The following is a 123,150-nucleotide window of genomic DNA, read 5'->3' on the forward strand; positions in this document are numbered from 1 at the left end:
TTTCTGATTTCTGATGGGTAGGAAATACATCTATTGTTTGTAGATTTAGAACAAAGGGAACAACAGTTGATTTACAAGTAACTGGCAGCACCGCAGCCTTGAAGAAGACATTTTCATTTAGGTGACCACATAGAGTGGATAAGACCCTGACTGCTCTTTCCCTGGCTCTTCCTGTGGCATCATGTGCTGATTTATTTGTAGCCCTGGTGTCCTGTGGAGCCATAGTAACAGGACTGAGCAGCTTGTGCTCTCCGGTGACAGCGAGCGTCACATGGTGGCTCCTCTGATTGGCATTGACGTTGTGCCTACAGAGAAGGCTGCAATGTCATACGGAAGTGGATGTGAAGGTGACTTGTGCCAGTTCTACAGTCACAACCATGTACAAAATATTCAGCATCTTCTAAACTGCTACATAAGTAGCAAGATAAAGTATATGAAGTAAGTGATCGGAGAAGCTGAAATCACCACTGCTCATCGATGAGTAAAGCTGCTCATGGATGGAGCAATATTAGCACAAAGTGTCCTGAGGAAGGACAAAGCAATTTGGTTCATAGAGTACTGGGGAAAGGGCAATGTTACCACTCTGGGAATAAGGCAAACCCAACTATCTGATATCTAATAATGAATATTCATCACCTCGATACTCGATGTCGTCTTATTATAAACTGGTTAAAATATGAACTTGGGTTAACATTGTATTAAAAGGTTTAATCATTTTTATTTATGTCGCAATCATTCCAGGTCAGAATTGCACATTAAGGTTAAGTGAAAACTATCTATTAGGGAAAAGGGGTCTTCCCATTATTTGCACCATTATTCTGATTCCTCAATGCCCCTAGCCTTACTTAGAATACCCAGGATGCTATTAATATAATGGGTACATGCCGTGACAAAAAGCTGTTCACTGTGGAGCACAGATAACATTAAAATGTCCTTTAAATGTCCCTATGTGAATCATGGGGGTCTCCATGAAGCAACATGTCTCCCACGCCCCCCCCCCGGTGCCCTCCGATCTGGACACAACGGCCAATTACAAGCATCCCCCAAGATCCCACCCCTGGGGGAGATCTAGTGTCTTTATAAAGAGGAGCTCGTCTGTCCCCCGTCCTATTTTGGCTGTCGGTGCAGACTGGGAGCCGCCTGGAGAAGGACTGACATTGGAGTGTAAGGAAGCAGGTGCTTCACCTCTACCACTTTCAAGATGAGTGACCAAGCCATCAGCTTCCTCAAGGACTTTTTAGCTGGAGGGATTGCTGCCGCCATTTCTAAGACGGCCGTGGCCCCAATTGAGAGAGTAAAACTTTTGCTGCAGGTAATGAGATTATTATTACTTTTATCATTATTATTAGTAGTAGTGATTGATGTAAGAGTATGCCTAGTTATAATCCACTAGATGGTGGCCGGATTCTAATGCATCGGGTATTCTAGAATATGCATGTCCACGTAGTATATTGCAGATATGTGCAATGTTTAATAGTGGGGTAACAGTGCACTTATGTTCCCTTATGTTTTCTGCGATGACGTAGAATAGCTGCGGTACGGGGTCTCCTGTGTGGTCAGTAAATGTCTGCACCCTCTTATTCCCAGAAGCCGTCTTCCTGTAAGCAGTAGGGAAGGTCATAAGACGAACACCCCATAGTGACAGAATACACGAGAGCCAGAATGGGAGGGCACGACATGGCATATTCCAGACTAAATATGGAAAGTGTCTCCTGTGCTGCCCATTGACTGTTTTTAGAACGGTCACATGGTGGCCCTGGAGCACATGCCAAGTCCGTCTCTCAGGCGTCTAGTGACACTGCTATGTAATAATTGTTTTTCTTATATGATTGCCTGTTATAGCGTGTGTAGAATTAATAGTGCATTTAACGGCAATAGTTACACGATTGTATCAGTATATATAATGGTATATGGAATAGTGTGGAACTATTTACCGTGATAATTGAGTGCAAATATAAGTGCATTTTACATTATATTATCAGGATATCAGATCTCAATAAATATATTAAAACAAATACTTTTCATTAGGTTAATCATTTTATAGCATAATTAACCCCTTTACCCCCAAGGGTGGTTTGCACGTTAATGACCAGGCCAATTTTTACAATTCTGACCACTGTCCCTTTATGAGGTTATAACTCCGAAACGCTTCAACGGATCCTGGTGATTCTGACATTGTTTTCTCGTGACATATTGTACTTCATGATAGTGGTAAAATTTCTTTGATAGTACCTGCGTTTATTTGTGAAAAAAACGGAAATTTGGCGAAAATTTTGAAAATTTTGCAATTTTCAAACTTTGAATTTTTATGCAATTAAATCACAGAGATATGTCACACAAAATACTTAATAAGTAACATTTCCCACATGTCTCCTTTACATCAGCATAATTTTGGAACCAATTTTTTTTTTTGTTAGGGAGTTATAAGGGTTAAAAGTTGACCAGCAATTTCTCATTTTTACAACACCATTTTTTTTTAGGGACCACGTCTCATTTGAAGTCATTTTGAGGGGTCTATATGATAGAAAATGCCCAAGTGTGACACCATTCTAAAAACTGCACCCCTCAAGGTGCTCAAAACCACATTCAAGAAGTTTATTAACCCTTCAGGTGTTTAATAGGAATTTTTGGAATGTTTAAATAAAAATGAACATTTAACTTTTTTACACAAAAAATTTACTTCAGCTCCAATTTGTTTTATTTTACCAAGGGTAACAGGAGAAATTGGACCCAAAAAGTTGTTGTCCAATTTGTCCTGAGTACGCTGATACCCCATATGTGGCAGTAAACCACTGTTTGGGCGCATGGGAGAGCTCGGAAGGGAAGGAGCGCTATTTGACTTTTCAATGCAAACTTGACAGGAATTGAGATGGGACGCCATGTTGCGTTTGGAGAGCCACTGATGTGCCTAAACATTGAAACCCCCCACAAGTGACACCATTTTGGAAAGTAGACCCCCTAAGGAACTTATCTGGATGTGTGGTGAGCACTTTGACCCACCAAGTGCTTCACAGAAGTTTATAATGCAGAACCGTAAAAATAAAAAATCATATTTTTTCACAAAAATTATATTTTTGCCCCCAATTTTTTATTTTTCCAAGGGTAAGAGAAGAAATTGGACCTCAAAAGTTGTTGTCCAATTTGTCCTGAGTACGCTGATACCCCATATGTGGCAGTAAACCACTGTTTGGGCGCATGGGAGAGCTCGGAAGGGAAGGAGCGCAGTTTGACTTTTCAATGCAAAATTGACAGAAATTGAGATGGGACGCCATGTTGCGTTTGGAGAGCCACTGATGTGCCTAAACATTGAAACCCCCCACAAGTGACACCATTTTGGAAAGTAGACCCCCTAAGGAACTTATCTAGAGGTGTGGTGAGCACTTTGACCCACCAAGTGCTTCACAGAAGTTTATAATGCAGAACCGTAAAAATAAAAAATCATATTTTTTCACAAAAATTATATTTTTGCCCCCAATTTTTTATTTTTCCAAGGGTAAGAGAAGAAATTGGACCTCAAAAGTTGTTGTCCAATTTGTCCCGAGTACGCTGATACCCCATATGTGGCAGTAAACCACTGTTTGGGCGCATGGGAGAGCTCGGAAGGGAAGGAGCGCCGTTTGACTTTTCAATGCAAAATTGACAGGAATTGAGATGGGACGCCATGTTGCGTTTGGAGAGCCACTGATGTGCCTAAACATTGAAACCCCCCACAAGTGACACCATTTTGGAAAGTAGACCCCCTAAGGAACTTATCTGGATGTGTGGTGAGCACTTTGACCCACCAAGGGCTTCACAGAAGTTTATAATGCAGAGCCATAAAAATAAAACAAAATTTTTTTCCCACAAAAATTATTTTTTAGCCCCCAGTTTTGTATTTTCCCTAGGGTAAGAGGAGAAATTGGACCACAAAAGTTGTTGTCCAATTTGTCCTGAGTACGCCGATACCCCATATGTGGGGGGGAACCACCGTTTGGGCGCATGGGAGGGCTCGGAAGGGAAGGAGTGCCATTTGGAATGCAGACTTAGATGGAATGGTCTGCAGGCGTCACATTGCGTTTGCAGAGCCCCTAATGTACCTAAACAGTAGAAACCCCCCACAAGTGACACCATTTTGGAAAGTAGACCCCCTAAGGAACTCATCTTGATGTGTTGTGAGAGCTTTGAACCCCCAAGTATTTCACTACAGTTTATAACGCAGAGCCATGCAAATAAAAAATATTTTGTTTTCCACAAAAATTATATTTTAGCCCCCAGTTTTGTATTTTTCCAAGGTTAGCAGGAGAAATTGGACCCTAAATGTTGTTGTCCAATTTGTCCTGAGTACGCTGATACCCGATATGTGGGGGGGAACCACCGTTTGGGCGCATGGGAGGGCTCGGAAGGGAAGGAGCATCATTTGGAATGCAGACTTAGATGGATTGGTCTGCAGGCGTCACATTGCGTTTGCAGAGCCCCTAATGTACCTAAACAGTAGAAACCCCCCACAAGTGACCCCATATTGGAAACTAGACCCCTCAATGAACTTATCTAGATGTGTTGTGAGAACTTTGAACCCCCAAGTGTTTCACTACAGTTTATAACGCAGAGCCGTGAAAATAAAAAATCTTTTTGTTTTCCCACAAAAATTATTTTTTAGCCCCCAGTTTTGTATTTTCCCAAGGGTAACAGGAGAAATTGGTCCACAAAAGTTGTTGTCCAATTTGTCCTGAGTACGCTGATACCCCATATGTTGGGGTAAACCCCTGTTTGGGCACACAGGAGAGCTCGGAAGGGAAGGAGCACTGTTTTACTTTTTCAACGCAGAATTGGCTGGAATTGAGATCGGACGCCATGTCGTGTTTGGAGAGCCCCTGATGTGCCGAAACAGTGGAAACCCCCCAATTATAACTGAAACCCTAATCTAAACACACCCCTAACCCTAATTCCAACGGTAACCCTAACCACACCTCTAACCCTGACACACCCCTAACCCTAATCCCAACCCTATTCCCAACTGTAAATGTAATCTAAACCCTAACCCTAACTTTAGCCCCAACCCTAACTGTAGCCCCAACCCTAACCCTAACCCTAATCCTAGCCCTAACCCTAGCCCTAACCCTAGCCCTAACCCTAGCCCTAACCCTAGCCCTAACCCTAGCCCTAGCCCTAGCCCTAACCCTAGCCCTAACCCTAGCCCTAACCCTAGCCCTAACCCTAGCCCTAACCCTAACCCTAGCCCTAACCCTAGCCCTAACCCTAGCCCTAACCCTAGCCCTAGCCCTAACCCTAGCCCTAACCCTAGCCCTAACCCTAGCCCTAATGGGAAAATGGAAATAAATACATTTTTTTTTATTTTTCCCTAACTAAGGGGGTGATGAAGGGGGGTTTGATTTACTTTTATAGCGAGTTTTTTAGCGGATTTTTATGATTGGCAGCCGTCACACACTGAAAGACCCTTTTTATTGCAAAAAATATTTTTTGCAATACCACATTTTGAGAGCTATAATTTTTCCATATTTTGGTCCACAGAGTCATGTGAGGTCTTGTTTTTTGCGGGACGAGTTGACGTTTTTATTGAAAACATTTTTGGGCACGTGACATTTTTTTATCGCTTTTTATTCCGATTTTTGTGAGGAAGAATGACCAAAAGCCAGCTATTCATGAATTTCTATTGGGGGAGGCGTTTATACCGTTCCGCGTTTGGTAAAATTGATAAATCAGTTTTATTCTTCGGGTCAGTACGATTACAGCGACACCTCATTTATATCATTTTTTTATGGTTTGGTGCTTTTATACGATAAAAACTATTTTACAGAAAAAATAATTATTTTTGCATCGCTTTATTCTCAGGACTATAACTTTTTTATTTTTTTGCTGATGATGCTGTATGGCGGCTCGTTTTTTGCGGGACAATATGACGCTTTCAGCGGTACCATGGTTATTTATATCTGTCCTTTTGATCGCGTGTTATTCCACTTTTTGTTCGGCGGTATGATAATAAAGCGTTGTTTTTTGCCTCGTTTTTTTTTTTTTTTTCTTACGGTGTTTACTGAAGGGGTTAACTAGTGGGCCAGTTTTATAGGTCGGGCCGTTACGGACGCGGCGATACTAAATATGTGTACTTTTATTGGTTTTTTTTTTTATTTAGATGAAGAAATGTATTTATGGGAATAATATTTTTTTTTTTTTTCATTATTTTGGAATATTTTTTTTTATTTTTTTTACACATTTGGAAATTTTTTTTTTTACTTTTTTACTTTGTCCCAGGGGGGGACATCACAGATCAGTGATCTGACAGTTTGCACAGCACTCTGTCAGATCACTGATCTGATAGGAGTGCAGGCTGCTTCACAGTGCCTGCTCTGAGCAGGCTCTGTGAAGCCACCTCCCTCCCTGCAGGACCCGGATCCGCGGCCATCTTGGATCCGGGGCTCGAGCAGGGAGGGAGGTGAGGAGACCCTCGCAGCAACGCGATCACATCGCGTTGCTGCGGGGGGCTCAGGGAAGCCCGCAGGGAGCCCCCTCCCTGCGCGGTGCTTCCCTGCACCGCCGGCACATCGCGATCATCTTTGATCGCGGTGTGCCAGGGGTTAATGTGCCGGGGGCGGTCCGTGACCGCTCCTGGCACATAGTGCCGGATGTCAGCTGCGATAAGCAGCTGACACCCGGCCGCGATCGGCCGCGCTCCCCCCGTGAGCGCGGCCGATCGGCTATGACGTACTATCCCGTCCAGGGTCAGATAAGCCCAGGGCACCTCGACGGGATAGTACGTCTAAGGTCACAGAGGGGTTAAAGGTGTTTTTTCAGGGTCAGAGTATTGACGGCCCATCATTAGGGCAGGTGCAGACGACTGTGTATTCTCTCATCTGAGAGAATCGGGACAATTATGCTAATCACACTCTAATCAGAGCTTCATCAGAGTGTGAACATAGTGTGATCCGATTATCTCCATCCAAAATTTCTCCATCTCCATTCCGTGAATAAGTGGAAATCAGATGTCATCCGAGTGCAGTCTGATGTTTTCCATGGGCTCATTGATTTGCACGGCTGACTGTGATCTAAATATTGGATCAAACTCGGGCTTGTAGCAGTCTCTGTCCGAGGAAAAAATTGGACATGTGCGATGTTTGTCGGATTGCTCTTGGACCAAAAATACGGTCATCTGCCCCTGCCCTTAGGAAAGACCATCTGACTTATGGCATCTGCACCAATCCGATATTTGGAGGTAATTGCTCGTCTCTTATTTAATTGAATGGGACAACATTCTGATTACCTGCACATGTCTGCTTAGTGGAGGAGGTGCAGTCTGACAGGGCAACGTAAACTTAAAATGGGCTGGAGGGCGATGGCTGCCTGGAACTGGTCACAATCTTATATTGAGGACGTATCCTAACGATAGGCCGGCAATATTCTGATCCAGAGGATTCCCTTTAATGCACGTGTTTTTTTTAATCATGCGTTTTACCTCAATGTCGCACACATCAATTACAGCAGTTGTAGATTAAAATAATACGGCTCCTTTTTCATCTGTTTGCAAACTATTTGTATCTTGAAAAAAATAATCAAGAAATTATTTTTTTTTTAATCAGGTATTTCTGTTACATGCTTTTTTTTTAAATATTTTATAGCCTCTCATAGGAACATAGTTAGCAAGGCTGAAAAAAAAATAAAAAAAATGTGTCCATCCAGGTCAGCCTATATTCTGTCAGAATAAAACCCCAGATCTACGTCCTTCTAACGATCCGAATAACTGTAAGATACAATATTTTTTTCAACTCATCTTTATTTAAATAAAAAAAGAAAATGAGTAATCTTGCAATTTCTACACTGGCCACTGGGGGCGTGGTAAGTCTCATACTTCCTGTGCTGTCAGTATAGTAGCAGCTTCCTTAACAGCAGAGGCAGGATTACATGGACACATAACACCGCTACACACAGTTGATGACACAGGATCCAGCAATCACTACAGGCAATGTCACAGTTCCCCCTGCTGTCCCTTCCTTCACAATGACCTTTGCACAGTCTCATTGATGTTCAATACATAAGAAAAGTTTAGACTCTATCCTTCCTGGAGGGATTTCCTGAAACTACAGGAAGTTATAGTGTAAAAAAAAGCCCTAGTGGCCATTGTGAAAATTGCAAGATTTCTATATTTTAGCTTTAATAAAAACTGAGAGATGGGAAGTAAAAACATTGCCAAGAATTAAAAAAAATACATTCAACACACAAACTTGATTTAAACATTAGGTCATTGATGATACAGTCACTTTAAGGATCTCTTTCAGGCTGAGAAGTGTTTTTCAGCAGGCTTTAATGACATAACATCCATAAAAATACATACTAGTGTATAGAAACATTATAAAGGGCCTCCAGGTTCAGTAGTTAATATATATATTTCATATAAATCTATTACCTAATCTATGTATGAACATAATAATCTATCTTCCTATTAAATTTGCTGATCTTCTGGATTTCAACTCTTTTTGAGCAACTTAAAAAGTTAACAACTCGTCGCTCATCACAATGCCGTAAAGTATTTTCCATTTCCTTCAGAATATAAGCCTTAGTGGTGGTCAATGTTTAGGACACACAGGAACACATGTGACTACTGATTGTGACTTACTGGCTCACAACCAGGGCTGATACTAGAAATTTTGGGGCCCCATACTGGCAAAATTTTCGGGGCCCCCTTGAGACTCTGCCCAGGCTCCACCCCAGCCTCGCCTCCACCCCTCGAACTGTCCACAGTCCCACCGCTCTCTCTTGGAAAAACTGCACTTCTCACCTATCACACATTAACATCACCAGATCACACATATAGCCGGCAGCTTTTGTTTTGGCCAAAAGATTTTTTAAGCCACCACCATAACACGGTAGACACTTTTGGCCGGGCCCTACTCTGCTGTAACCTACTAAATATTTGTTAAAATATGCAATACAATTTAGGTATATTTTGTATTTATTTTTCAATTTTTGAAATGACCAATAATATCACATACAAGGAACAAATACAACACCATGACCAGACCACATATTACCACCAGTGACCGAATAATATCACATACAAGGAACAAATACCACCGCACCATGACCAGACCACATATTACCACCACATAGTGACTGAATACAATACTGATCAGTAATAAAAAAACACAATACTAATATCACCATCAGTGCCATTATACACAGGAGATGTGTACTTAGTATGCAGTGTCTGTGTACAGGTTATACAGTGATCACTGGTGATATTATACACAGGACCTCTGTATGTAGTATACAGGGGTGGATTAAGGATAGCCAGGGCCCCGGGCTGTTCACACACTGTGGGCCCCCCCGGTCATGTGACGGGGGTCATGTGACGGGGGTCATGATATACCCGAACCAGATTATTCCAGAAAAATGTCCGGGCCCTACTCTACTGTAACCTATTCAATATTTGTTAAAATCTGCAATACAATTTAGGTATATCTTGACCAATAATATCACATACAAGGAACAAATACCACCGTACCATGACCAGACCACAAATTACAACCACAGTGATCGAATAATATCACATACAAGGAACAAATACCACCGCACCGTGTCAAGACCACATATTACCACTTGGTGACCAAATAGTACATACAAGGGACAAATACCACAACATCATTTCCAGACCACATATTACCACCACATAGTGACATAATACTACAATACTGATCAGTAAAAAAAAACAACAACAAAAAAAAAACACAATACTATCACCATTAGTGCCAGTATTCACAGGAGATCTGTACTTAGTATGCAGTGTCTGTGTAGAGGTAATACAGTGATCACTGGTGACATTGTACACAGGACCTCTGTATATAGTATACAGTGTATAGTGTCAGTGTATAGGTAACACTGACTCACCAGTGACGTCTCTAGGTGAAGTCCTTCATCTTTCATACAGCACAGACCGCCATCATTTCTCCCAGCCAGGACTCGTTTCTGCAGGAAATAACACAGTTATCTCGAGCTCCGCTTGTAGAACACATTACTTAATTTTTCACAACTTCTACATTACACCACATGAAGAGAAAAAGGCGATATAGTGTCACTCTGCACAGTAACAGGACCGCCCCCCCCCATTTAAAACAGTATACTAAAAAAATAAAATAAATACATCACTGCAGTAATAATATCCCTTAATTAGCCCCTATGGTAATACTATTCCCCACCCCATGTATCTCATTCCTCGCTCCAGCCATATGTTTTCCCATCCTGCACTCATGAGTATCCATCCTGCCCCATCTGTCTCCATCGTATCCATCCTGCCCCATGATCCAATCCTGCCCCATGTCTTTCATTCTACCCCGTGTCTCCAATCATGCCCCGTGTCTACATTCTGCCCATGCCTCCAGTCCTGCCCCCAGTGTGTCCAGCAATCTGCCCCAGTGTGTCCAGCATATTACCCCCACTGTCTCCAGCAATTTGCCCCACTGTCTCCAGCATTGCCCCCCAGTGTGTCCTCCAGCAATCTGCCCCACTGTCTCCAGCATTGCCCCCAGTGTGTCCTCCAGCAATCTGCCCCACTGTCTCCAGCATTGCCCCCCAGTGTGTCCTCCAGCAATCTGCCCCACTGTCTCCAGCATTGCCCCACTGTCTCCAGCATTGCCCCACTGTCTCCAGCAATGTGCCCCACTGTCTCAAGCATTGCCCCCAGTGTGTCCTCCAGCAATCTGCCCCAGTGTCTCCAGCATTGCCCCAGTGTGTCCTCCAGCATTGCCCCCAGTGTGTCCTCCAACCTGCCCCAGTGTGTCCAGCATTGCCCCCCAGTGTGTCCTCCAGCATTGCCCCCCAGTGTGTCCTCCAGCAATCTGCTCCAGTGTCTCCAGCATTGCCCCAGTGTGTCCTCCAGCATTGCCCCCAGTGTGTCCTCCAACCTGCCCCACTGTCTCCAGCATTGCCCCCCAGTGTGTCCTCCAGCATTGCCCCCCAGTGTGTCCTCCAGCAATCTGCCCCACTGTCCCCAGCATTGCCCCACTGTCCCCAGCATTGCCCCAATGTCTCCAGCATTGCCCCAATGTCTCCAGCAATCTGTCTCCAGCAATCTGCCCTACTGTCCCCAGCATTGCCCCACTGTCCCCAGCATTGCCCCACTGTCCCCAGCATTCTGCCCCACTGTCCCCAGCATTCTGCCCCACTGTCTCCAGCAATCTGCCCCACTGTCTCCAGCAATCTGCCCCACTGTCTCCAGCATTGCCCACACTGTCCCCAGCATTGCCCCCACTGTCTCCAGCATTGGCCCACTGTCTCCAGCATTTCCCCACTGTCCCCAGCATTGCCCCACTGTCCCCAGCAATCTGCCCCACTGTCTCCAGCAATCTGCCCCACTGTCTCCAGCAATCTGCCCCACTGTCTCCAGCAATCTGCCCCACTGTCTCCAGCAATCTGCCCCACTGTCTCCAGCATTGCCACCCAGTGTGTCCTCCAGCATTGCCCCCCAGTGTGTCCTCCAGCAATCTGCCCCACTGTCCCCAGCATTGCCCCACTGTCCCCAGCATTGCCCCAATGTCTCCAGCATTGCCCCAATGTCTCTAGCAATCTGTCTCCAGCAATCTGCCCCACTGTCCCCAGCATTGCCCCACTGTCCCCAGCATTGCCCCACTGTCCCCAGCATTCTGTCCCACTGTCCCCAGCATTCTGCCCCACTGTCTCCAGCAATCTGCCCCACTGTCTCCAGCAATCTGCCCCACTGTCTCCAGCAATCTGCCCCACTGTCTCCAGCATTGCCCCCACTGTCCCCAGCATTGCCCCACTGTCTCCAGCATTGCCCCACTGTCTCCAGCATTGCCCCACTGTCCCCAGCATTGCCCCACTGTCCTCAGCAATCTGCCCCACTGTCTCCAGCAATCTGCCCCACTGTCTCCAGCAATCTGCCCCACTGTCTCCAGCAATCTGCCCCACTGTCTCCAGCAATCTGCCCCACTGTCTCAAGCATTGCCCCCAGTGTGTCCTCCAGCAATCTGCCCCAGTGTCTCCAGCATTGCCCCAGTGTGTCCTCCAGCATTGCCCCCAGTGTGTCCTCCAACCTGCCCCAGTGTGTCCAGCATTGCCCCCCAGTGTGTCCTCCAGCATTGCCCCCCAGTGTGTCCTCCAGCAATCTGCCCCAGTGTCTCCAGCATTGCCCCAGTGTGTCCTCCAGCATTGCCCCCAGTGTGTCCTCCAACCTGCCCCAGTGTGTCCAGCATTGCCCCCCAGTGTGTCCTCCAGCATTGCCCCCCAGCATTGCCCCCCAGCAATCTGCCCCAGTGTCTCCAGCATTGCCCCAGTGTGTCCTCCAGCATTGCCCCCAGTGTGTCCTCCAACCTGCCCCAGTGTGTCCACCATTGCCCCCCAGCATTGCCCCCCAGCAATCTGCCCCAGTGTCTCCAGCATTGCCCCAGTGTGTCCTCCAGCATTGCCCCCAGTGTGTCCTCCAACCTGCCCCAGTGTGTCCAGCATTGCCCCCAGTGTGTCCTCCAGCATTGCCCCCAGTGTGTCCTCCAACCTGCCCCAGTGTCTCCAGCATTGCCCCCCAGTGTGTCCTCCCTCCAGCATTGCCCCCCAGTGTGTCCACGGTCCACCGTTTAACTGATAAAAAAAAAAAGTCTCCTCCTCACCTGTCCGCGCTCCAGGCGGCGAGCTCCCTGCAGCAGCGCACACTCGCCGGCGACTGACAATGACGTCAGACGCCGGCGACGTGTGTGCTGCGGCCGACTTCAGCTGCCAGCCTCCAATTGGCTGGCGGCTGTTGTTGTTAACTATTGATGTGCGGGCGCGCGCCCGCACATCAATAGGAAACCGCCGCAGCGCCGAAAGGGCCCGGTGAGCAGATGAGAAGGGGCCCGATGCGGGCCCCCTCTCTCTGCCCACCGGGTCCGGGGGCACATAAACGCCGCCCGGCGGGCATTCACAGTCTCACAGATGATTATCAGAGGGTTAATATGTGCGGTAGCCCAGGGCCCCCCCAGACCACTGGGCCCTGGGCTACCGCCCATATTGACCCTCTGATAATCCGCCCCTGATAGTATACAGCGTATAGTGTCATTGTATAGGTAACACTGACTCACCAGTGAAGTCTCTAGGTGAAGTCCTTCATCTTTCATCCAGCACAGACCGCCATCACTTCATCCAGCCAGGACTTGTCTCTGCAGGAAATGACACAGTTATCTCGAGCTCCGCTTGCAGAACACATTACTTAATTTTTTCCAACTTCTACATTACACCACATAAAGAAAAAAAGGCGACATAGTATCACTCTACACAGTAACAGGACCGCCCCCCCCCATTTAAAACAGTGACCTCAAAAAATAAAATAAATACATCACTGCAGTAATAATATCCCTTAATTAGCCCCTATGGTAATAATACTATCCCTCACCCTGGCCCCGTGTCTCATTCCTGGCTTCAGCCATATGTTCACCCATCCTGCCCTCATGAGTATCCATCCTGCTCCATATGATCTCCCCATCCTGCCCCATCTGTCTCCATCGTATAAATCCTGTCCCATGGTCCTTCACACGATCTGTCTCCAACCCTGCTCCATCTGTCTCCAATCGTGCCCCCATGTCTTTCATCCTGCACTGTGTCTCCAATTATACCATGTATCTCCATTCTGCCCCGTGTCTCCAATCATGCCCGTATCTCCATTCTGCCCCCTATGGCTCCAATAATGCTCCCATGTCTCCAATCATGCCCCCTATGTCTCCATTCTGCCCCATCTGTCTCCAGTCATGCCCCCAGTGTCTCTAGTCATGCCCTGTATCTCCATTCTGCCCTGGTGTTCAGCATTCAGTCCCTGCATCCATCATTCTGCCCGTGTCTCATATTCTGCCCCTCATGTCCAGCATTCTGCCCCTCGTGTCCAGCATTCTGCCCCCATGTCTCAGTCTTTCCCCGTGTCCAGCATTCTGCCCCGTGTCCAGCATTCTGCCCCCCCCCCGTGTCCAGCATTCTGCCGCCCGTGTCCAGCATTCTGCCGCCCGTGTCCAGCATTCTGCCGCCCGTGTCCAGCATTCTGCCCCCCCGTGTCCAGCATTCTGCCCCCCGTGTCCAGCATTCTGCCCCCCGTGTCTCAGTCTGCCCCTCGTGTCCAGCATTCTGCCCCTGTGTCCAGCATCTCTGCCCCAGCGTGTCCAGCATTCTGCCCCGAGGCCCCCTGGATCGCCGCTCTCAAAAAAAAAAAAAAAAAACACGAGTTCTTACCTAGCCTTGCTCCTGCGGCGGGCGAAGCTCACTCCCTCCATGCAGGTGAAGCACGCACTCGCCAGCGGCTGACAATGACGTCAGACGCCGGCGAAGTGCGCACTGCGGCTCAAGGCAGCTGCCAGCCTCCGACTGGCTGGCGGCTGTTAACTATTGACGTGCGGGCACAAGCCAATTTGCTGTTCGGGTTCCTTGAAATAAGAAGTGAACATATCAGACACTCAATATTCCTATTATTTGGATTTTTATTGTATTTTTAGGACAAAACTTTGTTTTATTTATTATTATTGTCTATTGTCAATGCTGCTAGACTGCTGCGAAACTCAGCGCATACTTCTGTTTCCAGCAGCATTCCTATATCCTTAGCTCTTAGCCGCGGTGTCCGCGATGGATGATGCTAAGACATATCAGTCATCTAGTGATGCTACATTGCACATAACTTATCAGGCCATATATTCTAAACCTTTGTCTTGAGCAGCGCGCAGCTTTCCAGTCCTCTTCACTTGTTGCTTGGGGGGACAGCACTCCCTCTTGAGTGACAGTTCTGGTTCAGTAGCTTTGTCCTAAATAATATATAAATAATATATAATATAAAAATATAATAAAAGATAAATAATAATTCTGTGACACATGAAGCATTGCCTGCTCTGAAGTTTGTTGTCACTCTATTTGCATATAGAGTTAACAGAGCCTTTGAACAAGCACACGGTTCAGGAAACAGAGCAGCAATAAGGAGAGCTGCTCTTGAAGCTTCTGATTTTGTTGAACCAGGACATTGTGATTTTTTTCCAGGGCTGATAACAGTTTAGGAGCTGACAGGAAGACAGAGGGAGGTGAGCAGCAAACCCTTGTATAGAAATCAATGGATTGCAGAGAGGTGTCTGGAATCTCAGGAGTTAACTCCTATCCTTGAATGTAACTACTGTGCACACTCCTAGGCTCTAATGGTCAGTTTACTTGGCAACAAGATGTACACCAGGGGTCTCAAACACGCGGCCCCTCCGGCTGCTTCATGCGGCCCGCAGGCACATAAACCCCGTAACGATCGTGCTTGCTCCAGCAGCCGCTGTAGTGCAGTGTATTGCCACGCAGAGAACGGCTGTCTGCACAATAATACTAGTGTCAGCCGCCGGCCTATCAGTGGCCTACAGCTGACATCTGTGCATGGCAGTGACGTCATACACTGCTGCGCCGGGACGCAGATGTCAGCTGCTTGTAGGCCTCTCATAGGCCGGCGGCTGACACTAGTTTTGTTGTGCAGAGAGCCGGTCTCTGCGCGGCAATACACCGTCTATAATATATGGGGCGGACCTGGATGGGGGACCTGTCTGCAATATATGGGGGACCTGGATGAGGGACCTGTCTGAAATATGGGGGGGCCTGGATGGGCGACCTGTCTGCAATATATGGGGGGGACCTGGATGGGGCACATGTCTGCAATATGGGTACGTTGATGGGCGACTGTCTGTCTGTAATATATGGGGGGGGGACCTGGATGGGGGACCTGTCTGCAATATATGGGGGGGACCTGGATGGGGGACCTGTCTGCAATATATGGGGGAACCTGGATGGGGCACATGTCAGCAATATGGGTACGTGGATGGGGGACTGTCTGTCTGTAATATATGGGGGGGACCTGTCTTCAATATATGGGGGGGACCTGTCTGCAATATATGGGGGGACCTGGATGAGGGACCTGTCTGCAATATGGGGGGGCCTGGATGGGGGACCTGTCTGCAATATGGGGGGGCCTGGATGGGGGACCGGCCTATAATATATGGGGGGCCTGGATGGGGGACCTGTCTGCAATATGGGGGGGCCTGGATGGGGGACCTGTCTGCAATATGGGGGGCCTGGATGGGGCATATGTCTGCCATATATGGGGGAACCTGGATGGGGCCCATGTCTGCAATATAGGTATGTGGATAGGGGACATAATGACAAGAATGGGACCAGGATGGGGACGTTACTACCAGATGAGGACCAGGATGGGGCCATATCTACAATATGGGGACCTGGACGGGGCACATTAGTACATGATAGGGACCAGCCTGGGGCATTACTACAAGATAGGGACTAACATGGGGCATTACTACAAGATGGGGACCAGCATGGGGCATTACTACAAGATGGGGACCATCATGGGGCATTACTACAAGATGGGGACCAGCATGGGGCATTACTACAAGATAGGGACCAGCATGGGGCATTACTACAAGATAGGGACCAGCATGGGGCATTACTCCAAGATGGGGACAAGCATGGGGCATTACTACAAGATAGGGACCAGCCTGGGGCACATTACTACAAGGTAGGGACCAGCATGGGGCACTTTACTACAAAGTAGGGACCAGCATGGGGCACATTACTACAAGATAGTGACCAGCATGGGGCACATTACTACAAGGTAGTGACCAGCATGGGGCACATTACTACAAGGTAGGGTCCAGCATGGGGCACATTACTACAAGGTAGGGACCAGCATGGGGCACATTACTGCAAGATAGTGACCAGCATGGAGCACATTAAAACAAGGTAGGGACCAGCGTGGGGCACATTACTACAAGATAGGGACCAGCATGGGGCACATTACTACAAGATAGTGACCAGCGTGGGGCACATTACTACAAGATAGTGACCAGCATGGGGCACATTACTACAAGGTAGTGACCAGCATGGGGCACATTACTACAAGATAGTGACCAGCATGGGGCATATTACTACAAGATAGTGACCAGCATGGGGCACATTACTACAAGATAGTGACCAGCATGGGGCACATTACTACAAGGTAGTGACCAGCATGGGGCACATTACTACAAGATAGTGACCAGCATGGGGCACATTACTACAAGATAGTGACCAGCATGGGGCACATTACTACAAGGTAGTGACCAGCATGGGGCACATTACTACAAGGTAGGGTCCAGCATGGGGCACATTACTACAAGGTAGGGACCAGCATGGGGCACATTACTGCAAGATAGTGACCAGCATGGAGCACATTAAAACAAGGTAGGGACCAGCGTGGGGCACATTACTACAAGATAATGACCAGCGTGGGGCACATTACTACAAGATAGTGACCAGCGTGGGGCACATTACGACAAGGTAGTGACCAGCATGGGGCACATTACTACAAGATAGTGACCAGCAAGGGGCACATTACTACAAGGTAGTGACCAGCATGGGGCACATTACTACAAGATAGTGACCAGCATGGGGCACATTACTACAAGATAGTGACCAGCATGGGGCACATTACTACAAGGTAGTGACCAGCATGGGGCACATTACTACAAGGTAGTGACTAGCATGGGGCACATTACTACAAGATAGTGACCAGCATGGGGCACATTACTACAAGGTAGTGACCAGCATGGGGCACATTACTACAAGATAGTGACCAGCATGGGGCACATTACTACAAGATAGTGACCAGCATGGGGCACATTACTACAAGATAGTGACCAGCATGGGGCACATTACTACAAGATAGTGACAGCATGGGGCACATTACTACAAGGTAGTGACCAGCATGGGGCACATTACTACAAGGTAGTGACCAGCATGGGGCACATTACTACAAGGTAGGGACCAGCATGGGGCACATTACTGCAAGATAGTGACCAGCATGGAGCACATTAAAACAAGATAGTGACCAGCATGGGGCACATTACTACAAGGTAGTGACCAGCATGGGGCACATTACTACAAGATAGTGACCAGCATGGGGCACATTACTACAAGGTAGTGACCAGCATGGGGCACATTACTACAAGGTAGGGTCCAGCATGGGGCACATTACTACAAGGTAGTGACCAGCATGGGGCACATTACTACAAGATAGTGACCAGCATGGGGCACATTACTACAAGATAGTGACCAGCATGGGGCACATTACTACAAGATAGTGACCAGCATGGGGCACATTACTACAAGATAGTGACCAGCATGGGGCACATTACTACAAGATAGTGACAGCATGGGGCACATTACTACAAGGTAGTGACCAGCATGGGGCACATTACTGCAAGGTAGGGACCAGTTCAAAAGATGTATAGAGAAAAATATGGTATCACTAAAAATGTTATTTTTTCATGCAAATAATGCGGCCCCCGAAACTAAATGTTTTTCCATGTGCGGCCCATATACTCAGCCAAGTTTGAGACCCCTGATGTACACTATGTAAAATAACAGCAGGAGAATGACAGCAGATAGGGAAAGCAAGCCAATGGCAAACTCTTATTTTCATGCTAACTATATCAATTTCATAACAAAAGAACACCCATTTAATAAAGGTAAGCTCAGAGCAAATAGAAGCCACAGAACCTGTCTATATGGAGACTCTGGCATCACATAATGCTTAACGAGTTGATTAGGAACGTCTAACTGGTCTGTAGGAGGGGATCAAATACTTATTTCTCACTGCAAAATGCAAATAAATGTATATAATTTATACAAAATAATTTTTGGGGATTTTATTTTTGATATTCTATCTCTCAATGTTAAAATTAACCTACCCTTAAAATTATAGACTGTTCATGTCTTTGTCAGTGGGCAAACTTGCAAAATCAGCAAGGGATCAAATACTTATTTCCCCCACTGTATATAGAAGAACCCAACCATAAAGCTATATGGCATGACTGTTGTTATGTAAAAAATATGTAATACAAGTGCAATACTAGTCAAGAGTGACACCATATAGGAGACGAGGCGTCAAATACACTGCAGTAGAATAGAGGGGTACAGACCATATGAGAACCATCAGAGAAAACATAGCATGCAGTGAGCTGAGTAATTGGTGACACAATGGTTGGAAGAAATGTAGAGGATAAATCGTAAAATCTGTCAATTAAACATATTTACCACAGTATGGAGTCAGATTGTGCCTGCTGGACCCAACGCGTGTCGCTAATCCATGTAGCTTTGTCAGGGGATGTCAGTATAGAGCCAGTGAAGTCTGGTATGTATACACAAGTAAGGGCCCTTACTAATGACCCAAATGATCGCCAACACCGCGGGCGGTGCTCAATGAGCATCTGCCGCAACAGTCACGATCAATGCTCAAGCGTAAATAGATACCATGCGTGGCACAGAAGGCAGAAGTGGGCATGTGCGTTCCATCAACCTGAAATAGTAAGTGCAAGCACAAAAATAAATGTTCTGTGCCTCAACAAATGCTAAAAAGGTAAGTCGCGCTTGCGCAAAGGAGACAAGTTAGAGGATGGACATAGGAAAGATTCATTACATCACATCAATTAAGGGGTGCAAGAGCAGCTGCCATTTTTCTGGAGAAAAAATTTGTATCCATCAAGATGGCGCTGGCGGCGCCCGCGCTGTAGTATCTATCGGAACGCAATAGATGCTACAGAGCAGTCATCACCGCCAGCGCCATTTTGCTACAGAAAAATGTTTTTGGCTCCATCAAAATGGAGCCGGTGACAGCACCTGTGCAGTAGCATCTATTGCCGCTGGCGCCAATTTGACCAGTGTCCCGTGTGGCTCAGTCCACAGCAGCTTTTCTTTGTTTTTGTCTGAAACGCCGCCACATTTAAGAGTCAAACAAACCTAGCTGGAATCATACAGCCACTGTCTGATACAGGCTGTCCGTGGATCAAGCACATGTATCAGCTGTCAGGTTTCCTAAAAGTGCAAATAGCGCTCCAAAAGGTGAAAGATATGAAGACACAAATGTGAGATATGATCTAGTAACATGCAGTGCTGATTATGGAGTATTCAGGTATTATAAAGTTCAATGATATATATATATATATATATATATATATATACAGCTCTGGCAAAAAATTATGAGACGACCACATCAAACCCTGTCATGGGCAGCCCAATCTCCAGACCTGAACCCCATTAAAAACCTCTGGAATGTAATCAGGAGGAGGATGGATAGTCACAAGCCATCAAACAAAGAAGAAAAGCTTACATTTTTGCGCCAGGAGCAGTGTGAAAGACTGGTGGAAAGCATGCCAAGACGCATGAAAGCGGTGATTAAAAATCATGGTTATTCCACAAAATATTGATTTCTGAACTCTTCCCGAGTTAAAACATTAGTATTGTTGTTTCTAAATGATTGCGAACTTGTTGCTGTTTTTTTGCGTTATTTGAGGTCTATAAAGAGAAAAATCAGACAAACTGAACGTTTTACAGTGGTCTCTTAATTTTTTCCAGAGCTGTATATATATATCAATTTATATAGTGTATATAATTCCTGCAGCCACAGTAAGCATTATTGGGCGCAGCGGTTTGGGGTGCAAAGAGGTGCGAGAACAATATTCCTTGTTTGCTGACAATAACCAGATTGTGGGTTTCTGCTATCAGTACTGTGGGGGGTTTGTTATATATGTGCCACCATTATTCGTACCTACAATTATTGCTACTTACTCTGGTGTGGTAGTTTCCCGTCATTAGGTGGTGGGGCCCATTTTATTAGACTTTTTCCACAGAAATAAAACTGTGGAAAAAGCTGCAGTGTGTACACACCCCTACCATGAGTCTACATAATTCCTCACCTTCTCTTTTCTTCTGTCTTTAGGTGCAGCATGCCAGCAAACAGATTTCAGCAGACATGCAATACAAGGGAATCATGGACTGCGTGGTCCGAATTCCCAAAGAACAAGGCATTATTTCCTTCTGGAGAGGCAACCTTGCCAATGTCATTCGTTATTTCCCAACCCAAGCCCTCAACTTTGCCTTCAAGGACAAGTACAAGCAAATCTTCCTGGGGGGTGTAGACAGGCACACTCAGTTCTGGAGGTTCTTTGTTGGTAACCTGGCATCTGGAGGAGCTGCTGGTGCCACGTCCTTGTGCTTTGTGTACCCTCTGGATTTCGCCAGAACCCGTCTGGCTGCAGATGTGGGTAAAGGCCCAGCTCAGAGAGAGTTTAGTGGCCTTGGTGATTGCTTAGCCAAAATCTGGAAGTCAGATGGTGCCAAAGGTCTCTACCAAGGATTCAATGTGTCCGTCCAGGGCATCATCATTTACAGAGCAGCCTACTTTGGTGTCTATGATACTGCTAAGGGTAAGAACCAGCCAATGACGATATGGAATTTAGACATAGGGATGAGCGAACCTGAACAGAAGCGTTCGGCATTGGTGCCCGACAGTTACTGTCCGGTGCTAGACGCTCAACTTGCAGAAAGAGAATTTTTTTCTTACCAGTTCAGGTCTCCTTTATTTTCAACGGGGTTTGGGTTCTGGTTGACGTTGGGGTTCTGTTCTGGTGCCTGAACCAAACTCTGGAATAAAGTACGGATCGGTTATCAGAACCCGAACTTCCACTGGTCCGCTCATCACTATTTAAATACTATGAAGAATCAATACTAACAAATATCATTGATATCATGTTATTTCATAATTATACTATTCCCCAAACCTTTTTTTGTGGTTAAATGAAACAACTCCATCATTTTCCTTCAAATGAGATCTGTCAGCAGGTTTCTGCTATGTAACTGGAGACCAGCATGACGTAGATGTAGAGACCCTGATTACATTGATGCGTCACTTATTAGGCTGCCGTCACACTAGCAGTATTTGGTCAGTATTTTACATCAGTATTTGTAGCCAAAACCAGGAATGGAACAATTAGAGGAAAAGTATAATAGAAACATATGCACCATGTCTGCATTTATCACCCACTCCTGGTTTTGGCTACAAATACTGATGTAAAATACTGACTAAATACTGCTAGTGTGATGGCAGCCTAAGGCTGAGTGTTGATTTAATAAAATTAGTATTTTATTAGCAGGAGATTATTACTAGAGGACTAGGTGTCTAATGCCATGTATTCCTCTTGCTCTGTGTAACCCTGCCCCAATCACTGATTAGCAGCTTTCTGCCTATGAACAGTGCACACAGAATGCTGTCTATCAGTCATGTGGGTGGGTTTATACAGAGCTCAGCATTCCGAGCACTGCTAGATCTGCAGCAGAGAAAACAGAGATTTTCTCACAGCTGCTGCACCCAGTAAAGTAAGTGATACATCACTGGAACTAGGGTCTCTGTTCCTACATCATGCTGCTCTTAGATGAAGTAGCAAAAACCTGGTAACAGATTCCCTTTTAAATATGGTGAGGATTCTGAAACGTGTTAGACCTGATAAATGAAATGCTCAGTTATATAATTGAATCGATAACAACCAGACAGTGTGGCAATACGCCATTATCTCATGCTAATTGACTGTGATTTTCTTATAGGCATGCTGCCAGATCCCAAGAATGTGCACATTGTGGTCAGCTGGATGATTGCTCAGAGTGTCACTGCCGTAGCCGGTCTTGTCTCCTATCCCTTTGACACTGTCCGACGTCGTATGATGATGCAGTCTGGCAGGAAAGGAGGTAAGATCAAATAGACATCATTCAGTTTGGAACCATAATTCCCAAAGATTGATCCTTGATGTTTTTATACTATTATTATTTATTATTATAGCGCCATTGATTCCATGGCACTTTACATGTGAGGAGGGGTATACATAATAAAGAACAAGTACAATAATCTTAATACAAGTCACGACTGGTACAGGAGGAGAGAGGACCCTGCCCGCGAAGGCTCACAATCTACAAGGGATGGGTGAGGATACAGTAGGTGAGGGTAGAGCTGGTCATGCAGCGGTTTGGTGGATAGTTGGTTACTGCAGGTTGTAGGCTTGTTGGAAGAGGTGGGTCTTCAGGCTCTTATTGAAGGTTTCGATGGTAGGCGAGAGTCTGATATGTTGTGGTAGAAAGTTCCAGAGTAAGGGTGATACGCGAGAGAAATCTTGTATGCGGTTGTGGGAAGAGAAGATAAGTGGGGAGTAGAGAAGGAGGTCTTGTGAGGATCGGAGGTTGCGTGCAGGAAAGTACCGGGAGACAAGGTCACAGATGTATGGAGGAGACAGGTTGTGGATGGCTTTGTACGTCATGCTTAGGGTTTTGAACTGGAGTCTCTGAGTAATGGGGAGCCAGTGAAGGGATTGACAGAGGGGAGAGGCCGGGGAATAGCGGGGGGACAGGTGGATTAGTCGGGCAGCAGAGTTTGTTCGAGGGGAGGCCACAGAGCAGGAGGTTACAGTAGTCAAGGCGAGAGATGATGAGGGCATGGACTAGGGTTTTTGCAGATTCTAGGTTGAGGAATGTACGGACTCGGGAGATGTTTTGAGTTGAAGTCGACAGGAAGTGGAAAGGGCTTGGATATGTGGTTTGAAAGAGAGATCAGAGTCAAGGATTACCATGAGGCAGCAAGCTTGTGGGACTACAGAGAGTGAGCAGCCATTTACTTTAATGGATAAGTTTGTTGGGAGAGTCGAATGAGATGGGGGAAAGATGATGAATTCTGTTTTGTCCATGTTAAGTTTTAGAAATCTAGCGGAGAAGGATGAAATAGCGGATAGACATTGTGGGATTTTGGTTAGTAGGGAGGTGATATCTGGTCCAGAGATGTAGGTCTGTGTGTCATCAGCATAGAGGTGAAACTGCAAGCCATGAGAGTCTGAGCTGTCCCAGTCCAAAGGTGTAAATGGAGAAGAGCAGGGGCCCTAGGACTGAACCTTGCAGGACTCCGACAGATAGGGGGCGAGGTGAGGAGGTGGTGTGTGAGTGGGAGACGCTGAATGTCCAGTCTGTTAGGTATGACGCGATCCAAGATAGGTCCAAGTCTGTGATGCCAAGAGATGAGAGTGTCTGTAGTAATAGGGAGTGGTCCACTGTGTCAAAGGCAGAGGACAGGTCCAGGAGAAGGAGGACAGAGTAGTGTCGCTTGGTGTTGGCAGTCAGCAGGTCATTGGTGAGTTTAGTTAGGGCAGTTTCAGTGAAGTGATGCGGTCAGAAGCCAGATTGTAAGCGGTCAAAGAGGGAGCAGGAAGAGAGGGGGAAGACATTTCGAAATGGACATGTTGCTCCAGTAGTTTTGAGGCAAAGGGGAGAAGTGATATGGGGCGATGGCTAGATTCTGAGGATGGATTAAGAGGGGGCTTTTTGAGGATGTGTGTGATTGAGGCATGTTTGAAGCATGAGGGGAAAACACCAGTTGTTATTGATAGGTTGAAGAGATGGGTAAGAGTTAGGATGAAGACTGTGGTGAGGTTTGGGATGAAGTGGGATGGGATTGGGTTAAGTGCATAAGTGGTGAGATGTGATCTTGAGAGTAGGGTGGAAAGTTGGTCTTCTGTAATGGTGGAGAAGCTGGTTTTGGAGGGCTGAGTAGTTAGAAAGAGGGGCTGTTGGGGTGGTAGGTCAAAGCTTTCTCTGATGTTATCAATGTTCTGCTTGAAGAATGAGGCAAAGTCTTCAGCTCAGATGAGAGGGAGCAGGTGCTGGGGGACGGAGGAGAGAATTGAAGGTGTTGAATAGCTGTTTAGGGTTGTGAGACAGGGAGGATATGAGAAGTAGGTTTGTTTTGCTGCAGTGAGTGTGGCCTTGAAAGTAGTGAGGGACTGTTTGAATGTGATGAAGTGCTCATTGGAGTGTGATCTTTTCCATCTCCACTCAGCAACCCTGGAAGCCCGCCTTAGTTCTTTGGTCAGGCTGGTGTGCCAGAGTTATCTGTTGATTTTGCGAGCTTTGGTATGTGTGAGAGGGGTGATCGATTCAAGAGCTGCAGCTATTGTGGTATTATACAAAGCGGCATCCGCATTGTGTATGGGACTTATGCCTGTAACAGGGAGGAGGGATTCAGAGAGTGAGTGTAGATCAAGGTGTTTAAGATTTCGGGGAGGGTGTGCAAGTTTGTGGGGTGGGAATTGTGGACCTGGAGAGGAGATGGAAGAGAATGTAAGCAGGTTGTGGTCAGAAAGAGGTAGAGGTTAGTTAGAGAGGTTAGATAGGGAGCAGAGGTGGGTGAAGATGAGGTCCAGTGTGTGGCCATCTTTGTGAGTGGCTGCAGAAAACCATTGAGCAAGACGGAAAGAGGAAGTGAGAGATAAAAGTTTAGTGATGATAGTGGGGATGTCAGCAGAGAGGAAACTAAGTAACCAGGTGGTGAAGTGGTCGAAAAAGGTGGTGGCTGGCCCTGGGGGGCGGTAAATGACAGCCAGTTGGAGGTTGGTGGGGGATTAGATGCGCAGAGCGTGCACCTCAAAGGAAGAGAGGGTAACAGAGGGTGGAAATGGGATGAGGGTGAAGGAGCAGTTACCTGATAGGAGAAAACCAACTCTTCCGCCATGATTGGTGCTGGGGCGGGGTGTGTGGGAAAGGTGGCATCCACCATACGAAAGTGCAACTGGAGAGGCTGTGTCAGAAGGGGTGAGCGAGGTTTCGGTGATAGCGAGGAACTAAAGTTTGTTAGAAGTGTGTGGAGTTATGGAAGAATTAACTTTCCTACATCCATGATCTTTTCATTACTATGATACACTTCTATGATGCACCGGGCAGACTGACGGAGGAAACCTTCAAATGTCTTCTACCTGGATTCTTCATGTTCCTTTATTCCAGTACCGACAGTGCAGGCAGGGAGCAGCATCGCTCCGCCATCATGGGCCTTTGGACCTAGGCACGTTCAGTGCTCGTGCCCCATTATATAGGATCACACATGGCATACACATTATTTGTAAAGACACAAAATAGGGAGTCTTGTAAGGTATTTAAAGCAAGAAACACTCACTTTTAATTCTTCTTATTCCTGTTTCAACACATTACAAAAATAAGGTAAAAGCCCAAATCCTCAGAGATTTCATTATTTTATTTAACAGCAATCCGCCATGTCTACTATTTACTTGAATTGAGCTGGGTGACATTTCCCTACACGAGACGTGATTGCTGCTCATTTTCTGTATCACATTATTTCTTCATTCATATCCATATATGCATTCTAAATTCTCTAGGCTGGCATTGGACACAGGCTGTACTTTACTTACCATACATTGTCAGACTTTATTTCACAGTCTGGTGCTTACGGTGTTAGGCCAGTCTCACACGTCCAGATAATTCCGGTACCGGAAAAATCGGTACCGGAATTATCCGTGTCCGTGTGCCGGTGCGTTTCTGTGGCACATCAGTGTGGCACACGTGTGCCGCCCGTGCGCCCACTGGGTACCACACGCACTGTGCAGGAGACAGCGCTAAAGTTTAGCGCTGTCCCGTGCATCTGGTGCTGAAGCCGCGATTCATATTTTCCCTGCAACAGCGTTTGCTGTAGAGAAGATATGAATAATCGTGTTTAAAATAAATATCCATGTGCCCAGCCCCCCCCCCCGCTGTTATTAAAATACTGACCCGGCTCCCTCACTGGCTGGCGCTGCTTCCTGTCCTGGCCGCACCTTCTACTGTATGAGCGGTCACGTGGGGAGGTGGAGCAGCATATTCATGATTGTAATGGGCGGCCCCACGTGACCGCTCATACAGTAGAAGGTGCGGCCAGGACAGGAAGCAGCGCCAGCCAGCGAGGGAGCCAGGTATTTTAATAACAGCGGGGGGCGCACAGGGGGGTGGGCACATGGAGCTTTATTTTAAACACGATTATTCATATCTTCTCTACAGCAAACGCTGCTGCAGGGAAGATATGAATCGCGGCTTCAGCACCAGTGGGGGGGATAGCGCTTACAGTAGCGCTGTCTCCTGCACGGCACACGGACTGCACACGGACAACGTCCGTGTGCGGTACGTGTTTTACATGACTTTAATGGGTCCGTGTAATCCGTGCGCTCCCACGAACACTGACATGTCTCCGTGTTTGGCACACGGAGACACAGTCCGCAAAAAATCAATGACATCTGCACAGATGCATTGATTTAACTGTGTCTACGTGTGTCAGTGGCTCCGGTACGTGAGGAAACTGTCACCTCACGTACCGGAGCCACTGACGTGCGAAACCGGCCTTAGGCTATATTCACACTGCGTTTTTTGTAATGCTCAAAGCCATTCAAAAACTGCTTCAACCGCCTCTTTTTTTGGGACTTTTTCTAGGAGTTATTCTTTTCCTGAAGCGGTTCTGAAATGTTTTGGGACAGTTTTTTTTCTGAAATGTTCTGTAGAACCTCTCAGGATGAGTCTCAAAGACGTTTTGAAGCCATTTTTGAGCGCGCTCCACAAAATCCTAAAAAAACTCTGTGTGAACATAGTTCATATCTTTGGATGTGGCCTGAGAAGAAAAGTTGTCTAAGAGTAGAAAAATAAAAATTTGCATCAGTTTCAACAAACTCCTCTCGATGTGCTGTGATTGGTGTTGCATCTTAGCGGCGTTCACATAAATAGGCTGAGCTGCAGTGGCCAAATAACGTAATCCATAGGCAAACATTGCGCTGTTTGGGGACTTTGTCCTGTTTTTTGTAATTTTTTCCTTTTTTTAATATTTTGTTTTGCTTCCCCCCCCAAACAGCTGATATCATGTACAAGGGAACAATTGACTGCTGGAAGAAGATTGCCAAAGATGAAGGATCTAAAGCCTTCTTCAAGGGTGCTTGGTCCAATGTTCTGAGAGGCATGGGTGGTGCATTCGTACTCGTATTGTATGATGAAATCAAGAAATATGCATAAACTAACAAACAGGTCCTGTTAATCCTTTCCTACATATAACTTATAAAGACTCAGCGATGCATCTGACTTCAGGGACATAAATCCTATTTCCTAGGGAAATTAAGAGTGTGAATGGGAGGTATGCAACAAGAACACGTAGTAGTAATTTCTCCACCTGTGCAGATGTACATTTTAGGATGCATAACGTGTACATGTGTCGTACTGGAACATCCCGTCTCATGTACAGTGTTGCATTTTGTATGCTTGTAGCTGGAGCCAAGGAAACCTGTGAAACCCAATAAAAGGATGACGTTATGTAATTTATAAATAAATTGTGTCTTACAAAGAATATATCAGTCCTTATTTCATAGGGCAATAATAGGCTTTCATTGATTAATAATCACGAATATCACTGTGCACTATACAGCAATGGCCGAAAGTGTTGTCACCCTTGAAATTGTTCCAGAATTTCAAAAGCTGGAATTTTGGACCACTCTTCTTTTGCGAAAGGCTTCTGGTCTCTTTGGCTGGTGGTCTGCAGAAGCTGTCCCCCCTTGGCACTGCAGGAGGTGTTCTGCTGCAGCAAGTTATCTTACAGGCAGACACTAGCGGCAGCCGGGGAAGTCATGGCTGAGCTCTTAAGAGATATTGACTACATGGACTATAATATTGGGGCACCTACACATTACACCTGAAGGAGCTTTTGACATCTCAGTCAAAATCCGTAGACATTAACATGATGATTCCTTCACCGTAACCCCCATTGCAGCTGTAACAGCTCCACCTTTCTCAGAACACGTTCTACAAGATTTTGACTTTCCCAGGTCCAGCACAAAGCCTTTACTGTCGCTTGTGAGGTATGTTACTTTCTGCAAGTCACATCTCATCCACAGTTCTGCAGCCAATAACTGAGCTTACTGATTGGCTGCAGCGCTGTTAATGTGAAATCAGCCTTGCATACAATAAGGGTATGTTTCTACAGTCAGGAACCGACAGCGCTTTGGACCCAGCACATGTTTGCTGCGTCCAAAGCGCTGCTGGCTTTTAAACGCAGTTGATTCCGCAGGTGTTCACTGAAACGTGCGGAGTCGTCACATACTATACATTGGACGAGAAATTAATCCTGCAGAGACTGAGCGTCTCTGCAAGATAAACTGACATGCTGCGGTCTCGAAAGGCACGCCGCATGTCCGTCTCCGCAGGGAAGCCAGAGGCGTCCCTGCACGCATAGTGGAGATGGGATTTCTTCAAATCCCATTCACTATGCTGTAACATCTGGCCGCTGTGGGTTTGACACTGCACAAGTACGTCAAACCCTCACAGACACTGACTGAGAGCAGCAATAAGGCCCCTTTCACACATCAGTCTTTTGCCTTCAGTCTCAATCCGGCGAATTTAAAAAAAACAAAACACAACACAGATCCGGCGAATGTTGCCGTCAGATCCGTTTTTTCTCATAGACTTGTATTAGCGACGGATTGCCTCAGGTTTCATCCTTCCTTCGCCGGATCCGTCGAGAATTGCGGCGAGAGAAAATGGACATAGTAACTTTTTTGTGTCCGTTGAAAAAACGGACAGCGACGGATCCGTCACCATCCATCATTTGCTAGAATGGAAGCCTATGGCGCCGGATCCGTCAAATGAGAGAATCCGGAAATGGATTCTGTTTTTTTTTTTAACTGAGCATCCTCCGATTTTTTTACAATCCAATTAGTCTGATCAGCTAGTTGGATCGGGCGAAAAAATGAAAAAAAAAAAATCAGTGACAGACCTGGGTGCAGTGAGTAAAGCTCAGTTTATATGTTTTTTAAACTAACTTGAGCTGGGTAATGGGTTTTCTGAAACCAGAAAATCCCTTTAGGCTAAGTTCACTCTGGGCATTTTTTTGCTGTGGTTTTTTAATGCTAATTTTCAGCTGCTTTTTCCATTACCAGCAAAGCCTATGAGATTTCAGAAATCTCATACACACACACTGGTTTTTTTGTCATTAGGATTTTGTGCTTTGCAGTGTTTTTTTTTTTTTTACATAGGGCATGTTACTACTTTCAGAGTTTTTGCAGCGTTTTTCACCCGTTGACTTGAATGGATGGTGAAAAAACGCTGCAAATACGCAGGTTGACTTTTTTTGCAGAGCATTTGCTGCAGAAAAATTCAAGGACAGCCGGATGTGACTTCACACTCGGCTCAGCTATATCTAAATGGCAGGCTGCATGATGTGTCCATACAGCCTGTCATCCAGCAGAGCGGACCCGAACCGAATGGGGGGTCCCACAATACAGTGTTTGACACATTATGCATGACAGCGTGTCAAACACCGCTTCAGATCAGTGGGGAAATCCTCCCCGCCGGTCAGAGAGCCGTGGTTCCCACACTGTCAGAAGACAGCAGGAGCACTCAGCTGTGATCGGAGGTATAAAGTTTACCTCCGGTCACTGGTGTCAGCTAATGGGACTACAGCTCCCATCATCCAACACCGGCTGCCGCTAATAACAGTGAGAGCAGGAGCGGCAGATGGGAGTATTCATCTGCTGCTCCTGCGCTATAAATGATTTAAAAACGGCATGGGTTCCCCCTATTTTTGATATAGTGAGACAACCCTCAGCTGTCAGCTTCAGCAAGGTTGGTTATCAAGAATAGATGGGTCCTCACGCTTTTTTAAATGATTTAAATAATTTAAAAAAAAAAAGGCGTGGGGTCCCCCGTCACTGTGTCCCACACAGTAATCCATATCTGGGGAATATACAGTTTTCAACCTGGACGGTGCGAAGATGCGACCGTCCTGGCTGAAAAGCACTGGTGAAAGAGCTGCTGGGAGCGGAGCTTCAGTGACTAGCGATGACATCACTGAAGCTGCGCTCCCTCACAGCCTGAACTGTGGTGAACTCTTGACAATGCATTTTCCCACAGTCCAGAGGTCACCACTAGTCACTGAAGCTCCGCTCCCAGCATCTCATTCACCAGTGGTTTTCAGCCAGGACGGTCGCATATTAGCACTGTCCAGGTTGTAAATTGTATATACCCCAGATGTGGATTACTGCATGGGACACAGCAACAGATATTGATTTTACTTTTCTTACAGGAGAACGAGGGCTTCACAGGAATTAGGTGTGGTTGTAAGAATAATAAAGAAGTCTGTGTGTTTCTTTCAATTAAAGGACTTTATTCTTGCTGTCTTTATTTACCATGCAAATATAGGATTAGTAATGGGGGCGTGTTATTGACGCATCTCTATTACTAACCTTGGGGCTTGATGTTACCTGTGACATTAACCCCCCCCCATCACCTCACTTGCCACCGCTACATGGCAAGTGGGAAGACCCAGGCTAAGTGTCAGAATTTGCACATCTTAAAGATGCACCTTTTCTGGGGTGGTTGAGAGCTGATGTTTTTAGCTGGGGGGCAGTAAACATGGCCCCTTCCTAGGCTATTAATATCAGCCCGCAGCTGTCTGCATAGCCTTTGCTGGTTATTAACCCCTTAATCCCATATGACGTACTAGCTCGTCGAAGTGGGGTGGGCCCGTATGATGACCACCGACGGGTTAGTACGTCATATGTGATCGGCCACGCTCACGGGGGGAGCGCGGCCGATCATCAGCTATCGCAGCTGACATCCGGCACTATGTGCCAGGAGCGGTCACGGACCACTCCTGGCACATTAACCCCCGGAACACCGCGATCAAACATGATCGCAGTGTTCTGGCAGTACAGGGAAGCATCGGGCAGGGAGGGGGCCCCCTGCATGCTTCCCTGAGACCCTCGGTACAAGGCGATGTGCTCACCTTGTACCAAGCGTCTCCTCCCTGCAGGCCCCGGATCCAAAATGGCCGTGGGCCTACATCTGGGTCCTACAGGGAGGTGGCTTACCAGCGCCTGCTCAGAGCAAGCGCTGGTAAGCCTGCAGTCCTGCATGTCAGATCGCTGATCTGACACAGTGCTCTGCAAAGTGTCAGATCAGCGATCTGACACTATAACATGATGCCCCCCTGGGGCAATGTTATAAAGTAAAATAAAAAAATATATATTCAGATGTGTAAAAAAAAAAAAACCTAAATAAAGAAAAATACATATATTGTTCCCATAAATACATTTCTTTATCTAAATAATAATAATAAAAAACCCCGCTGATTAACCCCTTTCTGACATATGATGTACTATCCCGTTGAGGTGGGGTAGGCCCGTATGACCACCGACTGGATAGTATGTCATATGCGATCGGCCGCGCTCACGGGGGGAGCGCGGCCGGGTGTCAGCTGACCATCACAGCTGACATCAGGCACTATGTGCCAGGAGCGGTCACGGACCGCCCCTGGCACATTAACCCTTGGAACACCGCGATCAAACATGATCGTAGTGATCCAGCGGAATAGGGAAGCATTGCGCAGAGAGGGGGCTCATTGCGCGCTTCCCTGAGACCCCCGGAGCAACGCGATGTGATCGCGTTGCTCTGTAGGTCTCCTACCTCCTTCTCCCTGCAGGCCCCGGATCCAAAATGGCCGCGGGGCTACATCCGGGTCCTGCAGGGAGGTGGCTTACCAGCACCTGCTCAGAGCAAGCGCTGGTAAGCCTGCAGCCCTGCATGTCAGATCGCTGATCAGCGATCTGACACTATAACATGATGCCCCCCTGGGGCAATGTTATAGTGTAAAAAAATATATATATATTCAGATGTGTAAAAAAAAAAAAAAAATCCTGAAGAAAAAAAAAATATATATATTGGTCCCATAAATACATTTCTTTATCTAAATAAAAACTATAAAAGTACATATTTAGTATCGCCGCGTCTGTAACGACCCCACCTATGAAACTGTCCCACTAGTTAACCCTTTCAGTGAACGTGGTAAAAAAAAAAAGGCAAAAAACAGCGCTTTATTATACCGCCGAACAAAAAGTGGAATAACATGCGATGAAAAAGACGGATATAAATAACCATGGTACCGCTGAAAACGTCATCTTGTCCCGCAAAAAAAGAGCCGCCATACATCATCATGAGCGAAAAAATAAAAGTTATAGTCCTCAGAATATAGCGATGCAAAAATAATTATTTTTTCTATAAAATAGTTTTTATCGTATAAAAGCGCCAAAACATAAAAAAAATAATGAGGTATTGCTGTAATCGTACTGACCCGAAGAATAAAACTGCTTTATCAAGTTTACCAAACATGGAACGGTATAAATACCCCCCACAAAAGAAATTCATGAATATCTGGTTTTTGGTCATTCTGCCTTACAAAAATCAGAATAAAAAGCGATCAAAAAATGTCACGTGCCCAAAAATGTTACCAATAAAACGTCAACTCGTCCCGCAAAAAACAAGACCTCATATGACTCTGTGGACCAAAGTATGGAAAAATTATAGCTCTCAAAATGTGGAGACGCAAAAACTATTTTTTTGCAATAAAAAGCGTCTTTTAGTGTGTGACGGCTGCCAATCATAAAAATCCACAAAAAAACCCGCTATAAAAGTAAATCAAACCCCCCTTCATCACCCGCTTAGTTAGGGAAAAATAATAAAATTTTAAAAATGTATTTATTTCCATTTTCCCACTAGGGCTAGGGTTAGAAGTAGGGTTGGGGCTAGGGTTTCAGTTAGAATTGGGGGTTTCCACTGGTTAGGCACATCAGGGGCTCTCCAAACGCGACATGGCGTCCGATCTCAATTCCAGCCAATTCTGCGTTGAAAAAGTAAAACAATGCTCCTTCCCTTTTGAGCTCTCCCGTGCGCCCAAACAGGGGTTTACCCCAACATATGGGGTATCAGCGTACTCAGAAAAAATTGTACCCCAAAAGTTGTTGTCCGATTTGTTCTCTTACCCTTGGGAAAATAAAAAATTGTGGGCAAAAATCATTTTTTGTGAAAAAATGATTTTTTATTTTTACGGCTCTGACCCACCAAGTGCCTCACAGAAGTTTATAATGCAAAGTGCTCACCACACATCTAGATAAGTTCCTTAGGGGGTCTACTTTCCAAAATGGTGTCACTTGTGGGGGTTTCAATGTTTAGGCACATCAGGGGCTCTCCAAACGCAACATGGCGTCCCATCTCAATTCCTGTCAATTTTGCATTGAAAAGTCAAACGGCGCTCCTTCCCTTCCGAGCTCTGCCATGTGCCCAAACAGTGGTTTACCCCCACATATGGGGTATCGGCGTACCAGGACAAATTGCACAAAAACTTTTGGGGTCCAATTTCTTCTCTTAACCTTGGGAAAATAAAAAATTTGGGGTGAAAAGATCATTTTTGTGAAAAAATGATTTTTTTTATTTTTACGGCTCTGCATTATAAACTTCTGTGAAGCACTTGGTGGGTCAAAGTGCTCACCACACATCTAGATAAGTTCCTTAGGGGGGTCTACTTTCCAAAATGGAGTCACTTGTGGGGGCTTTCAATGTTTAGGCACATCAGTGGCTCTCCGAACGCAACATGGCGTCCCATCTCAATTCCAGTCAATTTTGCATTGAAAAGTCAAATGGCGCTCCTTCCCTTCCGAGCTCTGCCTTCCGCCTAAACAGTGGTTTACCCCCACATATGGGGTATCAGCGTACTCAGGACAAATTGTACAACTTTTGGGGTCCATTTTCTCCTGTTACCCTTGGTAAAATAAAACAAATTGGAGGTGAAGTAAATTATGTGTGAAAAAAGTTAAATGTTCATTTTTATTTAAACATTCCAAAAATTCCTGTGAAACACCTGAAGGGTTAATAAACTTCTTGAATGTTGTTTTGAGCTCCTTGAGGGGTGCAGTTTTTAGAATGGTGTCACACTTGGTTATTTTCTATCATATAGACCCCTCAAAATGACTTCAAATGAGATGTGGTCCCTAAAAAAAAAAAAAATGGTGTTGTAAAAATGAGAAATTGCTGGTCAACTTTTAACCCTTATAACTACCTAACGAAAAAAAAAAAAATTTGGTTCCAAATTTGTGTTTATGTAAAGTAGACATGTGGGAAATGTTACTTATTAAGTATTTTGTGTCACGTATCTCTGTGATTTAAGGGCATAAAAATTCAAAGTTGGAAAATTGCTAAATGTTCAAAATTTTCGCCAAATTTCAGTTTTTTTTCACAAATAAAAGCAAGTCTTATCAAAGAAATTTTACCACTATCATGAAGTACAATATGTCACGAGAAAACAATGTCAGAATCATCAGGATCCGTTGAAGCGTTCCAGAGTTATAACCTCATAAAGGGATTGGTCAGAATTGTAAAAATTGGCCCGGTCATTAACGTGCAAACCACTCTTGGGGCTTAAGGGGTTAATTATGGAGCAACCCCATGTCTTTTTTTGGGTCTCCCATTTTAGACCAGTAAAGGCTAAGTATACAGTTGTGAGCTGATATTAATAGCCTGGGAAGCTCCATGGGTATTACCCCCTTCCCAGGCTATAAACATCTGCCGCCAGTCGCTGGCTTTACCTCTGCTGGGTTTGAAAATTGCCCAGGAATCCACGCCATTTTTTTCATGAAAAATAATCTTTTATTAATTAAATACATATACAGTAATTTGCACACTGTACTAATTGTATTTGTCACTGACATCTATATATCTACCTATTCTATATGCATTTACTGTATGTAATCCATCTCTTCTATCCTGTCGGCTCCTGCTGTGATTTTACAGAAGCCAGCAGATGTATTACTGTCTTATCTTCTATCTTTCTCTGGGGGAACTCAACTTCATTAGCATGCACAAAAAGACCCAAGTTAACCCCAAAAACGCATGAAAAAAGAAACGCACCAAAACTGCAACAAACACGCAAACAAAAACGTACCAAAAACAAGTGTTTTTGCCACAGCTTCTTTCCTGCCAAGAAATCAGGTTTTGCTGCAGAAAAAAAAGCAGCAAAAATGCCCAGTGTATACATACCCTTAATCTTTTTAAAAAAAAAATTTTATGGCAACATCTTGGGTATTCAAAACCAATTTGCCATAAAGTTTTGGTTTAAAATTAATCATCTTAGACCGAAGACCCGAATTAGGCTGGGATCACACACAGTGAGATATGGCCGAATCTCGCAGGTTAAAACCAAGCTCTGGCACCGGCACTCCTGAGCGGAGCGTGCGGCCGCATAGCAATACATGGAGTCGCACGCTCTGCTCCGGAGTGCCGGTGCCAGAGCTTATTTTTAACCTGCGAGACTCGGCCGTATCTCGCTGTAGTGTGACTCCGGCCCTAATGAAATACTGAGCTTTCTCCATACAGCTATGTCACTCTCAGGAACAATGCAGCATTTTCAAAGAATCCTAGCTTGAAAAATGAGAACAGCTCAGCTGGATGGAGAGATCTCTCCCAATAAGCAGATAGACCGGACCTGGAGAAACTGGGGTGGTGGAGGGAAGGAGTCACCGAAACCCTTCTGCCGATGACGTGTCATTTTTCAAAACTTGGAGTTTCAGAGCAATTTAGAGTAAAACAAATGTTTCTGTAGTAAAGACGCAAGTCTGGATTTCTTGTCTGTGCTTTTGGGCATTATGAAATGGCTAATAGATTACCATTAAAATGCCGATCTTTTATGTCTTTAGTGTGGTAATGTAGTATCTATTTTAATGGATAGCAAGACGTGTAAGGCCACGTTCACACGGTCAGTATTTGGTCAGTATTTTACCTCAGTATTTGTAAGCCAAAACCAGGAGTGGAACAATCAGAGGATCACCACTTCTGTATTTATCACCCACTCCTGTTTTTTGCTTACAAATACTGAGGTAAAATACTGACCAAATACTGACCGTGTGAACGTGGCCTAAAAAGCAAAATGGATTATTTCTCTTAAGCCTCATTCAGACATCTATGTAACACTGTCTATGTACGGACTGTTATGCACAGAGTCGCCGCAGGACTCGCACCCTGAACTTGACGGCCTCATATATTCCTGAGGCTGATCAGTTTGGGTCAGGCGACTGGCAGCCGGTCCGTGCACCACGCTCCATACACAGATGTGTATATGAGGCATAAATGGTAAAAACTCAAGTTATTTCATTGCACTCTCCTGAAACAGTACAAGGTTTAAGAAGTCATTAAAAGGGATCTTTAATCTGTGCACATTTTATACAATACAAAAACTGTAAGAACCAGTGCATAAGACTGACACAAAGAAACGGCAGCAGTAACTGTGTAAATAAAGCATAATAATACAACTGGGGGAAGGACAAGCAATGAGCGCAAGAGTTGTAGAGGAGAAGCACAATATCTGTACAATACGCCGCATATTCCACTGGGAGTTTATCATCAGCACTAAACCATCCTGGCCCCAAAAATTCATGCACATTAGTGTGAGGTCGGTTTTGAACATAGGCGAAAGTATTAGCGGGGACATGTCCCCATAAGGCCTATAACTATAATTATAATAATCACAAGACACCTTTAATGGTTGGAATAAATGGCCGTGAGGTTTTATTTTGAGTTACAAAATCCAATTAATTAAATAAATAACCAATAAATAATATCCATAAGTTCATAAGTCCAAATGTCCATAAACTTCCAGAAACCAAATCCACCCAAAGTTGAGTGATTTTTACCCACAAATAAAACCAAACGACAGGTGAATGATAACATAAAGGGAGGGAGGGCGGGCTCTTCTTTTCTTCAAGCGCCGGCGAACTGAGTATCCAACGCCGGTGCTCAGGTATATATAACAACCAATTCTGCCCAGCAACTGATTGACAACCAATCATCCATCAAAAATTTAGGCGGGCAAAAAGCCAGTCAGAACCAGATCTGGCTGCTTTTACATACAGTAACAGTAAATACCCTGACCTCAACCTGACCCCTAATATTCATGGCATAAATGAATGTGCCAGGCCTATGTGGACATGGGACCCCCGCTATATTTCTGCTGTCTGAGCGGGGGGGCTTACATGTCCCCATAAGGCCTATAACTATAATTATAATAATCACAAGACACCTTTAATGGTTGGAATAAATGGCCGTGAGGTTTTATTTTGAGTTACAAAATCCAATTAATTAAATAAATAACCAATAAATAATATCCATAAGTTCATAAGTCCAAATGTCCATAAACTTCCAGAAACCAAATCCACCCAAAGTTGAGTGATTTTTACCCAAAAGGCCAAGGTTCAAAGAGCCGAGGCCCCCCCCAAACCACACAGCCATTTTTCGATTATATTGCCCATGTTAAGATTAAATATATCAAGTCCGATATCGGACAAATGAACCAAATCATTTCTGAACATCCCTGGTAAAAAGCCTTCTAAGTCTGTATGTCTAAAAGAAAACCCAGAAATAAGAGGTAAAAACTTCTTCATGGAGAAATTAACCCTCTTCCGGATCTTATCCAAAAATGAAAGTTGATTACAGTGCCAAGCACGCCTGGGAATGATTTCTGAAAAAACGACACCAGACAACGGAAAAGTCTGTCTTAAATAAGTAAGATCTGACCGCATAATGGCCAGTAAATTCAAAGTGTTGATTCTTCCTAAGTCATTCCCAGCGAGATGCACTACAATTAAATCCGGATAAGGGAACTTCTCCAAACAACTCTTTACCTCGGACACCAAAGAAGGCCATTTCAGGCCGCGAATGCAGTGCCAAAAGACTTGAACTTTAGAAGAATGGAACGACAAATTTTCAGAATATGATCGAAGGCCGGCCCTCTTCTAAACCCAGAAGACAAATGAATGCCCAACGATCCAAATAACTGCAGGGTATAAGAGAAATAAAAATTAATCGGGATATAAATCAGGACGAACATAAATTTTGAATCTTTTCGACTCCCATCTTCCCATTCTTTTAATTCTATCGTCAGATAGGCCAGCTCTTGAGGCTTCTGTAGCCGCACCTATTCTGAAAGAATGGGAAGTAATTTTGAGATGACTTTTACCCAAAAATGCCAAACACTTCTTCAAAATAAAATTGAATTGAAAAACCGTCACCGGGGAAGAATCTCTATGAATAAATAGGGAGCCTTCAGCCGGAGGCCTAAACGTAATCCATTTAGACAGATTAGCCACAGGACAAATTTTAGATTCAGGGAACGAATTCAATCTTAGTTCAGATCCTCTCCCCAGCTGATCCGTTTTAGACTTCCTGATAAACAAGAGAAGAAACGATTCAAAAATTCTGACGTCCGAAAGCATGAGCCCGGATGAAACAGCTTTCTTGGCTGATACTACCTCACTGACCCTCAGTGCCCCAAAAAAGGAGATAGAAAATATGGAATTAAACAAAAGCGCTTCCTCAAAATTCTTACAAACGTGCGCAAGGGCAGAACAAATGTCAATTAACAAAGAAATAGAAATAGGGCACCTTGAATCCGGAAAAAACCTTTCCCTTTTCAGGCCCTTCAAAAATTGCTTAACTAAGAAAAATTCCGTTAACGCAGTACCGCCATGTAATTTTAAAAAGAAAGAGACTCCCGCAAAGCTTTTGGCTATTGCGGAGTAAGATAAGCCCTGTTTGACCAGAGACTCAGCGAATTTCAAAGCCGAAGTCGGGTCAGGAACAGAGGCGTCAAAACCGAAAAGCACAGAAAAATCGACCCATTTCTTCCATGCAGCTGAGTAATCAGCCCATGATCTGTTTGATAAAGAATTCTGAATAAAATAAGGAATTATATCGGAATCAGGTCCTGAATTGAAAGGGGGCAATCGTACGCCTCTTTGTCTGCCATTGGGACCTGTAGATAAAAATCAAGCCACTGACGGTGCAATATAAGATCAGTTAAATGACTAACTTTACCACCTCCCGAGACTGCTTTTAACCAAATATTGCAGTTCAAACATTCCAAAACCAATTTTCTCAAAATTTTTGCTGCATTCGCATTTTTGGATGATAGGGTATTGATTGAAAAAATTACTGCCTGATTCATGGAATGTAGTAGAACCCTGGAATTTTGCAATTCACGGCCCCATAAGCAAATACATAGAAGGATTGACAAAAGTTCAGTAATAAAAGGGTTCTTGTTTAATTTTCTAGCAACCCAATTGACAGGCCAGTTCAGGGATACCCAGTGAGATTGAAACAAACAAGCTACTCCTAGAGTGGCGTCTGCAGAAAAAACGAGGGGAATAGAATCCGAAGAGACAAAAGGGGATTGGATTATTGATCTGCCATTAAAACCCGCTAAAAATGCTAGCCAGATTCTGGCGTCCTCTTTCACCTCGGAACACAATCTGATATGAGAATTGGGGGAAGAATGCCCTTTAGTAGCTTCGTAAAGCGACCTGGAAAAAACCCTGCCAGTCGGAATGACCCTTAAGGAAAAGTTCAGTAGCCCCAGCAGGGACTGAAGCTCCTTAAGAGTGATTTTGTCTTTTGCTAGTAAGTTTTCCAGAGAACTACGAAGCTTGTCAATTTTTTCCTGGGGCAGGACGGTTTCCATTTTGACCGAATCGATCATGATGCCCAAAAATTCAATGCGACAAGAAGGGCCTACTGTTTTCTCGTGGGCAATTGGGACTCCAAAAAATGCGCACAATTCAAGAAACCTAGAAAGAGTATTTTCACAAGACATAGATTGGGATGGGCCAACAAAAAGGAAGTCATCTAAATAGTGTAGAATACCCGCCTCACAACCGCTAGATTCCAAAACCCAATGCAAAAAGCGGGAAAAATTCTCAAAATAAAAACAGGACAGGGAAAAACCCATAGGAAGGCATTTGTCAAAAAAGAAGCAGTTATCAAAATGAAAACCCAATGAATTAAACCCCTCCGGATGAACTGGGAGAAGTCTGAAGGCAGATTTAATGTCTGATTTGGATATAAGGGCATTAGGGCCGAATTTTCTAAGTATATCCAGAGCGCCATCAAAGGAGGAGTAGGTGACAGAACACATTGTCTTGTCTACCTCATCATTCAGTGATTGGCCGACTGGATAAGATAAGTGGTGAATCATCCGGAAAGAACCCGGCTCCTTTTTGGGAACAATACCCAGGGGGGATAAGCGAAAATTTAAATATGGGGGGGACAAAAAAGGGGCCGGCGACTCTGCCTAGCTCAATTTCAGAAAAAATTTTCTCCCTAGCGACATCAGGAAAGTCGGTAATGGACGGGAGATTTTTAACTAAAACACAACCAGAACCTTTGAATTGAGGAACACGAAAACCTAGAGAAAAACCGTCATATAGTAAACTACTGATCTCCCTGTCTGGGTATTTGCTTAGCCAGTGGACCATTTTTCCAGCCTCACTGGCGATTGAGCCCTTTGAAATTGATTCCTTAGAGGATTGCTGGGCAGCCTGCTTTTTAAAGCATTTGGACATTGAGTGGGAATTCCCACAGAAAGAACATTCATGCCGAAAACGGCAACTATTGTTCCACTTACAGAAAGAATCATTGTAAGCAAAACAAACACCTTTTTTGCTGACAGAAACAGAAGGCTGCCTAGTAACAGCATTCCTCATAGGAAGCATGAGATTGATCCATAAACCAATGTCTTTGGAGCCCCATTTTACTTCGGGATGAACTGACAGCTTATGTCTAAATGCCTCATCATAACTGAGCCATGCGGAGCCACCAAAATTTTTATAAGCCTCCAAAATAATGTCGACGTGTTGGAAGAGACTACTACAAAGGTTAGGTGATTTCTCTCCCAACACGGCAGCATAGATGGCAAACGCCTGGACCCAGTTATTAAAGGACCTAATACTACGCTTAGGATCATCATGGTCAGATTTGTCATCTTTCTTCTCTGACTTAGGGGGGTGATCCCTACTTGGTAACAATGAAAACAGATCGACAAATTGATTATTCCAAATGAGCTCCTTAACTGAGGGGCTCAAATGGAATCCCAGTGGGGAAAGCTCACAAGTTAAAGCCTCCTTGAAAGGATTCAAAGGAGGCATACCAAGGGCAGGAGCTTCTGAGCGAAAAGGAGCAGGAGAAGCTGCTGCCCGAGATGAGTTATTAGCCTCGCTTAATGCTTCAGCTACTACGGATTTAATTAAGTCTCTTAACTGGCTCTGAGGGACAGACAAGGGGATATTACAAGCCTCACCCCTCGCAGGTCGGTCGTCCGGTCTTCTTCCTCCTTCACAGCCTGCGCTCCAGCCCGCAGAATGGGGCGAGCGCAGCTGCCTGGCAAGTCTTGGGTCACGATCCTCCTCTTCATCAGATGACAGGGGGGGCAGAGCAGACCTCGAGCCCCGTGCAGCAGCTGCAGGAGCCGACCGGGCGCCAGCGGAGAGGGGCACCGCAACGCTTTTACGGCCGGTGCCCTTTCTGGCTCTTCCGGCCGCTCCCGATGACGTGGACGGCTCACCCAGCTGATGGTCGCCAAAATCTCGCGGAGGGCTGCGAGACTTCGACGCGCAGCGGCGGCGTGACTTCCCGCTTGCTTCTGACAGACCGGGCCTGGACGCTGCAGGAGACGGAGCAGGGGAGGAAGCTGCCTTCTGGTCCTCGCCGGAGGGCTCACAGCAGCCGGAGCTCCCATTTCTTGCCCCGCAGCTGGCACCACAGGTTCCGGAACAGGAGGAGGAGCGACGGCTTCGGAGGCTGCTAATGGAGGTTTCATAGCCAAGCAGCTCCTCAGCCAATCCTCCCCGTCCTCCCCGCCAGCTCTTGATAGGAGTTCCTGCAGGAGCTTCTCCATTGCTCGGTGAGGTCTCTTCTTTTCTTCAAGCGCCGGCAAACGGAGTATCCAACGCCGGTGCTCAGGTATATATCATAACAAAATCTGCCCAGCAACTGATTGACAACCAATCATCCATCAAAAATTTAGGCGGGCAAAAAGCCAGTCAGAACCAGATCTGGCTGCTTTTACATACAGTAACAGTAAATACCCTGACCTCAACCTGACCCCTAATATTCATGGCATAAATGAATGTGCCAGGCCTATGTGGACATGGGACCCCCGCTATATTTCTGCTGTCTGAGCGGGGGGGCTTACATTATACACAGGCTCCACACTAGGGAATCGCATGTACAGAAATCTGCTAATGTATATCATCACAACCGATCCCAACATGAGCCGCAGTCACCCAGTGATAGCTGTGGGTGTTGCCATCTATCATTGTACACTGGCTCCTGCTGACCATGGCACCGAGTAGACTCCCACTCGTGAGGCCTGGCTGCACCGTCACCTCCTTCATTGAAAATGAGGTCAGATCCTCCGTCAGCTCCCACTGCCCTCTCCATCATTCCCAGAGATCACTAACTGCTCCTTATCACCATGTCCACACATGGAGTACGCATGGCCGATTTCCTAGATTATTACCATAAAAACATTGGGGACGACATTTTACAAAATCTCACCCAAAAGCAAAGGGTTTTTTTTGTCGTATGTGCACACACCCCAAGGGTAGATTCACAGGTACTGGAGTAGCTGCAGGTTTTTCATGCAGACTTTTTGGACCAAAAATTGGCAACGGAATACGGCAACTGCACAATGAGCGAGGATTCAGACACCTCTAATCCACGGGTGGTGGAAATAATGCGCACAGCAGTCAGTCTGAATTGCACACGGTTTAATGGGAAAGTCAAAGAGACCCAAAATGCTGCAGATTTTGCTTCAAATGACATTAGGAAATATATATTTCTACAATTTGTGAAAAAAAAAACCTCCCTCTCAAAAATCCCAAAATAAAATACTACCATGTCTTTCCCGCTCTAATATGGAATCTTGTGAGGTTGGATCATCAGGCTACAAGTGATGAGGCGCTGGCTGGAGGACTGGGATATTAACACCGGAATGCAGATTTTTATTTTACCCAATCTACACAATGAGGCCATGTCCACACGGTCAGTATTTGGTCGGTATTTTACCTCAGTATTTGTCAGCCAAAATCAGGAGAGGAAAAATCAGTGGAAAAGTATAAGGCTACTTTCACACTTGCGTCGTGTGACGTACGTCGCAATGCGTCGTTTTGGAGAAAAAACGCATCCTGCAAAGTTGCCCACAGGATGAGTTTTTTCTCCATAGACTTGCATTAGCGACGCATTGCGACGTATGGCCACACGTCGCATCTGTCGTGCGACGGATGCGTCGTGTTGTGGCGGACCGTCAGCACAAAAAAGCATTCCATGTAACTTTTTTTGTGCGTCGCATCCGCCATTTTCAACTGCGCATGCGCGGCCGGAACTCCGCCCCCTCCTTCCCAGACATTACAATGGGGCAGCGGATGCGTTGAAAAACTGCATCTGCTGCCCCCATTGTGCATTTCTTTTAACAACGTGCGTCGGTACATCGGGCCGATGCATGGCGACGGCCCCGTACCAACGCAAGTGTGAAAGTAGCATAACAGAAACACGTCACCACTTCTGCATTTATCACCCACTCCTGGTTTTGGCTTCCAAATACTGAGGTAAAATACGGACAAAATGCTGAATGTGTGAATGTGGCATTACTGTGGATTTGCCATTGTGGCTTTTTATTTTATGTGCTGAAAATACAATGCTTCAGTGCCATTATACCATAGAGTCCAACAGAACTCCATGAAAATGAGACTCCCCATTACTTAGATAGATAACAGTTGGGGCCTTTATTAGTCTACGGAGAATGGGTTTGAACTTCTGCAGCATGTCAATTCCTTCAGTGTTTTTTACCCACTGAAAATCTTGAGAAGCTGAAAACATGCAGAACAACATTTGTGCTGTGTCTTTGGAGAATAAAACTATTAAAATGTACTGTACACAAAGCACACGTGGAATCATAAAAAAAAACCCCGCAGCAAATAGCTAAATTTTATACAAACGTTTTTTACTTCCAAAAGTGAACGTTTTGGCTGCAAGAAAAGCAAAAAAACGCAACATGTGAACATACCCCAAGACGACACTTAAAGGAGTATTCCCATCTCCAAGATCCTATTCCAATATGAAGTAGGTGTAATAATAATAATATTAGCAAATACCTCCAACTAAACGTGCATAGTTCTTCATGTCGCTTGCCCCATGTGCGCAGGCATTACAGTAGCTTAGGTATTCATGGTTATTACCACTCTTATACTGACAGACAGCTCTTAGCAGTCATAACCACAGATACGAAAGCTCCTGAAATGCTCTGCACATGGGGTAAGCGACATAGCTAATCAGAAGAACTATACAACGTTTCTAATTTGAGGTATTTACTAATATTATTACACCTACTACATATTGGGTATTCCCATCTCCAAGATCCTATTACCAAGTCTCCCAAGTTACCTGCGGTAGAGGCAGAGATGTCGGAGAGGTCAGGCATATATACTTTCCTATTAGATGATTTAGATTTATGTAGAAACGGGGTTTACGAGACCTGGAAGCACTTAGGGTCCTGCTTATCCTGCCAACAATGCCAGTCATCGTGTGTGGGTGAAGGAGGCAAGAATCACACATTTACAAGTCCTCGTAAAAAGTAGTATTTTACATGAAAATATTAAAAATAAAAAACGGATATCATTAAGCCAAGCCACTCATCTGTAATGCTGCCAGACAGGATGAACTAATATAGAGGAGCCGTATATGTGGCACAATTAGATTTAGCAGAGATACCTTACAACTCACAAACAGAATGTCTCACAATTAAGGATTTTCTAGGAAAACAATTTACCATACAAAAAATAGAAAAGGTGCTGCACATACAATAGATCATAATACACTAGATACAATACATACAACAGATCATAATCAGAGAACATTATCATAAGAAGAAAAATAAAAACAACGCGAATGAGGCAGATCGATACATGACCTCCTATGTACGAGTCTCTTCACTGCATCAATAAGAAACACAACAATGTCATCAAGAAGACAACAAGCACCAATGGAGCGGCTGCCCTGCAAGTGCATTCTGGAATAATAGACTTATTTTATCAAAATAATTGTATAAAAACAATATATATCTACATATATAAACCGTACACCACATCATACTGGTCACTCATGAGGACGAGGAATGTTACCGCAGAAGCAGGGAGCTTCATTTACAAAATAATTTAATTAAGGAAATATAGCAGGGTAAGAAGATTCCTGGTAATGTCGTCACATCCAGGCGGCCCGGACATTGCTGGGCTTCGTGGGTCTGAGCAGAGCTGCGCTGTTTCCCATGCGGCTACTTCGACTGCTGGCGCTGGACACACGAGAGATGCCACCTTAAAATAAAAAAAATATATATTCTTGTCAAAATATGTGCATAGAAAGTCATTGTCCTAATGATAAACGGAACATAAAGGACCCGATTCATGAAGATTGCCGATGTTTTACGCCGGTTTTGATGAGGGGGGATGTATTGGAGTCAGCCGCTCCTGATTCACTAGGAGGCGCAGGCCTCTCAATGAATCAGGGGCGGCTGATGAGTGGCCTGGACCATGCTACAAATTTTACTCTGGTCTATGACTGGAGTAATATTTCTAAGGTATAATAAAGTATTCGGCACTCCAAATAATCAAGTGCATTAGAATTAATTAACTCTTTTATTAGGCAATCCAAGATGAAAATGGTGACGTTTCGGCCCTAGAACATGGGCCTTTATCAAAAACATTGCTTTTGGAATCACAGAGTCTCAAATAAAGCAGCGCAATGGAAAAGTAGAAGTTGCATGGCGATGAACCTATGATAGTATGATCGCTTATAGTATGCACCACGCTATTGCAATAGCATAAGTGTGAAGTGCGACCTTTTATGATGCTTCAGCCTTTGGCTGAACTTCACTGGCGTACAGAGACCACAGAGACGGGGGGCTTCAGCTGCCATGGTAACTCATCAGTGTCCTGCAATTGCATCATGGGGGGAGGCCAATAGATGCTACAATTAAATGCTATCATTAGTGAACGACAGCATCGTCTAAAATGGTTTGATAGCAGCGATCGGAGCCGAGCTCTGGTCACTGCAGTTAGAGACATATGTTGGTTATGTAATTTAGCTGGCAACTACCGAGTGTGGAGGGAGCGGAGATCCTGAGTAGACACCGAACACGGAATTCACCAGTAAGTCATTGTTATTGTTGGGGTTCTGAATCCTGAACACCAGGTATTTCTCATGCATATGACAGCGCGGCAAGCAGTGCTTCAGATCGGCGGGAAAATCATTACCGCCGGTCAGACATCCGTGATTCCCACGCTGTCATCCGAGGTATAAAGTTTACCTCCGGTCACTGGTGTCGGCTGATGAAACTACTGCTCCCATCAGTTTACGGCTGCTGCAGCTAATAACAGTGAGAGCAGGCGCCTTTTGTGGGTGGACAACATCCATGACCCCTTACCAGCCTCAGAATACCAGCCCCCAGCACTCTGCTTTAGAAAGGCTGGTTGTCAAAAATGGGGGGGACCCCACATCATTTTTTTTAAATTAAATTATTCAAATAATTAAAAAAAACAGCATGGGGACCCCTATAGCTTGATAACCAGCCTTGCTAACTCTGACAGCTAGGGGTTGCAGCCCCCAGCTGTCAGGTTTGCCTGGCTGGTTCATTCAGGGAAACCCACGTTGTTTATTATTTATTTAGAACGAGGACGTCAGCTGATTAATACTCCTATCAGCCACCGCCTGCTCTTATTGTTATTAGCAGCAGCAGTTGTAGGCTGATGGGAGCAGTACTCCCATCAGCTGACACTAGTGACCGGAAGTAAACTTTTTACCTCCTACCACAGCTGCGGGCTCACGTTGTCATTTGACAGCATGGGAAATGCAGCTGTTTGAACGGCGGTAATGATTTTATAGCCGAACAGAAGCAGTGTTTGCTGCACTTTCATGTATGAACAAACACTGGCTGTTCGGGACCCCCATTGAAGTGAATGGGGTCTGGGTTCAGGTACTGTTCTGGTATCCAAACTTTTTTTTTTTTTTTTAAACTGTTCAGCCAAACGTGCTGAAACTGAATATCCAGGGATCTGCCCATCTCTAATCACTTTGCATTAAGAAGTTAAGTAACACAAATAGCACAGAAAGTACTCGCCTGATGAAGAACTATGGCTGAGGCGGCTCACAGAAGCCTTTCCAGGTCTCGGGGATGTTGCTGTTGAGCTCAAGTATCCTGCTTGACGTTGGTAGTCCAATAGCTGCTCAGAGCGGGTCATACCAAGGGTGGGCTTTACCGATTCCAATCTCTTCAGAAAGGCCTGTGAGAAAAAAACCTCATCAGACGTGACAAATAAGCATATAGTATACAGTGGCATGTAAAGGTTTGGGCACCCCTGGTCAAAATTACTGTTATTGTGAAGAGTTAAGCAAGGTGAAGAGGAAATGATCCCTAAGGGTATGCTACCACGAGGCGTATTGCTTGAGTTTTTGCTGTGGATTGGACGCTGTGTACAGCCAGAGCGTCCAATCTGCAGCGGCGACTACGCGTACAAACACACAGGCGGCAGACCTGCGTAACCGGACATGTGGTGCGTCTTTATAAACCGCAGCATGTCTATTTATCTTGCGGAGACACTCAGTCTCTGCAGGATAAATAACACAGTCTATGTATAGGATGCGGTGATTCCGCCTGTGTTCAATGAACATAGGCAGAATCACCGCGTATACAAAAGGGGGCAGCGCTTTGGGCGGAGCGGGGTATCCACTGCGTTCAAAGCGCTTCCAATACGCCCCATGGAAACATACCCTAAAAGGCCTAAAGTTAAAGATGAGACATTTCCTTTGTATTTCAGGCAAAAAGTCAATTTTTACATTTTAAAAATTACAAAAAGGAAAATGCATGGATGCAAAGGTTTGGGCACCCTCTGAGATTTGTGTGCTCAGATAGCTTTGACCAAGTTTTTCTGACCTTAACGTTCAATGATGGACTGTGTCCATCATTGGACGCCTACCCCTATTTGGTGCGGGCTCTGGCAACGAGCCTGCACCTTTTCCGGCACATGACAGCTGATCTGATCAGCTGACATGTGCCCAGAACAGTCGCGGGTAACATCGCGATTCACCCGTGGCTGTTAACTTTAACATGTTAACATGTCCTCTTTTCCTCAGAAGAGGCAATTTGCATAACATGTTAAATGACACTGTCAAACACTGACAGCAACATTTAACATGGACACACAGGAAGCGCGTCTTTACCTCCTCTCATTGGCGCCCGTGTCACATGACCGCGGGTCGCCGATGGGTTGGCATGACAACCCGGGGTCAGCAAGAGACCCCTGTGGTTGTCATTGCTGGATCGCTATGAGCGCCGCCTGGTGGTTGTCAGTCATAGCAAGCGAGCATATCTGCTACATACAGCAGGTCTGCAGCCCTGCTCTATCTAGCAGAGGCGATTAGACAAGTGCAGCTTCTAGTCTCTCATGGAAACTATTGAAGTTAAAAAAAAAAAGTTTTTAAAAAAATAAATAAAAATATAAAAGTTGAAATCACCTCCCTTTCGGCCCATTCAAAATAAATAAAAAAAAAAAAAATACACACACATATTTGGTATCGCAGATTTCAGAATCGCCCGATCTAGCAATATATAAAAGGAATTAATCCAATCAGTAAATTGCATAGTGAGAAATTTTTTTTTTTTGAAAAGCCAGAATTACCGTATATACTCGAGTATAAGCCAAGGCACCTAATTTTCCCACGGAAAACTGAGTAAGCTTATTGACTCGAGTATGTATTGTCCCCTCGTTCCTATCCAAGTACAGGTCCTTCTCAAAAAATTAGCATATAGTGTTAAATTTCATTATTTACCATAATGTAATGATTACAATTAAACTTTCATATATTATAGATTCATTATCCACCAACTGAAATTTGTCAGGTCTTTTTTTGTTTTAATACTGATGATTTTGGCATACAACTCCTGATAACCCAAAAAACCTGTCTCAATAAATTAGCATATTTCACCCATCCAATCAAATAAAAGTGTTTTTTAATAACAAACAAAAAAACCATCAAATAATAATGTTCAGTTATGCACTCAATACTTGGTCGGGAATCCTTTGGCAGAAATGACTGCTTCAATGCGGCGTGGCATGGAGGCAATCAGCCTGTGACACTGCTGAGATGTTATGGAGGCCCAGGATGCTTCAATAGCGGCCTTAAGCTCATCCAGAGTGTTGGGTCTTGCGTCTCTCAACTTTCTCTTCACAATATCCCACAGATTCTCTATGGGGTTCAGGTCAGGAGAGTTGGCAGGCCAATTGAGCACAGTAATACCATGGTCAGTAAACCATTTACCAGTGGTTTTGGCACTGTGAGCAGGTGCCAGGTCGTGCTGAAAAATGAAATCTTCATCTCCATAAAGCATTTCAGCCGATGGAAGCATGAAGTGCTCCAAAATCTCCTGATAGCTAGCTGCATTGACCCTGCCCTTGATGAAACACAGTGGACCAACACCAGCAGCTGACATGGCACCCCACACCATCACTGACTGTGGGTACTTGACACTGGACTTCAGGCATTTTGGCATTTCCTTCTCCCCAGTCTTCCTCCAGACTCTGGCACCTTGATTTCCGAATGACATGCAAAATTTGCTTTCATCAGAAAAAAGTACTTGGGACCACTTAGCAACAGTCCAGTGCTGCTTCTCTGTAGCCCAGGTCAGGCGCCTCTGCCGCTGTTTATGGTTCAAAAGTGGCTTTACCTGGGGAATGCGGCACCTGTAGCCCATTTCCTGCACACGCCTGTGCACGGTGGCTCTGGATGTTTCCACACCAGACTCAGTCCACTGCTTCCTCAGGTTCCCCAAGGTCTGGAATCGGTCCTTCTCCACAATCTTCCTCAGGGTCCGGTCTCCTCTTCTCGTTGTACAGCGTTTTCTGCCACATTGTTTCCTTCCAACAGACTTACCATTGAGGTGCCTTGATACAGCACTCTGGGAACAGCCCATTTGTTGAGAAATTTCTTTCTGGGTCTTACCCTCTTGCTTGAGGGTGTCAATGATGGCCTTCTTGACATCTGTCAGGTCGCTAGTCTTACCCATGATGGGGGTTTTGAGTAATAAACCAGGCAGGGAGTTTATAAAAGCCTCAGGTATCTTTTGCATGTGTTTAGAGTTAATTAGTTGATTCAGAAGATTAGGGTAATAGGTCGTTTAGAGAACCTTTTCTTGATATGCTAATTTATTGAGACAGGTTTTTTGGGTTATCAGGAGTTGTATGCCAAAATCATCAGTATTAAAACAATAAAAGACCTGACAAATTTCAGTTGGTGGATAATGAATCTATAATATATGAAAGTTTAATTGTAATCATTACATTATGGTAAATAATGAAATTTAACACTAGATGCTAATTTTTTGAGAAGGACCTGTATGTGTGGTTCCCTCCGTCCTGTCCTGCTCTGTGTGGCTCCCCGTTCTATGCATGCCTCCCCTGTCCCATCTTGTATGCATGGCTCGGCTCCCCCCATCCCATCCTTGTATGCATGGATCCCCTGTCCCATCTTGTATGCATGGCTCGGCTCCCCGTCCCATCCTTGTATGCATGGCTGAGCTCTCCTGTCCCATCTTGTATGCATGGATCCCCCCCCCTCCCATCCTTGTATGCATGGCTCCCCTGTCCAATCTTGTATGCATGGCTCGGCTCCCCCATCCCATTCTTGTATGCATGGCTCCCCCAGTCCCATTTTGTATGCATGGCTCCCCCAGTCCCATCTTGTATGCATGGCTCGGCTCCCCCCCCTCCCATCCTTGTATGCATGGCTCCCCTGTCCCATCTTGTATGCATGGCTCGGCTCCCCCATCCCATTCTTGTATGCATGGCTCCCCCAGTCCCATTTTGTATGCATGGCTCCCCCAGTCCCATTTTGTATGCATGGCTCCCATAGTCCCATCTTGTATGCATGGCTCGGCTCCCCCCCCTCCCATCCTTGTACGCATGGCTCCCCTGTCCCATCTTGTATGCATGGCTCGGCTCCCCCGTTCCATCCTTGTATGCATGGCTGAACTCCCCTGATATAGAAGGGTTAATAGTTTGCCTTTAGCTACCTTGCCTTTAAGTGCCTTTTGCCTTTAAGTGTTAGAATTACTAGAATCTGTTGACTCAGTAGTCTTAGTGTCTCCGCTTCAAGGAGACTGTACTTCTTATCATGTATGTTCTCAAGAGTCAGTACAGCATATTCTGGGTTATGGTAAATAAAGTATGACCCTGGGTGATGGTGGGGGCTACATGAGTTACATTGAAATGCATTATGTGTAAATGGTATAAAATATTGCTTCTTGCTCTATTACTTCAGATAAAAGTGACTTGCTCACAGGATATGTGTGAGGTGTCTTTTTGTCTCCAAGCGCGCTTGTAAAATGACGGGCGTAACTCCACAATTTGGCCCTCACTGGTGATCTGTCAGCTGACATTTGGGTCAGAATGAAAAACAGCTATAACACCCCTGTCCCATCTTGTATGCATGGCTCGGCTCCCCCCCCCCCTCCCATCCTTGTATGCATGGCTCCCCTATCCCATCTTGTATGCATGGCTTCCCAGTCCCATCTTGTATGCATGGCTCCCCCAGTCCCATCACTGTGCATAATGCATAACACTGCGGGGCTGGGATTCACAAGCTGGGTGGCCGCACAGGCGCAGTCTGCGAGACTGCATCTGAGGTCAGACGGGCAGCGCTCACTGCGCCTGCCCCAGGCAGAACAAAACAGCGCAGGCGCCGGATTTGATTTGAAAACAGCGCCGAGGGGGCGGCGCCTGGCGCCGGAGAAGCCTTGAGTGACGGCAGTGTGGCGTGTGCAGCAGGGGGGTAAGACCTGCTTCCACGACTAAAGACAGGTATTTTTGCAAAATTATAAAACGCTTTATTTCTGCTTTGACTGCACCAATAACTAAAAGAGCCACCTTGTGCAGCAGTAATGCTGCATTCTGACAAGGTGGCTCTTTTAGTTTCTAACGGCAGGAGGGGGTGACAGAGTCCCTTTAAGGCGATGAATATGTGCTACACGCCTATGGGAGTGGAGTCGCGTCCATATTCATCACCTTAATGAGCGGTACCACGTGACCACTGAGCACAGGAAGAAGCTGCCGTGCTGGGACAGAGATGCAGCGACTGAGGGTGAGCATTGATGTCTTCTGGAAGCCGGAGGCTGCAGCTGTCACTGTGCTACAGCCGCCGGCTCCCCACTCCTATCGGCTTCCTGGACCACGACTTGTGTATAAGCCGAGGGGGGGCACTTTTCAGCAAAAAAAAAAAAAAATTGTGCTGAAAATCTCGGCTTATACACGAATATATACGGTATTTTTTTTTTGCTGCTGCAACATTGCAATAGAATGCAATAACAATCAAAATGATCAAAAGATCATATCTGCACCAAAATGATTGGCGCGCAAAAAATAAGCCCTCACCCGGCCCCAGATCCCAAAAATGGAGACGCTACAGGTCTCATCAGTATGGCCATGTGAGGGCTTGTTTATTGTGGGACAAGTTGTATTTTTGAATACCACCATTGGTTTTACCATGTCATGTACTGGAAACTGGGAAAAAGAATCCAAGTGTTGTGAAATTGCTAAAAAAGTGCAATCCCACACTTGTTTTTATTGAGCTTTTTACTAGGTTCACTAAATGCTAAAACTGACCTGCCATTTTGATTCTCCAGGTCATTATGAGTTTATAGCCCCCAAAAATGTCTAGGTTATTTTTTATTTAAGGCTACGTTCACATTTGCGTTGCGTCGGGCGCAGGTTCGGCGACGGATAGCGACGCATGCGTCACGCGCCCCTATATTTAACATGGGGGCGCATGGACATGCGTTGTCTTGCGTTTTGTGACGCATGCGTCATTTTTGGCGCAAGCGTCAGGGCGCAAGGACGCAGCAAGTTGCATTTTTTTTGCGTCCAAAATCAAGCCAAAAATGGACGCATGCGTCACAAAACAATGCGTTTTTGCGTGTGTTTCACATACGTCGTGCGTTGTGGCGACGACGCTGCGTCCAAAGACGCGAACGTGAACGTAGCCTAAGTGGTGAAAAAAATTCCACACTTTATTTAAAAAAAAAAAACAAAAAAAAAACCCCACAAGCGATCTTACTCTACAAAATACTAGAACGTGAACAAACAGAAGTGAAAATCCAAAGTAAGTTTGTCATTGGGGACTGATATGAATTTGCCAAAAAGTGAGATTCAAAGATCTTGTTCATTTGCTAAAAATGAAAGTGAAGGAGGGAGGGAGGCAGAGCTAAGACGGGGACAAAACCTTTCCTCATGGCATGATCTGTAGCAGAAAAGTATGTCAGACAGAGGAATAGCCGTTACATGGCTGTCTATGGTTTTACAGGTAGTCGGGGTGCACTAGAAGGTAGCGGGGTGCACCACAAGGCCTGATCAGACATCCTCTGTGTACGTTTTACAGGCTGTTGACACTTTCCCTTACTATGGAAATGATCACCCAAGTTCTTATGCCGTGTTCCTCTACACCAGTGATCCCCAACTCCGGTCCTCAAGAGCCAACAACAGGTCATGTTTTCAGGATTTCCTTACTATTGCACAGGTGATGGAAGTATTGCCTGTGCAGGTGATGCAATTATCACCTGTGCAATGCTAAGGAAATACTGAAAACATGACCTGTTGGTGGCTATTGAGGACCGGACTTGGGGAACACTGATTTACACTATGCTTTTCTGTACACTGAAGACACATAATGGCCCGAAGACCAAGAGGCCACTCATCTGGCCAATGCAGTTTGCCTGGGGGCCCATGAGGGTATGTGAACACATTGCGGAATGGTGTGCAGATTTTTCCGCACTGATTTTGGTAAATCCGCACTGCGGATTTCCTTCGGAATTACCGCGTTTTTTGTGCGGATTCCACCTGCGGTTTTACGCCTGCGGATTCCTATTGAGGAGCAGGTGGAATCCGCACAAAGAATTGACATGCTGCGGAATAAATGCTACGTTTCCGCGTGTTTTTTTCCGCAGCATGTGCACAGCAGATTTTGTTTTCCATAGGTTTACATGGTACTGTAAACTCATGGGAAACTGCTGCGAATCCAGATCCGCAGCAAAATCCGCAACGTGTGCACATAGCCTAAAGCTTCTTGTCCTACACTTTCACTGGAGGCCGATGTCCCTAATCTGATCCATTACCCTGCAGAATACTATATATCCCCGTGAGCCCAGGATCCAGCTAGCTGACGGGTATGAGGAGCTGGAGACACATTCGCTGCGGCCTCGGACAGCCGGCACATAGGACAGCTGGGGGTCCCACCTGTTCCAGCTTATTTATATGACACTCATCCTTCTTAAATGTCACTTTCTAAAGGCTGCTGTGGCCGTCAGACACGCGTGCGTCCTTCCACATCATAGAGAGAAGTCCAGAACCTGCGGCAGTATAAGAAATAATACCCCCAGAATAGCCTCAGTGGTCCTCTGCCCCTGGCCTTAACCCCCTCCCTCCTGCCCCACTATATGACTATACACATGGAGCCAAGACAATATACCAGTTCCCCAATAATCTGCGGTATGGGCACATTGATAGGCCGGGTACCCAGCAGTATAACGCCAATATGTCACATACCAGTCTAATTGACTTGATATATGAACCCTCAATATTTAGAGCCTAAAATAAAATAAATCCAAAATATATGAACCCATCACTAACTCATTAATCGCATTTCACAAGATGGCTGTGCCTTGTATAACAACACCGAATTCTTTCCATTACATAGACATGTGTGACCCATTATGTCAGGGGCCGCTATGTCAACGGTTACTGATCCTCTGCTGCCCCCCACTGGTCACACTAATTATTACAATATTTCAAGCTCTGTAGTACATTACTTACAGGACACCTCTGTATTTTACGTTAAAACATTATATAGGCAATAATATATGACAAATAACAGGTAAATTAACAGGTGGTCAGATATTATGATCTTCCTTCCTGGCACATTAATGGCCGCTTCACGCCTTCAGCACATAGCATGCTGAAAATAAACTTATGTGTTTCTAGATCACGGAAGAAAGCAATCATCTCTGTGACACATATCTCCCTTCACATACAGTGCCAGTGACTGTCATAACATATATACTGTAAAAAGGATTAAAAAGTACATTATAAGGAAAGGTGCGAGATATGTAAAAGAGGGACATTATTCCATAGTATATCCCAAAGAAGCAAAGCAAAACACGCGTCGGGGCAGAGGAACACCCAGATATCCACTACTTACAGGTAGTTCTACCCTGTATGCACACATGGATTTTTCCTCTCTGAACCCTGTTCACACAGGTTATATACAGATGATCAGGTTTTTAAATACATCAGATAGGGATTGCATACATTAGTTAGGACTGCTCTGATAAGGGTATACCGTGAAGATTGGTAGAGCAGCTTAGTATACATTTTTTGCAAAAAACGTATCAACCAAATACCCTGTTTTTTACATCTTTTACTAGCACTTGCGGATTACTGCAACATTTTTTCAAACTGAGTGTTTTTGGTTTTACTATTCTCTTTTGTGTCTTCAGGTTTCTTGGTGGTGTGTGAACATGATCATACAGACTTGTTCACTGTGCAAGTAGCCCATGTGTTCCTGTTTACAGGTAGAATATGTTGCAGCATGTTTATTTTGACACATGTCCACTTCAATAGCAGCATTGCGGAAACTATGCAGTCAGCTCTTGGATTAGTCCAGGTGGTTATTTCACTGATTACCGTATATACTCGAGTATAAGCCGAGATTTTCAGCCCATTTTTTTGGGCTGAAAGTCCCCCTCTCGGCTTATACTCGAGTCATATACCCGGGTGTCAGCAGGGGAGGGGGAGCGGGGGCTATGTAGTTATACTTACCTGCTCCCAGCGCGGTCCCTGCAGTCCCTGGCTTCTCCGGCGCTGCAGATTCTTCCTGCACTGAGCGGTCACATGGCACCGCTCATTACAGAAATGAACAGGCAGCTCCACCCCCATGGGGCACAGCATTATAAGGAGCACCTATGGGGCCATAAAGGTGCAGAGCATATATGGGGCACAGCATTATAAGGAGCATCTATGGGGCCATAATCAAAGGTGCAGAGCATATATGGCACAGCATTATAAGGAGCATCTATGGGGCCATAATCAAAGGTGCAGAGCATTCTATATAGCACAGTTGTATATGGAGCATCTATGGGGCAATAATGAACGGTATGGAGCATCTATTTTTATTTTTGAAATTCACCGGTAAATGCTGCATTTTCTACCCTAGGCTTATACTCGAGTCAATAAGTTTTCCCAGTTTTTTGTGGCAAAATTAGGGGGGTCGGCTTATACTCGGGTCGGCTTATACTCGAGTATATACGGTAACTTAGACATGCACATTCAGTGGCCATTTCAACCATATGTTAATCCACCATGCGCTTCTCTGGATCTTTATATAGTCAATTGTTTGTGCTTATAATGATTGTTTTCAGGCCTTTTTAGGCAGCTCTTGACTAATTTATTACGGCAATTTATCCAAGTGTCAAATAATGATTGGTATGGCATAAAAACATTTATTTTTTTATCATGTGATATCATATGGAATAAGGTCCCTCTTTTACATATCTAGCACCTTTCTTTATAATGTACTTTTTAACCCCTTTACCCCCAAGGGTGGTTTGCACGTTAATGACCAGGCCAATTTTTACAATTCTGACCACTGTCCCTTTATGAGGTTATAACTCCGAAACGCTTCAACGGATCTTAGCGATTCTGAGATTGTTTTCTTGTAACATATTGTACTTCATGATAGTGCTAAAATTTCTTCGATATAACTTGCGTTTATTTGTGAAAAAAACGGAAATTTGGCGAAAATTTTGAAAATTTCACAATTTTCCAACTTTGAATTTTTATTCTGTTAAACCAGAGAGTTATGTGACACAATATAGTTAATAAATAACATTTCCCACATGTCTACTTTACATCAGCACAATTTTTGAAACAAACTTTTTTTTTTCAAGGAAGTTATAAGGGTTAAAATTTGACCAGCAATTTCTCATTTTTACAACCAAATTTACAAAACCATTTTTTTTAGGGACCACCTCACATTTGAAGTCATTTTGAAGGGTCTATATGGCAGAAAATACCCAAAAGCGACACCATTCTAAAAACTGCACCCCTCAAGGTGCTCAAAACCACATTCAAGAAGTTTATTAACCCTTCAGGTGATTCACAGCAGCAGAAGCAACATGGAAGGAAAAAATTAACATTTTACTTTTTAGTCACAAAAATGATCTTTCAGCAATAATCTTTTTAATTTCCCAAGGGTAAAAAGAGAAAATGGACCTCAAAAGTTGTTGTCCAATTTATCCTGAGTACGCTGATACCCCACATGTGAGGGGGAACCACTTTTTGGGCGCATGGCAGGGCTCAGAAGGAAAGGAGCGCCGTTTGACTTTTTCAAGCTAAATTTGGCTGGAATTGAGATCGGACGCCATGTCGCGTTTGGCGACCCCCTGATGTGCCTAAACAGTGGAAACCCCCCACAAATGACCCCATTTTGGAAACTAGACCCCCTAAGGAACTTATCTAGATGTGTCATGAGCACTTTTATCCCCCAAGTTATTCACGAAAGTTTATAACGCCCGGGCGTGAAAAAAAAAATTCCTATTTTTTCCACAAACATGATCGTTTAGTCCCCAATTTTTTATTTTCTCAAGGGTAAAAGGAGAAATTGGACCCCAAAAGTTGTTGTCCAATTTGTCCTGAGTACGCTGATACCCCATATGTGGGGGGGGACCACTGTTTGGGTGCATGGCAGGGCTCAGAAGGAAAGGAGCGCCGTTTGACTTTTTCAAGCTAAATTTGGCTGGAATTGAGATCGGACGCCATGTCGCGTTTGGCGACCCCCTGATGTGCCTAAACAGTGGAAACCCCCCACAAATGACCCCATTTTGGAAACTAGACCCCCTAAGGAACTTATCTAGATGTGTCATGAGCACTTTTATCCCCCAAGTGCTTCACGAAAGTTTATAACGCCCGGGCGTGAAAAAAAAAATTCCTATTTTTTCCACAAACATGATCGTTTAGTCCCCAATTTTTTATTTTCTCAAGGGTAAAAGGAGAAATTGGACCCCAAAAGTTGTTGTCCAATTTGTCCTGAGTACGCTGATACCCCATATGTGGGGGGGGACCACTGTTTGGGCGCATGGCAGGGCTCAGAAGGAAAGGAGCGCCGTTTGACTTTTTCAAGCTAACTTTGGCTGGAATTGAGATCGGACGCCATGTCGCGTTTGGCGACCCCCTGATGTGCCTAAACAGTGGAAACCCCCCACAAGTGACCCCATTTTGGAAACTAGACCCCCTAAGGAACTTATCTAGATGTGTCATGAGCACTTTTATCCCCCAAGTGCTTCACGAAAGTTTATAACGCCCTGGCGTGAAAAAAAAAATTCCTATTTTTTTCCACAAACATGATCGTTTAGTCCCCAATTTTTTATTTTCTCAAGGGTAAAAGGAGAAATTGGACCCCAAAAGTTGTTGTCCAATTTGTCCTGAGTACGCTGATACCCCATATTTGGGGGGAACCACTGTTTGGGCGCATGGCAGGGCTCAGAAGGAAAGGAGCGCCGTTTGACTTTTTCAAGCTAACTTTGGCTGGAATTGAGATCGGACGCCATGTCGCGTTTGGAGAGCCCATGATGTGCCTAAACAGTGGAAACCCCCCACAAGTGACCCCATTTTGGAAACTAGACCCTCTAAGGAACTTATCTAGTTGTGTGGTGAGAATTTTGAACCCCCACGTGCTTCACTAAAGTATATAATGCCCAGGCGTGAAAATAAAAAATCCTATTTTTTCCTACAAAAATGATATTTTAGTCCCCAATTTTTAATTTTCCCAAGGGTACCAGGAGAAATTGGACCCCAAAAGTTGTTGTCCAATTTGTCCTGAGTACGCTGATACCCCATATGTGGGGAGGAACTACTGTTTGGGCACACGTTGGGGCTCGAAAGGGAAGTAGTGACGTTTTGGAATGCAGACTTTGATGGAATGTTCTGCTGGCATCATGTTCCATTTGCAGAGCCCCTGATGTGACTAAACAGTAGAAACCCCCCACAAGTGACCCCATTTTGGAAACTGTACCCCCTAAGGAACTTATCTAGTTGTGTGGTGAGAATTTTGAACCCCCACGTGCTTCACTAAAGTTTATAATGCCCAGGTGTGAAAATAAAAAATCCTATTTTTTCCCACAAAAATGATATTTTAGTCCCCAATTTTTAATTTTCCCAAGGGTACCAGGAGAAATTGGACCCCAAAAGTTGTTGTCCAATTTGTCCTGAGTACGCTGATACCCCATATGTGGGGAGGAACTACTGTTTGGGCACACGTTGGGGCTCGAAAGGGAAGTAGTGACGTTTTGGAATGCAGACTTTGATGGAATGTTCTGCTGGCATCATGTTCCATTTGCAGAGCCCCTGATGTGACTAAACAGTAGAAACCCCCCACAAGTGACCCCATTTTGGAAACTGTACCCCCTAAGGAACTTATCTAGGTGTTTGGTGAGAAATTTGAACCCCCACGTGCTTCACTAAAGTTTATAATGCCCAGGCGTGAAAATAAAAAATCCTATTTTTTCCCACAAAAATGATATTTTAGTCCCCAATTTTTAATTTTCCCAAAGGTAACAGGAGAAATTGGACATCAAAAGTTGTTGTCCAAATTGTCCTGATTACGCTGGTACGCCATATGTGGGAAAAAACTGTTTAGGCACACGTTGGGGCTCGAAAGGGAAGTTGTGACGTTTTGGAATGCAGAAATTGTCTGCGGTCGTCATGTTCCGTTTGCAGAGCCCCTGATGTGCCTAAACAGTAAAAAAAACCCACAAGTGACATCATTTTGGAACCTAGACCCCCCCCCAAGGAACTTATCTAGATGTGCCCCCTTTTTGGAACTAATGTACGCTTTCTTGTAAAGTAAATTAGTAGTGCATGGAGGTGTGGTACAATCTGAAGCAATCCTTCATACACAGGCCAGGTTTTTCGGGGCAGGTGTCGCATTGATAAATGGTGTCCTTGCGTATTCCCCTTTTGTAACACACTCGGCACCTTTTTTGCGGCTTACCTTTTCTGCCGGTTGGCGGGACCACCCCCGGAAAATGCTGGCCTGGTACGATACGAGCACCTTCAGTTCCGGAAGTACTGGGGCCCTCTCCTTCCGGAGTACCAAATATCAGGGCCTTAACCACTACCTCCTGGAACTGAAGGTACGACGTATCGGTGTGGCGTGCACATCGTAACAGCAGGAAAGCGTTGAGCATTGCCATTTGTACGATGTGGACGGCCAACTTTTTGTACCACACCTTGGCCTTTCTCAAAGCACTGTATGGTTGGAGGAGTTGATCAGAGAGATCAACCCCCCCCATGCTTTTGTTGTAGCCCAGTACACAGTCCGGTTTGCAGACCTGTGTAGAGGTACCCCGTACAGTGCTGAGGGCTCTGCCATCACCATGTATGGTGGTCAAGAGAAGGACATCCCTCTTGTCCTTGTACTTGACCACCAGCAGGTGGTCGCTACATTGGGCCTTGCTCTCACCTTTTCTGAGCATCTGCCGAAGTAGCGTCTTTGGGAGGCCTCTCTGATTTTTGCGCACAGTACCGCAGGCTGCGGTACCTCGCGCAGAGAGGGATTTGTAGAGTGGGATGCTGGTATAAAAGTTATCAGTATAGAGGTGATAACCTTTATCCAGCAGTGGGTGCACCAAATCCCACACGATCTTCCCACTCACTCCCAGGACAGGAGGACACTCAGGGGGTTCAATCCTGCTGTCCTTCCCTTCATACACTCTAAACCTGTGGATGTACCCTGAGGCACTCTCACACAGCTTGTAGAGTTTGATTCCGTACCTGGCCCTTTTGTTGGGCAGGTATTGACGGAATCCGAGCCGCCCCTTAAAATGGACCAAGGACTCATCCACACAGATGTCCCTTTTGGGCACGTACACTTCAGAAAACTTTTTGTTGAAGTGTTCGATGACCGGCCGAACTTTGAACAGACGGTCAAAGTTGGGGTCATCTCGTGCGGGACACTGTGCATTATCGGAATAATGCAGGAATTTATGGATGGCCTCAAAACGTCTCCGAACCATGGCCATTCGGAATACTGGAGTGTTATATAAAACATCTACACTCCAATATTGCCGCATTTCTGGCTTCTTCACGATCCCCATGTGGAGGACCAGGCCCCAAAACTGCATCATTTCAACTGCGTCTACAGGAGACCAGTTGGAAAATGATGTACCGGGGTTTTGCTCCAAAAATTGACGAGCATACAAATTAGTTTGCTCCACCATGAGGTTAATAAAATCCTCAGAGAAAAAGACTTTGAAAAAGTCTGTTTCTGTGAGGCCCGTGGTGTCAAACTTGACTCCTGATTCTGCCACAAAATCAGGAATCAGTGGCTCGTAATTTTCGGGGGGCGAGGTCCATGTGGGTTCCGCAGTGGGGAGCGCTGGTTCAGGAGTGGTGGGGGCTGCCTCATCTTCTGTCCTGGGGCGTCTGCGTGGTGGTTCCGCAGGACCCGAGGAGGAAGAGGAGGAGGAGGAGGAAGAGGAGGAGGAGGAGGAGGAAGAGGATGAAGAATCAGAAAAGTGAAGGAAAGTGGGATCCTCTCCCTCGCTATCAGTGTCGGAGGCAAGGAAAGCATATGCCTCCTCCAATGAATAGCGCTGTTGGGACGAACGGGACGAGCGGGACATTTTTGTGTGAATATGGTGATTGGGTGCACTTTATTGATAACTGTATGTGTATGTGTGGGGGGAGAGTGATTTGTGCAAACTTATCTGAAAAGAAAATGCTAAAAGGAGAAGAAAAACCTGTAAAAAAAAAAAAAAAAGGCAGGCACAAACTCTGATAAGAGAACTGCGTCACTTATCAAAGTTTGGCGGCTGCGGGATGTGTGTACGGAGGTTGCGCAAAAAAGCTGAAGGGAAAAAAGCGAGCGCGAGAGTTGATCGGTGAACTGCGTCACCAATCAACGCTCGGCGGCTGTTAAATGGGCGCACGGAAGGAGGTGCAAAGGGGGGTAAAAAGAGGGGGAAGGGAGATGGGGGTGGAAGTGGGGATTGGGCAGGGATCAGTGATCAAAACGTACGGTTGTAGTCAGGTGGCGCAAAAGGGGGGTGAAAAAAAAAAAAAGGAAAACGGCAGGCACAAACTCTGATAAGTGAACTGCGTCACTTATCAAACTTTGGCGGCTGCGGAATGTGTGTACGGAGTTGGCGCAACGGGGGTGAGGGAAAAAAAGCGAGCGCGAGCGTTGATCGGTGAACTGCGTCACCAATCAACGTTCGGCGGCTGTTAAATGGGCGCACGGAAGGAGGTGCAAAGGGGGGTAAAAAGAGGGGGAAGGGAGATGGGGGTGGAAGTGGGGATTGGGCAGGGATCAGTGATCAAAACGTACGGTTGTAGTCAGGTGGCGCAAAAGGGGGGTGGAAAAAAAAAAAGGAAAACGGCAGGCACAAACTCTGATAAGTGAACTGCGTCACTTATCAAACTTTGGCGGCTGCGGAATGTGTGTACGGAGTTGGCGCAACGGGGGCGAGGGAAAAAAAGCGAGCGCGAGCGTTGATCGGTGAACTGCGTCACCAATCAACGCTCGGCGGCTACTAAATGTGCGCACGGAGGCGGCACAAATGGGGGTGGAGGGGGTAAAAAGAGGGGGAAGGGGGGATTGGGGTGGATGAACGGGGATTGGGGTGGATGAACGGGGATTGGGGTGGATGAACGGGGATTGGGCAGGGATCAGGGATAAAACTTACGTTTAGTTGTCTTCTTTCTTTAGCAGGGATTGTGGTGCTACAGGCTGCTGTGGCACCACAATACCCAGCACGGCAGGGAGATCCAGGCACAAAATCCAGCAGGGAGATCCAGCAGTATGACCGCTCTGTAGGAATCCTCAGCTAGAATGAGGACCCTGCAGAGCGGTCATACACAGGTCAGGCAGGTGACACAGACAGGTCACAGAGCGGTCATGCTGCTGCTGTGACCTGTCATTGGTGGGATCGACCATAACATCGATCCCACCAATCAGAGCTTTCCTGGTGACCTGGCTGTGACCTGCCTAGGATCGGATCTGTTCGCGCCATCCTAGGCAGGTCACAGCCAGGTCACCTGCAGGGCACAGAGCGGTCACAGAGTGATCGCCGCTGCGCCCTGTGATTGGCGCGATCGACGATGACATCGATCGCGCCAATCGGCTCCTGCAGGCCCTGCTGGGCCTGCACTGTGTCCTATCCTAGGATCGGTGCTATTAGAGCACCGATCCACGCAGGTTCCGGCAGGGCACAGCGCGGTAATACCGCGCGGTGCCCTGCGATTGGCGCGATCGATGCGATCGGCGATCGCGCCAATCCGGGGTGTTCTTGCCGGTGCCTGGCGTTGCCAGGCACCGGACCTAGGATCGAGTACATCGGTACTCGATCCTAGCCTGTGACCTCATTGTTTCAGCCGCTCCGATTGGCTGAAACAATGAGAATGGCTGTGATTGGCTGTTCAGAATTGAACAGCCAATCACAGCGATCGAGAGGGCGGGTGGGCGGCGACAATGCCCTGGATGCCGAGGCCATCTCCCCCCAGGTGAGATGGCGTCGGAATTTTAATGCGATCACCGCGACTTAAGTCGCGGTATCGCATTAAAGGGCAGGACGTACTATCCCGTCAAGGGTCAGATAGGCCCAGGGCACCTCGACGGGATAGTACGTCCAAGGTCACAGAGGGGTTAAATATTTTTATGTATGTGTATCGATAAGATATTACTTTTTACCATATTTAAGTACATCTTCTTTGCCTTGGTATTACGGCAATTTACTTTTGGTAAAAACTTTGTTGTAAAACATGTTGATATTGACTGATCTTTTATCCATATGCTTATTACTTTGAGAGCATATTACTGAATGAACCCATTAGGTAGGGTAGGGATTCACACTCTCAGATGCATTATATAGCATTCACACAGGCACTGGATTCTTGTGTCAAAACAATGTGATTTATTTTTCACTGCTTGCACAGCACCAAGCAAAAACCATAAACACAAATCATTAGCCTTGTCCATACTCTAACCAAACAACACAGCCCATGGCTACTGATACACCAATGAGCTAGTCCCAATCTGGTCAAACACAACAGCTATAGCCATAGCAACCAGTGATGCTTGTAGTGTGATGCACACGGCCTGTGCAGACTCTTCTCAGAGAGGGATTCCAGACTGTCACTCTCCTGCTCCTATACACAATCCACTCTGGTCAGCTTCCCCCAGCTGACTAAGGTAAACACCTAGACTGGTTATATGCAGAGCCAGCCAGGTGCAAATAATCAGAGCCTGCACCGCCACGATTTAACTCTAGCCTACCTGGTTTTGCTACATTAGCTACAATTACATTAACTAGATGGTGCAGTGAGAAAGCAAATTATGCAAAGTTCTTACCAGGTTTTCCCTTTCGATGCGTTGTTGTTCCTTTTGCCGGTTCAGGGCACTGTGGTACAGTCGGGTTGGAGTTGTGTTCAGTTTCTTAGGAGCTAAGGTCTTGCCTTTAGATTTGGTGGCATGTCTGGACAGTTCTTTGAGCAGTCTCTGGTTCTCCCGGTCAATTTGTCTCACTTCTTCATTTGTGAATGAGAAGTTCTTTTGCTGTTCAATTGACGGGTGATCAAGAGAAAACCTTTCCTGATCATTCTTATCAAGATGCATAAATGCTGCAAAAAAATACAAGCATGAATATAAAGGAGCCTATTAATTAGTACAAGTCACATACAAGAAGAGGTCTAGCAAATGATACATGAATGCTAGCTGTATCCACAGGCTAACAATCAGCCATAATGTAAGGCTATAAACATTTGAATCACTTTTTGAAGCCGCCATCCATTTAAATATTGGCAGAGTAGCATGGGCAAGCTGGAAACTGGGCCAACCTGAGCCGCATGGGCAAGCTGGAAACTGGGACATCCTGAGCCGAATGGGCAAGCTGGAAACTGGGACATCCCGAGCCGCATGGACAAGCTGGAAACTGGGCCATCCTGAGCCGCATGGGCAAGCTGGAAAACCTGGCCATCCCGAGCCGCATGGGCAAGCTGGAAACTGGGCCATCCCGAGCCGAATGGGCAAGCTGGAAACTGGGCCATCCCGAGCCACATGGGCAAGCTGGAAACTGGGACATCCTGAGCCGAATGGGCAAGCTGGAAACTGGGACATCGTGAGCTGAATGGGTAAGCTGGAAACTGGGACATCGTGAGCTGAATGGGTAAGCTGGAAACTGGGACATCGTGAGCCGAATGGGCAAGCTGGAAACTGGGACATCCTGAGCCGAATGGGCAAGCTGGAAACTGGAACTTCCGAGGCCGCATGGGCAAGCTGGAAAGTGGGCCATCCTGAGCTGAATGGTCAAGCTGGAAACCGGGACATCGTGAGCTGTATGGGCAAGCTGGTAACTGGGACATCCTCTATGTTATGCGTTTATGGGAGTATAGGGAGGAAGCCACAGATTCATCCTCAAACTCCTGATTGGTAAATCTGACTACTGATATTAAATTTGGACTGAGTAGATTTGTTGTGAAGTCTGGAATGACCAAATACCAACCACTTTGGCAAAAATATTAGATGTCATCCAGTGTATTGCGACACCACTACGTGTAATGATTTCTTCTAACTCGATGACCCAGATTTTTATTAAATAATGAGGACTACCAAAAAGCTCTTAATAGATAAAACCCCAAAAGCAACTGGTTGCTCAGTTAAGCTGCTAGTGCTAACGGAGGCAATGGTGTCTATGACAACCAACACGATTTCACAAAAATAATCCCATACGTGACTCACCCCATAACTACTGACAACAGTAGGAGCAGATAAGCACGAATAAAGAATATGTCACCGGAAAAGAATTCTACACACAAGCAGTAATAGATTATCCATGTGCAAATTTTAGAATTATTAATAGTGACTCTAAACCTAAAATAAAGGACGATCTTGACCTGCTGCTTTCCTGTGAAGGATGTCAGACAATGGGTCGTGGCGAGTCCAGCGGGGGTAAAAAAAAATTCTGCAACTACGTTACCTTATCTATGAATGTTTGGTTCTGACAAATATGACGGATATTAGTGCGTTTTTATATGACTATGCTGTATAAGCTGCACACTTCAGATTTGGTTGCCCCTTACTGTAAATATGTCAGTTGGACCAACCCTCCAGTACAGCAGAGTTGAACCATGTCTCAATACAAACATTTTCAGCAGTCCTCTCACAGTGCTGCCAGCTCTGCTGTACTGCCAGCTCTGCTGTACCGCCTGTGAGATGAAAGCTGAAGCACCGAGAGGACAACTGATGCTGCAAATATGTTTATAATGAGACAAGGTTCAACTCTGCTGTACTGTGTTAGTTCTGATCGCACTGCACGGCTGTGTGCGATTATGGCTACGTTCACATTAGCGTCGCGTCGCTGTTGCGTCGGCGACGCAGCGGCGACGCGCCCCTATGTTTAACATAGGGGACGCGTGCGTCTTTTTGCACGCGTTTTCCGACACGTGCGTCGTTTTAGACGCTAGCGTCGGACGCAAGAAAACGCTACAAGTTGCATTTTTCTTGCGTCCGATTTCGTCAAAAAACGACGCACGCGTCGCAAAACGCGCGCGTTTTTGCGCGCGTTTTTCCGTGCGTTGCGTCGCCGACGCAGGGCGGCGCAACGCTAGTGTGAACGTAGCCTAAGAGAGGTGTCAGACATTATATGTCTAACACTGGTAATGCCTACTTTCATGTAAAATAAGGTCTGGAGGCAGATTCTCATGCAGATCAGTGTCTGACCCATTGATCATAACAGCTCGTTTACACATTAAGGCTACTTTCACACTAGCGTTAACTGCAATACGTTAAAATGCGTAGTTTTGCAGAAAAAACGCATCCAGCAAAATATTTTGCTGGATGCGTTTTTTCCCCATAGACTTGTATTGGCGACGCATTGCGACGGATTTGCATACGTCGGTATACGTCTTTCAACGGATGCGTCGAAATTAGGCGACACGTCGTCTGGAAAAACGTAGATTGCAACGTTTTTTGGCTCTGACAAAAAAACGTGTCTCGGCGCATCCATCGGCATGCGTCTTTGGCTACAATGAAAGTCTGTGAGCGACGGATGCGTCGAGACACGTCGTACGACGCAATGCAGCGCTGCAATACGTTTTTTTCTACTGAGCATGCTCAGAAACAGGATTTTTTTAGCTAATTGGCCAGACATCCCCAAATAGACGGATCCGTCAAAATGCTGTATGCGTTGCATACATTTTGCACTTTTTTGACGCATCCGTTTTTTTGGCAAAAAGACGTTTTTGTGACGGTTTGCAGTTAACGCTAGTGTGAAAGTAGCCTAAGAAAAAATGGCTTACTCTGGAATACGACATGGAATCACGGAAAACAAGGTATCATTTTATTCAGCTTCCTCTGACCTACATGCCCATATAAACAGGCTAGGAGGCTTGATCCTACTAACAGATTGACTTTAAGTCTGTTTAACCCTCCAAACCCACATAAATAAAAGGCTGTATCAATAGCAATAGACATGTATAAAATATCAAGACCTAACACAAGGCTCTGATATAACCACAGATTATATATATCTAAAACACAAGTAAAAAGCGGCTGTAAACTCAACGTAATGTTCAGCTATCTCTGCATCGCAATTAAAATGCACAAAGCTTCCAGTAAGATTACACTGTGCCAGCAATAAGCTCCATTAGCAATGTAGAAACACTGTGTTCAGTCCGGCGTGATGAATCTTATTTACATGCCAGACGCTCTTCTGTGAGCGCTCCATTAAGGCGTCAGAAAATAAATGATCCGAAAACATGATTCCTTAGGAGGTACAAGTTGTAGACAATTCTGCGGCATGTCAATGACCTGTTATGGCTAGTTATGCTCCAATATAGTGCAATAACGGAACAAGGCAAGACGTCTGGTGTTAAACATCTCAAAAGCAGATTCAGAACATTGACCTTACTTAACATAGACATATAAAGGCATTTAGAAAACAATGGTGCCTTGGAAAAGCTATAAATTCCCCTACGGACTCTACATTCCTGTTTTGATAGGACAATACACCTTTCCCAGTAAATCTTACTCTTTGTAAATGACTATTCAGTGGCAAGATCAAGTTTCATTGTTGAATATGCAATTAATAAGTTGGATTCCTCGTGGTCCATCAGATGTCAGGCTAAGCAAGACGAGAGAGCTACCACGTGACCTGTCTAAGCACCACGATTAGCCAAAAGGGATCAGTCTGGTGAATTTGCAAAATTCTCAAACTTCCATTTAAAAGGAATCTGTCTGTGAGATCAACCTCACCCATCAAAAACCACATATCTGGGCATGTAGGTCTTTGAAATATAAATCCATTGACACCTTTACATCTTCTATCTGTTGCTGCATTCCTGAGAAATCAGCATTTTAGGTCCTGATAAGGCAATAAGTGCTATGGGTGTGATATAGCACTTCCTGAGCTTCTGCATCCATGGTTTCCCCGCCCAGCACCAGCCTCTTCAGCTTGATTGATGTCACAGAGGCAGTGAGCCATCTATCAAGCAGAAGTGGATGAAGTTGGGCAGGGAAACAATCTTGGGAGGCAGAGCCTTAAGAAGTGCTCTGTCACACCTGGAGCACTTAATGTTTTTATTTTTATGCAAATAAAGCATTAATTTCTCACAGACAGATAGACAAAGAGGCGAATGGATTTACATTTTAAACACCTGCATGCCTATATGTGCGCTTTGGGAAGTGCTTGATCTTACTGACTGATTCCAAAAATAAAATAAATAACATTTCAGAAATAAACCTGTGGTGGAAATTTATAAAACAAAGCGGCACAAGATTCGGCAAGTCAGACCCTTGGATTTCTGCCATGGATCTTATACAGTAGATCTGCACAAGGATTAGTCATTCAATGGCACCAATCCCAAGTATAGTAAGTAGCATGCTACTTAGTTCCACAGCGGCACCAATAATTGTCCAGAGAAGTTCCCATTGCATGTGAACAGAGTTGAAGACCCCAAATTCGCATCCATTGGTTTCAGACTGGTCGGGTCTGACATGTTTTGTTGCGGAATTTGCACTGAACCCCATAAGTAGCCATAGACAAGTGGTGCACCTGTTTTGTCTAAGGGAACAGTAGGGGATCAAGGCTCAGATCCTCCACCTACACCAAGTTCGGCACGTGTTACTGAGATGTTGGCACGTCTTTAAATTAGAGGAACAGGTAAGTAAATTGAGAGCAACCATCTTCCCTCTTTCATACTCTTATACTGTGTACATCCATTTACATTCAATGCTGCCTCTTTTTTGAGAAATACCAGGTCATTTTGTCTCCAAGGTGTTGCAGTGTTGGTAGAAAGAATAGATAGAGGGCGTTGAGCAGAATTTCAGCGTGGCCGTCATGTCAGCAGCCCACTATGTAGATTACTAGGTATACCCAGCAGTGAGGAGGAATATAAATCACATACTGTGAAGACCTGCAATTTCCAGGGGGGATGTCAGTGCAGTATTTATTCTACACGACCGACTTCTACAAAGTCATTCTCCAAGTTCAGGACAGAATTGTACCAAAATATTCAGACAGAACGCTAGCACTTCATAGAACGGCTATACAATACACATATGCTGTACGGTTATGCAAGGCAGCAGGGAGCGGCACTGAGAACAGGGGCACTGAGAACAGAGGGCACTGAGAACAGGGGGCACTGAGAACAGGGGGCACTGAGAACAGGGGGCACTGAGAACAGAGGGCACTGAGAACAGGGGGCACTGAGAACAGGGGGCACTGAGAACAGGGGGCACTGAGAACAGGGGGCACTGAGAACAGGGGGCACTGAGAACAGGGGGCACTGAGAACAGGGGGCACTGAGAACAGGGGGCACTGAGAACAGGGGGCACTGAGAACAGGGGGCACTGAGAACAGGGGGCACTGAGAACAGGGGGCACTGAGAACAGAGGGCACTGAGAACAGAGGGCACTGAGAACAGAGGGCACAGAGAACAGAGGGCACAGAGAACAGAGGGCACAGAGAACAGAGGGCACAGAACAGAGGGTACAGAGAACAGAGGGTACAGAGAACAGGGGCACAGAGAACAAGGGCACAGAGAACAGGGGCGCATACTACATACAAAAATATTCCTGGAGTGGTTACTATGGAGCTGCAGCTAGAACTGGGATCGTGGATTTATAGGCAGATTTGATTTCATGCCTTTCCTCTTTACATCACAGGATTTCCCAGCACATAGAAAAGACTAAACTACAAACAAAAAGGAACAGATATATACAGTGTATAGGTTTGCAGTTTTTCAACATCTGAAAGTTGGTAAGGGGATAATGTGATCCGATGCGGCATCAGATCAATCGTAAGTTTCCACAATCATTATTCCTAATGTAAATTAACAGGCTTCAAAATTCCATTTAATAGCATAATGAAAACTTGACTAGTTTTACATTTCATGTATCAAAGAAAGAAAATGAAGAATAAATTCCTGCTCCTCCTATACATAAAACAACTCGGCACAGACGGCAACAACCGTGGCACACGCTGCAAACACGTTTCCTGCAGCGGTGCTCCAGGTGCGCAGAACGTCTGTGGAGAAAATCTAATCTACCCGAAGATTTCATCCATTATAAGTTCATGCTAAAGACATACAATTCTGCCCTTCACCTCTCCAAACAAACCTACTTCAACACCCTCATCACCTCCCTGTCCAATAACCCTAAACGTCTCTTTGACACGTTCCAGTCCCTACTCAACCCAAGAGAGCAGGCCCCAACCACGGATCTCCGTGCTGACGATCTGGCCAATTACTTCAAAGAAAAAATTGACCACATTCGACAGGAAATCATCTCCCAATCTCTTCATACCATGCACTGTCCTCCCTCCCCCACTGCATCTAGTTCACTCTCTGACTTTGAAGCAGTTACAGAAGAAGAAGTAAGCAGGCTCCTTGCATCTTCTCGCCCGACCACTTGCACCAGTGACCCCATTCCGTCACATCTCCTCCAGTCCCTTTCCCCGGCTGTCACCTCTCACCTAACAAAAATATTCAACCTCTCCCTCACTTCCGGTATTTTTCCCTCCTCATTTAAGCATGCCATCATACATCCATTACTTAAAAAACCATCCCTCGATCAAAACTGTGCCGCTAATTATAGACCTGTCTCTAATCTTCCCTTCATCTCTAAACTCCTCGAACGCCTGGTCCACTCCCGTCTTACCCGCTATCTCTCAGATAACTCTCTTCTCGACCCTCTTCAATCTGGCTTCCGCTCTTTACACTCTACTGAAACTGCCCTCACTAAAGTCTCTAATGAGCTACTAACAGCTAAATCTAATGGTCACTACTCCATGCTAATTCTCTTGGATCTCTCTGCAGCATTCGATACTGTGGATCATCAGCTCCTCCTCACTATGCTCCGCTCCATCGGCATCAAGGACACCGTTCTCTCCTGGTTCTCCTCCTATCTCTCTGACCGATCTTTCACTGTATGTTTTGCTGGTTCCTCCTCCTCTCATCTTCCCCTTACTGTTGGGGTTCCTCAAGGATCAGTCCTAGGCCCCCTCCTCTTCTCGTTGTATACTGCCCCTATTGGACAAACAATCAGTAGATTTGGTTTCCAGTACCATCTCTATGCTGACGACACCCAATTATACACCTCTTCTCCTGTTGTCACGCCGACCTTTTTAGAAAACACCAGTGATTGTCTTACCGCTGTCTCTAACATCATGTCCTCCCTCTATCTGAAACTAAACCTGTCAAAAACTGAACTCCTCGTGTTCTCTCCCTCTACTAACCTACCTTTGCCTGACATTGCCATCTCCGTGTGCGGTTCCACCATTACTCCAAAGCAACATACCCACTGCCTTGGGGTCATCCTTGATTCTGACGTTTCATTCACCCCCCACATCCGATCACTGGCTCGCTCTTCTTACCTGCATCTCAAAAACATTTCTAGAATTCGCCCTTTTCTTACTTTCGACTCTGCAAAAACTCTTACTGTTTCACTTATTCATTCTCGTCTGGACTATTGTAACTCTCTACTAATCGGCCTCCCTCTTACCAAACTCTCCCCGCTCCAATCTGTCCTGAATGCTGCTGCCAGGATCATATTCCTCACCATCCGTTACACCGATGCCTCTACCCTGTGCCAGTCATTACACTGGCTACCCATCCACTCCAGAATCCAGTACAAAACTACTACCCTCATCCACAAAGCACTCCATGGCTCAGCACCACCCTACATCTCCTCTCTGGTCTCAGTCTACCACCCTACCCGTGCCCTCCGCTCCGCTAATGACCTCAGGTTAGCATCCTCAATAATCAGAACCTCCCACTCCCGTCTCCAAGACTTTACACGTGCTGCGCCGATTCTCTGGAATGCACTACCCAGGTTAATACGATTAATCCCCAATCCCCACAGTTTTAAGCGTACCCTAAAAACTCATTTGTTCAGACTGGCCTACCGCCTCAATGTATTAACCTAACGATCCCTGTGTGGCCTATTTAAAAAAAAAAAAAAACTATTTTTTTTTTTTTTTTTTTAAATAGGCAATCAGGTTCCTCGCATCATGTTCTCATTCACTTTATGCAGTTAATAGCCCTCTGTGTCTGTACTGCTACATACTTAGGCAGTGAACTGGTTCATGCAGCTTTACATGAACACCTGAGCCTTACACTATGGCCGGTCCGAATAACTAAAGCAATTGTTACCATCCACCTCTCGTGTCTCCCCTTTTCCTCATAGCTTGTAAGCTTGCGATCAGGGCCCTCATTCCTCCTGGTATCTGTTTTGAACTGTATTTCTGTTATGCTGTAATGTCTATTGTCTGTACAAGTCCCCTCTATAATTTGTAAGGCGCTGCAGAATATGTTGGCGCTATATAAATAAAAATTATTATTATTATTATTATGAATAATGGCTTTATTCTGCAGTAACGCTCCAGAAACCAGACAGACAACGTAACCGTCTAGGAATCCTGGATGATGAGGTTTCTCCTTCAGTATCTCATGACAGAGCCACATACAGAAAAGAGTTGGCCCGGTGTCACCTGCTGGGTTTGGCCAACCACGCTGCAACGTCTATGGCCACCTTAAGGCATGTGGATGCCCAGGGCCGCAGTCGTAGCTGAGATTAGCAGGTCTTGCGCGCCCTGGTCTCCCGTCACATGCAGATAATGTCCCTTGGTCAATGTACTTGCCTCTTTATTGTTTGCACCACCTGGGCCTTCTCTCCATTGCCTAAGGTCCCCTCCAGTCATTTGCGTACAAACAGAGACACAGTCCAGTTGCAACTTGAAACATAAAACTTTACTTTCCTCTTTGCACTCTTCATCCTTAACAGACACAGCATTTGCATAGGGTTCCTTACGACTCACACTTTCCCTGCACTCTTCCCTTGGTCCTTCAGTATGTGCCCAGGTCATACCACCTCTTGCGGTAATGCATCGTCCTCCCTGTCCAGATTCTCTGCGCTTGGGCCTTCCCTCGTCTGTTTTGCATCGGACCTGAGGGTGTCAGCCCATGTGATGATCTGCCACATATCGAGCGACCTGCTGTGGACCCGCTGCTACTTCTGCTTCACCACTGCTGTACCCCATGCTGGTTTAGCTGCACTTCTGTCGACCGAGCCCTGGATGGCTGGGTCCTTCCCTTAAATGTTACGAGGCTGCTGGATGGCTCGGGCTCAAAACCCACCCAAACTGTATGGGCTCCCCAGCCCCTCTCCCCTAGCTAGGGAACTGTTTCTGCCTTATTCCCAGCTAACCCCTCTTAAGGTAAACTAGTTACACCACTTATTATAATACGGTGTCATGGGCTCCATCTAGTGGGTCCAACAGGGTACTATGCTTTCCCTATGCTCATCATTATACATTAGCAAAACATAGATATACATACACAGTTTTACATAAAGGTAATATTTACATGGAGGGAGGAAGTAGATTATCACATGGTCCCAGTATACCCCTTACAGATGTATCTGGCTCATCAGTAAATGAGTCTATAGACTGCGACGTGCGGAGCTCACACAGGACACTGACCAACTCTGGCCACTAGTAATACATGTGAGGTTGTGTATTGCAAGTTGTGGTGGAAACCCTAATGATCACTCATGAGAAACTTGTGTGGTGAAGAAAGATACAATTCAGAAAGCCCACTAGGAGGCGCTATGATTAGATAGGTGAGGCGCCTGGCACCCTCCCCTATTTCTTGACTGAAGGGGCTGGAGCACTCTGGTGAGCGCAGTGTGCAATATGGGACAAAGTGGCAGGAACTCCGGCTCTTATGTCATTCTCGGTCATGTAGGAAGGTTTTCACCTTTAACCTGATCCGAATTAGCTGCAGAAAGTAGATTACATCACTAATCTGTTCCTAGCGTGCTTGGAGTTTAATGATCCAATGACCAGGAGCGGACACAGACAGAAGAACAATTTATGGCCCTTTGCTGTCCAATAGCTCATCATAATGCACCGGTTTATGTGCTGCTTGGAGGTGGTAGGGGCTTCCTTACCTCTTGGGCCCCAGTGTGGTCAATGGTATGTCTGCCCATGCAATGACCATACATCTTATGCAGAGCTACAGATATGTTACAATCATCCTCACAGTTAACGGCATACACCTGCTTCAACGTGTGATATATAACAAGAAATTGCTCTTATAAAAAATATGCGGCAGTACCTATATAATAGACAAAGCAACCTGTATACTAAAAATATATAAAGATTTATTACATAGAACAAATAGATACACAGATACAAATAGTGGAGTGCACTCCCCTGAAAAAGCCAGAAAATACTGGGAGAGCCTGTGGGGTCCGTAGCCCCTCCCTCATCTTGATCTACATTCTGGGTAATATTTTAAGGTCACACACCTATCAATTTATGTACTGTACATAATTTGATCTGTATTTATTTGAGTAGATGCACACATATTTCATCCATTTTTTATATTTCCACCGCCGCTGTGTCTTCCGGGTCTCTGCAGTGACTGTTCAGGCAGATGGTGCGCACTAAACACGTCATTGCACCCTCTGACCTGAACGTCACAGCCAGAGGACGCGGAAGACACAGCCCGGCGGTGGAACGGGGACAGGTGAATATCGCATGGCTCCCCCTCCCCCGTCTTAATCACCCCCTCCTGGTGCGGTTTGCACACCCCTGCTTCTCCGATGGTCTCTGGCGCGCGCCGGCAGCTTGTTCCTCTGTTCAGCAGTCACATGGTACCGCTCATTAAAGTAATGAATATGCGCTCCACGCCTATGGGAGTGGAGGCGCGTCCATATTCATTACTTTAATGAGCGGTACCACGTGATCGCTGAACACAGGAAGAAGCTGCCGATGCCAAGCAGGGACGTGGAGAGACCGTGCCGGAAGGGGGTGTATGATATAACAGCCGTCACTTCCCTTCCCCCGCCGACCCCCTGGGACAATGACTCGAGTATAAGCTGAGAGGGGCACTCAGCCTAAAAAAATGGGCTGAAAATCTCAGCTTATACTTAAGTATATACGGAAGTTTTTCATTTTGTTTGTCTGTATTTTCCATTATTTCTTTTTTGGATACACTGACAAGCAAAAGGGTAACAATGTTTTGAACGTTTGACTTTCAGGCTCCATATCTCACCGTCCATTACTGTTACGAACGGGAGACTGCTATCATTTTATAGACAATCACCTTGGCTATCTCATACATAAATTTGACTTGCAACTATTTTGCATATTAGTTATGCAGATTCTTGTCATGTCATTGCATTGCTACAGTTTGCTCCTAAAAATCTAAATCTTCAGTTTTATTATTTTGTAATTATTTCGTAATTGTTCCTTCAAGTTGTATACATGGTTTGTTTGTTTCTTGGTGTTTTGCGCAGTATCTCTACTTTTGGGAGATGCCGATCTTCCCCCTTTTTTCTTTTTATGGCGCATATCTACAATAATTACAGCTTTCTCTAATGTAAGCTGCCTACATATACCAGATCTAGTCGCACAGAAAAAGCGACTGGTCACATACTAGAAAAAAGCCAAGAGACAAATCGTACATCCATGTACCTTCACCAAATGCCATGCAGCAGAATAATACAGTAGTGTACGATATATAACAAGGTTGTACAGCTTAGCAAAAAACTATTTTTTACACTCAGGTGGGCAATTTCAGAAAGAAGGGTCTCCTGTTCCGGATTCCCACAGTGGGGAGTTCCTGTATCCTACAGAAAACCCACTCCCCCGAAAGTGCAATGGGAAACGTGCAATGGGTTTACTGGGAATAGCACCCCCTCCCCCATCAGCCAGCACTGGGTACAAGAATATAAAGAGCCGTTATTCACCCTCCTCAGGTCCAGCACTGACTTTCTGTCACTGCTCCTGTGACTGTTTACAGGCTGCAGGGGTGACATCACTGCACATCACCGCTGCAGCCAATCAATAAGGCTGGTTTCACATTTGTGTCTGTGTGTGCAGCGTTTGATCTGCATGCGTCACGCGTACATATATTTAACATGGTGTATGCATGGACATACGTTTACATGCTTTTGAGTAAGCATACGTTTTTTCGCGGTGTGCGCCAAAGCGCAGCTAACGCAACATGTTGCATTTTTGGAGCCGTAAAAAAAAAGTCAAATATGCGCAGGAGTTAAAAAAAGGCATTACTGTCTATAGGAACGCATGCATACGAATGTCATTGCGTGCGCATGAGTTTCGATGCGCTTGTGTACTTCGGACTGCGCATGTCCAGGAACCGATTGAGACACGCCCTCCTGGAAATATCGAACTCATGCGCATAAAAAACGCAAACGCAGGCAAAAATGCATACAAACAGCGTTTTTTTGCTGTCATGCGTAAGCTGATGCGGATGATACGCTGCGCACATAGACGCAAATGTGAAAGTAGCCTTAGCTCAGCAGCTTGTGTCACCTACATCAGATCTTTTTATTTTATTCCTTCAAAAAAAAACACTACTCCTGGAAAAACCCTTCAAAGTCCCCTGTGGTGGTGCGACTAGGAAATGAAATAATTGTGGCCAGATTACAGCACAGCTGAATGTTGGGGGTCTCGACAGGGGTATAATCTGTGATTAGATCACTGTCAACAGAAACTTCTGAACAGTAGGGGAGGTTAACCTCACTCCAATAAATTCTGAGAATTTTCCCTACCAAGTAATGTCAGTGCAACACCTTTCCATAACAGCGTTAATATGTCCTGATGCACAGAGGCATGTGCAAGACCCGATCTGCAAAAGCGTTTTTCTCCATATGCTAAAGTGAGGTAGTAAGGGTAAGAGTGCGGCTGGGAAGGCATGCAGCTCTGTTTAAACTTGAATATTTTTTTTTTAAAGTAAACCACAATGTAATAGGTACCCAGAAATATGTAAAGGTGTTCTCTCATATCGGCCAAACCTGGTGACAGGTTTGGATACAAAAATGGCAGATCAGACCTTCCCGGGTGAAGTGTAATGGCTATTATTGTGAATTGGAAGCAACTCAGCAACAAAACCTTAGACCCATGAATAAAGCTAGCAAGTGCCGAAGCATGTGGTCCCTAAAGAGACTGACATTGTACTTTTTCCAGACTTCAGCTAAGACAGATTTGTAAGGTTCTGCATGTGTGTGGATTTCATATCATTTGAAGCAATTTGTGAGCTTATGAAAAACAAGGCTAAGAAGTTTATTAAGGAAAGTAAAAATGCATATTATATATATATATATATATATATATATATATATATATATATATATATATATATATATATATATATATATATATATATATATATATATATATATACACACACACACACACACACACATATATACATATATATATATATACATATATATATATATATATATATATATATATATATATATACATACATACATACATACATACATACATACATACATACATACATACATACATACATATATATATATATATACACTAGATGGTGGCCCGATTCTAACGCATCGGGTATTCTAGAATATGCATGTCCACGTAGTATATTGCCCAGCCACGTACTATATTGCCCAGCCACGTAGTATATTGCCCAGCCACGTAGTATATTGCCCAGCCACGTAGTATATTGCCCAGCCACGTAGTATATTGCCCAGCCACGTAGTATATTGCCCAGCCAAAGTATATAGCAAAGCCACGTAGTATATTGCACAGTGACGTAGTATATTGCCCAGCCACATAGTATATTGCCCAGTCACGTAGTATATTGCCCAGCCACGTAGTATATTGCCCAGCCACGTAGTATATTGCCCAGCCACGTAGTATATTGCCCAGCCACGTAGTATATTGCCCAGCCACAAAGTATATAGCAAAGCCACGTAGTATATTGCACAGTGACGTAGTATATTGCCCAGCACAGAGCCACGTAGTATAGAGACTTAAAAAAATAAATAAACATATACTCACCTTCCGAAGGCCCGTTGGAAGTCCTGCTATACTTACCATCTGCCGCCTTTGCCGCTCCTGGCCACACTCCCGGGATCGCTCCATTGCAAGCGGCAGCTTCCGGTGGTCCCAGGGCTGGTGTGAGCAGGACCTACGAGGACGTCGCGGTCACATGACCGTGACGTCACGGCAGGTCCTTGACGCACACCAGCCCTGGGACCGGAAGCTGCCGCTTGCAATGGAGCGGTCCCGGGAGCGTGGCGAGGTGCGGGAAAGGCGGCGGAGGGTGAGTATAGCAGGTTTTTTGTTTCTTTTATTATTTTTAACATGATATATTTTTACTATTGATGCCGCATAGGCAGCATCAATAGTAAATAGTTGGGGACACACAGGGTTAATAGCAGCGGTACCGGAGTGCGTTACAATGGCGGGCCGTTACCGCTGCCATTAACCCTGTGTGAGCGGTGAGTGGACGGGATTACGAAGCGGGCGCCGGGCAGTGAGTGCAGGGGAGTAGGGGAAGGACTAATCGGACTGTGCCCGTCGCTGATTGGTCGCGGCAGCCATGACAGGCAGCTGCCGAGACCAATCAGCTAATTAATAACCGTGACAGAAGGACAGACAGACAGACAGACAGAAGTGACCCTTAGACAATATATATATAGAAAAAAAATCAGAACAGCATCATATTACCACGACTGTAGTGCAAAGCTCTGCAAACCAATGGTCCAATGGCCTCAATCATAGAAGGAAAAAAGGAAAACAGCACACAAAAAAATAGAAAAAGTGGGTTTTTAATGCCTGTACGGCGTGGCACGCGAAAGGTCAGAGAGGCCCAGCACCTGCGCACTGCAGTACTTTGCTCTGCCATCAACAGGGCAGACAAAGTACGCCTGCACTGGAGCCACAGCGTGAAGACCAGAAGAGGACGTCATCTGATGAAGATGGGAGGCGCCGGACCGGACCAACAGCGGGAACGCCCTTGGGTGAGTATAATCTAACGTCTTTTTCTAATTATTTAGGATACATCGGGGGCTTATCTTCAGCATTCCAGAATGCTGTAGATAAGCCCCTGATGCCGGTGAGTTTACCTCACCCGCGATTTTGGGGGTGACAGGTTCCCTTTAAGGGCAGTGGAGGGAAGGCATAGCCAGTTCCATATCCCAATTCTGGGCTAAGGCGTCTACTGCTGCTGGGTTGTCTCCAGGATTCAGCGAAAAGAAGCGTCTTGTTTTTGCGTTTATCCTTGAAGCGAATAAGTCTATCTCTGGGAAGCCACAGGTGTCAGTAAGATGTAGAAAGACTTTTTGATTTAAGGCCCACTCTGTGGGATGGATATTCTTTCTGCTGAGAAAATCTGCTATCTGATTTATTTCGCGTTTCAGATGTACTGCCGTTACAGAGTTTAAGTTGAGCTCTGCCCAAGAGAATATGAAGTTTGTTAGGTCCTGAAGATGACGGTGTCTTGGACCTCCCTGATATAGGATGAAAGAGACCGTATTTGAGTTGTCGGAGAATATCCTGACGTGAAGGTTGTTGAGCTGTTGCTGAGACCTGCTCAGCGCTTCCCAAACTGCTCTGAGTTCTCTTAAGTTTGAAGAGCTGTTGGGTATCCATGAGGGCCATGTTCCCTGAAGATAACGACCGTTTATGTGGGCTCCCCAGCCGCTGAGACTCGCGTCCGTCGTTATATTTATGCATGGAGATACCCGCCAAGGTTTGCCCTGCTGCAGATTTGGGATGTTGAGCCACCAGGACAGGGAGCACCTTCCTTCTATGGTTTAGGATATCTTGTCGTCCAATGACGTCTGTTTTCCGTCCCATCTGGCGAGTATGTCTCACTGTAATGGCCTTGAGTGGAACTGGCTCCACTGGACGCACGGAACACATGAGGTCATCAGACACAGTAGTCTCATTCCTTTCCTGATAGTAGTGTACTGCTTTTTTACCAATATCTCAGCCTCTCGTGAGACAGCTAGTTGTTTGTGAGCTGGAAGAAATGAATACTCTTTTTCTGAGTCGAGAAGGGCCCCCAAGAAGGTTTTCTTCCTTTCTGCTTCTAGACTTGACTTTTTTTTAGATTTATTACCCATCCTAGGGTTTCCAGAAGCGACAGTGTCTTTTAGACATTGTTCCATCTGCTGACTTGAGTCTGCCACCAACAACAAGTCGTCCAAGTATGGCACTATAATGACATTTTTGTCCTTGGAAAGGCCATGAGTTTTGTAAAGATTCTCGGAGCTGATGATAGTCCAAATGGCAGACACTGGAACTGAAAATAAAGAATTTTCCCTCAGTCTTTTATAGCGAACCTGAGGTATTTTTTGGTGTATGGGATGAATGGGCACATGATAATATGCGCTTTTGAGATCTATTGTGCACATTACCAAATCTTTATTTATTAATGGTATGACAGATCTGATGGTCTCCGTTTTGAAGCGCTTGTAAAGGACCCACTAGCTCAGTGGTTTTAAGTTTATTATGGTATGGTATTCGCCTCCTGGTTTTTTTTATTGAAAAGAGACTGGAATAGTGGCCCTGGAATTGTTCTGACAGGGGTACCGGAACTATGGCTTCTATCTGTTTGATTTCTTGTATGTCTTCTAAAAGTCTTCGATGGACCTCTAGAGATTGGCTGCGGGTCAGGCAATATCTTCTGGGGGGTTTTTGAGTAAATTTTATTTTGTATCCCTGAGAGACTGTTTGAAGTATCCAACGGTTTTGGGTAATACCCTGCCATCCTTCCCTGAACCGTTGAAGTCTTCCTCCGATGCGCTTGACGTCATTGTTTACCTGACCCTGTCCCTTGTTCACGAAAGGAGCCCCTCTACCCCTGCCTCCTTTAGGGTAGCTCCATCTTCCAGTTTTACCCTTGCCACTACAATCCTGCCTGGGATTGAATCGGGGGCTTGCGAAACACTGGCATTTTTCTTTTGTTTCTGTCCTGGGAAGCCCTTCTTATCGGATGCTTTGTCCAGTAAATCATCCAATATCGGGCCAAATACGTGGGAGACCAGAAAATGGGATTGAACACAGTTTATTTTTGGATTGAGTGTCTCCAGACCATGATCTTAACCATACCGCACCCCTAGCAGCATTAGACAATGCATTGCCCCTGGCTGCAAAGCGGACTGACTCCGCCAAGACATCTGCCATAAAATCAGCTGCCATCTTAAGCCTTCTTTTGACCGCTGTTGTGGAGCGCTTACATGTTTACTTATCCTAAAAGATACGGAAAGGAAGGTCCTATAGCTAATGAATAAATACTGCCTTGGAAGATGCTATCGTAGCTCTCTCACGTGGTCCAAGGGAGATTCAGACTGGACGTCAGGACACCTAGCACTCTCCATGTTAGTGGGTCAGTGTGTGCTGTCAGCGGTCTGTCTTAAATAGTCAGTCTTACCTGCCTTCAAGACATCTGAATCGTCCAATCACAGCTGCTGCTCGTTTGGATGCTGCTGTCATTTCTGACAGCGCATGCGCCCCGTGGAACAAACCCAGGTCTTGGATCTATGCTTATACGCCGTGCCCCCTCCAGGAGCACCTGCCGGCCCATTCAGCTCCGCCCCCGGAAGTCGTCACCACGCGACTTCCGGTGTCATGGCGCCGCCCTGGAAGGAGACGCCGACCCGGTGAGCGGCAACTTCTCAGCCACCTACAGTGGCGCCGTATCGCCGGAATGAGCTTCACAGACGCCCGCCGAGAGGGCGCCGTGCAGCAGCTGCAGCCCAGGGTCCACAGAGGGAATGTGGCTGCATATGGGAGCCCTGCTCTACAGAACACTGAGGGACCTCTCGCGGTATCAGCACTATTGCGGGCATACCTCACCCGCTGCCCCAACCCCGCTGGAGGAGCTGGAGCCAAGGTAAACCGGATCTTCGCACGTCTGTGCTCTTCTTCCTGTGTCTGTCCCTGATAGGGACAGGAAAAACACTGAAGGGCGGAGGTGGGGAGGGGCTATTTAACCTTTTCTGTGTTTCCTGTCCCTATCAAGGATATGAAGGACAACCTCCTGGTGGTGCTGTCAGGAGGGACGTCTTGGGAAAAAATGTCTTATATTTTAGGTTCTTCAAAGTAGCCACCTTTTGCTTTGAGGACTGCTTTGCACACTCTTGGCATTCTCTTGATGAGCTTCGAGCTTCAAGAGGTAGTCACCGGAAATGATCTTCCATCAATCTTGAAGGAGTTCCCAGAGATGCTTAGCACTTGTTGGCCCTTTTGCCTTCACATCTCGATTGGGTTCAGGTCTGGTGACTGTGGAGGCCAGGTCATCTGGTGTAGCACCCCATCACTTTCCTCCTTGGTCAAATAGCCCTTACACGGCCTAGAGATGTGTTTGATGTCATTGTCCTGTTGAAAAATAAATCATGGTCCAACTAAATGCAAACCGGATGGAATAGCATGTCGCTGCAAGATGCTGTGGTAGCCATGCTGGTTCAGTATGCCTTCAATCTTGAATAAATCCCCAACAGTGTCACCAGCAAAGCACCCCCACACCATCACACCTCCTCCTCCATGCTTCACGGTGGAAACCAGGCATGTAGAGTCCATCCGTTCACCTTTTCTGCATCACACAAAGACACGGTGGTTGGAATCAAAGATCTCAAATTTGGGCTCATCAGACCAAAGCACAGATTTCCACTGGTCTAATGTCCATTCCTTGTGTTCTTTAGCCCAAACAAGTCTCTTCTGCTTGTTGCCTGTCCTTAGCAGTGGTTTCCTAGCAGCTATTTTACCATGCAGGCCTGCTGCACAAAGTATCCTCTTAACAGTTGTTGTAGAGATGTGTCTGCTGCTAGAATTCTCTGTGGCATTGAACTGGTCTCTAATCTGAGCTGCTGTTAACCTGCGATTTCTGAGGCTGGTGACTCGGATAAACTTATCCTCAGAAGCAGAGGTGACTCTTGGTCTTCCTTTCCTGGGGCGGTCCTCATGTGAGCCAGTTTCTTTGCAGCGCTTGATGGTTTTTGCAACTGCACTTGGGGACACTTTCAAAGTTTTCCCAATTTTTCAGACTGACTGACCTTCATTTCTTAAAGTAATGATGGCCACTCGTTTTTCTTTACTTAGAATTTGTATTATGGCAAGACAAAAGCAGCTAACAGTCTATTCAGCTGTGTATCCACCAGACTTCTGCTCAACACAACTGATGGTCCCAACCCTATTTATAAGGCAAGAAATCCCACTTATTAAACCTGACAGGGCACACCTGTGAAGTGAAAACCATTTCCGGTGACTACCTCTTGAAGCTCATCAAGAGAATGCCAAGAGTGTGCAAAGCAGTCATCAAAGCAAAAGGTGGCTACTTTGAAGAACCTAGAATATAAGACATAACAAAAAAGTGTGAAACAACTGAAATTAAGTGTATAATTCCACGTGTTAATTCATAGTTTTGATGCCTTCAGTGTGAATGTACAATTTTCATAGTCATGAAAATACAGAAAAATCTTTAAATGAGAAGGTGTGTCCAAACTTTTGGTCTGTACTGTATATATAGCGCCTTATTCCAGAGTAATCCACATTTTTCTTACAAGAGGTTGAGATCTATGGGCAGGACACTGATCACCTTGAGAATCTGCCACCAGAGATTATTTTACGTGAAAGGGAGAGTTACCAGTGTGAGACATGTAATGACTGACAGTCTGCTCTCCTGCTCTACATGTCTCACACTGGCATCTCTCCCTTTCACGTAAAATAATCTCTGGAGGCAGATTCTTAGGAAGAACAGTGTCCGGCCCATAGATCTTAACAGCTCATTTACAGATTAAGAAAAAAGTGGAGTTCTCTGGAATAAGATATCAAGGTATCACTTTATTCATCTTCCTATAGCCTACATGCCCATACAGATTGTTTAGGAGGTCTCATCCTACTGACAGATTCCCTTTAACCCCTTACCAACATATGACATACAGTTATATCATATGCCAGCCCCATGAATTTGATGCAGGCTCAGGAACTGAACCCGTATCTTTTCAGCAGATGATGGCTGCGATATTCAGTGGCATTTACTGAGCTGGTCGGGGAGGGCGCATCATTCCCATGTGACCATTGGCGCTCCTGTGACACAATCGCGAGGTGCCGATGGGTTGCCATGACAGCCAGGGGTCTGCTGAATATCCTCATGCCTATCATGACAGTCCTTTTTTGAACACCAGCTTCTGGCTGGTGTTCATAGGAGACTGGTTTTTGCTACACATGGCAGTACCGCGGTATTGTGGTATGTGACCGCTGCAGCTTTCACATTCCGTACAAGTGGAAGCTGCAGCGGTCATGTACACCCTGCCGGATGTTGATGCTAGTTTACTGAATATGAAGGAGGCGAATAGAGGTTTTCTAGCTTTTTTGTTGCACTGCTCTGAGCCTATTAATATTAACCTGGAAAACCCGCGTATCGCTGCATGTTCCTTACATCACTTTACAGACTGAAAAAAAAAAACAACAATAAAAATTGCTTGGAATCTACTAAAAGACAACAAATAAAGCAATTTATCACTGAGAAATGCCCACCTTATCCATGCCGCAACACACCAACCAATACACATATATTCTTGGCATACACTACCAGAACAACAATGTCAGCACATACCGTCCTCATCACATAATACCGCAAAACAGTGCAGAGCCACCAAACAGTTCCCAAAGAACTCCTCCACACTGACACAGTGCTAAACCATCAGTGCCCGCATCATGCAAGTCCTCCATGCCCCAATAACCACACACAAGGCCGCCTGCTGGTCTCCATTACTGTCCGCCAGCAGCACAATGGGGCTCAAAACTCCCCAGAAACACCTAGAAAATTCTGTCCCTGTGATTACAAATCAGGGTATACTAGGACAAAATACCCACAAAATCCTCATCGCTTTCTTATTTAATCCCTAACATGGGTCCAACAGTGATGACTTCCCATCCATCATTCAGGTGACCGCTGCAGCCAATCTGTGGCATATTTTTAGTTGTTTCACACTATTTTTCAAGTATATAATACCACACGTGTTAATTCATAGTTTTGATGCCTTCAGAGTGAATTTACAATTTTCAGTCATGAAAATACAGAAAAATCTTTAAATGAGAAGGTGTGTCCAAAGTTTTGCTCTGTACTGTACAATATATATATATATATATATATATATATATATATATATATATATATATATGTATATATATATATATATATATATATATATATATATGTATGTAGATAGATAGATAGAGAGAGATAGACAGACATATGTAGACATAGATATATATATACACACACACACATACATACAGCTAGACTGTAGGAGCAACGTTACCTTTCAGAAGCTTATTCAGGTCCACAGCATCTTGTAAAGCCTTCGGGGTGGACTTGCCATCAAGCTCAGGATCTGAATTTAAAAAACACACAACAGAAGTGATTCAACAGGCAAAAATGCTCCAACACAAAAAATGAACCAAAAACTCAGTGTTTTAGAGGCTCCGTTTTCATGCCAAGATATGCAGAAATTGTGCAGAAATTTCTGCAATCAAATACTCAACGTGTGCACATACCCTAATATATGACTCTCATGTACAGCACCATGGAATCAATGATGCTATGCAAATAAATAATAATAAAGTCTTGCCCTGCTGTCATAAACTATAAATAAAATAAAAACCCGAGGGGGAAAGGAACGTAAAGTTAGCACAGAACTCCACTTACCACAGGATTCCTGCCTGACATTCTCTTGACGCTTTACTTTAGCTTTCAGGGCTTCGCTAGTAGCTGCTATGTCAAATGACTGTATAGGGCTAATGTCGGGGGTGGAGAGTGGGGTCACATCAGTGACCGTGTCCTCAGACTCATCAGCAAAGTCCCTAAGGTTTCTCACACTCGGTCTATGGAGCCTGCGCTCAGGAGAGCGCACAGAAGACGGAGCTCTGTCTTTTGAGGACTGGTAAGATTTTGAGGTGTGATCATCTGACGTAGTGTCTGAAAACTCTGTATCGGAGCTGGAGATGGAAGAAGGAAAGTCTCTGCTGTACTTTCCTGTGCTCTTCTTCCCAATGTTTGTCTGCTTCAAAGGTTTTGGTCTGGAGTTGCGACTCTCCTCCTCACTACTGTCATCTTCATCTGGGTAGTAGTTATCTTCATATTCATGCCTTATCTGGGGGATTCCTGTAGGAATAGTAGCTTCTATTTTTATACTCTGTGCAGAGCTCCTTCCAGATTTTACAGCACTGCTGGGTCTTGGGACATCAAAGGACAATACTGCTTCTGGTGACTTTTGTTTGGTTTCCTTTGAGAGTGTCTTAGTCTCTTTCTTGTTTGGCCCTTCCTGCGTTTCTTCTGCGCTCTCACTTTCCTCAGACTCTGAATCGTGTTTATTCTGCTTTGACTCATATGTTCTGGATCCCAATGCACTGACAACTTGTCGCTTCGCTTCCTCATCGTCACTGTCAAAAAAGGTGTGATCCACTTCACCATCATCAGAAAGATTTCCATACCGATCCATGATGATGCTCAGGCTTTTTCTGGAAGTAAAAAATAAAATGAACAGTTATCAGAGCCCCAGTTATATGAAGATGTTCTTTACCAATGTGGCTTCTGGAGAAATGCCTACAGCAAGACGTTCTCTATAGTAGACTGTAAACCTTGGACAGAACAGATAATCCTGGAGGACACAGATCTAGATGTCTTCACACGGCCGGGTAATTTCTTAACCGAACCACTGGTCTTCTGACCTGAACTCTGCAGCTGAGTTTGGGTCAGGAGATCAGATGCAGGTGAGGAAATCACGGCACATACCGTACATGTCGCGCCCCAGCGTATGACTGCACATAGTCCAGATAACATTCCATGCAACACTTGGACCTTTTAGGTTCTTCGAAAATTAGTTTAAGGCACCATATGGTTCTGGAAGATCAGTTTAATAGACCCACAAGGGCTCGAATGGTCCATCCTCAATACAGAAAGTTTAAGGGCTACACAAGACTAATTTATAAATATAGACTGTGAAGACAAAGCATTGTATCTTGATTAACTAGACGACTATTTTTAGCAAGCCAGGAAGAGTAGACTGGTATCTGTATATTGCATTTTGAATTTAAGTGTTGATTTCTGGTTGGTCAGAGAAAACAGATTTTTGCTTGTGTAAGCCTGTAATATTGATTTGTAAGCGAACATTTGACATAACATATTGTGCTCTTATCCTTGATGACTAGTGAGGTTTGCGGATATGCTAATTATGCATTGTGTAGGCCAGAGTTTGTTGACTTCAAAAACAGGAGGAAAAACTATGCAAATAGATTAAATAATCAAGTAATGCTACTTGATCTCATCTCCATTCTTACCCTTTATGTAAATACTGAATAAAGGACACTTGCAAATTTTAAAAAGAGGTTACATGCCTCAACAGAGTCATAGAGAGCGACTGAGAGACAGCCAGAGATTCAGCCAGGACATCCAAAGGAAGATTCAGCCAGGACATCCAAAGGACCTGAGACAGCACAACAGCCAAGATATCATGGCTTCATCACGAAGGACACAGATTTATTATTCTATAGGATGCCAACCTAGGGGACTTCAGCCCTCGTTGGAAGAATACATATCTGCTTCATTGACCATTGCTGAACCATGGACACGTATAGACCAAGCCACGATAGGGACCCGCCGGTTATCTGGCTCATTGGATATGTTTGGAGAAGCCAGGTTGTGACCCTCGGGTCAACTGGCCTTGTACCTGGATGGACTGTCATCTTCCTAAGCTTGTCGTTACTTTCTCCCTGTGTGTGTGCCACAAGTGGGGTAGTCGACCCTGGAAGACGAAGCCATGTTGTAACTTTCCGGTCAACTGGCATTGTATCGGAATGGACTGTCATCTTCCTACGTTTGTCGCTACCTTCTCTGTGTGCGAAGGGTGAGACTCTAATGTTAACCATCTTGGGGTATTTTTCTGGGTCTGTTCCAGGGTGGATAAAAAAAAAAAAAAACGGATTTTTTTTATTTAAATCGGATTTTTTTCAATAAACTGCTTTTTGAAGAAAATATTTTACCATCCAAAGGTTCTTCCATCATGAGATAAAGCTGAGTTGTTTAACTCAGTAGAATAAAGGCTGTATATGTGTAACATTCACAATGCCATGCTCTTCCAGAGGTTTCTGTAGGATTAGTGGGCAGTTTCTCTCCTATATTATCACAGACGCTCGCTTTACTTACGCAGTTCTCAAAACTGAATTTGACTCCGCAGAGGTCCCAGCCTCTTCTTCACGGCAAAAATGTTACAACATGAACAGAGTTGAGAAAAAGACCTTAATCCTATTGTTCTACAAACCTATGAATACAGAATCAACCCCTTCAGTGCCAAGTCCAAGAAGTTAGACAATATGTTTCTGATTGTTTGGAGTGGAATAGATCTGCACAACACAAGAATAATGTGAATCTAAGTGTGAGGAGGAGGAAGGGCAAGCAGACAAGAAAATGAAAGTGAAACTTTGAGCACAATACTGCAGCATAGCCACAGACAGACAAGTCTGGATCTGTTTGTGTGTACGATCTGAGGTTTATTACATTCTTTCCTTATAATGGCAGCAGGCCGTAAAAGAGACCCAGTTTGGGAATATTTTAATGAAGCTCCTTCGCCTATCGGTAAGGCAGGCATGCGTGCAAAATGCAAACGATGCAACAAAGAGATGCAAGGCCTGGTGGCGCGAATGAGGCAACATCATGAGAAGTGCGGTGATGAAGATGACTCATCTGATTTAAATCAAGCCTTACTGACTAGGGATTTAAATCGTGATTTAAATTGTGATTTAAATCAGTTAGATTTAAATCAAATCCACCCTGGTCTGTTCTACGTGATATTTGCCTGTTTCGTGGTTCAATAAAGCATTGCCACACTGTTTTACCCTCACCCTGTGTTGTCTGAGTAGTGTTTTGCCCACGTTAAAGGGAGAGCGGGCGTTCGATGGAACAATCCCTGGTCCATGCGGTTTCGGCTAGTGGACTTGGACGCCCGTCAACCCCCGTGTATCCACATAGACCTATAGTGGTCTTAAAATAATAATTAAAAAAAGATGCTCGCCTACTGGTTAGCATGCAACCAATGCATTTGTCATTTTCCTTGTGAGCAGAAAGTCTCCTAACGCTTTCCTCCGGCTCATATGGACCAACACAGCTCCAGCCGATCAGTGGCCACCTAACAACCCCCACCAGAAGAGGGAGTGGTGCAGAGGAACAGCAGGGGTCCTGTAGGAGTGTATACCCTTTTAGTTTTCTCATAAGTTTAAAACCACTATAGGCCCATTTTTTAAACAAAAAAAAAAAAAAAGGTGAACACTCATTCATTAAATATTTAGTTCATCATGTCCAGAGGCAAAACTAAAATGAACAGGTCGAAGATTTGATCAATGTGAATCCCACTTATTACAGATGATAAATCTAGGTTATGGACTGGGTAGATGGTGGTGGCCAGTGATGGGAGAGATATGCTGACAATAATATCCAAAAACCTCAGCCCTCTCCTCAGGGACATACATGCACTACTAGATATATTTTGATTGAAGGTCTTGATCGAGGTCCAGAAGGACTGAAGTGTGAACCATCTTGTAGAGTGTTGTTTGTAAAGGATAATTTGTGCCACAATGATACAAATTCAGATATATTGAAGAATTCTGGTGGTTTATTCAACGCATTTCAAGGTCTATCTGACCCCTTCATCAGGAAAATTACCACAAAGACATACCTTTGTGGTAATTTTCCTGTATCATTGTGGCAGCGCGGATTTAATCCATAAATTATCCTTCACAAACATCTCTGAGAAGGTTGCGTTGGTGGCCCGTGGATCTGCAGCAGCCGATACACACATGCTTTTGCTTTATGCCATTAAGTGAGCAGATCCTTGTTAAAAACTACAATTAATCCGAAGGATAAGACCCTATTTGCGCTTTTTTATCTCCTTAATTTACTAATCTTGTAAAGCAGAGGTGTTAAACTGCATTCCTCGAGGGCCGCAAACAGGTCATGTTTTCAGGATTTCCTTGTATTGCACAAGGCGCTGGAATCATTCTGTGCAGGTGATTAAATTATCACCTGTGCAATACAAGGAAATCCTGAAAACATGACCTGTTTGCGGCCCTCGAGGAATGCAGTTTGACACCTCTGTTGTAAAGTGTGGCACACCTGACCCATGAATATGTCGGACTTAAACAAATGTCATTTTCTGCACTGCAACTAAGGAATGCTGTGCTTCTCATATACCGTATATATTCGAGTATAAGCCGACCCAAGTATAAGCTGACCCCCTAATTTTGCCACAAAAAACTGGGAAAACTTAATGACTCAAGTATAAGCCTAGGGTGGGAAATGCAGCAGCTACCGGTAAATGTCAAAAGTAAAAATAGATACCAATAAAAGTAAAATTAATTGAGACATCAGTAGGTTAAGTGTTTTTGAATATCCATATTGAATCAGGAGCCCCATATAATGCTCCATAAAGTTTGTGATGGCCCCCTTAAGATGCTCAATATTAAAATATTCCCCATATAATCCTGCATAAAGGTTAATAATGGCCCCATAAGATGCTCCATAGACACATTTGCCCAATATAATGCTGCACAAATGTTGATTATGGCCCCATAAAATGCTCAATAAAGATATTTGCCCCATATAGTGCTTCACAAACGTTATGGCCCCATATAGTGCTGTACAAACGTTATGGCCCCATATAGTGCTGCACAAACGTTATGGCCCCATAGTGCTGCACAAACGTTATGGCCCCATAAGATGCTCCATACAGACACTTGCCCCATTTGCTGTTGCTGCGATAAAAAATAAATAAATAAATAAATCACATACTCACCTCTCCGTCGCTCAGGCTCCTGGAACTTTCAATATTCACCTGCTCCCCGTTCCGGGCGCCGCTCCGTCTTCAGCATCTTCTGCACTGACGTTCACCGCGCCCTCTGACCTGAGGGGCTGAAAATCTCGGCTTATACTCGAGCATATATGGTATACACTGCTCAAAAAAATAAAGGGAACATTTAAAGGGAACCTGTCACCCCCCCCCCCCCTGGCGTTTGTAACTTAACCCTGCTGTTCTGTTCGGGTCATAGTGACCCGAACAGACTTTTTGCGGCCCTGTAGATTTTTTCTGTAAGTCTCTAAAACTTGAGACTCCTTGACTTTTCCTCATTTGGGGGGACCTACCTATGAGTATTTTTTTTTTTTTTTCGTTTACTTTTTACTACACGCAAAAAGTTACACTTGTTGTGTTCGGGTCATAGTGACCCGACATCGTTTTTTACAGCTGTGAGGCCATATTTTCAGTGAAATAAAGGAGTTATAACCTCAGTTGGGTCTATTTATTGCATCTACTATTGTATATCAATTGATTTATTTCCTAAATTATTTCAATGGGGTCGTACACGCGCTCTACCGGGGGTATGCATTGAGATCTGCGCACCATAAAAATGGCTTTATATTGATTATTTTTGGTGCGCAGTCTATTCTAAAATGTAGAGTGCATCCGGAGAGATCACTAGGTGTGCACTACACGTGTATATTATGCGCAGAACGGACTGCTCAGAACGCGCTGTCTAAGACTTTTTTTTTGTAAAGCTGAGCTGTAAAGTCTTGCAAATAATTTTTTTTTGCTAAGTAAGTCTGTCTTCCTGGCTTATCTGCTTGTTTTCAGAAGGGTTCTTATCTTCTCTGCTCTTATCAGTACACATATGCTAGCCCAGACATGTTACCTTTCAGTTTCTTTGGAGAGCAGCTGTGTGCTTCTACCCCCATGGCCTCTTCCGGCATCAAAAGAAAAAGATGCAGCTATTGCCCTTCTACTTGTGACAACAAGACGAGTATAACATGTTCTGGCTGTAAAACATTTCTATGCAAAAATCATGTGTATTGTTTTTCATGCAAGAATCCGTAAATTTATATGATCATGTAAATATATTCACATTGTAATGTTTATTATCTTTAATTTTTTATCACAAAATGTTTGATTTGATTGTTTTTTTTTTGTTTTTGTTTTTTTACAAAATGTGTAGTTTTCTATTTTCGTTTTGCTCATTGGATGGATCTGTTTTTTCAAAAAAAAAAAAAAAAAAAAAAAAAAAAAGATTTCTAGTTCATTTTTCTTTTTTTTTTTTTTTACTACCAAACATGTTCACAAACAGTCTAGTAAGCAAAAAGTATAAAAAATGGAGTTAGAGTGTCTAAAATCAAGGTTTAATAAGCCGGGTCATAGTGAATCATTTTTGAAATTTGTCCCTCATACCTTGAAAAAAAAAATCACCAGGGAGGCTGGTCTTTCCCCCCTATTCAAGACACCTCCCAGCCGTCACTCATGGCCCCTGCACGCCGGGAGCCGCCTCGTCTTCTTTTATTGGCGTTCCCGACACCTTTTTTTTTTTGCGCTGTTGCGCTGCCCTTCGAACTTACAGAGCAGGCGCCGGGAACGCTAATAAAGGCAGAGGAGGCGGCGCCCGGCGTGCAGAGGCCAAGAGTGACGGCTGGGAGGCGTCTGGATTAGGGGGGAAAGACCTGCCCCCCTGGCGATTTCGAAGGTATGAGGAACAAATTTAAAAAACTATTCTTCAGCAGTGCCAGGGACCAGAACTAAAAGAGCCACCTTGTCAGAATGCAGCATCAGTGCTGCAGAAGGTGGCACTTTTAGTTACAAACGCCTGGGAGCGTGATATATTCTGTTGTTTAAAGGGAACCTAACTCCAAGTAAATCAAACTTCTGTGCAAATGGAATAGACAACAGATGGAAAATATTGGCAATTATCAAGACACACTCAACAAAGGAGTGGTTCTGCAGGTGTGGACCACAGACCGCATCTCAGTACCAATGCTTTCTGGCTGATGTTTTGGTCACTGTTGAATGTTGGTTGTGCGTTCAGACTCGTGGTAGCATGAGACAGACTCTACAACCCACATAAGTGGCTCAGGTAGTGCACCTCATCCAGGATGGCACATCTTTGCGAGCTGTGGCAAGAAGGTTTGCTGTGTCTGTCAGCGTAGTGTCCAGAGGCTGGAGGTGCTACTAGGAGACAGGCCAGTACACCAGGAGATGTGGAGGGGGCCGTAGGAGAGCAACAACCCAGCAGCAGGACCGCTACCTCAGCCTTTGTGCGAGGAGGAACAGGAGGAGCACTGCCAGAGCCCTGCAAAGTGACCTCCAGCAGGCCACAATCGTGCATGTGTCTGCACAAACGGTTAGAAACCGACTCCATGAGGATGGTCTGAGTGCCCGACGTCCACAGATGGGGGTTATGCTCGACGATTGGCATTTGCCACAGAACCCCTTATGAGACCATATGCTGGTGCGGTTGGCCCTGGGTTCCTCCTAATGCAGGACAATGCCAGACCTCATGTGGCTGGAGTGTGTCAGCAGATCTGCAAGATGAAGGCATTGAAGCTATGGAGTGGCCCGCCCGTTCCTCAGACCTCAATCCGATTGAACACATCTGGGACAACATGTCTCGCACCATCCACCAATGTCACGTTGCACCACAGACTGTCCAGGAGTTGGCGGATGCTTTAGTCCTGGTCTGGGAGGAGATCCCTCAGGAGACCATCCGCCGCCTCATCACGAGCATGCCCAGGCATTGTAGGGACATACAGGCACATGGAGGCCACACACACTACTGAGTATCATTTCCTTGTCTTGAGGCATTTCCACTGAAGTTGGATTAGCCTGTAATTTGATTTTCCACTTTGATTTTGAGCATCATTCCAACTCCAGACCTCCATGGGATATTCATTTCGATTTACATTGATCATTTTTATGTTTTATTGTTCTCAACACATTTCACTATGTAATGAATAAAGATTACAACTGGAATATTTCATTCAGTGATATCTATGATGGATTGTAGTGTTCCCTTTATTTTTTTGAGCAGTGTATATTAACTTAACGGTGCTCAGATTATCAGGTCACATCCACACACGACAGATCCACTGCAGGGAACATCTGCAGCTAAAACTGAATTCTCACAATCTGCAATGAATTTTATTGTGGTTTTTGTTATTGAAATGCTGAAAATCTGTTGCCGATCTCCCCCCACTCTCACCTCCACCCCCCCAAGTTACAAGGGGTAAAATCCACAGTGACAATCCGGAGCATAACGTGACAATGTAGTGGATTGGTAATCTGCACAAAGCGAAGGGGAGACTTGCTCTTACAGAAACACTTCATAGTGGGGAAACATTATTTCATAGAGAAGAATAAGGCTCTGTTCCCACAATGAGCTTTTGACGTTGCAGATTTCCTGCACCATTGCTCCAGCCATTGAAGAAAATAGGTTACTTGCATTATTTCCATCACCTGCAACATCAAAAACTCACCAAATATTCCTTGGGGGAATGCAGCCTGAATGTAGCCAGGACTGATGCCGTGATCAAACAAGATATTGGTTCCATTTGTCTTTTGCTCATTCACTTAGAATCTAAGTGAATCTAAATCTTTAGATTAATAAACTATTAAAGGGGTTATATGGGACTATGTTTTATGTCATAAGGACCAAAGAACAGACATGCTGGTAGTTACTAACAACCTGTCTGCCTGTCTGTTGTGACCAGCGGTGACTCCGAGCAGTCACTGACAGCTCCTCCTGACTATTTACCTGCTCCATGTCAACAGGGCAGTGCTTCCGGGCTGCTCCATCAATGTCATGTTGGTTGACAGTCACCTCCCTGCAGTTAGGCAGCAAGAAGCAAACCGCAAATCAGCAGGCAGCAAGCCGCCAGTCAGCAGCAGGCAGCAAGCCGCCAGTCAGCAGCAGGCAGCAAGCCGCCAGTCAGCAGCAGGCAGCAAGCCGCCAGTCAGCAGCAGGCAGCAAGCCGCCAGTCAGCAGGAGGCAGCAAGCCGCCAGTCAGCAGGAAGCCAAGCCGCCAGTCAGCAGGAAGCCAGTCATAAGCAGGCAAGCCGCCAGTCAGCAGGAGGCGGCAAGCCGCCAGTCAGCAGGAGGCGGCAAGCCGCCAGTCAGCAGGAGGCGGCAAGCCGCCAGTCAGCAGGAGGCGGCAAGCCGCCAGTCAGCAGGAGGCGGCAAGCCGCCAGTCAGCAGCAGGAGGCAAGCCGCCAGTCAGCAGCAGGAGGCAAGCCGCCAGTCAGCAGCAGGAGGCAAGCCGCCAGTCAGCAGCAGGAGGCAAGCCGCCAGTCAGCAGCAGGAGGCAAGCCGCCAGTCAGCAGCAGGAGGCAAGCCGCCAGTCAGCAGCAGGAGGCAAGCCGCCAGTCAGCAGCAGGAGGCAAGCCGCCAGTCAGCAGGAGGAGGCAAGCCGCCAGTCAGCAGGAGGAGGCAAGCCGCCAGTCAGCAGGAGGAGGCAAGCCGCCAGTCAGCAGGAGGAGGCAAGCCGCCAGTCAGCAGGAGGCAGCAGAATCACCACCAGCAGTGCTCTGAGCCAGCAGAGATCAGTGATGAGTACGACAGACAGGTAGGTGGCAAGTATCAGCCTATTAGCGCATAGGCCCATAGAGAAAAAATAAAATGGTCCCGATAATCCCCTCTAAGGCTATGTGCACACAATGCGGACTTTGCTGCGGATCCGCAGCAGTTTCCCATGAGTTTACAGTTCAATGTAAACCTATGGGAAACCAAAAACGCTGTGCACATGAGAAAAAAACGAGCAGAAACGCAGCGGTTTACATTCTGCAGCATGTCACTTCTTTCTGCGGATTCCGCAGCGGTTTTACAACTGCCCCTATGGAAAACCGCAGTTGTGAAACCGCAGAAAATCCGCAGTGGACCTAGACTACGTGTGCACATAGCCTCACACTTCTATTATTTAAAGCACTTAGACTTCCCAGCGTTCTTTTCCCCTCCTATACTAATATATACTGTATAGATAATGAGATGACACCACCGCCCTCTGTTCTCCCAGTACCATCACCAGTCTGCGCCCGGCCCAGTGTTCCCAGTAGGCTCAGGGACTGACCGGTGACCCCGGGACACGTGCTGGCCGCACTGGGAGGCTCCACGGCCCAGCACCCTCTCCCCGCCATGTTTACGTGCTGCCTCCCGTCCCCGCTGTGCGATCCGTGGGCGATTACTAGCACAGATGAATGGCCGCCGGGCGCTGACAGCTGTCACTCAGGGCTGTGACATGAGGACGCATCAGGTCTCCATGGAGACAGGAGAAGGGCGGAGCTCCGCGGTGTACCGCTCCGGCCCGGGCACGACTACATATACACGTCTCTGTTGGGGCATAAGGCGTCCGGCAGCCGTACTGACCCATTCACAGCACGGGAACCCCGGGAGGCGCCGCTCACAGCCGCCGTTACCTGCTCGCTGGCCGGCTCTCCACAGACGCTGCACACCGGATCCTCCACTGCGCGCTCTGGTCTCCTGCTCGCCTCACTCACATAGCGCCAGCCTGCCGCCAAAGCCACGCCCCTGTAACCAAGACGTCACTGCTGCCAGAGGAAGAGCCTGGGCGCCATGTTTGTTCAGGGCAGGAAAGGAATCGTGCCTGTGTCTCTGTGCAGTGTGTGTGTCCGTGGTGAGCCGCTGCCGCGGGCGAGGATAGAGCGAGGCCAGACGTGCGGCCCAGGCGGGACATTACAGAGGGAGAAAGAGCGCAGTTAGGCTAGGTTCACACTAGCGTTGCGCCGCCCTGCGTCGGCGACGCAACGCGCGACGCACGTAAAAACGCGCGCAAAAACGCGCGCGTTTTGCGACGCGTGCGTCGTTTTTGACGAAAATCGGACGCACAGAAAATGCTACAATGTAGCGTTTTCTTGCGTCCGACGCTAGCGTCGGAAACGACGCACGTGGCAAAAACGCCACCAAAACAACGCACGCGTCCCCTATGTTAAACATAGGGGCGCGTCGCCGCTGCGTCGCCGGCGCAACAGCGACGCACATTGGCGGAACGCCAATGTGAACGTAGCCTTATTGCTGCTATTATATTTCTGCTGCTCCATCCAGTTCTAGGCCAGGGCCTCTCTGTGTTGTGGTAGTTTACTGTCTACAGCGTTAGGCCGCCGGCGTCACACTCAGCGTATAAAAATACGGTCCGTAATACGCAGAAAAGTCCCCAAAATAGTGGTCCGTAGCTCCTCCGTAGGAAGGGTGTGTCAGCGTATTTTGCGCATGGCATCCTCCGTATGTAATCCGTATGGCATCCGTACTGCGAGATTTTCTCGCAGGCTTGCAAAACCGACATACGGCTATACAATGGATCCATGTGCTCCCAAAAACAAGAACATATGTACTGTATACATATATACGTCAGTGAGACAATTTATATATATATATATATATATATTAACATATCATACAGCGCGAGATAGCTTTAAAGCCGGTAATTCAATTACCGGCTTTTGCCATCTCCTTCCTAAACCCGACATGATATGAGACCTGGTTTACATACAGTAAACCATCTCATATCACCATTTTTTTTGCATATTCCACACTACTGTTAGTGGTGTGTATGTGCAAAATTTGGGCGCTCTAGCTATTAAATTAAAGGGTTAAATGGTGGAAAAAATTGGCGTGGGCTTCCGCGCAATTTTCTCCGCCAGAGTAGTAAAGCCAGTGACTGAGGACAGATATTAATAGCCTGGAGAGGGTCCATGGTTATTGGCCCCTTCCTGGCTAAAAACATCTGCCCCCAGCCACCCCAGAAAAGGCACATCTGGAAGATGCGCCTATTCTGGCACTTGGCCACTCTCTTCCCATTCCCGTGTAGCGGTGGGATATGGGGTAATGAAGGGTTAATGTCACCTTGCTATTGTAAGGTGACATTAAGCCAGATTAATAATGGAGAGGCGTCAATTCTGACACCTATCCATTATTAATCCAATTGAATGAAAGGGTTAAAAAAACACATTATTAAAATATTTTAATGAAATAAACACACAGGTTGTTTTAATATTTTATTGCTCTCTCAATCCACCTGAAGACCCTCGCTCTGTAACAAAGGAAAAATAATAAACCAACAATATACATACCTTCCGATGATCTGTCACGTCCCACGATGTAAATCCATCTGAAGGGGTTAAAATATTTTACAGGCAGGAGCTCTGCTATAATGCAGCTGTGCTCTTGGCAGCAAAACCCTGGGGAATGAAGGTAATGTAGGTCAATGGCCTGTAGTTACCTTCATTCGCGATGATGCGCCCTCTGCTGGTTGTCCTCATATGACCTCGAGCGTGGGAACTTTCCAGGAATGTGCAATCCGTATTTTCAGCACCTCTCTTACGTCCGTAAAACACGCTAGTGTGAGGCCGGCCTTACTGGTACTAGTGTGAGCCACAAAAGAGAAACACAGTATAGCGTGCCAATATATCATAGATTTTATTAAATAGTTTATTAAAAAAATCAAGCAAAAAGTACCCAAGGTAACCGCTAAAAGCAGGGACAGCTACTACTAATGTATACAACAAGTTGTTCCAAAACAGTGCCTGCATATAAAAAGTTAATACTAATCCAAATCACAAGCACATCAACTACATAGTGTAGGGGGATTGCGCCCTGTCAGAATCAGTGATGGCAGTGTAGTAAGATAATAATAAGCAGCACTTACATGGAGTATAGCTTATGTGTGGCGTCCCCACCGCCCCAACGCACGTTTTGCTTCGTCAGGAGGCGTGACTCTTCCCCCTCCTCCCCGGATCTTACAATGGGGCAGCGGATGTGTTGTAAAACTGCCCCCATTGTTGATTTTTTTCACAGTTTGCGTCGGTACGTCGGGCCGACGCTAGTGTGAAAGTAGCCTTAGAGTCTCCCGGCTATAGCTGTCAGTTCAGAAGTTAGGCTACTTTCACACTAGCGTCGGAATCTCCCCGTCGCAATGCATCGGGCAGAGATTCCGACGCTAGCGTTTGACGCACTGCACAACGGGTGCAGCGGATGCATTTCTCCGGCGCATCCGCTGCTCCATTGTGAGGTGCGGGGAGGTGGGGGCGGAGTTCCGGCCGCACATACGCGGTCGGAAAAAGCGGTCCGTCAGGAGCAAAAAACGTTACATGTAACGTTTTTTGCTCCCAGCGGTCCGCCACAACACAGCGCAACCGTCGCAAGACGGTTGCGACGTGTGGCAAAGCGTCGCAATGCGTCGCTAATGTTAATCTATGGGGCAAAAACGCATCCTGCAAACAACTTTGCAGGGTGCGTTTTTTGCCATAAAGGACGCATTGCGACGTCTGGCAAAAAATGCCAGTGTGAAAGTAGCCGTAGCGACATTTAGGTGGTAAACAAACACTTTTTCATTCCTGCTATACCACTTTGTATTAATTCCTGAAAATCACCTGAAGGGTTAATAAACTACCAGACAGCAGTTTTCACTATGTCAGGGGGTGCTGTTTTTAAAATGGTATCACATGGATAGGTCCCTTAAAAAATTAATTTTGTAAATTTCCTTGAAAAAATGAAAAATTTCTGCTACATTTTTAACCCTCCTTTTAGGAGGTTTAAAAATGTAGCAGAAATTTTTCATTTTTTCAAGGAAATTTACAAAATTAATAAATAAAATAAATAATTAATTAATAATAAATTTCAAGGAAATTTACAAAATTAATTTTTTTGTTAGCCTTTTAGGCTAACAAAAAAATTAGCGTTTTACAAATGGTGCTGATGTAATGCCAACATGTGGGAAATGTTATTTATTAATGTTTTTGTGTGATATGACTATGTGGATTAAAGGGATGATGATTCAAAACTTGAAAATTGCAATTTTTACATTTTTTTCAAATTTCTGATATTATTTATAAATAAACACAAAACATATCAACCTAAATTTACATTTTCATGAATTATAATATTCCACAAAAAAATAATCTCAAAATCAATGGGAATTTTGAAGCATTCCAGAGTTATCACCACAAAAAGTGACATTGGTCAGAATTTAAAAAATTGGCTCTGTTATTAAGGGGTTAAGATTATTGTACTTGTTTTTTATTATGTATACCCCTCTTCACATGTTAAGCGCCATGGAATAAATGGCGCTATAATAATAGTTATAATGAGACTAGATGGTGGCCCGATTCTAACGCATCGGGTATTCTAGAATATGTATGTCCACGTAGTATATTGCCCAGCCCACGTAGTATATTGTCCAGTCACGTAGTATATTGTCCAGTCACGTAGTATATTGTCCAGTCACGTAGTATATTGTCCAGTCACGTAGTATATTGTCCAGTCACGTAGTATATTGCCCAGTCACGTAGTATATTGCCCAGCCACGTAGTATATTGCCCAGCCACGTAGTATATTGCCCAGCCACGTAGTATATTGCCCAGTGACGTAGTATATTGCCCAGTCACGTAGTATATTGGCCAGCCACGTAGTATATTGCCCAGCCATGTAGTATATTGCCCAGTGACGTAGTATATTGCCCAGTCACGTAGTATATTGCCCAGCCAAGTAGTATATTGCCCAGCCACGTAGTATATTGCCCAGTGACGTAGTATATTGCCCAGTCACGTAGTATATTGCCCAGCCATGTAGTATATTGCCCAGCCACGTAGTATATTGCCCAGTGACGTAGTATATTGCCCAGTCACGTAGTATATTGCCCAGCCACGTAGTATATTGCCCAGCCACGTAGTATATTGCCCAGCCACGTAGTATATTTCCCAGTGATGTAGTATATTGCCCAGCCACGTAATATATTGGCCAGCCACGTAGTATATTGCCCAGTGACGTAGTATATTGCCCAGCCACGTAGTATGTTGCCCAGTTACGTAGTATATTGTCTAGTGACGTAGTATATTGCCCAGCCACATAGTATATTGCCCAGTTACGTAGTATATTGCCGAGCTACGTAGTATATTGCACAGCCCACTTAGTATATTGCCCAGTGACATAATATATTGGCCAGCCACGTAGTATATTGCCCAGCCACGTAGTATATTGCCCAGTGACGTAGTATATTGCCCAGCCACGTAGTATATTGCCCAGTGACGTAGTATATTGCGCAGCCACGTAGTATATTGCCTAGTGACGTAGTATATTGCCCAGCCACCTAGTATATTGCCCAGTCACGTAGTATATTGCCTAGTGACGTAGTATATTGCCCAGCCAAGTAGTATATTGCCCAGTGACGTAGTATATTGCGCAGCCACGTAGTATATTGCCCAGTGACGTAGTATATTGCGCAGCCACGTAGTATATTGCCCAGTGACGTAGTATATTGCGCAGCCACGTAGTATATTGTCTAGTGACGTAGTATATTGCCCAGCCACGTAGTATATTGCCCAGTCACGTAGTATATTGCCCAGTCACGTAGTATATTGCCCAGCCAAGTAGTATATTGCCCAGCCACGTAGTATATTGCCCAGTGACGTAGTATATTGCCCAGTCACGTAGTATATTGCCCAGCCATGTAGTATATTGCCCAGCCACGTAGTATATTGCCCAGTGACGTAGTATATTGCCCAGTCACGTAGTATATTGCCCAGCCACGTAGTATATTGCCCAGCCACGTAGTATATTGCCCAGCCACGTAGTATATTTCCCAGTGATGTAGTATATTGCCCAGCCACGTAATATATTGGCCAGCCACGTAGTATATTGCCCAGTGACGTAGTATATTGCCCAGCCACGTAGTATGTTGCCCAGTTACGTAGTATATTGTCTAGTGACGTAGTATATTGCCCAGCCACATAGTATATTGCCCAGTTACGTAGTATATTGCCGAGCTACGTAGTATATTGCACAGCCCACTTAGTATATTGCCCAGTGACATAATATATTGGCCAGCCACGTAGTATATTGCCCAGCCACGTAGTATATTGCCCAGTGACGTAGTATATTGCCCAGCCACGTAGTATATTGCCCAGTGACGTAGTATATTGCGCAGCCACGTAGTATATTGCCTAGTGACGTAGTATATTGCCCAGCCACCTAGTATATTGCCCAGTCACGTAGTATATTGCCTAGTGACGTAGTATATTGCCCAGCCAAGTAGTATATTGCCCAGTGACGTAGTATATTGCGCAGCCACGTAGTATATTGCCCAGTGACGTAGTATATTGCGCAGCCACGTAGTATATTGCCCAGTGACGTAGTATATTGCGCAGCCACGTAGTATATTGTCTAGTGACGTAGTATATTGCCCAGCCACGTAGTATATTGCCCAGTCACGTAGTATATTGCCCAGCCACGAGTATATTGCCTAGTTACGTAGTATATTGTCTAGTGACGTAGTATATTGCCCAGCCACATAGTATATTGCCCAGTTACATAGTATATTGCGCAGCCACGTTGTATACTGCCCAGTGACGTAGTAATTGCCCAGCCACGTAGTATATTGCCCAGCCACGTAATATATTGCCCAGCCACGTAGTATATTGCCCAGTTACGTAGTATATTGCCTAGTCACGTAGTATATTGCGCAGCCACGTTGTGTATTGCCCAGTTACGTAGTATATTGCCTAGTCACGTAGTATATTGCCCAGTTGCGCAGTATATTGCGCAGCCACGTTGTATATTGCCCAGTGACGTAGTATATTGCCCAGTTACTTAGTATATTGCCTAGTCACGTAGTATATTGCCCAGTTACTTAGTATATTGCCTAGTCACGTAGTATATTGCCCAGTTGCGCAGTATATTGCGCAGCCACGTTGTATATTGCCCAGTGACGAAGTATATTGCCCAGTTACTTAGTATATTGCCTAGTCACGTAGTATATTGCGCAGCCCCATAGGATATTGCCCAGTTACGTAGTATATTGCCCAGTTACGTAGTATATTGCGCAGCCACGTTGTATATTGCCCAGTGACGTAGTATATTGCCCAGCCACGTAGTATATTGCCCAGCCACGTAGTATATTGCGCAGCCACATAGTATATTGCACAGCCACATAGTATATTGCCCAGTTACGTAGTATATTGCACAGCCACGTAGTATATTGCCCAGTGACGTAGTATACAGCACAGAGCCACGTAGTATATTGCACAGCGAAGTAGTATACAGCACAGAGCCACATAGTATATTGCCCAGCTACGCAGTATATTGCCCAGCCAGGTTTGTCACAGGTGAAAAAATAAAAAATAAACATATACTCACCTTTCCGAGGGCCCCTTGTAGTCCACGGCAGGTTCCGGTCCCAGGGTTGGTATTAGCACAGGACATCTGATGACGTCGCGGTCACATGATCGTGACGTCATGGCAGGTCCTTTCTGCCACCGGAACCTGCAACGGAAGATGGTGGCCGGTGCGAACTGCAACGGAGGGTGAGTATAGCAGGTTTTGTTTTTTTTTAATTATTATTTTTAACATTACATTTTTTACTATTGATGCCGCATAGGCAGCGTCAATAGTAAAAAGTTGGGGACACATAGGGTTAATAGCGGCGGCAACGGAGTCCGTTACCCACGGCATAACGCGGTCCGTTACCGCCGGCATTAACCCTGTGTTAGCGGTGACCGGAGGGGAGTATGCGGGCGACAGGCACTGACTGCGGGGAGGAAGGAGCTGCCATTTTCTTCCGGACTGTGCCCGTCGCTGATTGGTCTCGCCAGCTGCCTGTCATAGCTGCCGCGACCAATCAGCGAATGAATAACCGTGACAGACAGACGGAAGTGTCCCTTAGACAATTATATAGTAGATATTTTGGTGTTCCAAAGTGTCTGTAAAAATATTGTCTGTCTGCAAACATTTTTATACCTGCGTTTTTGATCGGATTTTACTGACTCAATTGAAGTTAATGGGTGAAAAACACTAAAAATCCACACAAAGAGTTGACATGCCGCAGAAAAAAGGAAAATGACCGATCATTTGAACAGCACATCAGGATTCTCATTGAATTAGCTGGCATAAGAATTCATTAGCCTTTTTTTGCCTATTTCCAAGTGGAAAAAAAGCAGCAAAATACACATCGTGTGCACATAGCATTATGGTTTGCGGGAGCTGTGTTGCAATGGCAGAGCCACTGAGGTTCCAGAAAAGCAGAATCCCCCCATAAGTGACCCCTACACCTTTCAATGAATTCATCTAGGGGTGCAGGGATCATAGTGACACCACAGGTGGGTCACAGAATTTTATACCATTGGGTAGTGAAGAAAAAATAATTACATTTTTACCACACACATTTTGTGTTAGCCCCAGATTTTACATTTTCACACTGGGAAGTGGGTAAACATGGCAACAAAATGTGTAACATAATTTCTGCTAAACGTTCAAATACCCCATGTGGCTGTACAGTGCTTAGTTAGCCATATGGAGAGATTCTGGAGAGATGGTGGAAAGCATGCCAGAAAAAGGGATCACCATTTACATTACATAATTTTATTAGCAACATATCAAAAAAGCAGACAATGAACACATAATTTAAAAAAACAAAAATGGTTATCAAAACAGAACTCGACATAATACAGTCAATGTCTAACCTCCAACGCCCTGGACCAAGCAGTGTTAGGCTATGTGCACACGTTGCGGATTAGGCTTAGAAATGTCTGGTGCGGATTCTGCCTCTCCTGGCAGAAAACGCACCTGCGGTTCCGCAGCGTTTTTTGTGCGGTTCCGCAGCGTTTTTTGTGCGTTTTTGCTGCGGTTTTCTTGCGGATTTGCTGCGGTTTTTACCCCTGCGGTTTCCTATAATGGAATGGGTACAAAAACGCTGCAGATTCACAAAAAAGAAGGGACATGCTACTTCTTTTAAACCGCAGCAGATTTTCCGCAAAGTGTGCACAACATTTTTTTTCTCATTGATTTACATTGTACTGTAAATCAATTACAGATCTGCAGCGTTTCTGCACCTCAAAAAAAGCTGCAGATCCGCAGAGAATCCGTAACTTGTGCACATACCCATAACCTATATTTGACACAAATACAAGGAAAAAATATCATGCATGTAATACTAGGTGTTATAGCACGTGATCATAACTAGTGCATGTAGATCCATTTTATAACACCTACAAATTGAGCAAATGCAATTATAAAATATCTTGGCCATATGAATAGAGTGTGGAAAATAAGTGATCCACTTTTCTGGCAGGCTTCTTTCTTCTCCCTTTGTAGATGACTTTGGCCTGCCATACAATGATCCCTTCTAATGAGGTGGCCCTAAGTGCCAGAAGAGCAGATTACCCCCCTCAAGTGATCCCATTATGGAAATGATACCCCTCTGAAAATTTATCTACAGGTGTAGTGACGATTTTGACTCCATGGGTGTTTGCCAGAAAGAAGCAGCAGTAGATGTTGCTGAGTGAAAATTGCCAACCTGCCACTCTACATTGTACTCATACATTGTAGTGCCCATACATTATGCCCAATTTGTGCTTCTGGGGAACGTGGACTCTAACTACCCTAAACTACACTTCACTACAGAAATGTGTGATAATTCTCTTTCTTCTCATACTTTGGTTTTACCCTATCCTCTACTCCCTGATATATACCGAAACTCGCAGCAATATTCCTCTGCTGGCCAGTCTCCCTACTGAAGCTGACATAGTGTGGACTCAGCCAGGGAGACACGGTCGGGGTGTCGTATATAAGACCCAGCACCAGAAAGAATCCCTCCACCTTCAGGAGCGACTGGGAGTGAGTCCGAAAAGAGAATGCCCATGCTTGGGTTCACCCTGAAGGAGAGAGATTATAATCTCCATTATTGCTCCTCGGTTCCTAAGGTAACCTGAAGCATAGTTTACAGGCCTCCCTGAAAACAACAAACTTGTCACGACCCCCAGAGAATCTGTCAGGCAAAGCGACCTTGGGCTCCACTAAAGGCCCCTTCACATTAAGCGACGCTGCAGCGATACCGACAACGATCCGGATCGCTGCAGCGTCGCTGTTTGGTCGCTGGAGAGCTGTCACACAGACCGCTCTCCAGCGACCAACGATGCCGGTAACCAGGGTAAACATCGGGTAACTAAGCGCAGGGCCGCGCTTAGTAACCCGATGTTTAACCTGGTTACCATCCTAAAAGTAAAAAAAAACAAACACTACATACTTACCTACCGCTGTCTGTCCCCGGCGCTCTGCTTCTCTGCACTCCTCCTGTACTGGCTGTGAGCACAGCGGCCGGAAAGCAGAGCGGTGACGTCACCGCTCTGCTTTCCGGCTGACCGACGCTCACAGCCAGTACAGGAGGAGTGCAGAGAAGCACAGCGCTGGAGGACAGACAGCTGTAGGTAAGTATGTACTGTTTGTTTTTTTTACTTTTAGGATGGTAACCAGGGTAAACATCGGGTTACTAAGCGCGGCCCTGCGCTTAGTTACCCGATGTTTACCCTGGTTACCAGTGAAGACATCGCTGGATCGGTGTCACACACGCCGATCCAGCGATGTCAGGAGGAGTCCAGCGACGAAATAAAGTTCTGGACTTTCTTCAGCGACCAACGATCTCCCAGCAGGGGCCTGATCGTTGGTCGCTGTCACACATAACGATTTCATTAACGATATCGTTGCTACGTCACAAAAAGCAACGATATCGTTAACAATATCGTTATGTGTGAAGGTACCTTAAGGGTTGCCTGAGAGTCATGGTCCCCAAACCTGATGTGTCACTGTGCTGCAAAATGACAGTGCATAGATCTGCCACCTCCAGGCTGAGCTGCTGCAGTTGCCTTTTCAGAGCAGTGATAAGATCCATAATGAATACAAAAAATGGTTTTGGTTAGAGCTAATGTCACGGCTCTGTTGTCGGGTGTCCCGGCTCATTCCTTGTCCTTAACATTAGGGGGCACCCTAGCTCACCCTGTTCCATGGGTTACTTCTGATGGTGAAGATGCCAGGGCTGTGTACCTTGCCTTAGCTCCTGAATTTGCCCCAAGTCTGTACCCTTCCCCCCACCCAGGAAAGAGGGGAGAAGTAGGGTACCGTAATACACCAACCACACTAAAAAGATAATACAAACGGGGTAACAAAAAATTCCAAAAATAAAAATATACACACATAAACCTCAGTTTACCTTAGGAACCGAGGAGCAATAATGGAGATAATAATCTCTCTCCTTCAGAGTGAACCCAAGCATGGGCATTCTCTTTTCGGTCTCACTCCCAGTCGCTCCAGAAGGTGGAGAGATTCTTTCTGGTGCTGGGTCTTATATACGACACCCCGACTGTGTCTCCCTGGCTGAGTCCACACTATGTCAGCTTCAGTAGGGAGACTGGCCAGCAGAGGAATATTGCTGCGAGTTTCGGTGGTGGTCCACTGACTCTAAGTGAAATGACCCCGCACTCCGTAGCCTGTTCTGTGAAGGGCTATCAGTAGGGGTGAAGGAAGCCTTAGGCCTCTATGAGACTCCAGTTTCCCTTGAGATGGCCATGTCTGTGGCTATCCGGGTCGATCGCTGTCTTTACCTGAGACATAAAGAGACACTCCAATGTGCGTGAGATCCAGGGCCAAGGGAAACCTGGTCTGAGTCATCTGAGGATCCCATGCAGTTGGGTGGAGAAACTCGTTCTGGAATGCAGTCTGTTTGGCGCAAAGAGGGAGTATATTTTTACTTTGGTAGAAAGGGCCATTTCGTGGGCATGTGTCCTTCCCTATCTCACTGTAAACAGCCACTGGAAAACTATGGAGCCCAGGTTGCGGGGAAGTTAGCAACCTGTTGTGAATTCTGTTCTTGGGCTCCCTCCGGTGGTTATGAGTGGTAGTGCTGCGGTAGTTGGATCACAGCATTTATCAGGTGTATCTATCTTTTGCAATTTGGGCTGGGCTATATAGCCTTGCTTGATCCTTTAGTCAGTGCCAGTTGTCCATTGTTTTTTGAGGATTCACATCCCTTCTGGTCTCTCCTGTTTGCTGTGCTTTTCTTCAAAGATAAGTCCTGGCTTTGTTTTTGCTGTCCACCTGCTGTGGACCTTATAGTTCTGTGCATTTTCATGTTTTTGTCTTGTCCAGCTTAGTCTGTGGATTTTTTGCAGTCTAGCTATTTCTCTGGAGATGCAGATATACCCTCCATGTCTTTAGTCAGATGTGGTGTTTTGTATTTTCTGTGGTGGATATTTTCTAGTGTTTTAATACTGACCGCATAGTACTCTGTTCTATTCTTTCTTTTTAGCTAGTATGGCCTCCTATGCTAAATCCTGATTTCATTTCTGCGTATGTTATTTCCCTCTCCTCTCACAGTCAATATTTGTGGGGGGCTGTCTATCCTTTGGAGATTTTCTCTGAGGCAAGATAGGTTTCCTGTTTCAGTCTTTAGGGGTAGTTAGTTCTTAGGCTGTGTCGAGGGGTCTAGGGAGTGTTAGGTACCCCCCACGGCTACTTCTAGTTGCGCTGTTAAGTTCAGGGTTTGCGGTCAGTACAGGTGCCACCTTCTCCAGAGCACGTCTCATGCTGCTCCAAGGCCACCAGATCATAACAGTACAACTGGCCAACAATGAGTTAATTGCATCTCAGAAGAAGGGAGGAAAGATTTTGAGCCATTTTTTTCCTTAGCCTGTTTGGTCTGTTCCTCCCTCTTAATCTCTGGGTGGCTGCGGAACCTAGTAATAACATGAGTGTTCAGGAGTTAGTTTCTCGTGTGGATCAGCTTGCTGCTAGGGTACAGGGTATTTCAGATTATATTGTTCAGACTCCTGCCTTAGAACCTAGGATTCCCACTCTGTTGTGAATTCTGTGGCAGAGCTCCCTCTTGTGGTCACAAGTGGTACTTCGGCTGATTCTCTCTGTGAGCTTCCGTTGGTGGAGGAAAGTGGTACTGCGGCTTCTGAGTTTCCTTCCTCAGGTGATATGGTGAAGTCGTTAGGTGCTGCTCTATTTAACTCCACCCTGTGCTTTGATCCTGGCCTCCAGTCAATGTTCTAGTATTGGACCTGTCTCCTCCTGGATCGTTCCTGTGGCCTGCTGCTCTGCATAGCTAAGTTATTCTTTGCTATTTGTTGCTGTTTTTTTCTGTCCAGCTTGTCTATTTGTTTTTTCCTGCTTGCTGGAAGCTCTGGGACGCAGAGGGTGTACCTCCGTGCCGTTAGTTCGGTACGGAGGGTCTTTTTGCCCCCTTTGCGTGGTTTTTGTAGGGTTTTGTGTTGACCGCAAAGTTACCTTTCCTATCCTCGCTCTGTTCAGAAAGTTGGGCCTCGCTTTGCTAAATCTATTTCATCTCTACGTGTGTCTTTTTATCTTAACTCACAGTCATTATATGTGGGGGCTGCCTTTTCATTTGGGGATATTTCTCTGAGGCAAGGTAGGCTTATTTTCTATCTTCAGGCTAGCTAGTTTCTCAGGCCGTGCCGAGTTGCATAGGGAGCGTTAGGCGCAATCCACGGCTGCCTTTAGTGTTGTTGGAGAGGATTAGGGATTGCGGTCAACAGAGTTCCCACGTCTCAGAGCTCGTTCTTGTTTTTTGGGTTATTGCCAGGTCACTGTATGTGCGCTGACCTCTATGTCCATTATGGTACTGAATTACCTTTCATAACAGTACTGGAGGCCCAAAGTACTAATGATTCTCAATAGAGGGAAAAAAGAAGTTCTGAGACCATTTTTTTTTTCTTTGCACTGTGTTTTGCCTTTTTTTTCCCCTAGACATTTGGGTGATTCAGGACACAGGTGTGGACATGGATATTCAGGGTCTGTGCTCTTCATTGGATAATCTCGTTATAAATGTACAAAAGATTCAAGATTTGGTGGTTCAGAAGCCTATGTTAGAACCAAGAATTCCTATTCCTGATTTGTTTTATGGTGATAGAGCCAAGTTTGTGAATTTCAAAAATAATTGCAAACTGTTTCTGGCCTTGAAACCTCGCTCCTCTGGTGATCCAGTTCAACAAGTGAGAATTGTTATTTCTTTTTTGCGTGGCGATCCTCAGGACTGGGCATTTTCCCTTGCGCCAGGGGATCCTGCATTAAGTAATATTGATGCGTTTTTCCTGGCGCTCGGATTGCTGTACGATGAGCCTAATTCAGTGGATCAGGCAGAGAAGAATTTGCTGGCTCTGTGTCAGGGTCAGGATGAGATAGAGGTATATTGTCAGAAATTTAGAAAGTGGTCTGTACTCACTCAGTGGAATGAATGTGCGCTCGCGGCTATATTCAGAAGAGGTCTCTCTGAAGCCCTTAAGGATGTCATGGTGGGATTTCCTATGCCTGCTGGTCTGAATGAGTCTATGTCTTTGGCCATTCAGATCGGTCGACGCTTGCGTGAGCGTAAATCTGTGCACCATTTGGCGGTATTATCTGAGTATAAACCTGAGCCTATGCAGTGCGATAGGACTTTGACCAGAGTTGAACGGCAAGAACACAGACGTCAGAATGGGCTGTGTTTCTACTGTGGTGATTCCACTCATGCTATCTCTGATTGTCCTAAGCGCACTAAGCGGTTCGCTAGGTCTGCCACCATTGGTACGGTACAGTCAAAATTTCTTCTGTCCGTTACCTTGATCTGCTCTTTGTCATCGTATTCTGTCATGGCATTTGTGGACTCAGGCGCTGCTCTGAATTTGATGGACTTGGAGTATGCTAGGCGTTGTGGGTTTTTCTTGGAGCCCTTGCAGTGTCCTATTCCATTGAGAGGAATTGATGCTACGCCTTTGGCCAAGAATAAACCTCAGTACTGGACCCAGCTGACCATGTGCATGGCTCCTGCACATCAGGAGGTTATTCGCTTTCTGGTGTTGCATAATCTGCATGATGTGGTCGTGTTGGGGTTGCCATGGCTACAAGTCCATAATCCAGTATTAGATTGGAAATCCATGTCTGTGTCCAGCTGGGGTTGTCAGGGGGTACATGGTGATGTCCCATTTCTGACTATTTCGTCATCCACCCCTTCTGAGGTTCCTGAGTTCTTGTCTGATTACCGGGATTTATTTGATGAGCCCAAGTCCGATACCCTACCTCCGCATAGGGATTGTGATTGTGCTATCGATTTGATTCCTGGTAGTAAATTCCCAAAAGGTCGACTGTTTAATTTATCTGTGCCTGAGCACGCCGCTATGCGGAGTTATGTGAAGGAGTCTTTGGAGAAGGGGCATATTCGCCCGTCATCGTCGCCATTAGGAGCAGGGTTCTTTTTTGTAGCCAAGAAGGATGGTTCACTGAGACCTTGCATAGATTACCACCTTCTAAATAAGATCACGGTTAAATTTCAGTACCCTTTGCCATTATTATCTGATTTGTTTGCTCGCATTAAGGGGGCTAGTTGGTTCACCAAGATAGATCTTCGTGGTGCGTATAATCTTGTGCGTATTAAGCAAGGCGATGAGTGGAAAACTGCATTTAATGCGCCCGAGGGCCATTTTGAGTATCTAGTAATGCCATTCGGACTTGCCAATGCTCTATCAGTGTTTCAGTCCTTTATGCATGACATCTTCCGAGAGTACCTGGATAAATTCCTGATTGTGTACTTAGATGACATTTTGATCTTCTCGGATGATTGGGAGTCTCATGTGAAGCAGGTCAGAACGGTTTTTCAGGTCCTGCGTGCTAATTCTTTGTTTGTGAAGGGATCAAAGTGTCTCTTTGGTGTCCAGAAGGTTTCATTTTTGGGGTTCATCTTTTCCCCTTCTACTATCGAGATGGACCCTGTTAAGGTCCAAGCCATCCATAATTGGACTCAGCCGACATCTCTGAAAAGTCTGCAAAAGTTCTTGGGCTTTGCTAATTTTTATCGTCGCTTCATCTGCAATTTTTCTAGTATTGCTAAACCATTGACCGATTTGACCAAGAAAGGTGCTGATGTGGTCAATTGGTCTTCTGCTGCTGTGGAAGCTTTTCAAGAGTTGAAGCGTCGTTTTTCTTCTGCCCCTGTGTTGTGTCAACCAGATGTTTCGCTTCCGTTCCAGGTCGAGGTTGATGCTTCTGAGATTGGAGCAGGGGCTGTTTTGTCGCAGAGAAGTTCTGATTGCTCGGTGATGAAACCATGCGCCTTCTTTTCCAGGAAGTTTTCGCCTGCTGAGCGAAATTATGATGTGGGCAATCGAGAGTTGCTGGCCATGAAGTGGGCATTCGAGGAGTGGCGTCATTGGCTTGAAGGAGCTAAGCATCGCGTGGTGGTCTTGACTGATCATAAGAACTTGACTTATCTCGAGTCCGCCAAGCGGTTGAATCCTAGACAAGCTCGTTGGTCGTTGTTTTTTGCCCGTTTTGACTTTGGCTATCGTCTCGTCATATTCCTATGAAGGTTTCCTCTCCTAAGTTTAAACCTCGTTTTATTGGTCCATATAGCATTTCTGAGGTTCTTAATCCTGTGTCTTTTCGTCTGACCCTTCCAGATTCTTTTTCCATACATAACGTATTCCATAGGTCATTGTTGCGGAGATACGTGGCACCCGTGGTTCCATCTGTTGATCCTCCTGCCCCGATTTTGGTGGAGGGGGAGTTGGAGTATATTGTGGAGAAGATTTTGGATTCTCATGTTTCTAGACGGAAACTCCAGTATCTGGTTAAGTGGAAGGGTTATGCTCAGGAAGATAATTCCTGGGTCTTTGCCTCTGATGTCCATGCTCCCGATCTTGTTCGTGCCTTTCATATGGCTCATCCTGGTCGTCCTGGGAGCTCTGGTGAGGGTTCGGTGACCCCTCCTCAAGGGGGGGTACTGTTGTGAATTCTGTGGCAGAGCTCCCTCTTGTGGTCACAAGTGGTACTTCGGCTGATTCTCTCTGTGAGCTTCCGTTGGTGGAGGAAAGTGGTACTGCGGCTTCTGAGTTTCCTTCCTCAGGTGATATGGTGAAGTCGTTAGGTGCTGCTCTATTTAACTCCACCTAGTGCTTTGATCCTGGCCTCCAGTCAATGTGCTAGTATTGGACCTGTCTCCTCCTGGATCGTTCCTGTGGCCTGCTGCTCTGCATAGCTAAGTTATTCTTTGCTATTTGTTGCTGTTTTTTTCTGTCCAGCTTGTCTATTTGTTTTTTTTCCTGCTTGCTAGAAGCTCTGGGACGCAGAGGGTGTACCTCCGTGCCGATAGTTCGGTACGGAGGGTCTTTTTGCCCCCTTTGCGTGGTTTTTGTAGGGTTTTGTGTTGACCGCAAAGTTACCTTTCCTATCCTCGCTCTGTTCAGAAAGTTGGGCCTCGCTTTGCTAAATCTATTTCGTCTCTACGTGTGTCTTTTCATCTTAACTCACAGTCATTATATGTGGGGGCTGCCTTTTCCTTTGGGGATATTTCTCTGAGGCAAGGTAGGCTTATTTTCTATCTTCAGGCTAGCTAGTTTCTCATATAACCCCAAAAGAAAGTATCCAACGAATATATAACATTTAAATTTTATTAGATAAAACATAACATAACATGATTGTGCAACAACATATTAAAAAGCATGTACAACATGCTGTAACGAAACATAAAAACAAAACAATACATATAATTCATAAAGAGGGAGTGGGTGTGAACACTGGTTGATTTGCACAGAGGGCTAGAGATGCGTAAGATAATATCAAATATCAATTGTTAGATTATATAATAGTAGAAATTAGCATATAAGGTACATCGAATACACATTTTTATAAGGTGCATATGTGAAATAACTAATCAGAAAATATATATATATCTCTCTCCCACCAAAGACACATGTAACCATATATTTCACTGAATAATCAAATACCTGCAAAGTGCATAATGCAGGCAACAGTCAATTAACATAATAGACTGTGGTAAAAAACAAGATCACGGTTACTGTGCACTACATGGCACTTAATAAGCTTAGTATAAGATGGTTGATAAGCATTTAGTAATGCAAGCCATGTTAGATGGAGTAATAGGTATAGCACCAAATAGCTCTAAGTATAGCTCTAAGTATCATGCCACAAATAGCGATATAACCCTATGAACAAACCATAATAACAAGATGGTCCTGATGTGATAATACTAACCAGTGTACGCAGCACCGCTCCCTCACTGCACTCCAACGCGCGTTTCGCTACCGCTTCGTTTCTCAGGCCGTGCCGAGTTGCATAGGGAGCGTTAGGCGCAATCCACGGCTGCCTTTAGTGTTGTTGGAGAGGATTAGGGATTGCGGTCAACAGAGTTCCCACGTCTCAGAGCTCATTCTTGTTTTTAGGGTTATTGCCAGGTCACTGTATGTGCGCTGACCTCTATGTCCATTGTGGTACTGAATTACCTTTCATAACACCACTCCTGATTTATTCTTTGGTGACAGATCCAAATTTTTGAGTTTCAAAAATAACTGTAAACTGTTTTTTGCATTGAGACCCCGGTCTTCTGGTGATCCCATTCAGCAGGTTAAAATCATCATATCCCTGCTGCGTGGTGACCCACAGGATTGGGCATTTTCCCTGGAAACTGGCAATCCTGCTTTGCTTAATGTTGATTCTTTCAAGCATTGGGGTTATTGTATGATGAGCCTAATTCTGTGGATCAAGCTGAGAAAATCTTGCTGGACCTGTGTCAAGGTCAAGAAGCAGCAGAATCGTATTGCCAGAAATTTAGAAAATGGTCTGTACTGACTAAATGGAATGAGGATGCCTTGGCGGCAATTTTCAGAAAGGGTCTTTTTGAATCCGTTAAAGATGTTATGGTGGGGTTCCCCACGCCTGCTGGTCTGAGTGATTCTATGTCTCTAGCCATTCAGATTGATCGGCGCTTGCGCGAGCGCAGAGTTGTGCACACTGTGGCGTTGTCCTCTGAGCGGAGCCCTGAGCCTATGCAGTGTGATAGGATTTTGTCTAAAGCTGAACATCAAAGTTTAAGGCGTCAGAATAGGTTGCGTTTTTGCTGCAGCGATTCTGCTCATATTATTTCTGATTGCCCTAAGCGTACTAAGAGAATCGCTAGTTCTGTTACCATCAGTACTCTACAACCTAAATTTCTGTTATCTGTGACCTTGATCTGCTCATTATCATCATTTTCTGTCATGGCGTTTGTGGATTCAGGCGCCGCTCTGAACTTAATGGACTTAGAATTTGCCAGACGTTGTGGTTTCCCCTTGCAGCCTTTGCAGAACCCTATTCCTTTAAGGGGCATTGATGCTACACCGTTGGCTAAAAATAAACCTCAGATTTGGACACAGCTGACCATGCGCATGGCGCCAGCCCATCAGGAAGATTGTCGTTTTATGGTGTTGCATAATTTGCATGATGATATTGTGCTGGGTTTTCCATGGTTACAGCTACATAATCCGGTGTTAGATTGGAAATCTATGTCTGTGACTAGTTGGGGTTGTCAGGGGGTTCATGGTCACGTTCCTTTGATGTAAATTTCCTCTTCCCCCTCTTCTGAAATTCCTGAGTTTTTGTCAGATTTCCAGGATGTATTCGATGAGCCCAAATACAGTTCCCTTCCACCACATAGGGACTGTGATTGTGCTATTGACTTGATTCCAGGTTGTAAGTTCCCTAAGGGCCGACTTTTCAACCTGTCTGTGCCAGAACATGCCGCCATGCGGAGCTATATTAAGGAGTCTTTGGAGAAGGGGCATATTCGGCCATCTTCTTCACCATTGGGAGCAGGTTTTTTTTTGTTGCCAAGAAGGATGGCTCCTTGAGACCCTGTATTGATTATCGCCTCTTGAATAAGATCACGGTCAAATTTCAATACCCGTTGCCTTTGCTTACTGATTTGTTTGCTAGCATTAAGGGGGCTAGCTGGTTTACTAAGATTGACCTTCGAGGGGCATATAATCTTATTCGTATTAAGCAGGGTGACGAATGGAAAACTGCACTTAATACGCCCGAAGGCCATTTTGAATACCTTGTGATGCCATTCGGACTCTCTAATGCTCCATCTGTGTTTCAATCCTTCATGCATGATATCTTTCGGAGTTATCTTGATAAATTCATGGTTGTATATTTGGATGATATTTTGATTTTTTCCGATGATTGGGAGTCTGATGTGAAACAGGTCAGGATGGTATTTCAGATCCTCCGTAATAATGCTTTATTTGTGAAGGGGTCAAAGTGCCTCTTTGGAGTGCAGAAGGTTTCTTTTTTGGGCTTCATTTTTTCTCCCTCATCTATAGAAATGGATCCAGTTAAGGTTCAGGCCATTCATGATTGGATTCAGCCCACATCTGTGAAGAGCCTTCAGAAATTTTTGGGCTTTGCTAATTTTTATCGTCGTTTCATTGCCAACTTCTCCAGTGTGGTTAAACCTCTGACCGATTTGACGAAGAAAGGCGCTGATGTGATGAATTGGTCCTCTGTGTCTGTTTCTGCCTTTCAGGAGCTTAAACGCCGATTTACTTCTGCCCCTGTGTTGCGTCAGCCGGATGTTTCTCTTCCATTTCAGGTTGAGGTTGACGCGTCTGAGATTGGGGCAGGGGCCGTTTTGTCTCAGAGGAATTCTGATGGTTCCTTGATGAAACCGTGTGCCTTCTTTTCTCGGAAGTTTTCGCCTGCGGAACGCAATTATGATGTCGGCAATCGGGAGTTGTTGGCTATGAAGTGGGCATTTGAGGAGTGGCGACATTGGCTTGAGGGGGCCAAGCACCGTATTGTGGTCCTGACCGATCATAAGAATCTGATTTACCTCGAGTCTGCCAAACGGCTGAATCCTAGACAGGCTCGATGGTCCCTGTTTTTCTCCCGTTTTGATTTTGTGGTCTCGTACATTCCTGGTACTAAGAATGTTAAGGCGGATGCCCTCTCTAGGAGTTTTTTTCCTGATTCCCCTGGGGTTCTTGAGCCGGTCGGCATTCTGAAGGTAGGGGTGATTCTTTCTGCCATCTCCCCTGATTTATGACGGGTTCTTCAGGAGTTTCAGGCTGATAAACCTGACCGCTGTCCAGTGGGGAAACTGTTTGTTCCTGATAGATGGACTAGTAAATTGATTTCTGAGGTTCATTGTTCTGTGCTGGCTGGCCATCCTGGGATTTTTGGTACCAGAGATTTGGTTGGTAGGTCCTTTTGGTGGCCTTCTTTGTCGCGGGATGTGCGTTCTTTTGTGCAGTCCTGTGGGATTTCTGCGCGGGCTAAGCCTTGCTGTTGCCGCGCTAGTGGGTTGCTTTTGCCTTTGCCGGTCCCTGAGAGACCTTGGACGCATATTTCTATGGATTTTATTTCAGATCTTCCGGTTTCCCAGAGGATGTCGGTTATCTGGGTGGTTTGTGACCGGTTTTCTAAGATGGTTCATTTGGTACCTTTGCCTAAATTGCCTTCCTCTTCTGATTTGGTTCCGTTGTTTTTTCAGCATGTGGTTCGTTTGCATGGCATTCCGGAGAATATTGTGTCCGATAGAGGTTCCCAGTTTGTTTCTAGGTTTTGGCGGGCCTTTTGTGCTAGGCTGGGCATTGATTTGTCTTTTTCTTCCGCATTTCATCCTCAGACAAATGGCCAGACCAAGCGAACTAATCAGACTTTGGAAACTTATTTGAGATGCTTTGTGTCTGCTGATCAGGATGATTGGGTGTCTTTCTTGCCATTGGCCGAGTTTGCCCTTAATAATCGGGCTAGTTCTGCTACCTTGGTTTCGCCTTTTTTTTGTAATTTTGGTTTTCATCCTCGTTTTTCTTCAGGGCAGGTTGAGCCTTCTGATTGTCCTGGTGTGGATTCTGTGGTTGACAGGCTGCAGCAGATTTGGGCTCATGTAGTGGACAATTTGGTGTCGTCTCAGGAGGAGGCTCAACGTTTTGCTAACCGTCGTCGGTGTGTTGGTTCCCAGCTTCGGGTTGGGGATTTGGTCTGGTTGTCTTCCCGTCATGTTCCTATGAAGGTTTCTTCCCCTAAGTTCAAGCCTCAAGTTTATTGGTCCTTATAGGATTTCTGAGATTATCAATCCAGTGTCTTTTCGTTTGGCCCTTCCAGCCTCTTTTTCCATCCATAATGTGTTCCATAGATCTTTGTTGCGGAAGTATGTGGTGCCCATTGTTCCCTCTGTTGATCATCCGGCCCCGGTGTTGATTGATGGGGAGTTGGAGTATGTGGTTGAGAAGATTTTGGATTCTCGTTTTTCGAGGCGGAGGCTTCAGTATCTGGTCAAATGGAAGGGTTATGGCCAGGAGGATAATTCTTGGGTTGTTGCCTCCGATGTTCATGCTGACGATTTGGTTCGTGCCTTTCATTTGGCTTGTCCTGATCGGCCTGGGGGCTCTGGTGAGGGTCGGTGACCCCTCCTCAAGGAGGGGGGGGGTACTGTTGTGATTTCTGCTCTTGGGCTCCCTCCGGTGGTTATGAGTGGTAGTGCTGCGGTAGTTGGATCGCAACATTTATCAGGTGTATCTATCTTTTGCAATTTGGGCTGGGCTATATAGCCTTGCTTGATCCTTTAGTCAGTGCCAGTTGACCATTGTTTTTGGAGGATTCACATCCCTTCTGGTTTGCTCTGTTTGCTCTGGTCCCCTGTTTGCTGTGCTTTTCTTCAAAGATAAGTCCTGGCTTTGTTTTTGCTGTCCACCTGCTGTGGACCTTATAGTTCTGTGCGTTTTCATGTTTTTGTCTTGTCCAGCTTAGTCTGTGAAGGATTTTTTGCAGTCTAACTATTTCTCTGGAGATGCAGATATACCCTCCATGTATTTAGTCAGATGTGGTGTTTTGTATTTTCTGTGGTGGATATTTTCTAGTGTTTTAATACTGACCGCATAGTACTCTGTTCTATTCTTTCTTTTTAGCTAGTATGGCCTCCTATGCTAAATCCTGATTTCATTTCTGCGTATGTTATTTCCCTCTCCTCGAACAGTCAATATTTGTGGGGGGCTGTCTATCCTTTGGGGATTTTCTCTGAGGCAAGATAGGTTTCCTGTTTCTGTCTATAGGGGTAGTTAGTTCTTAGGCTGTGTCGAGGGGTATAGGGAGTGTTAGGTACCCCCCACGGCTACTTCTAGTTGCGCTGTTAAGTTCAGGGTTTGCGGTCAGTACAGGTGCCACCTTCTCCAGAGTACGTCTCATGCTGCTCCAAGGCCACCAGATCATAACAGCAACCCGGGTGTACATATCTTCTTCATGTGTAAGACAACATTTTTTCTGTCTGCTGAGATCCATTTGGGCAAAAATAAGGTGGTTATCTCTGCCTTTCTGGACAGTGGGGCGGGGTTTAATTTGATCAACGCTAGGTTTGTCCAGGGCCTCAAATCATACACTGTCCAGACCTAAACCTATTATCGCCATCGACTCTGCACCCTTGACATGGATATTTTACTCAAGCCGTCCAGGGGTTACATCTATAAATAGGGGCAATTCACTCAGAAGGTATTGACTGTTATGTGCTAAAGGGACTGTCCTCTCCTGTGCTTCTTGGACTTCCATGGCTCACTTTGCACAACCCTGTGGTAGATTGGCAGACTCAGGAAGTGGTAAAGTGGAGTAAGTATTGTAAAGGACACAGCTTGGGCACCCAGCTTTCAAGGGTGGATACCCAGTCTGTGCCTAAATGCCTGTCGGACTGTGGGGATGTGTTCTCGGAGCAGGGGTACCACGAACTTCCTCCCCATCGTCTTTATGACTGCGCCGTAGATTTTGTCCCTGGGGCCATGTTGCTAAAGAGAGGCAGGCCATGAAGGACTATATTGTGGATAGTTTGGCAAAGGGTCATATCAGACCATCCTCATCCCCCTTTGCTGTGGTGTTTGTCTTTGTAAAGAAAGACAGGGGTTACACCCCAGCCTAGATTTCCACAAAGTCAAATCACAGTCTGGGATCCATATCCACTCCTTCTCATCCCGGAACTCTTTAATTAGATTGTAGGAGCAAAATGGTTTTAACTGGATCTCAGGTGTGCGTCATTCGTATTAAAGAGGGGGAAGAGTGGAAAACCGCTTTTGAGGGACACTATGAGAATCTTAAGCAGTGATAAAGCGTGACACAATTAGTTTAAGGTGCTCAAGTAGGGTCCCAAACCAAATAGTATTATCAAAAGACTAGGCACTCAGCTTTGAAGAAGTGAAGCAAATTTTAACACCTTACCGACTTGGGGCATAATAGTACCCCAATGTCAGTCTCCCTTCCTTTGATGTTGGGTCTGGCAGTGAGCCCACATTTTTCTGGGGGCATATCAGCTGTTTTGAAGAGCTGATGTGTGCCCGCAATAGCCCCGGGTGGAATGGCGATCCACCCGCGGCTATTAACTAGCTAAATGCCGCTGTCAAACTCTGACAGCAGTATTTAACAAGCGCTTCCGGCAATTGCGCCGGAAATATGCACACCGGTGACCTCGTCACATGACGTGGGTCACCGGAGTGTTGACATGACTACCTGAGGTCTTCTGGTGCCAGCTTGCTGTGAGCACAACCTGTTATGATCTGGTGGTTTAGGAGCAACATGGAATGAGTTCTGAAGGAAGTGGTATCTGTACTGACCGCAGTCCCTAAGCTCAACACAACACTAGAAGTAGCCGTGGGATGCTCCTAACTCTCCCTAGGCATCTCGTCACAGCCTAAGAGCTAACTACCCCTAAAGATAGAAGCAGGAACACTATCTTGCCTCAGAGAAAATCCCCAAAGGATAGATTATCCCCCCACAAATAATGACTGTGAGTGGAGAGGGAAAAGACATACACAGAATGAAACCAGGATGAGCACAGGAGGCCAGTCTAGCTAGATAGATAGGACAGGATGGAATACTGTGCGGTCAGTATAAAACACTACAAAAATCCACGAAGAGATTACAAAAATCTCCACACCTGACTAAAGGTGTGGAGGGTAAATCTGCTTCCTAGAGCTTCCAGCAACACAGAGATAATTCATACTGATAAGCTGGACAAACAGAGAAAAACACAGAACGGATAAGTCCACAATCTGTGGACAGAAAAGAGCAAGCAAGGACTTATGGTACCATCACAATAGACGATATAGCTAGCGATCCATGACGTTGCAGCGTCCTCGCTAGCGATATCGTCCAGTGTGACAGGCAGCAGCGATCAGGCCCCTGCTGTGCTGTCGCTGGTCGGGGAAGAAAGTCCAGAACTTTATTTGGTCGCTGGACTCCCCGCAGACATCGCTGAATCGGCGTGTGTGACACCGATTCAGCGATGTCTTCACTGGTAACCAGGGTAAACATCGGGTAACTAAGCGCAGGGCGGCGCTTAGTAACCCGATGTTTACCCTGGTTACCATCCTAAAAGTAAAAAAAAACAAACAGTACATACTTACCTACAGCCGTCTGTCCTCCAGCGCTGTGCTCTGCTCTCCTCCTGCACTGGCTGTGAGCGTCGGTCAGCCGGAAAGCAGAGAGGTGACGTCACCGCTCTGCTTTCTGGCCGCTGTGCTCACACAGACAGTACAGGAGGAGTGCAGAGCACAGCGCTGGAGGACAGACGGCTGTAGGTGAGTATGTACTGTTTGTTTTTTTTACTTTTAGGATGGTAACCAGGGTAAACATCGGGTTACTAAGCGCGGCCCTGCGCTTAGTTACCCGATGTTTACCCTGGTTACCGGCATCGTTGGTCGCTGGAGAGCTGTCTGTGTGACAGCTCTCCAGCGACCAAACAGCGACGCTGCAGCGATCCGGATCGTTGTCGGTATCGCTGCAGCGTCGCTTAGTGTGACGGTACCTTTAGCTTTGCTGAACTGGTCAGGATAACAGGGAAATCCAAAGAGATGTGAATCCAACCAGGAACCATTTACAAGTGGCACTGGCTGAAGGAAAGAGCCAGGCATAAATAGCCGAGCATAAAAGACAATCAGTAGAAGCAGCTGCTGACAGCTAAATCCAAGGAGCAGCCATACCACTTGAAACCACAAGAGGGAGCCCAAGAGCAGAACTCACAAAAGTGCCACTTACAACCACCGGAGGGAGCCCAAGAGCGGAATTCACAACAGTACCCCCCCTTCCTTGAGGAGGGGTCACCGAACCCTCACCAGAGCCCCCAGGCCGATCAGGACGAGCCAAGTGAAAAGCATGAACCAAATCGGTGGCATGGACATCGGAGGCAACAACCCAAGAATTATCCTCCTGGCCATAACCCTTCCACTTGACAAGATACTGAAGCCTCCGCCTCGAAAAACGAGAATCCAAAATCTTCGCAACCTCATATTCCAACTCTCCCTCAACCAACACCGGGGCAGGAGGGTCAACCGAGGGAACAACGGGCACCACATATCTCCACAACAAAGATCTATGGAAAACATTATGAATGGCAAAAGAGGCTGGAAGAGCCAAACGAAAAGACACCGGATTAATAATTTCAGAAATTTTATAAGGACCAATAAACCGAGGCTTAAACTTAGGGGAAGAAACCTTCATAGGAACATGACGAGAAGACAACCAAACCAAATCCCCCACACGAAGCCGGGGGCCAACACTCTGACGGCGGTTAGCAAAACGTTGAGCCCTTTCCTGATTGTCCACCACATGAGTCCAAATCTGCTGCAGCCTGTCCACCACAGAATCAACACCAGGACAATCAAAAGGCTCAACCTGCCCAGAAGAAAAACGAGGATGAAAACCAAAATTACAAAAAAAAGGTGAAACCAAAGTAGCCGAACTAGCCCGATTATTAAGGGCAAACTCGGCCAACGGCAAGAAAGACACCCAATCATCCTGCTCAGCAGACACAAAGCATCTCAAATAGGTCTCCAAGGTCTGATTAGTTCGCTCAGTTTGGCCATTAGTCTGAGGATGAAACGCCAAAGAAAAAGACAAATCAATGCCCATCCTAGCACAAAAGGCCGGCCAAAACCTAGAGACAAACTGAGAACCTCTGTCAGACACAATATTCTCCGGAA

At 45.5% G+C, this 123,150-nt stretch overlaps 2 protein-coding genes across 2 annotated transcripts; one reads left to right on the forward strand and one right to left on the reverse strand.

Moving 5' to 3' along the window:
• The first annotated feature begins 1,108 nt into the window (after positions 1–1,108).
• SLC25A4 (solute carrier family 25 member 4) lies at positions 1,109–27,979 on the forward strand. The gene is made up of 4 exons (XM_069744320.1): positions 1,109–1,312; positions 20,741–21,227; positions 22,402–22,542; positions 27,494–27,979. The coding sequence occupies exons 1-4, from the start codon at positions 1,202–1,204 to the stop codon at positions 27,649–27,651; spliced, it is 897 nt and encodes a 298-aa protein (XP_069600421.1). The 5' UTR covers positions 1,109–1,201; the 3' UTR covers positions 27,652–27,979.
• A 15,055-nt stretch (positions 27,980–43,034) lies between these two features.
• Positions 43,035–97,094, reverse strand: CFAP97 (cilia and flagella associated protein 97). The gene is made up of 6 exons (XM_069744321.1): positions 97,000–97,094; positions 86,433–87,244; positions 86,047–86,118; positions 64,780–65,048; positions 47,450–47,612; positions 43,035–45,647 (listed from the first exon to the last, which is right to left on the reverse strand). Exons 2-6 carry the CDS (start codon positions 87,223–87,225, stop codon positions 45,538–45,540), a joined length of 1,407 nt encoding a protein of 468 aa, XP_069600422.1. The 5' UTR covers positions 87,226–87,244; positions 97,000–97,094; the 3' UTR covers positions 43,035–45,537.
• Between the last annotated feature and the right edge of the window lie 26,056 nt (positions 97,095–123,150).

Source organism: Ranitomeya imitator, chromosome 1 (assembly GCF_032444005.1).
Source record: "Ranitomeya imitator isolate aRanImi1 chromosome 1, aRanImi1.pri, whole genome shotgun sequence".
In the NCBI taxonomy this organism is placed as follows: Eukaryota; Metazoa; Chordata; class Amphibia; order Anura; family Dendrobatidae; genus Ranitomeya; species Ranitomeya imitator.

Coding starts and splice junctions, on each gene's coding strand:
- SLC25A4 (XM_069744320.1), top strand. CDS start 1,202: ATGAGTGACCAAGCCATCAGCTTCCTCAAGGACTTTTTAGCTGGAGGG. Junction 1,313..20,740: donor GAGTAAAACTTTTGCTGCAG/GTAATGAGATTA, acceptor TTCTGTCTTTAG/GTGCAGCATGCCAGCAAACA. Junction 21,228..22,401: donor TGTCTATGATACTGCTAAGG/GTAAGAACCAGC, acceptor ATTTTCTTATAG/GCATGCTGCCAGATCCCAAG.
- CFAP97 (XM_069744321.1), bottom strand. CDS start 87,225: ATGGATCGGTATGGAAATCTTTCTGATGATGGTGAAGTGGATCACACC. Junction 65,049..86,046: donor CCTGAATAAGCTTCTGAAAG/GTAACGTTGCTC, acceptor ATTTTTTTGCAG/CATTTATGCATCTTGATAAG. Junction 47,613..64,779: donor GCATCGAAAGGGAAAACCTG/GTAAGAACTTTG, acceptor TTTTTCTCACAG/GCCTTTCTGAAGAGATTGGA.